The 144,179-nt window shown below is 41.0% G+C and overlaps 2 protein-coding genes across 10 annotated transcripts; one reads left to right on the plus strand and one right to left on the minus strand.

The window, feature by feature from the left end:
- Positions 1-14,763: 14,763 nt before the first annotated feature.
- On the minus strand, positions 14,764-60,784 carry FAM114A2 (family with sequence similarity 114 member A2). Of its 6 annotated transcripts, none has more exons than XM_032158441.2 (15): positions 60,654-60,784; positions 60,094-60,235; positions 56,564-56,787; positions 56,098-56,197; positions 55,612-55,704; positions 51,333-51,424; positions 49,992-50,126; positions 49,030-49,188; positions 48,240-48,363; positions 36,118-36,197; positions 27,402-27,524; positions 26,806-26,945; positions 22,420-22,492; positions 19,527-19,580; positions 14,774-17,729 (listed from the first exon to the last, which is right to left on the minus strand). In XM_032158441.2, the coding sequence occupies exons 3-15, from the start codon at positions 56,771-56,773 to the stop codon at positions 17,595-17,597; spliced, it is 1,518 nt and encodes a 505-aa protein (XP_032014332.1). In that variant the 5' UTR covers positions 56,774-56,787; positions 60,094-60,235; positions 60,654-60,784; the 3' UTR covers positions 14,774-17,594. The 6 variants fall into 6 exon arrangements, with proteins under 6 accessions (XP_032014331.1, XP_058296052.1, XP_032014332.1 ...); XM_032158442.2 differs by having other exon boundaries at positions 60,624-60,682; XM_058440068.1 differs by lacking the exon at positions 60,654-60,784 and adding an exon at positions 60,394-60,540.
- Positions 60,766-77,326, plus strand: MFAP3 (microfibril associated protein 3). 4 transcript variants are annotated; one of them, XM_032158447.2, is made up of 4 exons: positions 63,926-64,237; positions 66,027-66,082; positions 69,406-69,866; positions 72,798-77,326. In XM_032158447.2, the coding sequence occupies exons 3-4, from the start codon at positions 69,572-69,574 to the stop codon at positions 73,589-73,591; spliced, it is 1,089 nt and encodes a 362-aa protein (XP_032014338.1). In that variant the 5' UTR covers positions 63,926-64,237; positions 66,027-66,082; positions 69,406-69,571; the 3' UTR covers positions 73,592-77,326. The 4 variants fall into 4 exon arrangements, with proteins under 4 accessions (XP_032014337.1, XP_032014338.1, XP_058296054.1 ...); XM_032158446.2 differs by lacking the exons at positions 63,926-64,237; positions 66,027-66,082 and adding an exon at positions 60,766-60,808; XM_058440071.1 differs by lacking the exon at positions 66,027-66,082.
- The last annotated feature ends 66,853 nt before the right edge of the window (positions 77,327-144,179 follow it).

Here is a 144,179-nt window from a genome sequence, read left to right on the forward strand (position 1 = left end):
GAACATGCACAGGGCACTAAACAGGAAAACAAGTCATTATGGGGAGCTACACTGAGAAGCAATGACAGAGAAGTGTGACCTGGGGCAGTGAAGGAAACATGGCACCGGGGAAACAGATACTTTAGTCCAAATTCCGACAGTAGCTTTTAGAAGCCTATGGCCTTAACCTAATCCACCCTAAAATATAAACAGCTGCTATCAGATACTTTCCAGAGAGCGTGATAAAGGTAGAAGGAGGGAGAGGGCCCCAGGCACTGAGGAGCTGAAAGGAGAGGATAGAGGAGAAAGAAGCAACCAGAGAAAATCTGGGGGTGGAGGGGGCAAACTAACTTTTCCTACCTTAGGACATCTCCAAAGCTGCTCCAACCAGAAGGCAATGACACAAGTTAAAGAGATGTTTCCTTGGAAGATACGTGTCCAGAGGAAAAGGAGAATGTTTTCTGGGAATACCACTTCTTAGACACCGGACTTAGACAAACGACTCTTTGATGGAGCGGGGACTCTTTCCCCCAACTCTGCTCGGAATCAGCAGCCGAGTCCCATAGCTCTGGAGAAAGGAACAGTGGCCATAAAGTCACCACTGCCCTGTGAAGCCACAGTCCCTTTTCCCAGGCCTGTCAGCCCAACTTGTTAATTTCTATAGGTGGGTTTTGAATCCATCCATATAGCTATTTAATGTTGATTGGTTTATTCATGAAGCACCAAAGTCACTTCGCAGATGGCCAACAGCACCGTTCCTGGGTCCTCTTATCCCTGAGCAAAGCCAGCTTCTCCTCTTCCCAGGACACCTACTTACTAGGATCAGCCCAACCTGGGCAGTGCAGTCACTCCAGCAAGACATCCATATGGGCTGGTGGCTAGGACCAATAAGCCTCACCTCCTGACTGTTCTGACCCAGTGGGGGTCCAGGAGACTCACCAAGTTCTCCACCTCTGCTGCTCCTCACGGAGGTTACTCTTCAGCTTCCCCTTCTCTTTCTGCGGCGCCTTCTTGTAATCATCTTTGCCAAACCCTGGAGGGGATGGTGGAGAGAAAATAGGCTCAGGTGAGAGCCTGGCTTAACAACACCACCTGCAGTGATCAGGATCTGCTTCCTCTTTATCCACCTCCCATCCTCTCTCTCCTCACTCTTACACGTGCGTAGGGTTTTTTCAGCTTTCTCAAAGCACTTTCACGTCTATTTTATTATTCAGTTAGAGCCTCACTGCCACTTTCCAAGGTGGGCAGGGAAGGGATTAGGAACCCATTTTAAAGAAGAAGAAACTGAGGTCCACAGAAGGAGGGAGACATTTCTAAAATGATACAAGAAAATTGTTGCCATGGGACTAGAACCTCAGACTCCTTCCACCCAGTCCTGCCAAGTAGGGCAGGACTATGAATGGGGGAAACATCCCAGCTCACACATCAACACTGACTGGTGGTGCTATAGTTAAGAACGCCCCAGGAAAGACCTGGAGCCCCTGCTAAGCACTGCACAGCCTGGGGTCAGCCTTTGGGGCTCCTGTGGGCTATTGGAATGGAAGTGTGGCCACCTGATATAATGTAATGACACAAGCGTAACCAGATGATGCATGTACATATGACATGCATGAGCTAGTGCATCTGAAATTCAACAATTTACAGATGTAAGTTCCCCAGTGACCATTTATTTCTGCTGATAGCTCGCATGGCCTCTGACCCCAGTATTGTTTATCTGTAGTTCCAGACTACCTGACACAACATTTTCTGTAGATCCTAATCCAGATTTCTGGCAACTCTGGAGATGGTTTCCTGCTGATAAGCCCCCTTCTCCCACTGCACCCCAAGTCACACAGCCCCCTGAAGGACATGCAGAGGAAAAAATCTCACGTAAGCAGAACAGAGGAACTCACACCTTAGGACAGAATTCGTCTCAACTGAGATGTATTGCTTCTGTGTACATCAACCTGAGAACAAAGAGTAACAGCAGCTGACATCTTCCTGGGACATTCTTATATAGAGAGCTGGTTTATGAACATTATCTTACCTGAGGAGCACATCAGCCCTACGAGATAAACATTGTTAGCCCATTTGATAAATGAAGAAACGGAGGCTCATAGGGGTTAGAGGAATTTCCCAAGTACTCACAGGGAGTCAGCGGCCACACAGAGTTCTTCAGCTATCTCCCGACAAAAGACAGAGTTGGATCAGGCCCAGAATGGGGTACAGAATCAGGCCCCTTTGAAGCTGCATATACCTCCTCATTCTCCTATCCTATGTCTCCCTCATCAAGGCCTTGGCCTCAAAGAGCCCACAAGCCTGAAGGGCTCCCCTCCATAGGGAAGGCTTCACCATGGTGCTCTGCAGACAGACCCCCCCACAGGGAGGGTCTCTCCAGCCTGGGGAGCACAGGCTCCTGGGACCCACAGCCCTGATAGCTTGTTACCTTGTTTCAGAGGAGGGATGACAGCCATCTAGAGTCTACACCTCTATTCTTCATAAATCTACCCAGCCCTGAACTCCACAAGCACAGCTCTGCTGGATGAGCAAGTGTGTTCCTTCTCAGCCTGGATTGTCTCATTCTTTCCTAAGAATGCCGACACCTCCCCCCTGCCACCTTCAACAGAAAACTTGCCCAGAGCAGAGAGCACAGGGCATTAAAAATGGGACTGCAGATGGTGAGGACTGGAAGAACAGTTATATAAGGGAAAACTGAGGCCCAAGGAGGCAGGGAGGTGCTCAAAATCTGTTAGGGAGTTGGAGAACTCAGGGAAGAACCCAGGTCCCACACTTGGCTATGCATCTGCTCAGCCCCCCGACATCCCTGGATCACAGGAATCAGTTCACAGCCCCCTTGACTTTCCCAATTACTCCTTTTCTCCTCCACAGGGAGTCTGCCCTCTGATTTGAAGACCACTCAGCCTGAGTTTGGAAGGAGGCATCCATGCCTAGTGAGAAGGTGACATAACGCCCTGTGCAGTGGCTCACGCCTGTAATCCCAAAACTGGGAGGCCAACATGGGTGGATTACTTGAATCCAGGAGTTTGAGACCAGCCTGGGTGACATGGTAAAACCCGTCTCTCCAAAAAATACAAAAATTAGCCAGGCTCAGTAGTACATGCCTATAGTCCCAGCTTCTCAGGAGGCTGAGGTGGGAGGATGGCTTGAGCCCAGGAAGTTCAGGCTGCAGTGAGCCAAGATGGTGCCAAAGCACTCCAGCCTGGGCGGCAGAGTGAGACCTCATCTCAAAAAAAAAGAAAAGGGAGATGAGTTTCTCACAGCACAGCCAACTCAGAGGTATAGGTGCTCTCTTCCAACTTGCCTTTGACTCACAAACTCTCATGGTGTATAAATATCAAGTCTCACTGCCCATCCAAGGGTAGAGGAATTGGACCTTCTCCATGTGACCCTAGTAAGTAGAATTAGGACCAGTGGGTGGAATTTATATAGAGGCAGATTCTAGCTCCATATAAAGTATAACTTTATTATAGTCAGACCTATTTTAAAATGGGATAGGCTGTCTCCCAAAGTAGTGAGCCCCCCAACACCAGAAGTAACCAACTGCTGGAGATGTTATAAAACAAAGTTCCTCAAAGTGTAACCCACTTGCATTAGTATGTCCTGGGTGGATTCTTAAAGAGGCAGATTCCTGGGACCCTAAATCAGACTAAGTGTAGGCCTAAGAACCTACGTTTTTAAGCCCTTAGGTGATTCTCATGTAGGATTCTGACCCACAAAGGAATGTTTGAGAATGTCTGCTGTAAAAGAAATATTGGATGGAATTTGTTCCCTTCCATCTCTCAAATTCTACGACTCTCTCATTCTGTGAAATATATATCTTCCCTGGGTATTTGAATTGTACAAAGGACATCATAAAAACAAATTGCTTTTTAAGTCATAAATCCATCATGGATGGCTGTTGACAAAGGAGATATTAGGGGGCAGGCAAACCACAAAAGCAGCCATTAATCCTCCCTGTTCCTATACCCAAAGTGGCAGCCCTATCACAGATCCCTGGCTGCCTATGACTCAATGGTCCCATCCAATATCATCTCAACTCCCATGGATCCAAGGCCCAAATTCTTTAGTCATGGCAGGAACCAAGGAAGAGAACAGAGAAAAATACCCACTTAACTGTTCTGAAGCTGGAGAGCAAACTGCTTTCTCTGCTGGCCTACTAGATGCTTTCTGGAGGGCTCTGGAAGGATTTTATACTCTCTATCCTTCCTGTTTTCAGCCCTGAAGTGGAAAAACTGGATGTAAAAATGTCCCCGTGCATCACACTCACATCATGACAAATGTTTCCAGCCAAAGCCTGGGGCTTAATCTTAAACCCCACCCCAACCTCAGCCCCTTTGATCTCCCTGTCAGCTTCAGGGAGCTTCCATAAATTGTGGAGACATTTTATGCCAACCTTTAGAACACTCATTCCTCAGATCCCGTAATGCAACTTCTGGGAAATAATCACTTATACGTTCAAAGATGTATGTAAAATGGTATCAACTAGAGCATTATCAAAGTAATAGAGATAACAGAATAATATTAGCTAACACATGTATGACACTCATTTCATTTCCTAAATGCTATTTATATGTTAATTTATTTAATCCTCACTAATATTCTGAGTGTATAGGCAAAGACATTGAGGCTCCAAGAGGTGAACTACTTGCTGAAGTTCACACATCTAACCTAGATTTACACCCAGTTTGCCTCTAGAGCACATGCTCTTAAGAACTTGGTACATTTCCCTTTAGTAACTGAAAAATAATTAGAAACCACCTGAGTGTCCTACAAAAGGATTGGTCAAATAAATTAGAGCTTCTCTAATATGAAATATAAAGCTATTAAAAATAAGGTTAAAAATATTATTGTCTTATTAGGCAAATATGCTCATAATGTTTGGTAATGTAAGAAACAGGGAATAAAACTACATTCCATATGAATAAATTTTGGATAAATGTACATATGAAGGAAAAAATACTCTGGGGAGGTTCTTGGCAGGGAAGGCTTTCTGGCAGAGGCTGGTATTGAGCCAGGGTTTAGAAAGCTATGTTAGGGGCTTGGGCAGGGGCTGCAGTCCCTGACAGATACTGTGGAGACTCAGAATTACCCAGTATTGAAGTCCAGAATAGGTCCTCAGGTTGAGATGCTTAGCACCAACTGAGAGTCTAGAAATCACCATTGAGTTCTGGCTCTGTTACTAACTACAGATAGAATGTAGCCAAAGGCCCATTCCCTCTCTGGGTCTCCGTTTTCCCATTTGTACAAAGGCAATAATGATATCTTCCCTGCCTCTTCCTTGAGCCAGGCTGGAGGTGCAAAGCTCAAGTGAAGGCTTGAGCTATGAGATTCCTAAGGTGACCAGTGAGTGAGCAAAATTGACTCTTTCTACCGACCACTTACTGAGTCCTTACTATGGGACAGAAACTGCTAAATGTTTTGCAGGAATATTCAGGTCTGCCTTCACGGATATGCAACCAGTACAGGCACTCAAGACCACACTTAGAAAGGCCAACATTTGGGGGTTTAATCTCTTTGGTCCCATCTTGAAGTGTTTAATAATTTCATCTTTGAATTCCGACTTATTAAGGGAAGTCCAATGGGACAATGAAACATGTGCTGGGACATGCAGCCTCAGTTCCCCCGTGGCCCAGTGCACTTAGGTAGCGCCCAGGTACCTATAAGAGCCTGCACTTACCTGGCAACTATCCCCATGCCTGAGGGAGCAAAACATTAAATAGCAAATAAAAACAGCATGACAGGCCAATGACACTGTGGACAAAAGGAAAAAGCTTTTTCTTTTATTTTTTTAGACAAGGTCTCATTCTGTCACCCAGAATGGAGTGCAGTGGTGCCATCGTGGCTTACTGCAGCCTGGACCTCCCTGGGCTCAAGGGATCCTTCCACCTCAGCATCCCCACCACCCGACCCAGTAGCTGGGACTATAGGCATGCACCACCACACCCAGGTAATTTCTGTATTTTTTGTAGACACAGGGTTTCACCATGTTGCCCAGGCTGATCTAGAACTCCTGAGTTCAAGTAATCTGCCCATCTCAGCTTCCCAAAGTGCTGGGATTATAGGCATGAGTCACCAGACCCTGCCTTCTTCTCTTTTTGAGTTAAAAACTCCATATTTTCGGTTTGCCCTGGAGCCTACAAATTGAGTAGCCAGCCATAACATTCCTGTAAGATATGGGTTCATTTTATTCCATTTTACAAGCGAAGAAGTACAGCTTTGAGAATATATTGCCCAAGTTAACACGGCTGGCAGTAGCTTACCCAGAATCTGAACCCAGGTCAATTCGATCCCAGAGTTCATGATGTTAACACTGCCCTATATATAGAAAGTCAGGCAACTGCATATGTGAGGAGCCCCTCCAGAGCCCTGTAACCACAATCAAGGTCATCGCTATTCACACTAGGGTCAGCTTCTCATCTGGGTGAGGAAGGAAAAGCCCTCACACCAGGAAATATCTTTTCTGCCTGCTGAGAAGTTATTGCCTGTCCACTAAAACGAGGGTTTCATCCACTGTGTGAGATTCCACTCTCTGAAGGAAGCTGAGTGGGCCTCATAAAAAAAAAAAAAAAACCCAGAAGGTGCACATTTCAGCACCGTCGCCTACTTGCTGAGTGACTTTGGTCCCTATCTTGACTCCTGGGACCTCAGTTGCCTCATGTTAAAATAGGAGTGGAAATGCTTATGTGAAAGTTCTTTACAAATCTGGTACAAATCAAAGGTGGTACCATGGCTATTAGACACCATCTGACCTTGCCTGCATCAGCAGGAACTGGCCAGAAGCTGGCTGTTTTCACTGTATTCATCATTTGTCTATGCATGAATGAATGCCCTGGGTACTGGAAATATGAGCGACTGCATCTTCCTAGAGGAGGTAGCAAGAAAGAGACTTGAGAGAAGCCTAGTGATCACAGGAATATCATTTGGCCTCCAAATGCTTTATTCAGGATCCGATTCCTTCCTGCCATTCTCTAAATCAAATATGTAAGCAAAACTCACTATTCACAAAGTGTGGGAGGTGGGGGAGAAAGGAGGATAGGATCCAATCAGTAGCTCTGACTCTAGGATGAAGGAAATAACCATAATACTGCAGGTTCAAACTGGCCGAGGTGGCTAGAATGAGGCTTTGTCATGGGCTTACTTCACCCGACAACCACACTCCCCTCTCACACTGCCAACCCAGAAATCCAAACGAGGATTCCTCAACTAGGAAACATGATGACAGGTAGGGGACCGCAAAGGCTGGGAGAAGCAGATTCTGTACTGGTACCATGTTCCAAGGGCTTTATCATCTTAATCCTCAATCTTGGAAGTAGGTATTATTATTTACATTTTAAAGTGGAGAACACAGCCTCAGAGTGGTCATCATTTACTCAAGAATCTCCCTTAAAATTTTAGTCCTCACCACCAGGCCTTATTCTCCATAAAGTATTTCCATATACAATATGTTAAGAGATGCCCAAGATGTCACAAGGCAAACAGAGGTGGATGTTATTATTCTCATTTATGGATTAGGAAACTGAGGATTAGAAAGAAAAGCTAAAAAACTAAGGCAAGAAGCCCAATTTCTCCTCTCATCCTTCAGGAGGCCCCAGAGCCATATAATTAAGACAGACGCTAATTTGCCTGGCAAAATATGAGGAAGTCTTTGGGGTCTCCGAATATCCTCTGCCATCTTATAGTCATAATCAATTATAGCTAACATTGTTGGGGTGGAGTGCATCTCCTTACCCAACCCCGTGAAGTGGGTACCATCCCATTTTACAGATTGTCAAACTGAGGTGCAAAGAGGTTGGAAGAGCAGGGCACATAGGCAATAAAAGGTGGAACTGGGACTTGAACTGAGGCTCTCTGGCTCCGGAGCTCACTCTTGCTCTTAAACATATTGCTGTTCTGCTTCCTAAGGGAAAATAGCAGGAAAAAGCTTACAAGCCGACATGGATTTTAAATGATCACTGACAGCTGAATGGAGCTGCCTATGCTAGGTGGCAATGGTCCCTTACCCAATTCCATTTGAGTGGCCACGCAACCCTGAAGATATAGACGCAGCAAGAACCACCCAGTCTCCTCCTTAAATCCCAAGGAACTACAAAATGCAGGAAAACAGAAAACCTTTGGCAATATTTGTTTTTATTTGTTGTTGTGTTTGTTGATTCTCTATCATTTTAATTTGGGTCTTGGCATCTCTTTTCCACCTTCCACCTTTGGTGCATCCTGTCCTGGTTTCCTTCCTGTGACTTCTTAACAGGACTAGCTGCCTTTCCAGGTGGGCTCTTTGTGAACTTGACTGAGCAAGTTCACAGATAAAATTGTCTTCCTATTTCCTGTATTTTAGGTAATGAAGAGACAGGCACGCATTCAACCAATGGGACTCTTTAGAGACCCTAAACTCTACAGGAGAGAGCGGGCTTATTTTTCACATCTAATCAGGATATAACAGGATATCCTCAGTAAGTCACATCTCTTCAAAGGGTGACAATCATTCCATTACCCTGTCTGTGCTAGCTGCCTCTATCCTTCAACCTGCCCAGGTTTGTCTTCTTCCCTGTAGGGCAAGATTGGGAGTTCTTAAAGTATTTCTTTACTATCTCCTGTTAAGTTCAGGTCAGAATTAGCTAACTGGCTCAACATCACTCTGACCATGAAGAATCCAAACCCTTTAGCTCAGTCTCTTCTTTTTATGGCTGAGAACTGAGAAGCAGTTAGTGCAGTGGTTATGTGCACAGGCAGAACAGGGGTTGAATCCACTCGAACACCCTCGCACCACATTACCTCAGGCTGATGTCTTAACTTCTGCAGGCCACAGTGTCTTCATCTGTAGACAGAGATAAGACAGTTCCATCTTTGTGGGACTATTGTGAAGATAAATAGGATAATGTATTTAAAACCTTCAGCACAGTGGCCTGGCATGTAGTAACTACTCAGTTGATATTAGCTGTTATCATGATTAATAGATAGAAAGTATCTCAGTATAAATCCTGTGAGGTAGGGGTGGAGCCAGAATTAGTATCCAACTGTCTTGGGGCAGCTTTCACTTAATTTGTAGAGCTTCATTCATCTGTTTAATGCAGCATATGGCGTTAACGATGCTGGAAACAGAATTCCATAGCCATCTTTTCTACTAAATTGGTGCATTCCAATGAAGAATTATAGAATCCCTCAGGAAAACTTCTCAAACTCCTGCACTCTTCTCATCCCACTTTGGCTACCAATGTACCTGCTTTTTGAGAGAAGCCAGTCTGACCCACACTTGCTACAATTCCTGCTTCCAGGTGCTCATGATAGGGACACTCACAAGGGCCAGAAGACCCACTAGGTCTTTGTTTCCACTCCTAGGGAGTAGGCCACATTGCTTGACTTTTTGGCTCCCTGGCACAAAAGCCCTCCTCTTCCTTTAAAAATAATTGAACTATTTATTGAGATAATTGCAGATTCATGTGCAGTTATTAGAAACAAAGAAATCCTGTGTACCTTTTATCCAGTTTCCCCCAGCGATAACAGCTTGCAAAACTAAGTGTCCTTTCACAATCAGGATATTGACATTGATACAATCCATCTATCTTACTCCGATTCCTCAGGAAGTAGGAGCCAGCAATTGGCAGTCAGCTGGATAGTAGGACGGCAAAATGGAGAAATGGTCATCAACACTACAGTGTCATTAAATGAATATAAATAGTACTTACTTATATGGTGTGTGTGTACGTGCGTGTGCATCCATGTAAGAAATTATTTATATAAATAGTACTTATTTATATGGTGTGTATGTGTGCATGGCACACACGCATTTAGTTCTATACATTTATCACATGCGTAGGCTCACGTGTCCACTTACCAACCACCACCAGTCAAGATACTGCATCACAAGGATCCCTCCTGTTGCCCTTTTAAAAACACACCTACCCAACCTCCTCTCCCATCCCTAACACCCAGCAATTATTCATCTGTTCTCCATTTCTAAGCTTTTGTCATTTTAATGCCATATAAATAGAATTATACTGCATGTAATCTTTTAGAATTAGATCTTTTCACTCGGCATAATTCCCTTGAGATTCACCCAAGTTTTTGCATGTATTGATGGTTTATTCCTTTTTGTTGCTGAGAGCAATCTACGCTATGGATATACTAGTTTGTTTAATTCACCAGCTGAAAGATATCTGTGTTGGTTGGGGCTCTTACAAATAAAGCATCTTTTACTAAAGTATCTTCTATTACAAATAAAGCTGCTGAGAACATTCGTGTACTCTTTTCTTTCTGATCACGAATTGATATAGACACTCCTACCTGACTGAAGCCCTTGTTCCTGCTGTGGCAAGCATGACTTGTCACCACACTGTCCTTTCTATGCCAACTCCTAGTGGCCGTAGATACTCTGTCCAGATGCTCCCCCATGGACATTTATCTCTAAGTAGGCACCTCCCAAGAAATACAACAGAACAAGCATGAGTTAGGGAACCAGACAACCTAAACTCACACTGCAAGGGCTCTGCCATGTATAGTTGTGAAATCTTGAGCAAGTCACTTAACCCTCTAAATCTCTATCATACTCATCATAATAAAATAACTAATAGTTGTTGAGGTTTCTTTACCAACAGCTTATAGTGACAGTGCAATGAAATGGTGAAAAGCAGGAACTCTGGTACCAAGCTGCCTGACTTCAAATCCTGGTTCTACCACTTGTTGGCTCTGTGACCCCAGGTAAGTTATTTAACCTCTCTATGCCTCAGTTTTTCCATCTATAAATAGGCATGTCAACAGTACCTGTCTCATGGGGTTGTTGTGAGGATTGAATTAATACATATAACTAATACATGTAATGCATGTTCAGAACAATGCCTGGCATAGTGCTTATGAGTTCATGAGCATAAGCTCATCTTGTTATGTGGTAGGCACTGTTCTAAGCACTTTATGTAGATTATTTTGTTTAATCCTATCAATAACTATAAAACAAGTGTTGTTATGAGATTGATTTTACAGATAACAAAATTAAGGGAGTAAGTCACTTGCTCATGGTCACAGGCCTGGAAGATGAGGGAGCTGAGATTCCTTTTTGAGCCTGTCTTTGCTCTTAACTTCTACATCCTCCTGGCAGCTCATAAACTGGGAGTGCCATTGCCTGGCCTCACAGAACAGTTGTGAGGATTACAAAGAAAAATGTACCCCATGATGCTTGGTATTCAAACTGCTCTATACATGTTAGTTTCCTCTTTTAACAACCGGTGGCTGATGTACAGTAGATGATTCTGTAGTTCCATACACAGCAGAAATTGGCCCCTTAAGACATAAATCACCAAAACAAAGGTAGCAATTTCAAAGTATTGACAGATGCATCTACAAACATTTGCAATGCTTACCTGACTCAACAATCACAACCAGATTTGGGATACGTCCATCCAACTCAACAATTCATTACAACAAAGCAGCTGTCTCACTTCTTTTTGTTGCAGGACAAGCAAGCCCCAAAATTGCCCAGGAGCATTTTTGGCTTTTCCCAGGAAAGACGGCTCTTAAAACAGCCCTTGGCTCTGCAGCTTTGATCACCATAGTGCTGATGACCATTTCTCCATTTTGCCGTCCTACTATCCAACTGACCGCTGACTGCTGGCTCCCACTTCCCTGTCAGTCACCATCTCTCACCATCTCTCGTCATCTTGCCTCTCCACCAATCTCTATTGCCACTGTCTCCACTGTCTTATTGCTGAATTGTTCACTGCCTCCTGATTGCTGTATTCATCCCTTTGTGGTTGCTACATGTTGCAGGACAGGAAAGCCCCATAATTGGGGCTTAGCCCAGGAGGGTTTTTTGCTTCACCCAGGAAAGAACTCAAGGGTGAGCCAGTGGTGTTAGATAGTGATCATTTATTGAATGGTACTGCTCCTTGCAGGGCAGGGTTCATGGGCAATGCGCCCAGTGTTGGTACTTGTGGGCTGCTGGCTAGCTGTATTTATATCCATTTTTAATTACCTGCAAATTAAGGGGCAGGTTATTCAGAAATTTCTAGAAAGGGGGTGGTAAATTTCTGAGTTCTTACCATGGCATTTGTAAACTGTCATGGCATTGGTGGGAGTGTCTTATGCCAATGAGCAATGAGGACAACTAGGGATCACCTTTGTCACCATCTGCTGGTTTCTGCTGGTTTTTTAAACTTTACCCTATCTGGACCAGTTCCTGTCCAGAATAGGACAGCAGGGTGGTGACCAGAAAACAAGTCCTGCTGGTCTCTTACCTCACTTTCTCAGAGGGCTTTGCAGCTACAATGCAGAGACTGCTCAGCCACTGGCACGAGTGTGAGCTCCTCTGGGACAGGAATCACATATTCTGCATTTTGTTCTCCCAGCCCTTAACCCAGTTGTCTGGGAAGGAGTAACCTCTCAGTATATGTGCAGAACCCCAGTAAGATTCTGGTATAACATAGAGAACCCCACGCCAGGGATCAGAAGACCCGGGTTCAAGTCCAACTGAGCCTCCTACCAACAGTGTGACTTTGGGAGAGTCACTTCCTCCTATGAGGCATCAACATCTCTAGCTGTGAAATGACAAGTTTCAACTATGTACACTCTAGAGTGCCTTCCTGCTCTATATTCTCTGCTGGTAGCAAAACAGTAGGCCACTCTTTGTTTTTTGCTTTTTGCTTTAGTTCCTTTTCCCCTGCCTCCTCCTTCCTTTTCTTCCTTTATTTTTTCCTTTTCTTTCAGTCAACAAACATTTCCTACTACATGCCAGACCCTATGTCAGAAGCTGGGAACTCAATGGTAAGCAATATAAATGCAGAAAAAAAAAGTACTTAAGTGTTTGTTGATTTACTGAACACTATAACTGCATACTATTCAATTCTTATTTTGAATGTTTGCTTGAACATACAAGCTAATTTTGCAGTTTCTATTGCTCTCAATGATACGCCAGTGAGAAGTAAAGGAAGACCCAATTGTACTGAACACTTAAGAGAAGTCCTACAATTCCGACATAAGCAGCTACAGAAATTATGTAGACACTTCAGGTTTAAACAGGTTTGGCTGAAACTGCCAAGGTCACTGCAACAGTTACCCAGGTGAGGATGGCTGGTAGAAACTCTGTAGCAAACTACCTCCATTCCAACTTACAAATGCGTGTTAAAAAATTAAACATATTGGTACATTCACAGTCAAGTTGGAAAAATGATTTCTTTTGTAATATAGCTTTTCACACCATTTGATGCTTTGGAGTGAAATCCCCCCTCCCTTCAAGAGTATGATGCTTTATCAGATTCCATATGTGAGAACTTGGTGTGAGCCCCTCTCCCCTTGGGACTGTTACATTAAACCTTATCAGACTCCCCATATGCAAATTACCAAGTTACCGACCTCAACTACTGGACTTCAAAAATACATATACACTCAAGAGTTTAACAGGCACCAGGAGAGCTTAGGCAGGGCTACACTCTTGTCAGCCACTTCTCCAAACACAGAGAGCTCAGACTCTGTGCTCTGTCATCCTGTGACAGGATGACACGCTGTAGCCTTTGTGCTAATCTCTGAAAACTGGCCCTAGAGGGACCTCACCTGTTGCATGTGTCTCCACTGTGGTCAAGCCAGCTTCTCCCTAAAACCACTTGTAGAAAGGTGTATCTCAAACATTAACTAGACTTACTCTCCACAGAGGTCTGCTCCTATCCTAATTGAGCAACTGGACTTTTAATAATTTTGGAACTCACTATATGGTTAACATACCTCTTTTATACAGTATATTCCGTGAGATTTGTTCTCATTATTCTCCCCCTTTAAGCATTGTGAAGCTACAACATTCTCTATAGAAATAACCTATGTCATCTGTGAAATCATACTTTGATCACCTATTTCCACTATACAGAACAGCTTTATAACTAGCTTGAGAGCACAGAATGGCTAATGTACACAGAAAGAGACAAATGTGGGACTGACACAAGTAGAAATAGATGATGGTTTCACTCAATTTGCAGTTTCTGTATCTGTTCTTATAAGGGTAGGCCAGACACTTAAATGTCTGGTAAGTTCAACATTGACTTGTGAGGGTGAAGTGACAGCTATAATGAATTTTTGCTTTTAGCTCAAAGGACAAATGAGTTGAGAGAATATTAGATTTTTTAAAAAACTGTCTTTAGAACTTGACTGGGGAAATGGTAATTAAACATGAAGGGCCTTTGGGATTTGGCTGGATGATACAGTAACAGGGAAGAATGGGCTTCAAGTTAAGTAGGGAGGACCGAATGAACTAGTGTTTGAGGAACATCAAGGATATAGTCAGAAAGTCAGATCAGTGGGCAAGTTTTCAAAATTCTCTTCATACAGTTGCCAGAGGCCTTTATGACATGTTAACTAAGAGGCTTATTATTTTTAGAACTTCCTCATTTCTCAAACGCTTTTTAAGTCTTTTATGAAAAGAGATATCATGTTGTGTTGTTAAGAAATAATAAAAGGGCCAGGCACAGTGGCTCACGCCTGTAATCACGCCTCAGCACTTTTGGGAGGCTGAGGCAGGTGGATCATCTAAGGTTGGGAGTTCGAGACCAGCCTGACCAACGTGGAAAAACCCTGTCTCTACTAAAAATACAAAATTAGCCAGGCGTGGTGGCACACACCTGTAATCCCAGCTACTCCGGAGGCTGAGGCAGGACAATCACTTGAACCCGGGAGGCAGAGGTTGCGGTGAGCCGAGATCACGCCACTGCACTCCAGCCTGGGCAACAAGAGTGAAACTCCGTCACACACACACACATACACACAAAGAGATAATAAAACATCTCAGTCTCTGACATTTGTGAAATATCACACTTGTTGAGTGCCCACTGTGGGTATAATTTTATTCTGGGTTTTCTCAACTGAAGAATTCAGGTTTAAAATTCAGAACACCTCTAGAAATACAGAAAAATGTCTATTTCTCAAATGGAGATATCAATAGCAACTACCTATAAAATAGCTCTCCCTCAAAAAAGGTCGTTCATTAAAAACAAGTACAAAAGACAGCATCCTTTTTCAGCAGTAGGAACCCACAAGATCTTGTTCTTTGATTACAGGATTGAAAAATTCACATTTGTACACCTAGCACTGATTTCAGATTCGTAGTAATGCCATCTATAAAAATTACAATTTCACATTTCAGAGGCCTGCCAACCTGGATATCTATGCTTTAAAAAAAAAAACTATCAAAAGCAAGTAAGGAAAATATAGCTTGTCTTTAACACATTTCTAAGGTATTATGTAAAGGAAAATAAAAATTGTTTCATAGAGGTTTCTACTTCTTCCAGATCAAATTAATAAAGTCTCTCTTAATCTCAGCCTTTTAAAATCTCAATAGTAGGAAAAGACGCATTTACCCTAGCAATACCTGAACATTTCACTTATTAAGGTTTTAAATGAATTGGAAAGGCATATATTAGTAATTAGTGGTAAATCTTAGACACCAAAAATTTAAAGGGAAAATAGTACCAAAAGTGTAGCTGTTACCAAAAAACTACAACACTGTAACTACCCCAAATAAAATAATGAAGCACATACTTCCAAAAACCATCACCATAATCCAGCAAGTTCCAAAGTGATCCCTGAATTTACCTACTCATCTGTCATGAATGTTTATGTTTCTCTATGTCTACTGGATCAAGGAACCTTAATTCTTTTTCAGTATATTTTATGTGAAGAGTAGACAATTGTTACTCAGAATTGGGCCTTTCATCATTTCACTAGTGGTCCCTAACTCCATTAAAATAAATAAATATATATGGGGGGGTGGGGAAGCTAATGGGGAAGACGATGAGAAAAAAAGAGTTAGTTGAATCATATTTACCTTATGTGAGACCTAAAGTTTGCCAAATTCAATGCTGAAATCTGAATAGGTGTATAAAAAGAGTTGTTACTCTCTCCTTCATATGTACACCCCATTTCTTGAAAGAAAAACCTTAAATACATTTCTAGGCTAAGGATTTAAAGCTGCCAAACTACCATTGTACAAGAGGCTGAACAGACAGTAGGCAGAGTGACCAGTTTCTAAACTTTGCCCTCAAGGGATACAGGTTCAGACACATCAACCAAGCTTGAGGCAACAATTCAGAACTGGTGATACCAGCCTTTGTAACCAGAAGGCAACTGTTTTTCTGAAACTTCAGAAATATTCAAGCTGGGAAGGGTGAAATTTGTCTTTAAAAAGGAATATTCAAAAACTTCTGATCATATTAAGACAGAATACAGGCAGAGTAACACTGTAGTGCTGTTGGTATACCTTTTTAAACCAAATTTATTTCTCTTCCTTGCTTACTAACTGACTCCTGCCCCACAGAAGGAGATTACATAGAAACAGTCTTTATACTAATCTATGTTATGGTTTTGCTGTGCTATTTTTTTTTTTTTTGGTCTAAGTAAGGTATTAGGGCTCGTGTTTACAAAAGTAAATGAAAGGATCAAATAACATGATTAATACATTTTATTACAAAGGTTTTAGAAGATGAAGGGCAGAGCTAACAAATTATCTTAATTGTTAAAAACCAAAAAGTTGGAGAATTTTTTTTAAATTAATAGATACCAAAATAGCTTTTAGGAAGAAGACAGCTTAATAGTCTCTTAAATTGCTGAAGAGAGAAAAAGAAAGCTTAAGATCTGGAGGATAAAAGTTATATCAAAAACATGCTAAAGAATACATTAAAACAAACAAAAAGGAATGAGGAAAAAATAAACTTTGCCTTAGAAGTTAAATCCTATCATAAATGAACATCATTTCTGAAGGACTATGGCCCACTTCAACACTCAAACAAAAAAAACCTCATTGCTAAAACAGCTTCAACATTCCTTTGGAGTTTGGTGTTAAAGAATTTATCCTGCAAATACGGTAGACACGAAACACATCCTGAAGAGACTCAGAATATCTGCAAACATAAAACTGCTTCTCTAAATTGCATTTACTGGCCTTCAATCCAGTAGAGTAGGGTTCAGCTATGACATGAAGTGTGTCATCCTGGGGAGGGAGAGCAATTTGAAGAAAAAGGGCACTTTGCTATAGTTAATTCATGTGGCTATAATAGTCTACAAGTTTCTCCTCAATGCCGAATATCTACTAAGAATTTTAAAAAGCATATGAAACTTTCTATTTCCAAGAATTCATGTGATAAAGGGTAATCATCACAGAGTTTACATATGCTCAGTTTTCTTAAAGCCATAGATTTTATTCCAGAAAGGAGAAAGTACATGGCATTAATAAACCACACATGCCATGAATTTTAGAACACTAAATTATTTTTCTCTGGCTTATCGACCAGTTATATCCATGGGCTGCAAATTATATCCATGACAAAATTGATAACATTTTGCAACATGTCAAAGAAAGACCAACATTTTTGCCTGAGTGTCCCACTAATCTTTATCTAGAGTTATTATTCTTGGACTTTCTACAAAAGTTTCTTTTCAAATAATTTATGAATTACAACAACTGGAAAGAATACTGTGAGGACCTGAATACTTCAATCAAACACTGAAGGCAACAATCTTCCTCTTTAAACCATCTCTCCTGCCTGAATTTTTATATACTAAAATAACCCCACTCCTTCATTTCTGCAGGAGTAGCCAGAATAAGGTGGCATTCCTTGGCCGTCACAAGTCCCAGGTCAAAACGTCTCCATTCTTCAATGTTCTAACAAAGGCTTCTGGCCCTGCAGCTCATGCCTGTGTGATTCAATCTTGTTCTCAATGAGAGAGATCTCTAGTACAGGTAAGAGTAGCTGAAAGGCGTCCTGGATGTAGGAGGCACTGTTTGATGCCTGCCAGGATTGAAAAAACAAGAAAAAGAAAATATTAGTTATTTAAAAGAGAAGACATACTGTAAGACAACAAGGGAACAGATTAATTTTTGTAATCTAACTGAATTCATAGCCTGGCAAATAAGAGCAGTGACTTGGCCATTTTGGTAAACTCTATTATAGGGAGAAGAATCTAGCTCTTAAGATGATATGAGCACCAAAAGAGAACGTCAGCATTTTGTCCAACTTGCCCATCAGAAATGGTAGCTGTTTTTTGGCAACCTGCTCAGACTTGGCATTCAAAGCTTATGTATTCCTTTATTCAGTGGGGTAGATTCTGTCATGATGTTGTGGTCAATTACTGAAAGAGGCTTTCAGAAGGCTATAAATCCTACACCTATAGAATTTCTACCCCATTATGATAGCTCTTTTTCCATGGACTCAATGCCATCAGTGAGCACAATAACTGCTCACACACATAAACAAAGAATACTGCTTTCAAAGATGACAGTATAGACATATTTCTATCTTGAACAACATTTTTCAGAAGTGCTAGAGAATCATTACCCTCAGTTTGCTGGACTTCATTTATACTGAAAAGCCCTCACCTTTCAAAACAATATCAACAGAGAGCTCATTACATTAAGATAAAAATGTATAATTTCAAAGACAAGAGTGTTTCAAATCTGTATGCAAAAAAAAATCCACTAAAAATAATCTCATATCAAGTGAGATTACCTTTTTAAAATTTATCAATGGCAAGTACTCCTATTTAAAATTCAGTGTGACACTTAATACTCAATTTCCCACACAAAAGGGACCTCAGATATCGTCCAGTAAATCGCGTATGTTGCATATGAAAATAAGGAAGTTTGTCAGAGTCACACAACAAATCAAGGAAGATCCAGGGCAACATGGGGCTCCTGGTTTACAAAGTCCTTTCTACTGCACCACTCTGCCATTTACTAAATCACAAACTTATATTTTTAAAAATTATTAAAATGATCAAAATAGTTTCCCTGACTACTCGATTAAAACTGTGTAATTAAAGAATTAAAATCATTTCCTTGATGGTAATGTCAAAAGAATTTAAAACTAGAGAAAAGTTTGGCAGTTAAAACATTTCTTCAATTAACATCTAAAACTTAACTATCAAATACATTTTCTCCCCCCAGACTTACATAAACATGTTTTAAACAAATCATCAAAAAGTCTATGTTGTTTGCACAGTTAGTTTACAAGGTAGAGTTCTTAAAACATGGAATCCAGAAAACATCACATAGGGAGGTAATATAATCAGTCACAGGATCCTCTTTTCCATTGACTTAAACCATCTACCTTCTCAAATCTAATGGAATGATGAGGATAATGTAAACACTACCTTTCTGACAAAACAAAGCATGATTTCCTGGCAAGGAAATGACAAAATGTTTTGTTTTGTAACAAACCTCTGCATAAACTTTAGTCCTTTAGGAAGCAGTGCTTACCTGTTTCTAATTTTCAGCCCTTCATGTTTACCAGCTGGTATTCAGAAGGTGTTTCATTACTGTGAACTGTCCATTAAGCTGTCAAGGATTAGTACTAAGGAATGACAGTCTATTGCTTCTTCCAGTACCCTGCAGCTTCAACTGTATGCTTTGTAATTAATAAGGAAGGAATACACATCAAATATACACTATTTTGGTCATGTCTACATCAATATGGCTAAACTACCAATATGGTGAAAAAAATTAAAAAGCCAAAAACAAAAGGCTTCAGAAGAGTTAATTAGTACGTAATACCTTTGGAGTCAGAGACTTAAAAACAATTACTACTAACCTCTAAAAATACTGCAGTGATTAATGGGTTAAGGACGTCTGCCATTTCTTCGACCTGGAATAAAGAATACATTTTTAAGTGAGCAGAGTAGGTTAAATAACAGTAAGTGGAGTACGATCACACTTTAAAACACACACACACACCCGTACATAAATAGTAAATATAAGCATAGAAGTCTGGACTGAGAGCAAAATGTCATCTTTAGAAAGTGAAATTGTAAGTGTTTTAAACTTCCTTCTTAATATCTTTCTGTGCTATCCATATTGACAGTGTATTGCTTTATACCTTTTTATTGACTTTAAAAAGTATCTTCATTTGACCACAAAACCTTAGAACCATTTTAAAACAAAATATGTAGATATGGAACATGTGCTCAAAAAATTCAAGGGTCTTTAACACAGGCCGTTTAGAAAAGTCTTATAAATAAATAATGTAAATTTAATACTTGTATGTGTCAGCATCTTATAGTTGATATGCTGGCTTAAAGTATCTTTATGGAACACACAGAAAGATTTGGCCTTATAAGATTAACTTCAGGAAACCCAGATCCTCTTGTCAAGAAAATATTACAGGGAAAAGTGAAGCTGTACCAAAAGATTATCCTTTACAGGAATAATCTAAACTCAAATTTTAAAAAATTAACTTAGGCCATGGTCTTAATTAAAACAAATGTAATGTTCATGACTAGGGCTTTAAAATAAACAAATACATAAAATTTAAGAACCCACAGTAATTTTGCTGCTACACTGAGACTGATATACTTACTATAAAGTAATTTTCATTTGCTTGCTTAAAATGTCCTTGATTTTATCCTAACTCATTATTACTGGTTTCTCAATCATCTTCCATAGCTCATACATCTTCATAAATTTTTACAATTCCAATTTTTAAAATCCCCAAAAGACTTTAGCTTTAACTACATCTCTCCAACTAGCTGGCAACTGCATACTGTGAGCACTGCCATAGTCTAAGTACAGAGTTGCTCTTTAAAACCAGAGTCAAAATCTGAAGTTTGAATTTTATCAAGGTCTATATTTCCATTATAGGTCTCAGAAGATAGCATAAAAAATACTGAAAACTTCATAAACAGAAGAGAACAAAAATTAATTAGAATTAGACATAGACAAGCTGATCCTAAAAGTCATATGAAAATGCACAAGGCCCAAAGCAGTCAAAAAATCTTGAAAATAAGAACAAAGTTGGAGGACTTACACTTCTTGATTCCAAACCTACTACAAAACTACAATATCATGACGATATGATACTGGCATTCGGATAAACATACAAATTAATGGACTAAAAATCAGAGTCCAGAAATAAATCCATATATCTATGGCCAACTGATTCTCAACAAAGGAGCCAAGACAATTTAATGGAGGAAAGAACAGTCTTTTCAACACATAGTACTGGAACAAATGGATATCCATATGCAAAAGCATGAAGTAGGGCCCCCTACCTTACTTACACCATACACAAAAATTAACTCAAAATGGATCACAGACATAAATGTAAGGGCTACAACCAAACTTTTAGAAGAAAACAGAGGAGTAAAACTTCACTGCAAAGGACACGATCAAAAAAGCGAAATGACAACTCATGGACTTGGAGAAATACGTTCCCATCAAAAATCTGATAAGAAACTTGTACTAGGAAAATTAAAAAAAAAAAAAAAACCTCCTACAAGTAATAACAAAAACACAAACAACCCAAGTTTTAAAACAAGCAAACTGCTGAAATAGATATTTCTCCAGAGAAGCCAAACAAATAGCCAACCAGCACCTTAAAAGATGTTCAACATTGCCTGGGCACGGTGGCTCACACCTGTAATCCCATCACTTTAGGAGGCCAACGCAGGTGGATCACCTGAGGTCGGGAGTTCGAGACCAGCTTGGCCAACATGGTGAAACCCTGTCTCTACTAAAAATATAAAAATTGGCTGGGCATGGTGGCAGGTGCCTGTAATCCCAGCTACTTGGGAGGCACCCAGGAGGCGGAGGTTGATGACTGAATCGCCACTTCACTCACATGAGGACAAACAAATCTGCCTCAAAAAAAAAAAAAAAAAAAAAAAAAAAAAAAAAAAGAAAGAAAGAAAGAAAGAAAGAAAGAAAAAAGATGTACATTAGGGAAATGTAAATCAAAACCACAATGAGATACTATTTCATACCCACTAGGATGGCTAAAATAAAAACAAACAATAATAAGTATTAGCAAGGATATGGAGAAACTGGAACCCTTACACACTGCTGGTGAGAATGTAAAACTGAGCAGCCAATTTGGAAAACAGTTTGGTAATTTCTTAATGACCCATATCACCCATATGGCCCAGCAATTCCACTCCTAGCTATCTACCCAAGAGAAATGGAAACATATTCACATAAAAACATACATGCATGTTCACAGCAACATTATTCATTATAGCCAAAAAGCAGAAATAATCCAAATGTCTATTAACTGATGAACAAATAAAATGTGATATATATCCATAAGACAGATTTTTTGGTAATAAAAAGTATTAATACATGCTGCAATGTGGATAAGCCTCAAAAACACTATGCTAAGTGAGTGAAACCAAACACAAAATACCACATATTGTTTAGTCCCATTTATGTGAAAGATGAAAAGCAGCCAAATCTATAGAGAGAGAAAGCAGATTCATGGTGCTTAGGGCTGGGGAAATGTGGAGTGAAAGGGAATGGGGATTGTACGAGTTTTGGGGAAGGCTCATGAAAATGTTTTAAAATTAGACTATGGAAATGGCTGCGCAACTCTGTAAATATACTAAAAACTAAAAACTATTGAATTGTACACTTAAAGTGAGCAAATTTTATGATATTTAAACTGCTAAAGAAACCAGACAAACATTATTGCAATAAGAGGCATGAATTCTTACCCCAGCAGTTGTTAGGCAGGTGGTGAACTCTTTAGACAGAGAGGACAACTCTTTACACAACACAATTGCCATCCTAGGAAAGAAAGGAAAAGTCAGAAACGTTTTTTCTTTTCTTTTTCCTTTTTTTTTAAAAAATAAGTTATACTTAACAATTGTCAGAAGAGAACAAATCACTCCTGGTACTAAGTGTGAAAGAAGAAAGCTTTTCAAGGGAGTAAATACAGTATCCCCCCTTATCTGTGGTTTCGCTTTCTGCAGTTTCAGTTACTCATGGTCAATAATGATCTGAAAATAATAAATAAAAAATTCCAGAAATAAATAAGTTTTTAATTGCACATCATCTTGAGTAGTGTGATGAAATCTCTCATTGTTTTCTCCATCCCACCCAGGACATGAATCATCCCTTTGTCCAGCATATCCACAGAACCCACTCATTAGTCAGCTATTAATATTAGCCATCTCAGTTATCAGACTGACTGTTGTGTTATCACAGTGCTTATGTTCAAGTAACCCTTATTTTACCTAATAATGGCCCCTGCTATGGTTTTGATATGTCCCCTCCAAAATTCATGTTGAAATTTGATTCCCGATATGGCAGTATTAGGAGGTGGGACCAAGTGGTAGGTGCCCTCATGAACAGATTAATGCAATACCACAGTAGTCAGTGAGTTCTCACTCTGGGGGAAATAAATTAGGTCCCAGAGAACACGTAGTTATAAAGCAAGTCCAGTCTTTCATGCAGGTCTCTTTGCACACACCCATTTGTCTTTCTGCTTCTTTACCATGTTGTGGAGCAGTACATGGCCCTCACCAGAAGTCAAGCAGATGCCACTGCTACGCTCTTGGACTTTCTAGCCACCAGAATCATGAGCCAAATAAGCCTATTTTCTTTGTAAATTACCCAGCCTCAGATACTCTGTTACAGTAACATTAAATGGGCTAAGGCAGCCCCTAAGCCCAAGAGTTGTGATGCTGGCAATTCAGATATGCCAAAGAGAAGCCATAATGTGCTTCCTTGAAGTGAAAAGGTGAAAGATCTTCACTTAGTAAGAAAAACAAAAATATATGCTGAGGGAGCTAAATCTACAATAAGAACGAATTTTCTACCCATAAAACTGTGAGGAGAAAGAAATCATGCTAGTTTTGCTGTTGCACCACTAACTGCAAAAGTTATAGTTACAGTGTGTGATATGTACTGAGTAAGATGAAAAAAGCAAACTACTCATCTGACAGGAGACTAATATCCAAAATATACAAGGAACTCAACAATAAAAGAAAATCTCATTAAAAAATGGGCAAAGGACATGAATAGACATTTCTCAAAAGAAGACATACAAATGACCAACAGATACACGAAAAAATGCTCAACATTACTGATGTATCAATCATCAGGAAAATGCAAATCAAGATCACAGTGAGCTATCATCTCACGCCAGTTAGAATGGCTATCATTATTAAAAAGACAAAAAACGGTTGGGCATGGTGGCTCATGCCTATAATCCCAGCACTTTGGGAGGTCAAGGCAGGTGGATCACTTGAGGTCAGGAGTTTGAGACCAGCCTGGCCAACATGGTGAAACCCTGTCTCTACTAAAATACAGAAATTAGCTGGGCGCAGTGTGCATGCTTGTAATCGCAGCTACTCAGGAGGCTGAGGCAGAAGAATCACTTGAACATAGGAGGCAGAGTCTGCAGTGAACGAGTTTGCGCCACTGCACTCCAGCCTGAGTGACACAGCAAGGCTCCATCTCAAAAAAAAAAAAAAAAAAAATATTGATGCTAGCAACAATTCCAAGAAAAGAGAATTCTTATACATTGTTAGAATGTAAATTAGTACAACCATTACGAAAAACAGTATGAAGATTTTTCAAAAAATAAAACGGAACTACCAAACTACTGGGTATTTAGCCAAAGGAAAATAAATAAATAAATTATATCAAAGGGATACCTGCACCTGCATGTTTATTGCAGCACTATTCACAATAGCAAAGATACGGAATTAACCTAAGTCAGCTGACAAATGGATAAAGAAAATGTGGTGTGTGTGCATGTGTGTGTGTGTGTGTCTATATATGTATATGTGTATATATATATGTGTGTGTGTATATATATGTGTATATACACACACACACACACACACACACACACACAATATAATGGAATATTATTCAGCTATTTAAAAAAAATGTCATTTGCAGCAGCACGGATAGAACTGCAGGTCATGAGGTTAAGTGAAACAAGCCAAGCACAGAAAGACAAACACCTCATGTTCTCACTCATATGTGGGAGCTAAAAAAACATGATCTTACGGAAATAGAGAACAGAACAATTGTGATACCAGAAATGGGGAAAGGTGGGTGGGTGAGTGGGCGGGGATGAAGAGAAGTTGGTTAATGAGTACAAACATACAGTTAGATAGAAAAAAATAAATTCTAATGTTTGATAGCAGAATAGGGTGACTATATTTAGCAATAATATTTTGTATATTTCAAAGTAATGTAGAACACTTGAAATGATACCAACATATAGACATAATAAATACTCAAGGTGATGAATATCCCAAATACTCTGACTTCATCATTATACATTCTATGCATGTAACACTCACATGTATCCCATATATATATTATGTATCAGTAAAATATTTTTTAAAAACACGGAAAAGGCATTAAATTTGTGGGTGGAAGACATGAATGGAAATGTGTTCCAAATAACGGCAATCAAGTTTGGTACTATCCACAGTTTCAGGAATCCACTAGTGGTTTAAAACATAACCCATATAGATAAGGGGGTACTACTGTATGCCTAAATCAGCCACCTGATGTATAAGAAGACCCATCTGAGCAGGCACTCATGCTACATAAAAAGGAAGTTCAGTCCTTAGAAAAACATTTCTCTACAAAATCCTCTAGAAAGCAGTATATGTTCAAGTTAAATCAAATAGAAAATAATTAAAATACGTTTTAAGGAGACGTCATACTCAAAAGACCCTATATTCCATTTAGAAAAGTTAAAATATGTATTAATGCTAAGAATCTCAGTTCTTAATAATAGTTACTAGTTACTGGGTGCTAATTATATGCCAGGCACCATGCTAAGGGATTTACATGTATCATTTCTAATTTGTACAACAACTCCAAAAGTAAGTGATTAGTCCATCTTTAATAATAGTTACCTAAAGTCTTGTGTTGCCAGATTTTATTTACTTAAAGTCTTTCAGGCAATGGGAACATATCAGTGAACTAGAAAAGTCCCAGTTTTCATGGATTTCAACTTACTTGCTAAATTAAGGATGAGACTACATACATATACATATATACACACACACGTATACATATACACGCATATATATTCATATACATATAAGTACTACGTGGTGATATAAGCTAAGAAAATAAAGCAGAGTAAAAGGACAGAGAATGGTGGAAGTTGCTATTTTAGACTTTGTGGTGAGGGAAGGCTTTTCTAAAAAGGTGGCATTTGAGTAGACTTGAATTCAGAGAGGGAGTGAACCCCATTTCAAAGAACATTCCAAGTAGCAGAAATAGCCTCTTTTGTACAGAACAGGCTCCTTTTAGGGTTGTGAGTTTCTCATCCTTAAGGATGTTCAAGAAGACAAATGAGCCCCCTATTATGGGATGCTGTAGTGGGATGGTGATGGTGCAAGTAAAGAGGAAGTCTGCAGAAGACTGACAGCCCCTCCTAGTTCTAACAATGGGCACTCTCATACATTTGTTTCCAATGAAAACTCTCATTATTTTAATGAAGACATTTGCTTAGAAACTACTGGGCCTTTTCTTCCCTACCTATGATTATCTATACTATTTTTGAAAATTTTTTGTACAAATCAGCAATATAATGAGAAAAAAAGAATGGGTTCAGGACACTCGGTCAGACCTGAGTCTAAATCCCAGGCCATACAACACAGTCAGATTACTTAACTCCTCTAGTTTGCATTTCCTCATGATTAAAACTGGACTAATCACTTACTTTTGGAGTTATAAAAATTAGAAATTATACATGCAAATCCCTTAGCACGGCACTTGGCATGGTATAAAATTAGCACTCAATAATAACTATTATTAAGAACTGAGGTTCTTAGAACTCTTCTCTGTTTTCACTTATACCAAATTCCGTTCCTATTAAAACTAATCTGTAAAGAAATAGTTTTCAGAGCATGAGTTGGTTAATAAAAAGGGCAGATTTATAATGTTGATTTATCATGGTTCAATGAAAAGAAAAAAACAACTAAAATGAACAAACCATCTAATATGTGGATGGGTGTGACGTGAATGGTTTCTTGAGAGAGACGTTTATAAAACTTCGGAAACAGGCCAAGAAAACTCCTGCAATTTGCGTCATTTAGAGGAATTCTCATTACACTTACTGGGAAAGAGTTTGGCTCCTTTCTATGGCTGTCACTTCCTGCTTCCTGCCATGCAGAACCAATGCAGCTGTTTTGTGGAATAGTTCAATTGAGCAGGCAGTCAGTTCAGCTAGGCTCCGGATTGCAAACGCATGGATATCCTGGATGGAAAAACAAAACAAAGCATAGCAAAACAAAACATTTGGTGGAAAGATACCACCTTACTTCTCTCATACTACAGGATTTGTAGCAGAGACTAATAGTTGCCTTCCAATAAAGAGTGTCTTCTTCTTCCACAGTAGTGATGTAATTTTACAGCTGGGCTCCCCTGAAGTCAGGTGTGACCAAGTAACTAAGTTTTGGCCAAATGATTTAGATAACAAGTGTCAGGTGGCAGTTTCTGGGAACCTTCCTCATGACAAAACACATGTGCATCCTTTCTCTTTTTTTTTCTTCACTCCTCCTTTAATCTTATAGTCTGGATCTAAGCTGCTACAATCCTAGATCACAAGGTTGAAATTATGGATAGCAGTGTAAAAATAGGAGCCTGGGTCCCTGATTGTGATACGTTTCAAATCTACTAAAACAAACAAAAAAGCCTTAGTTGCTTTGGCTACCTCTATTGAATTTTTGTTGACTTGCTCAGTATTTTCTGCTTCTGACTGTTTTTCTCCTTCTTCATTCTCTGCTAATGGCTTGGTCAGAGACTTCCTGATCCATTCGTGGGCGGTATTTCTTGCCTAAATAAGAAAAATATTGGCCATCAACAATTCAATTCAGTTTACCAAAATCACTGTGCACCTACCAGGAACACAATAGCATCCTAGAAGTAAGGGCTCCTGTTCTTACCTGAACATACCATCTAGCTTTTCAGTCCTTATCCTACTAGTCTCAGCAATACTTGTCACTGTGGTCCATAATTCCTTTTTGAAATTCTCTAATTGGTAGTTTTTTTTGTTTTTTTTTTTTTTTTGAGATGGAGTTTCGCTCTTGTCACCCAGGCTGGAGTGCAATGGCACAATCTTGGCTCACTGCAACCTCTGCCTCCTGAGTCCAAGTGATTCTCCTGCCTCAGCCTCCCGAGTAGCTGGGATTACAGGCGCCCACCACCACGCCCGGCCAATTTTTGTGTCTTTAGTAGAGACGGGATTTCGCTAGGTTGACCAAGCTGGTCTCAAACTCCTGACCTCAGGTGATCCCCTGCCTCAGCCTCCCAAAGTGCTGGGATTACAGGCATGAGCCACTGCACCCGGCCTCTAATCAGCTTTTTGAAAAACCAAGGTATAATTTACATACAGTAAAGTGCACAAATCTTCAGAGTATGGCTTAAGAAATGTTTATATGTGTATATGCCTGTGAAACTGTGATCAAGATATAGAATATTTCCTCATCCCTAGAAGGTCCCTTCATGTCCCTCCCTTCCTAGCCAATACTATTCAAACCATGTCCCCCTCCTCCTGCCCAAAGACAACCCCTCTTCTGCTCACTATAAATAATTTTTCCTAATCTTAAAATGCATAAAAACAGAAATATAAGTTCATTCTAATTTGTGTCTGGCTTAAGCACAACATAATGTCTGATTTATCCGTGTTGTTGCATGTATTAGTTCATTCATATTAACTGCTGTGTAGTATTTCATTTTATATACAGTCATGCACCACATAATGATGTTTGGGTCAACAACAGACCACATATATAATGGTGGTCCTGTAAGACTGTAATACCATATTTTTACTGTACGTTTTCTATACCATTGTGTTGCAACTGCCTACAGTATTCAGTACTGTAACATGCTGTACGGTTTTGTACAAGAGCAATAGGTTAAACAATATAGCCTAGGTGCGTAACAGGATACATCAGCTAGGTTTGTGTAAGTACACTCTCTGACTCTGATATTCGCCCAATGACAAAACGGCCTAATGATGCAGTTCTCATAACATATCCTCATCATTAAGCAATGCATGATTGTATATATCACAATTTATCCATTCTCCTGATAATGAATCTAGTTTTCTTTGGTTTTTGTAACCTCAACTTTCTTCTGTTCTCCTCTGACCTTTATGATCATTTCTCCTCAGTATCTTTTATATATTGATCCTAATTGGCCAGTCTCTTAAACACCAATATTATTTGGAGGTCTAGACTTCACTCTTTGTCTCATCCTATTCCCTCTCCATCCATCCTATGCCAGTGGTTTTAACTATCCTCAGCCTGCTGTTGACTCTTAGATCCTTATTTCTAGCCCTGACCTCTCCTGAAAACTTATTCCAAATGCCTGCTAGACAAAATACTCGGCAGGCATCACACATACAACAAGTAAAAACTTTGAACTCATTGTCTTTCTCTTCTTACCCCCAAATTTTTCAATCTCTTTTATTTCCCAAAGTTTTAGAGGTGCCACCAGGTACCAGTCACCTGAGCCAAAATATAGGGGCCATCTTAGATTTTTTTCCTCTCCAACCCATCACCAAGATGGTCTGATTTTATCCAAGCCCCTCATCATCCTCTTCCCGTCTTCCTCCTCCCTATTACCACTAGAGTTTAGATCCACTTCATGACTGGTCTCTCTGCTTCTGATCTGTTTATCTTAAATCTATCTTCCATAATGCTACCAGTGATCTGTCTTAAGCCCAGGGCTGACCATTCCTCTTTCCTTCAATGGCTCCTCATCAACTAGATCATGTTCTTTATATGATGTAACAGGTCTCCATGACCTAGACCCCACCTACTTTTCCAGCCTCATCTCTTATCATTTTCCACTTTATCTTCTGGTAAGAATGACCTCTACTGTACTTGTTCTTTCCATCCTCTACCCAGACATCATCTCTTTCAGGTAACTTAAATTCAGAACTTAATCAAATATAGTAGAATTATCTGTTTCCTAACTAAACTATGTGTTATAGGATAGCTAGAGAGTGTTTTATTTGGCTTTGCATACCCAGTGTCCAGCACACTGTGAAAAACATCTACTGTTTTGGATATGGATATGACCAGTATCCACATCTCCTTTCTTTTGGTGGCAGGTTCTAGATTCTCCTTAGTTCATGTGACCTGGGTGCAGCTGCTTCCATCTTTTGGCTCCAAAAGTTGGCAAACCATTCAGATTTAGCTACTGAGAATACTAATACCCCTGTCCACACAGTAAGCGGTTCATAGATTAAAACGTAACCCAGTCAGATCAATGGACATCAGTCCCAGGACATCAGATAAAATTATCAGCAAAAAGAAGTGTTCTTTCAGTAGGAGTTACTGAAATGGAAAAAAGTCACCCACCCTGAAGCTGCCAATGGTCATTTTACCACCATATGGAAAAGCTTCCCTAAGAATGCAGCCAGAACAAAAGGAAGCAAGCCGAAAGACACAGATAGGGATAGAGATAGGTCCCTGAAGAGAGCCATGCCTGAAGCCAGTTCTGCTCCTTGATTTTCTATTTTCTTGAGCTACTGAATTCCCCTCTTTTAAATTAGTTTCTGTTATTTTTTAAGTTTCTTGAGTTTCTGTCATTTGCAAGTGAAAGAGTCCTGGTTTCTCAGAAACTGTTTATTACCATCTACTTTATTAACTTTACATACACAGAATGTGTTCAAAGCTGTCATGAGGTAATAGGCATCCAGAAAAGACTTTGAGAGTCATTCTAACTGAGAAACACAGGTTTTATTACACATACAGTACTGGAGTTAGGCCTTGAAGGATCAGTAAGTGGGGCTACACCCAAGGCTACCGGAATGAGCTAAAGCAGACCTGTGTTCCCAGAATTTCACTGTAGGGTTCTTTCCCTATATCCTCCCACAAAAACATTCAGGAACAATCTAGCTCTGATCTATACCTTCCCATTACTTAAGCATTAACCTCTCAAATTCAAAACACCAAACAGCATGAACTATATAAAGGTTTGGAAACAGAAAAATGCAAAGTGTGTAGGCAAACAGTGAGATATCTAGCAAGACCAAAATATACGATACAGGCATTTTACTCATTCACTCATTTATTGCAAATATGTACTAACACTGTGCCAGTGCTGGGGATTCAATGGTGAATAATACAAACTAGGAGCCTGCTCTTCTCTCTCCTAATGAGGCAATTAGCAAGCAAACAAACAAAAACATACATAAAGAAAATAAAATGGAGTAATGGTGAGTATGGGTAGAAGGTGGCTTGAGTTTGGGTGGTCAGGAAGGGTCTCTGAAAAGTTATGTTTCAGCTGAAATCTGAAGGAATTGGCCATACAAATAGTCAGGCAAAGAGAGTTGTAAGCACAGGGAAATCAGCTTGGTACACCTGAGAAACAGAACAAAGGCCAGTAAGGAAGAATATAGAGGATGGGGAGTGTGACAGAAAATTAAGTTGGAGTAGTGAGATTTACAGAAGAGAACACTGAGAGATGAGGCTGGAAAGAATCATAACAGTTGACTAATAATACAAACAGTATGTTAAATTCTTTGCAATATCTTTGAAGAGACAAAATGAGTAAAAAAATGGATTAATTTATCTAAGATTTAAAAAGAAAAATGGAGGCCGGGCGCGGTGGCTCACGCTTGTAATCCCAGCACTTTGGGAGGCCGAGGCGGGCGGATCACGAGGTCAGGAGATCGAGACCACGGTGAAACCCCGTCTCTACTAAAAATACAAAAAAATTAGCCGGGCGTGGTGGCGGGCGCCTGTAGTCCCAGCTACTTGGAGAGGCTGAGGCAGGAGAATGGCGTGAACCCGGGAGGCGGAGCTTGCAGTGAGCCGAGGTTGCGCCACTGCACTCCAGCCTGGGCGACAAAGCGAGAATCCGACTGAATAAATTAACTAAGATTTAAAAAGAAAAATGGAGAGTGACAGACCATATAAAAGAAAAAACTGATACCATAAATTTAATATAGCCAAAGGATTTTTTTTTTTTTTTTTTTTTTTTTTTTATATGGAGTCTCTGTCACCCAGGCTGGAGTGCAGTGGCATGATCTCAGCTCACTGCAACCTCTGACGCACTGGTTCAAGCTATTCTCCTGCCTCAGCCTCCCGAGTAGCTGGGATTACAGGCACCTGCCACTGCGCCTGACTAATTTTTGTAGTTTTAATAGAGACAGAGTTTCACCATCTTGGCCAGGTTGGTCTTGAACTCCTGACTTCGTGATCTACCCATCTCAGCCTCCCAAAGTGCTGGGATTATAGGTGTGAGCCACCGCGCCTGGCCAGGAGATATTTTTGTAGGCACAGAGCATACCCAAAGTGACCTCTCTTGTAATAAATATATTAAGTGAAATCATCATGAACTATTGTGCCAACTCAAGGTAATTTATTATCCTTTTCCAAAATTATTAATATCATCCACGCCCACAACTCAGTCTGGAACTTCCCACTTGTTGAGATCTGCAGATCTCAAAAGGTACCTTTGAACTTGGCTTCTCCAAAAGCTTATTTATTTCCAACAGAAAAATAATGAGGCCCAGAGAAGAAAATGAATTTGTCCCAGGCCACACCACATGTGAGTATTAGAACAAGAATCAGAATCATAGAATCGTATTCCCGGACTCCTAATTCAGTGCTCTTTCCCCTACATCACAGCCTGCCATATAAATCTTTTGAGGGCCAATGGTTAAGGCCTTGATCCTTAATCAATCTACATCTTAAGTCTCAATGCCTAAAATTTAAACAATCTGAAGATTGCTTTCAGAGAATGGCGAGAACTGCCAGACAGATAAGGAGTTACTGGTCTTACAAAAATAATGTATTAATGTGATCTCTCATTAAGCATGTAAACTATGTCTTTTTCATGATTATTTCCCTAGCACCTAGCAAATTACTAAGCATAATAAAGGTTTATTGAACATATATATATATTTATTGAACAGCTACACGTAGAGGACATTGGGCTGTCTTCTGTGGAGCCATCAACAGTGAGCATTTATTTACTATGAGCCAGGCCCTTTGTAAGAGCTTTGTGTGTGTGAACACATTTAAACCTCACAGGAACCCTACATTATTACAACTCACCTCACAGATAGAAAAAAATGAGGTTCACAGAGGTCAAGTAATTTGCTAAAGGTCACACAGAAAGTAATACGTAGTAGAGCTGGAATTTTAAGGAATAGGTATGTACATATCCTGCCTTCAAGAAATTTAAGCTTCAGGATAGGAGGTAAGATACACATATTTTTTAAAAACTATGATAAATTTATAAAAATACCTATACACAAGGCTAAGTGAAAAAAGCAGAGCGCTAAAGAACAAATACAGTATGCTGACTTTTCCATCAGAGGAGATAAGAAAATATATCTGCTTATCTTTACAAAAAGAAACTCAGGAAAGATAAGCCAGAAACAAGAAAGATGAATACCTATAAAAACAGGAGAATGAAGTGGAAGGGAAGTGGGACGGAGAGACCTGAGTATATTTTTTGTGCAGTTTGATTTTTGGAAGCGTATTAATACTCTACATATTCAAAAATAAAATTAACATACAGGGCAGCAAATAAAACAATTTTTTGTAGGTTACTTTTACAGTACAGGTCAAGTATCCCTTATATGAAAATCCAAAATTCTCCAAAATTTGAAATTTTTTGAGTGCCAACATGATGCCACAAGTGAAAAATTCCACACCTGACCTCATGTGATGGGTTGTAGTCAAAATGAATTGAAAATTTTGTTTCATGCACAAATTTTTTTAAAATATTGTATAAAATTATCTTCAGACTATGTGTATAAGGTATACATGAATATAAATTCTGTGATTAGACTTGGATTGCATCCTCAAGATATAGCACTATATGCGTGTGTGTGTGTGTGTGTGTGTTTGTGTGTATTCATGTGTGTATGCAAATACTCCAAAATCCAAACAAAAATCTGAAATCTGAAACACTTCTCTGTTCCAAGCATTTTGGATAAGGGATACTCAATCTACAGTATAGGCAAGGCAATAAAACCATTTCAGATACATCTCATAATTAAGGAAATGTGCTAATATTGTTGGGAGACAAGGTTCCTACTGTAGAAGGGAGATACAAATGTGTAATGGGGAAAGGCAAGGAAAAACCCTGTAGGGATGGATTAAAATTGGAGTTATACTGTGTGTGAAGTCATGATTTCTAAAATACATATAGGTGTACATGTGCACATATGTATCTACATACATAACACATATAGGTGTATATGTACCTGAGTATATTTTCTAGCTCTGCTGACAGCCTAGGATCAAAGCCATGCCAGTGGCAATGAGTACACTTAGTACCCAGGTCTTGGTCTATAAAACCAAAAAGGAATGAATCATGCTTTCTCAAAGAAATGTCTGGTTGCGGGGCTGGGACACAGAAGGCATAAGATGAGTCTAGAATATCTTGTTATGCCAGAAAATAAGGAAGCGCCCAAAAATGATAGAGACATGCCACCTAGGAGCCAGCTTGAAAAGACAAATTTGAACATCAAAATAATTAAGAACAGTGATGAATTACAAGCCAATGGGGAAAAGCAGAACTCCATGAAAGCATACTGATAACAAATAAAAAAAGAACAAAATGGAGGAGAAAGCAGAGGTCATGACTATTCTAGAATGCTGAAAGCCAACTGGTAAATCTTCACATTAAATATTGGTGCCAGAATCATAAATAAATGCTAGATTTAGGAGAGAAATTATGATGAGTAGCAGAATATTTGTATGGTCTTACAGTATCTCCTCACAGAAAGTTTATTAGCAAGATAGGAAAATAAACTGTAACTCTACAGAAAGAAATCAGACAACACATCACCAATAAGGGGCAGATGGATATCATGTACCTTTAGATGTGATACCTGGGGCAGGACACACCATCACTTATGGAGCATTTTGGCCAGGAATGTATAAACTGACATTAATCATGAGAAAGCATTAGAGAAACTCCAAAGCTTGTTTTTCAAAAACGCCAACGTCATAAAAGACAAAAGGACAAAAAAAGGCTGAAGAACTATTTTAGATTAAAGGAAACTAAAAGTACACAGCAACTAAATACAATTCGTGATCATGTACTGGCTCCAGTGGTAGAGGAAAAAGTCTGATATTATTGGACATTATTGGGTCAACTGATGTAACTGAAATATGGAAAATAGATTACAACAAATTAGTACAACAAAAGTACTTATGTTAAATTTACTGAAGTTGATAGCTATATTGTGGTTATGTAAGGGAATATCCCTATCCTTAGCAGTCACATACTGAAACATTTAGAAGAGCAATAATGTTTACAATTTACTCTCAAGTAGTTACAAAAATAATCTGTGTTTATCTACATGTGTATACATGTATTTACACAGAGAAAGAACATATGTGAAAGCACAAATGTTTGAGCAAATGAGGTAAATATTAACAGTATAGGATTTGCATAAAAGGTATACAAATATTGTTTGTGCTACTCTTGTAACTTTTCTCTAAGTTTGATATTATTTCCAAAATAAAAAGCACTATAAGATCAAAAGTGCTTTAGTAAAGTGTTACAGTAGAGGTGAGGGAGATGAGCTGCCTGGGGATGATCTAAAAAAGCTTTCTCAGAGAATGCAGCATTTTCCATGGGCATAGGAGAGTGGGATAACACACCAAACATCATATTCCTTGTCCTGGGGGATGGAGACAAGGTGACTGGGTTGACTATGCAATAGCTCTCACCTCTCCCTGGCCAGGAAACAATGTGCACCTGCAGCTGACTGGTCCTGAAATGCTTCTCAAGATTGGTAGAAGTGGGTAAAGAGGTAGCAAGCAATCCATGACCCAGTGAACAGTGTCCCAAGAGCAGGCACTGGCTTATACTTGCCACAGAACCTCCCTACCCACTCTGAGCTTTGATTAAAGTCTCTCCACATTCCAGATATAAGAAAATAGTTCTGTAATCAGCACCAAAAATAAGGGCCTTGGTCATAATACTCTCTTATTTCCACATGCCAAATAGTCATTATCTGAGTCACTGGGCTCTGGGTAATGACAACCTCTAATCCCTATGGGCAAGGCCACATATCATCTCTAAATCATTCAGACCCCTGAGAACAGTGAGTCCTCAACAGAGGCTCACCCATTGGAATCATGAAGCTGGTCAGCACTGCCAACTTTTAATGACCAACACTGTAGACTAAATTAAGCTTTCAGATAAGCAAAGCATCCCAAATGAAAACAGGTGAGGATGGGACATGTGTTGTGGGGCAGATGTGGGTTCAACACACTAACCTGGAGGAGCAGAAGGCAAGTAGATGCAGAACCCAATTCTGGATATAATAAGAATATACCCTCGATTTTGGTGACACCTCTGCCAGGAATTTATAATCTTATGCTCTTTATCCACTACATTCTTACAAGTAAAATAATGAAAACCATCAAGAAGCAATAACTTACCCTGGCAAGTTTCTCTGGTTTGGAGGAAATGTGCAGCTGGGAAAACAGCTCTGTTATGTCCTTGGTAAAATCTTCATCCCCTAAAAAACCAAGTCCCATATAAAACACTCCAGAAAGACTGCTGAGGATCATGAGGTGGCAGGCAAGGAGGAAGAGGAGAGGAGTGGTAATAGCAGCAGCAGTAGTAGTAATAACAACAGTAGCAGCAGTAATGTACATGAGCATGGTGCTTTAGTGCTTATAGAATCCTTTTATGTATATTATATCAATAAATGCTTCAACGGACTTGAGAGAAAAGTGCCATTATTCCATGTTAGAGATGAAGTGATTAAGGCTTGAAGACATTAAGTGACTTCCCCAAGACTGCATAGCAAAGATTAGTAGTCAAACCTTAGTCTTCCTACTCCCAGTCCAAATCCTGTGCTGTGCTTTTTGCATTACATCCAGAGCATGAATATAGAAATGGTGACAGCATAGACTAAGCAAGTACTGTACATGCGCTTCCAAGAAAGTGGAATTTAAGTTGGGACATCAAACTTGAGTACAAGTTAGCCAGGAGAATAGGAAGAGTTTCAGGCAGAGAAACAAATGTAAAAGGCCAAAGGTGAAAGAAAGTATGGCAAGAAGTTTAATATGATTGAGAGTATCTAATGTAAGGGGGAGAAGTGTTAAACTAGAAAGTTAAGATCCAGATAATAAAGGCCGTATAATCGATGGTGAAGAATTCAAACTTTATAATGAGGAAGTGAGGAACCACTGAATGGTTTTAAGCAGAAACAGAATCATATTTAAATTTTAGAAAGATCACTTTGGTGGCTGGGTGGAGAATGGATTAGAAGGCAGAAAAGAAGGGAGGCAGGCTGAGGTAATAATCCAGGATCCAGGTAAGAGCAAATGGTGGATAAGAAGAAAAGAGGATCAATCATTATGCATCCATAATAATTAAAAATAAAAAGAAGAGAAGCAAAGGGGATTCCAGAACGTTGCAAGGATGGTAAGGAAGCTGTTGGAGTTAGTCTTGTGAAAGATGATGGAGAATCAGGAACACTTACAAAGAAACAAACAAGCAAATGGGTGACTCAAGATCAAAAAGCAATTAGCAAATTAAATCAGTGCGAAATGCTCTCTTTCCCTCTCCACTCATCTGAATCCTATACACTCCCCACTTTGTGGTCCAGCCCAAGGCTTCTCTGCAACATGGAATGCAGAAGAGAACTCTTGTACATAGAAATCTTCTAGCAATCTACTTACAGGCCATAGAGTATTTCTTAATTCACCATAGTTTGCCAGGGCAAATCATTACTGCTTCATACTCAGCATCTTCCCTAATATTCCCAGGAATAAAACAGTGTATCCTGGCTCTTCTCTCTCCATCCACTATCCTTTTGTCCCTCTCTCTTGGTGTTTAAGGCAGAGAATTAAATGATTTAGCGATCTCAGGTATAATAAGGTTTGGGAAAAGCTGATCTCACTAACTGATACAACTCTTCCTACATAACTCATCTAAACAACTGCTAATAATATCCTACTATTTAGGCAGACATTTTGTTTTCTCAAGTAATTTATAATTTGGATACAAGGGATGAATCTGAATCCATAGTGGGATGCATATACCCAAAGAGGTTCGCAAAATAATTCAATGGAGGGCAGGAAAAAAAATGGACTTTTTGTTTGTAGAGATTTATCTCATTCTATTAAAAATTCTATTTTAGGGTATATTTTAGAATGTAAATTATACATTATTATGGCAGTACATATAATTTATATAATTTACATATAAATTATTTATATTCACATATAATTTATATGAATTTACAGATTATATAATTTATAAACATCCAAATACCCAAATATTATGTCTGAATGTGAAACACTGCTTAGAGTTGTGATAAAAAAATTTTGAAGATTACTGTCATCTACTCTTTAGAATTGAGTAGAAAAAGTAGTTATTGCATTAGAATAAAAATGTATAAGGATGGAAAAGAGACTGGTTTAGTGCTTTGGAGGGACTCTGGAGAGGGGCTGGAGTCTTTCAAGCAGGAAGACTCCTGAAAAAAGGAATCAGGTACCTATGGTAGGGGGCAAGAGCCCAGGATGCTCATGGAAAATGAAGATAACCAACATCATCACCAGAACCAGGTTCTATGGTATTCTCTCCCCTCTGATACCACCACTTTTTTAAAAAACAGCTTCATAGAGACATAATTAAATACTAAGGTCACTATTGCATTCTCAACCAAAATCACTGAGGAAGGCTGGGGCACAGTGAGTGGTGGGGGGAATCCAGTGCTATCTTTTCAGAGCTCTGATCTCTGGTGAACAAGTAGGAGAAAAAAATAGCATAGACACAAATCCATCTGTTTAGAAAACTACTTGGAGTTCTCTGAATGGTATTTAAAGACTGAGATTTCTGATTACTATGCAAAGCCAGATGTTGAGTAAATTGAACAAATACTGTTAATGGCACTACAAACAAATAACAAGTTTATAAATAACTGAGGACTGCCATGTCAAGGCTTGATTAGGAAATTAGGAACAATGGAGCAACTTAAGAAAATCAAAATTAATTTCTTGGTTTCCTGCTAAGACTTTTAAAATGCATATTTTTACCTATTTATTTATGCCCTCCTAATAATGAAAGTAATAATAGCTACATTTGTTGAGCGCTTACTATATGCCACATATTAAATATAGTATTTCATTTAATCCTTATAACTTGAGAGGAATTAGCATACTCTCCTTACAGGTGAGGAAACAGAAGCTCAATGTTAAGTAACTTCCCAAAGTCACATGGCTTAGTAAATCGCAGATCTTGATTTTGAATCCAAGTCTAATTCCAAAACCTATCCTTTTATTCACCATGCTATACTGCCTTCTCAATATCTCAAGGCGCTTTAGAAACTTGTGTTCAAGAACCGTTTTCCAATCAGGACAAGTACCTTTACATAGAATAAGGTATCATTTAACAAGATGCTATACAGCCAGCCAGTTTGACTTCTTAGGACACAATGCAGAACACAAATGGAAACAAAAAAGAAAAAGTCCTGAAAGTAGGAGAGATCATGGCGGACAGGAGGCAGGAAGAGATTTCAGCTCCCACTTGGATGGACAGAGCAGTGCGTGGAGGCTCACGTCGTAAACTTCTGCTCCAGAATGACTACAGGAATACGTTAGGAAAGCCAAGAGAACCCATATACCCTCTGAAGGAAGTGGATTGCTCCTGCAGGACCCGGGAGACATCTCAAATACTGTGAGTGCCCAAATAGTGTGGAAGTGGGAAGGGAGATCATCTGCCCCAGAACACACACCCCACTGGGGAACCTGAGGGTCTAGATTATGGGAGACAAATCTGACCTTACTGGAGCTGAGTCAATTTAGAGAGCCAAGTGAAATACAGGGGTAGAGGAAGCAGTAGGAAAACCCCTGTGGGCTCGCTGGGTCCCCTAGCAAGCAATTTCCACCTTGCCTCACAGGGGTCCTTCGGGAGGATGGCCAGAGGCCCTGGGAAAAGGCCACAGGGAGAAGGAAACCTCCAGTTGAACTTTGTAACAATTGGAACTGATGGAGAAGTCTCCTGACCAGAACTTAGGAGAGGGCATGAATCCAGTGTGTGGACTCCACAGGCAGGGGGAAAATGAAAGTCCTACTTGCTTTCACAGCTGGGAGGTGGGTAGTCTGGGGCAAGTTCTCAGCCCTGCTTGCCCACTGCCTGGAAACAGACTCAGTGTGGTTGGGGAGCAGGCACAGTGAGAGTGAGACTGGCCCTTTGGGTTGCATGGAAAAGCCTGTGACTGCTGGCTTTCCCCCACTACCCTGACAACCTGCATGACACAGCAGAGGCAGCCATAATCCTCCTAGGAACATAACTCCATCGACCTGGACCTCATCCCCATTCCCCACAGCAGCCACAGCAAGACCCGCCGAAGGAGAGTCTGAGCTCACACACCTAACCCTGCCCTTCCCACCCTGATAACTGAAGAAAAAGAACATATACTCTTGGGAGTTCTAGGACCCTGCTCACTGCCTGTTTCTCCCCATACTACCACAGCTGATGCTTTCTTGAAAGTGCCACCTCCTGGCAGGAGGCCAACCAGCATAAAAATAGTGCATTAAGCAACCAAAGCCAAGGATGCTCAGAGTCCACTTCACCCCACTGCCACCTCCAGCAAAACAGGTGCTGGTATCCACAGCTGAGAGACCCACACAGACAGTTCACAGGACTCTGTGGAGAAAACCCCCAGTACCAAACTGGAGCCTGGGAGACTTACTGGGTGGCTAGATCCAAAAGAGACAACAACCACTGCAGCTTGGCTCTCAGGAAGTCACATCCCTAGGAAAAAGGGGAAGAGTGCTACGTCAAGGAAATACCCCGTGGGACAAAAGAATCTGAACAACACCCTTGAGCTCTAGACCTTTCCTCTGACAGAACTTACCCAAATGAGAAGGAACCAGAAAACCAACTCTGGTAATATGACAAAACAAGGTTCTTTAACACCCCCAAAAATCACACTAGCTCACCAGCAATGAATACAAACCAAGAAGAAATCCCTGATTCAACTGAAAAGGAATTCAGAAGGTTAGTTATTAAGCTAATCAAGGAGGCACCAGAGAAAGGCAAAGCCCAATTTAAGGAAATAAAAAAAATGATATGAGAAGTGATGGGAAAAATATTCAATGAAATAGATAGCATAAATAAAAAAAATCAAAACTTCAGGAAACAATGGATGCACTTACAGAAATGCAAAATGCTGTAGAAAGTCTCAGCAATAGAATTGAACAAGCAGAAGAAAGAATTTCAGAGCTCATAGACAAGGTCTTCAAATTAACCCATTCCAACAAAGACAAAAGAAAAAGAAAATACGAACAAAGCATCCAAGAAGTCTGGGATTATGTTAAACGACCAAACCTAAGAATAATTAGCATTCCTGAAGAAGATCAATGTAAAAGTTTGGAAAACACATTTGGGGGAATAATCGAGGAAAACTTCCCCAGCCTTGTTAGAGACTTAGGCATCCAAATACAAGAAGCTCAAAGAACATCTGGAAAATTCATTGCAAAAAGACCATCGCCTAGGCACACTGTAAACCAGTTATCTAAAGTTAAGACAAGGGAAAGAATCTCGAGCTGTGAGAGAGAAGCACCAGGTAACCTATAAAGGAAAAACCTATCAGATTAACAGATTTCTCAGCAGAAACCCTACAAGCTAGAAGGGATTGGGGCCCTATCTTCAGCCTCCTCACACAAAACAATTATCAGCCAAGAATTTTGTATCCAGTGAAACTAAGCTTCATAAATGAAGGAAAGATACAGTCTTTTTCAAACAAACAAATGCTGAGAGAATTCGCCACTACAAAGCCAGCAGTACAAGAACTGCACTGCAAGAACTGCTAAAAGGAGCTCTAAATCTTGAAACAAATCCTGGAAACACATCAAAACAGAACTTACTTAAAGCATAAATCTCGTGACATATAAAACAAAAATACAATTAAAAAAAAAACAAGGTGTACAGGCAACATAGCACAATGAATGGAATGGTGCCTCACATCTCAAAACTATATTCTTCTCAGCACCACATTGCACTTATTCCAAAATTGACCACATAGTTGGAAGCACTCCTCAGCAAATGTAAAAGAACAGAAATCACAACAAACTGTCTCTCAGACCGCAGTGCAATCAAATTAGAACTCAGGATTAAGAAACTCACTAAAAACCGCACAACTACATGGAAACTGAACAACCTGCTCCTGAATGACTACTGGGTACATAACAAAATAAAGGCAGAAATAAAGATATTCTTTGAAACCAATTAGAACAAAGACACAATGTACCAGAATCTCTGGGACACGTTTAAAGCCGTGTGTAAAACGGGGAAATTTATAGCACTAAATGCCCACAAGAGAAAGCAGGAAAGACCTAAAATCGACACCCTAACATCACAATTAAAAGAACTAGAGAAGCAAGAGCAAACAAATTCAAAAGCTAGCAAAAGGCAAGAAATAACTAAGATCAGAGCAGAACTGAAGGAGATAGAGACACAAAAAACCCTTCAAAAAATCAATGAATCCAGGAGCTGATTTTTTGCAAAGATCAACAAAATTGATAGACCGCTAGCAAGACTAATAAAGAAGAGAGAAGAATTAAATAGATGCAATAAAAAAAGATAAAGAGGATATCACCACTGATCCCACAGAAATACAAACTACCATCAGAGAATACTATAAACACCTCTACGCAAACTAGAAAATCAAGAAGAAATGGATACATTCCTGGACACATACGCCCTCCCAAGACTAAACCAGGAAGAAGCTGAATCCCTGAATAGACCAGTAACAGCCTCTGAAATTGAGGCAATAATTAATAGCTTACCAACCAAAAAAAGTCCAGGACCAGATGGATTCACAGTCGAATTCTACCAGAGGTACAAAGAGGAGCTGGTACCATTCCTTCTAAAACTATTCCAATCAATAAAAAAAGAGGGAATCCTCCCTAACTCATTTTATGAGGCCAGCATCATCCTGATACCAAAGCCTGGCAGAGACACAACAAAAAAAGAGAACTTTAGACCAATATCCCTGATGAACATTGATGCAAAAATCCTCAATAAAATACTGGCAAACCGAATCCAGCAGCACATCAAAAAGCTTATCCACCAAGATCAAGTTGGTTTCATCCCTGGGATGCAAAGCTGGTTCAACATACGCAAATCAATAAATGTAATCCATCACATAAACAGAACCAATGACAAAAACCACATAATTATCTCAACAGATGCAGAAAAGCCCTTTGACAAAATTCAACAGCCCTTCATGCTAAAAACTGTCAATAAACTAGGTATTGATGGAACGTATCTCAAAATAATAAGAGCTATTTATGACAAACCCACAGCCAGTATCATACTGAATGGGCAAAAACTGGAAGCATTCCCTTTGAAAACTGGCACAAGACAGGGATGCCCTCTCTCACCACTCCTATTCAACATAGTGTTGGAAGTTCTGGCCAGGGCACTCAGGCAAGAGAAAGAAATAAACAGTATTCGGTTAGGAAAAGAGGAAGTCAGATTGTCCCTGTTTGCAGATGACATGATTGTATATTTAGAAAACCCCATTGTCTCAGCCCAAAATCTCCTTAAGCTGATAAGCAACTTCAGCAAAGTCTCAGGACACAAAATCAATGTGCAAAAATCACAAGCTTTCTTATATACACCAATAACAGACAAACAGAGAGCCAAATCATGAGTGAACTCCCATTCACAATTGCTTCAAAGAGAATAAAATACCTAGGAATCCAACTTACAAGGGATGAGAAAGACCTCTTCAAGGAGAACCACAAACCACTGCTCAACAAAATAAAAGAGGACACAAACAAATGGAAGAACATTCCATGCTCATAGGAAGAATCAATATCGTGAAGATGGCCATACTGCCCAAGGTAATTTATAGATTCAATGCCATCCCCATCAAGCTACCAATGACTTTCTTCACAGAATTGGAAAAAACTACTTTAAAGTTCACATGGAACCAAAAAAGAGCCCGCATTGCCAAGTCAATCATAAGCAAAAAGAACAAAGCTGGAGGCATCACGCTACCTGACTTCAAACTATACTACAAGGCTACAGTAACCAAAACAGCATGGTACTGGTACCAAAAGGGAAATATAGACCAATGGAACAGAACAGAGGCCCCAGAAATAACATCACACATCTATAACCATCTGATCTTTGACAAACCTGACAAAAACAAGAAATGGGGAAAGGATTCCCTATTTAATAAATGGTGCTGGGAAAACTGGTTAGCCATATGGAGAAAGCTGAAACTGGATCCCTTCCTTACACCTTATACAAAAATTAATTCAAGATGGATTAGACTTAAATATTAGACCTAAACCCATAAAAACCCCAGAAGAAAACCTAGGTGATACCATTCAGGACATAGGCACGGGCAAGGACTTCATGACTAAAATACCAAAAGCAATGGCAACAAAAGCCAAAATTGACAAATGGGATCTAATTAAACTATAGAGCTTCTGCACAGCAAAAGAAACTACCATCAGAGTGAACAGGCAACCTACAGAAAGGGAGAAAATGTTTGCAATCTACCCATCTGACAAAGGACTAATATCCAGAATTTACAAAGAACTTAAACAAATTTACAAGAAAAAATCAAAAAACCCATCAAAAAGTGGGCAAAGGATATGAACAGACACTTCTCAAAAGAAGACATTTATGCAGCCAATAGACACATGAAAAAATGCTCATCATCACTGGTTATCAGAGAAATGCAAATCAAAACCACAATGAGATACCATCTCACACCAGTTAGAATGGCAATCATTAAAAAGTCAGGAAACAACAGGTGCTGGAGAGGATGTGAAGAAATAGGAATGCTTTTACAATGTTGCTGGGAGTGTAAACTAGTTCAACCATTGTGGAAGACAGTGTGGTGATTCCTCAAGGACCTAGAACTAGAAATACCATTTGACCCAGTGATCCCATTACTCGATATATACCCAAAGGATTATAAATCGTGCTACTATAAAGACACATGCACACATACGTTTATTGCAGCACTATTCACAATAGCAAAGACTTGGAACCAACCCAAATGTCCATCAATGATAGACTGGATTAAGAAAATGTGGCACATATACACCATGCAATACTATGCAGCCATAAAAAAGGATGAGTTCACGTCCTTTGTAGCGACATGGATGAAGCTGGAAACCATCATTCTGAGCAAACTATCGCTAGGACAGAAAACCCAACACCACTTGTTCTCACCCATAGGTGGGAACTGAACAATGGTAACACTTGGACACAGGGCAGGGAACATCATACACCGGGGCCTGTTGTGGGGTGGGGGGATGGGGGAGGGATAGCATTGGGAGAAGTGCCTAACGTAAATGACGAGTTGATGGGTGCAGCAAACCAACACGGCACATGTATATATATGTAACAGGCCTGCACGTTGTGCACATGTACCCTAAAACTTAAAGTATACTAATAAAATAATAAAAAAAGAAAAAATAAAAGAAAAAGATACTTGCACACGCATGTTTATAGCAGCACAATTCAAAATTGCAAAAATGTGGAACCAACTCAAATGCCCATCAATCAACAAGTAGATAAAGAAACTGTGGTATATATATATATATATATATATGATGGAATACTACTCAGCCATAAAAAGGAATGAATTAATGCATTCGCAGCAACCTGGATGAGACTGGATGCTATTACTCTAAGTGAAGTAACTCAGGAATGGAAAACCAAACATCATATGTTCTCATTCATAAGTAGGAGCTAAGCTATGAGGATGCAAACACTTAAGAATGACACAATGGGCTTTGGGGACTCAGGGGGAAAGGATGGGAAAGGTGTGTGGTGTACACTCCTCAGGTGCACAAATTGGGTGCAGTGTATACTGCTCAGGTGATGGGTGCACCAAATTCTCACGAATCACCAGTAAAGAACTTACTCGTAATCAACCACCACCTGTTCCCTGATAACCTATGGAAATAAAAAAATTGAAAAAAATAAACAAAAGACAAAGAGCACTGGTAAAGATAACTATGTAATTATAAATGATATACATGTATATTTCTTCTCCTCAACTGATTTAAAAAGAAAAAGAAAAAAAAGTCCCTGTTTGTAGAGAATCCACACAGTTTAACTTTATGTTTCCTGTCACAAGAAAGACTCTAAGACCCTCACTCAGAGCTCTTTGCTTTTAATAGACATCTCAAATAAAATTAGTTACCTGGTTTCTCACCCACAGATTAGAAATAGAAAACCAAATGAGATTCAGGGGATATCAGAAGCCAGCTAACAGTGAAGTAAAAGATGAACAGATAAATGAACAGAAAGAAATAAAGATGCACAATTCTAAAAAGCAATCAGAGACATTTTTAAAAAGCATTGCAGTTTAGGTCATTTAATCTGGTAATTCTCAAACTTGTTGGTCTCAGGACTTTGCTGTTCTTGTAAAACTTTCTGAGAACATTAAAGAGCTTTTTTAGTGTAAGTTTTATACATATACATATAAAAAGTTATAAATATATAAAGCTAAAACAAAGTGTTTATTAATTCATTCAAAACAGTAAACCCACACTACTTATTAACATAAACATACTTTTTATTTTAAAAAACTGTATTTTTCAAAAAAGAAAAAGTTTAGTGAGAACAGTTCCATCAGGGTTGAATCTCTTTAATATCTAGTTTAACAGATGATAAATTCTCTTATCTACTTTTATATTGTCTGTTACGTTGCTTTGTTTAAGTATATGAACCAACTTTACAAAGATACATAGTTGGAAAGGAAAGAAGTATTTTAATAGACTTTTCAGATAATTATTAATATTCTTTAATACATTAAAACTCAACAAGTGGTCGTTTCTTAAAAATTAGTTGCAATGAACTATATTGCAATATACCTGAAACCGTATCATAAAATTTTGTACACTGAATTAAAATCCATTAGGTCTTTTACCCATGGTGATTTGACATTTAGAAAATATTGGTTCTCTGAGTTATGCAGATTTTCCAAATGCTGACACATTTCCTTGTTAAGATATCAAAAAGTGGTATTTTAACAAATATGATAACCACCAATTTCATCAGAAGAGTCTATAAGCACTGGGAAGCTGTCAAGCTCACCACAGCAGCAAATATGTTTTACAAAGTTTCAACCTTCACTTAGATTTTTATCATGACTCACAAATAAATTAGTTGCTTTCCTTGAAGAAAAGGTTCACTTCATTCATTTTCAGGAAAATGTGTACCAATTATCCTATTCTGAATAGTCTCTGTGACTGTTATCCTTTCAAGTAAAAATGGTATTCCACGAAAAAAGCACGTAGTTCAGCTCACAACTCAAACAATGTAAGTGCTTCTCCTGAGACAACCATCATACTTCAGTAGGCATCACACAGAATATTTGTAAGACACAAACTTAAAGGTAAAGATTTAATAAAATTAATTTTTACTGCTTCATCAAGGACAAGATTAAATAAAACTGGCACTTTTCTTTTTTAACTGCCAGTGCATGGCAATGAAAATGCAATGACACTAGTAGAGTTTGCTAACATCTTGATCCATGTTATGGCACCAGCAATTTTATGCATCATTGTCATTCACCATCAGCACAAATGCCAAAGCAGAAAAAAAATCATTATAATTTTTAAAAAATTCCTAAGTAGACAACATCTTAGTATTATGATGCAGAGTTTTGATTTATAGACTCCCTGAAAGGGTTTTGGGAATTCAAGGTCTACAGACCACACTTTGTTCATCATTGATTTAACCTACTACATGGGTGATTGGCCCTATGTCTTAATGAAACCTGAGAGAATTTTTCCATTCACTTTTAATGTTTATAACTGATTATTTCATCAAGAAAAGGCAACACTATATTCATTAGATTCCACTTTTTTTAAAAAAAAAGGTCAGTTAGTGTATATCTTAGAAATATTTCCAGCTAAAATGTTAATAAAACAACCCGTAGAACTTAATATTCAGTTGCCTGGCAATTATACTTTATGTCAGCCATCTCACTTCCTGACCCATCTCATTTCCTGATAATTTTGCAAATATATATAGTATCTACATTTACATTTTCTGAGAAATGCAGATATTAAAATATGGTATAAGAGTTTTCAAAATAAAAAAAGACAAACTATCACCCACATTTTAGATAACTGCCATCCTGCATGCTTCAATTCAAGACAGAATCAGGGGTTACAAGAGTCAGAGAGGCAAAGGTAAAGTACCTAGGAATATAAAAGCTCATATGAATGACCAGTCAAACTGAGGCAAGAATCTGACGAGAACAGCTTTCTAACTGCAAAAATAGGCAAAGATGTGAGGTGCAAGATTAGACCTTGAGAAGCCACAGAGTTTGGTTGGAAGGAGGTAGGGAGACATGGGCATAAGGCCAACTGCCCCCATCAATGCCTAGTCAGGTGCAAGGCTGCAGAGAATTTTACACAGAGAATTTGCATAAAAATTTTCACTGAAAAAGTAAAACCAAGCCAGTGTAAAAAGAGAGTAAATAATTTATTTCAAGGGCAATGCACTGCATACAAACACACTGCATCCTCTCCACTCAGATACTAAATTTTCATATTACCTTTTTTCTCTTCTTCCTCTTCTTCACAAAATTCTGCTAGAGAAAATGCTTCTTTGAGTTGCTCTAATTCAACTTTTAGAGTCTCTAATTCTTCTCCACTCAGAGAATTAAGGATAGATTTCACCTGAATGGATACAAGAATAAAATGTTGTAGGAGTATGAAAGAAAAGAAAAACATTCACAAACAGGGAAGAGACTATAAAAAGATCATATTGAAGTCAAAATTATGAGCTCATCAGCCAGCACAAGTTATTCCTTAAGAACATTAACACAAGAGGCTGGTTATGACAGAAAGGTAGGGAGACTCTGTACTTCTAAAAGTAATACCAGCCAGAAATTCCTGGAAATTATCAGTGTTTGACAACAGCTTAGAAATCACAGAAAAATGAGATAATCTTAAATCAATTAAAAGCTAACAAGTAACTGTACACAAATTGGCAGCTCAAGTCAACAGGTTTCTTGGCAGCCTAGGCCAAAGAAACTAAAAAAAAAAAAAAAAAAAAAAAAAAAAAAGACCAAAATGAACGAAAAATAACACATGTCCTATTAAGACCTCTTTGTTAATCTGTCTTTTTTGTTTAAATTTAAAGAAATAATACTTGACTAATTCTACTTTTAGCAATTAGTTCAATCAAACATTAGTTTTTTATTTTGTGGTAGTATTTCCAAGGCATCTCAAGCCTCTAACAAAAAATACATTTCATCTTCCAAATGTACAAAGAAAAAAGAAACTATGCAGCATTCTTTTACTTGAAGACTTTTTCCAGTTGAGATTTTGGCTTGGAATTACCTTTATTTCACTTTCTCGGGAAAGCATCTCCAGAGCTTCTAGATGTGAAAGGCCTTGAAATTCATCAAAGAGTAGCCCATAATGAGTTTTCTTGTCTGTTTCCATGGTAACCTCATTGGAGGTCCGTATCTCTTCTTTCTCCTTCGCCTCTCGTAAAACCTAAAGAGATGGAGGCATTATACTGTAGCAAACAATGAGAGCTCAAGGGTGAGTTCTGAGAATTGAAGGAAGCAAAGCTTAGACAGGTTACAGTACAGAGGACTGCCCTTTCATTCTTGGCACTGCAGTTCAAATCTGGTAGGCTCAGGAGCTGCAGAAAGAAAAACGATCACACATAATTTGAGACGGAGTTTCACTCTGTCACCCAGGCTGGAGTGCAGTGCCACGATCTCTGCTCACTGCAACCTCTGCCTCTCGGGTTTAAGCCATTCTCGTGTTTCAGCCTCCCAAGTAGCTGGGATTATAGGCATACGCCACCACATCCAGCTAATTTTTGTATTTTTAGAAGAGATAGGGTTTCATCATGTTGGTCAGGTTGATCTTGAACTCCTGACCTCAACTGATCCACCTGCCTCGGCTTCCCAAAGTGCTGGGATTATAGCCGTGAGCCACCGCGCCTGGCCACATAATTTGATCCTAGACAGTGCAAATCACACCCAAGGAACCAGGTGTTTCTCTGAAAGTGATTTAAACATTAAAACAAACAAACAAACAAAAAACCCTGACAGGGTTTAGCATTTTGCACTGCACTGATGGGAGGCTCCTGCAGAAAGGAAAGAGGAAGAAAAAAGAGCTGGGTGTTTTCGTAAGCAGTAGAGCTCTCACCGATCCCTGATCCCCCCAAAAAAAGCCTGAATAAACATTGAAAATTCTTGAAAACACTAACAAGGTTCCAAGTAAACAAAGGCAAAAATACAGATCAAAACAGAAACAGGAAGTAAACAGGTAAGGATAATCAGTACCTGAGATAGTGTAGCATTTCGGTTCATCAGACCCTTGGTTCTTTTAAATCCAGGATCCCCTTCTGCTATCACATCCATTGTCTTTTTTCCAATGAATTCTAAGGCATCCAAACCCCCACTTATAACACTCTTTCCCTAGAAAATACATGCAACCTCATTACAACAATATTGAGAAAACATATTTTTATGCATTTTTATTGTGTATTTATTATATAAAAATAGTGGCTAACAATACCAAGCATTGGCAAGAATGTAAGGCAAGTGAAACAATCACACACTGCTTGTGGGAATGTAAATAGGTATAACCACGTTAGAAAACTGTTTGTCAATATCTATTACAGCTGCATGACCCAGCAATTCCACTCATGGTTACATCCTAACAGAAATAAGTACAGAGGTTCATTAGAAGACATGTACGAAAATGTTCATAACAGCTCTGTTTGTAATAGCTACAAACTGAAAACTACCCCAATGCTCACCAACTGTGGAATGAATAAACAAAATGTGACAAAGCTTCACAATGAAATACAACAAAGAAAATCAAATCTACCACACAAACTGCAGCATAGATAAATTATACAAATATAATGTTTATGAAAGCAGTTAGATAACTATATATCATTCCACTTATGTAAAGCTGAAATGCAGGCAAAATTAACCTATGATGGTGGAAGTCAGGATTATGGTTATCTTGGTGCAGGAGACGGCGAGAGGGGAAGACACAGAAAACTGGGAGAGGACACAAGATGGTGGGGAGATCTGATGTACAGTAATACTGTTTCTTACTCTGGGTGTTTCACACTGAAAATTCAAACAACACTGATTGTTTCATTCTTCTGTATGTATATTTCAATAAAGTTAAAATTTAAAAAAACTAGCTATCTATCCTCATGTAGCAAAGATATTTAGCTTCCTAGATAATCTTCTTACAAACGTTTTTAATCATATATAGCTTCGCAAATATCTGTCATAAAGATCACATTTCCCCTTTGCCTAAAAGATGCAACTATGAGAAAAATATTTTTGTAAAGTAGACATTTTTTAGGGCCACCAAATTAAGAATTCCTAATCCATAAAATAATACGTATATTGTCTCTCTGTAACTCCTACTCCCTTATTTATTGCTACTCCTTTATTTCCTACTTTCTTCCTTATTGCTTTAATGAAAGTTTTCAAGTAGCATTCACTCCACCCATAAAACCAAAGTGACTGATCTTCAGTGGCTTGGACTCTTTTAAAAGTAATCAGTCCACATGGCTGTTCAAAGAAAAGAGAGAGAAAGATATGTAAACCCATTGTAATAACGGAAAGGAACAGGCCACCTTGCACTTTTTTACTTACTGTGCTCTGAACAGCAGTAGAGATGGTCGAGAATACACCAAATGCCCCAGCCACTGGGGAGGAGTTTTCATTCTCTTTGGCATTTGTCTCTCCTACAAGAGGGAGGGGATGTGTAAACATGAAGGGAAGGTCCCTTAACTCTTACGCTTTATTAGCATCTATGTGAATTTTTTAAAACTAGACCCTGCTTACTACACACTAGGCCTTAGCCCTCTTTATCATTTTAAACCATTTGCTTATTTTAAAATGAAAGCTAAGATAGGCAGTTCTCATTTTCTTTTCATTTCAAAAATAAAATCCAATTTAGTAAACAAACTGCTGATATATACAACAGACTATATGTTGTATGATTCCAATTATATAATCTTCTGGACAAGGTCAAACTATAAGGTCAGAAAACAGATCAGTAATTGCTAAGAACTGAGAGGAGAACAGAGTGACTACAAAAGGACATGAGAGAACCTTTTTGGGGTAATAAAAATATTCTTATGTCTCAATTATCAATACAGATATAGGAAACATTCTATATATCTGTACTGATCATTCTATATAGAGTGTTTTCTACATCTGTATAATCACAGTGTACTATGATTACACAGTATAAACAGAAGTATATATACTGGTCAAAACATGTAAAACTGTACACCTAAAAAGAATAAATTTTACTGTGTGTAAATTATAATTTGATAAACCTGATTTTTAAAAATCCAGTCTATTTTAAATTTTATCCTAGAAAATTATGATTAGTAGAAATCAAACAGACATACATTACAAAGATGGGTATGTTTCAAAAAAAAAATCTATTAACTTAAAAATTTCACATAGGAGAACAACCATTATACCAAATAATTTCAGTATTATCAAATACTCTATTATAGAGAGGACTTCTACTTCTAGCCATGACAGATTAACTGGTATTAGATATACCCTCCTGCCACAACAACTGAAAAACTGGACAATATATAAGAAGCAACTGTCTTCAGACATAGGACAATAGGCAGTATAAGACTTTGGTTCACACAAGAAGAAAAACAAAGCAAACCTTACAACTGGCTTGGCTTTCTGTATAGAGGAGCTTTCCAGGCCATGACAGAGGGAGGAGAAACCCAAGCAGGGCATGGCAATCAGTTTGAGTGGAAGAAACGGAGACTGGAATCTGGGAATGCTGAAGCAATTGGAATTTGCAGGTCAGAAAACCACAGAGGAGGAAGCTACATAGCTAAAGAGTTCTAAGAATCTGCATAGGCATGCCCAAAGACACCTTTAGGTGTTTTTGCTTAAATACTGCACTGCTGAGGCACTGGGAGACTCCACAAGTCTGTACAAAGAACTACCACGGAGCTCTAAGCTAAGCAATCCCCAGAGCTCATGCTAGGCTGAGAGACATTTAACCTCCAACCAAACACCTGGGAATTAAGGTGGAGACTTCAGAAGAGTCAAGCCTTAGCAGTAGAGATAAACAGTACTTAGAGTAAAGGCCACTCTAGACTCACCCTAAAACAAGCTTTACAAAAAGCCTTGGCCAGACACGGTGGCTTACGCCTGTAATCCCAGCACTTTGGGAGGCCGAGGCAGGAGGATCACTTGAGGTCAGGAGTTTGAGACCAGCCTGGCCAACACGGCAAAACCTCACCTCTACTAAAAATATAAAAATTAGCCAGGCATGATGGCACATGCTTGCAATCCCAGCCACTTGGGAGGCTAAGGCAGGAGAAGAGTTTGAACCCAGGAGGCAGAGGTTGCAGTGAGCTGAGATCGCACCACTGCACTTCAGCCTGGGCGACAGAGTGAGACTCCGTCTCAAAAAAAAAAAAAAGCCTTAAAAGCATCAATTTAAGCTGCAAATACCTTAACTGCCCACCGACAAAAAGAAAGCAGAAGATAGCACCCTTTAAAGGAAGACAACAAAATCCCTAATAGATGATCAATGATTTCCATCAGTGGCCTATGCTTATCTCAAAATTCTGAAAACATACATGTTGACTACAAGACACATCCTTGGCAGAGGAATTAACCTCCTTCCTCAGGAACTTTAGAAGATAGAAGGGGTTTAGTATCAAAAGGCAGTCCATTGTAATTTTGGAAAGTTCTCCCTGTTAAACTCTTTATTAAACTAAAACCTAACTCTATATAACTTCCACTGAGTGGTATCAGTTACTAGTTCTCTCCCCATAAACCATGAATAATAAACCTAATCCTCTTCTCCATGCTAGTCTTCAGAAAAAGACCAGAATATTCTCCCAATCTCCCTTCTCCAGATTACCAGATTCAATATCTCTTATAAGACTTTCTCTTATAAGACTTTAATTCTAGACATTTCACTATTGTGAAAGAAAATAAAATCTCAGGACCCCAAATTTACTATGCCAAAGGGAACAGTTAAGCTGAAAGCTAAGTTACACAAAAACTGCCTTTCCCTTTGTTCCTAAGCAGAAAGGCCAGACAGAAGGCCAGACGTTTCCACAGGTAGCTACTCTACGTTTACTATATCTCATGTAAACTGCCAATTTACTGAGCATAAGACAAATACATAATTGACTCTACCTGTGCTCTTTCCTTTTACACATAAAATGTGGATTCAGTGAACACTGATCAAAGATTCAAAAGAAGGCAACCACTTGCCCCTCTTATCTACCCTCCCCTTTCTTTTCTTCCTCTTTTCCCTACAGCCCACTCTTCCTCCTTTAAATATTGAAGTCACCCAGACCCTCTTCAAAAAAAGTATGGAAGGTAGATTGTTTCTGTGGTTTGCATTCCTTTTTCCCAGGTGCATCCTCAAACTTAGCAAAATAAACCTCTAACTTGAGACCTGTCTCAAATACTTTTTGATTTACACTATCTAGCTCACTCTTTTCTGGATTCACCCAGTTTTTCAAAGCCCTTCTTAAAACATGGCCCTCTGTGGTAGATATCTTTCAGTGTCATCAAGATGCTGCTGTTAACATACACAAAGCCACTTCTAACCCCCTTTTTCCTTGGCTGCTAAACCCATATCCTGATCTTGAGGTTTCTGATAATGCCCAAAACACTCTCTCAGCATCTCTTGCTGCTACATTAAGAACATGAGATCCTGTTCTAGGCAATGGCATTGGAGAAGAAACATGCTTGGGACTGCTGGAAAACATTTCCCCTCTTTAAAGAAAGAGGGATGCATGAGGAGAAATGACACTTCCCATCTACTTCATTCTTGACTTTGAGCATGGTTATTTTAGAACACTATACTTGGAGTTGCAGTATTATCAGGCAACCATAAAGAAACTATAAAGAAATCAACAAAGAATACTGTAGAGAAGCCAGCCCGGAACCTTGACATCACTGAGCCACTAAACTAACTCTGGAACAGCCTACTTCTAGAGTCCTTAAGTAAGAAAAATACTTGACTTTCATTCACACATGCTGTTACTTGCAGCTAAAATAGTTTAACTGATGCAGGCATCACTAAGAACAGTGCCTCCAATTCACATACATAGTCCTTTGCAGCCATGTTTATACATGTGACTTGTCTCCTGGCCATAAGTGATCCATGGACATATGACCCAAGTTTAGACTGATCTAATTCTTTTACCTAGGAATTCAGAAGTGGAAATAACTGATGCCAGGATTCAATATAAAGCTGGAGCTGAGGAAAATAAGCAGCGAAAGTCAGTCTGCTTCAAGAAAAAAACTAAGACAGATCAGCAAAAAGAAACAAGAGTGAGAGACAATAAAGCCCATGAGAGATGAAGAATGCAAACCAGGCCTTGAAAAGATTCCTATTTTCTGGTCCCAGGCCCTCTCGATTTCTGGTTATAATTCTAGCCTTCATAGTTTGAGAGTAGGTTTCTGTCTGATCAAGGCCAGCCTCTAGAATTAAACGTAGTCTTCATGAAAATCTGAACGCAAAAAGAATACACCCCCAAAACAATACATTATTTTTCTCGTGTCACAACAGACTCAGATTCAGCTAACTCTTATTAGTCTCTTATTCAATTATGCCAAGCAAAATGCTAAGCAATTTTTATATTGTATATTCATGGCCTTATTTGTTTAAATGTTTATAACAGTCACTTGAGATATAAAATATCATTCTATTTCAGATGTGGAAAGTGAAGTAAAGGGACAAATAAGCAGTTAAAGGACATAGATGTCTAAATGGGAGCTAAAGATTCTAAATCCTCTTTCTCACTACAGTCCCATGATGCCCTGAGTATCAGATGTCCAATAAATACCTACTGAAAAATTAGTTCAACTGTTCCATTTCAATTCATAATTCTAGGTCTTTATGTTTCCATATACTGACCTGCTACATACTTGACTTCAGTTGAAATTTCACTGGGACTAGGGATTCCAAGGGAAGTCTCTGCCTTCTCGATGACATTTGAAATACCTTGTCCTAATGGGAAAAATAACTTTTTTTTTTTTTGCTATTTGTCACCAAAACTGAAGAAACAAACCAAAAATCAAACTTGAAGATTTTTAAAATCATTTAGGACCACAAGACATGTTATTTTGACAATATATAACTAATCTTGGCACTATTTCCTTAAAAAAATTGATTCATCATCACCAAAGAATAAGTTCACAGTAATAATTCCTAGGCTTCAATATTCTAATGAAGAAATGCTACAAACTCTAGTGGCAGTATATATCAGCCCATCATTACTAATGCATCCTCAAATTATAAAGCCTTTGAGCAAACATGAAAGGAAGAATTTTAACCAAGTCATATGCAATGCAGATCTGTATAAAATACACACAAAAATAACTAAATGACTGATGATCTTACCTACTGTGGCTACTGTAGCCGAGGCTGAGGAGAGTATGGACTTGCCCCAGCTCCCCCAATAACCCCATCTGGTCTGGGGTACATCTTTGGAAACATTATCCTAATTTCCCAGTAGGCAGAAAAACAAAAGGCAAAGAAAAATGAAAAAATTAGAGGAAAATCAGAATGTACAGACAAGGTATCTAATTATTAGCCAAAAGCATGGGTGAACAAATACATATTATTTAGCTAAAGAAATGTATTGCTTGACTGGCAGATATATGCTATCAGCATGTAAGTACCATGTAGCAAAAGCAATTATTCATAAAGGCATTTATAGAACTGAAAAGACTATATTTTAGGGTTGTAAAGAGAAAGAAATAAGAGCAATTCTAAATTGGTATTTATGCCAAATTTATTTTAGCCCCAACATTTTTTAATCCTAATATTTTAATAGATACCCTACTTTGTCTGTGGTCTGTGATACCTGAATAGGGAGAACTTTTGAAGTCTCAAGGTCACTGGAAGGTTTGGTCTCTGGTCTTTTCCGAGTGGAAATTACAGGTTCTGATTTACTCTCTGGTTTGGCACCTTGGTCAACAGACTCAGAATTCTTGGCTGGCTCACAGTTTCCATCTTCAAGGATGGGGGCTGCTTCAGTTAGCAGTGGAGTCTCAATATCATCTTTATCTGACATGATTAGAACATCAGCTGGTAAAATGAAAGCCAAAAAAAAAAAACATTTACATAGGCTTCTTTGGTATAAAGTATTTGTTTAAATTTTTTAGTTTGAGATTATCATAGATTCACATACAAGTATAAGGAATAATACAGAGATCCCATACACCTTCATCCAGTTTCCCCCAATGGTAAAACTTCCACAAATATCACAACCAGGAAACTGTTATCAATGCAATCCACTGATCTCATTCAGACTTTATCAGTTTTACACACACTCATTTGTATTTAGTTCTATAAAATTTTATCACATGTATAGCTTCGTGTGACTATCACTACCACAATCAAGATACAGAACAGTTCAGTCACAAGGATCCCTTGTGCTATCCTTTTTTTAGCCATAACCACCTCCCACACTCCTTCCAACCCAAAGCAATTACTGATCTCTCTGATGGACAGGTGTCCATCTCTGTAATTCTGTCATTTCGAGATGTTATATAAACGAAATCATACAGCATGTTACCTATTGACTTTTTTCATTCAACATAAGCCCCTCAAGATCAATTTAATTTGTATCAATATTCCTTTTTATTTCTGAGTAGTATTCCATAGTATACATGTATCACAATTTACCCATTTATCCACTGAAGGATATCTGTATTGTTTCCAGTTTGGGACTATTATAAATAAAACAGCTATGAAAGTTCATGTATAGGTTTTTTGGGGAACATAAGCTTTCATTTCTCTGGGGTAAATGACCAAGAGTGCAATTGCTGGGTCATATGGTTAAGTTCACATTTAGTTTTATGAGAAACTGCCATACTCTTTTCCAGACTAGCTACACCGTTTTACATTTCCACCAGCAATGTATGAGTGATCAAGTTTTTCTGCATTCTTGCCAGCATTTGACACTGTCGCTACTTTTTTATTTGAGCCATTCTGACAGTTGTGTGGTGATATCTCACTGTGGATTTAAGTTGCATTTCTCTAAGACATAATAAGGTTGAACATCTTTTCATGTGCCTATATGCCATCTGTATATCCTTGTCAGTGAAATATCTTTTTATCTTTTGCCCATTTTCTAATGAGATTTTTTTTTTACTGTTGAGTTTTGAGAGCTCTTCATATATTCTGTAGAATATGTGGTTTGCAAATATTTTTTTCCAGTCTGTGGCTTATCTTTTAATTGTCTCCGTTGGGCCTTTCAGAGCAAGTCTTTAATTTTAATGAGGTATAATTTATCAATTTTTCCTTTTATTTATTGTCCGTAAAAATCTTTTAGTTATTAATCATTCCTACCTCAATTTTTCCAGGACATTATGAAATTTAAGCCATCAGATAGGATTTATGTCAGATCAACTTTTGAATACCAATGTTACTCAATTCAATTCCTTCCAGATGTAGAGCTCTTTGGCAATTAAAGCCAAGATACTATCGGTGTCTCTACAAAGAACAGACACTAGTTTCCAGGATAATCAAGGATTATCAGAGTAGAAATCAATACACCTCACACATATGTACACACACGCTGTAGGTATGTACTGACATGTACTAAGCGCAGAATTAGACCCAACCCATGCTATCAAAATGCTTCTAATGTATTAGAAAAGAAAGGCATATTAAAACTAAGGGAGACTGGATGCAGCACTATAGAAGATGCTGCATTCAGTCCAACACACAAAATGCTGAAACATCCCTGCCAGACCATCCAACACACAAAATGCTGAAAAAAAAAAAACAGAACTCCGTTAGAATCAGACAATGTAATTCATGAACAAAGTACCTGAAATAAGCCTAGAGCAAACTGGGAATTTGAGTGCCAAATCCAGCCTACAGATGTTTTTATTTGGCCTGCACAGGATTTAAACTTTGCAAAAACTAGTTGCCAACATTTAAAAATCAGACTTCATAAAAAAATACAGGCTTCCAACTTCTCACTTGTAAAATTGAAAGATCTAGCAATACTGGGCCCACATTCAACTCTGTAATAACCAGCTTGTGCCAAATAGCTGCTGGGCCCTTTTAGCTGGGGCAGTTGCTCTCCAGCTCCCTACAATCCCCCACACAAATCCACTTCCCTCAAATTATGCTACCTGATTAACCTCTGTAGGCATCTGAGTTGGCAACACCTGCCTTAAAAGCAGCTTATGATTTTGACAGATGATGATGCCAATGACAGGATTCAAGGATATGGAAACAACATGTGGGTACAGCCAAACGCCTGAGGTCTGACAGTATGGAATATGAATAGTTACATTAGGGAGTAGTTACTATGGCAGAGAGAAGAACAATGGGAAGGCATGAAGCTAGAAAGGTAGATTAAGACAACACTATAGAGTTCAGAATATATGGGTATATAATATAAACACATTATACATTTCCAAAACACATAGAGAAAAAATCCAGATACAACTACTCACTGACATACAAACCAACTTAAAAGTAGCCATTCACTCACTCGCAAACATTTTTTGAGTACCTACTACATACCAAGTAGTACCACAGTACCTGTGGAGATAGAGAACTAATGTAAGCCATTCACTCCAAGGGCCTATCTAATAGGAAAGACGAGACAGTTTTTGCACAAAGTTCAATTAATGTTTTGTGTATATGAATAAATGTTTCCTATCTTTTCCTTATGCTCTCTCCAGGTTGCAACACATCATTATCATCATCATAAATATATACAGTATACTATATGTAGAATATATAATATACACATTACATAAATTCATATAATTCCATGAAAGACTGGAAGGACATACTCCAAAATATATTTTTAAAGACAGGGTCTCGCTATGTTGGCCAGGTTGGTCTTGAACCCTAGGCCTGGCCTCAAGCAATCTTCCCCTGCCTCAGCCTCCCAAAGTGCTAAAATTACACGCGTGAGCCACCATGCCCGGCCAAAACAGTCCCTTTACTAAAATATTAAATACTGGTTATCTCTATTCATTCATTTGTGCCAGATATTTGAGCTAAGCCAGAAGAGAATTTTTATGGTGATGGTTGTTTATATTATCATTACTATCGTTATTAGAATGACTGTACCATCTCTTTCCTCAACTCATTCATAATCTAGGAGAAAGGTTAAAAAAAAAAGGGAATAAACACCAAGTACGTGGAACTGCACTATTTAGTGTTTTTGTAAGTCTTCCAGGCATTGTGTAGTAAGCGTGTAGAAATAATTGTGGTTTCTTCTCCAGTTATTTTCCCAATTGGAGGAGAAAGATTCCAATAACTGGAAATAAATACGGCTGAGCCATATTTTTAATAAAAACGCATACGCTTACACACACACATATATATTACGTATATATACACTCCCTCCGCCCCATTTACCAAAATGAAGAGCAGTACAGCTTAGTAGCTAAGAGCACGGGCTCCGGAGTTGACTTTCTTCCTGTCCTGCAGCGATTGCGGGTTAGTCAGGTCACCTGTCTGCCTCTCCGTTTCCTCATCTGTCAAATGGGGTTCTGGGTCCCTATAAAGATTCAATGACGCGGTATGTGAGGGGCTTGGAACAGTGACCGACACGTAACCGCCCACAGGTTAACAGCTGCTATCAGTTGGTGTAGTGATGGTTTGTAACCTATCGTTATTAATACGGCTGTCTCTAGATGAGCAAACACGCGCTCTCACTTCTTCCCACATCCAAGAATGTGTCCCAAACGAGAGATCCTGTGTAAACGTCCGCTCCCAACTAAGTTCTCAGGCGCTGACAACAAGAATTCCTCACACAAACGTAGCGCTTCGATCACTAAAGCGCTTTCACAGCCCTCAACCCTGCCGCGAGATGTCCGCCGCCCACCGTCAGGTCACCGCCTCCCTAACGACTTCGGCTGCCCGGGCCCTGCCCCTGAACCTCGCACCCCTCCTGCCTCGTCCAGGAAGCTCCGCACCTATCCGACCGCCACCCTCAGCACAGTCACCGCAGCCGACTCCGCGTTCCTACTGCCCCGGAACTGCTCCTTCAGCGCAGAGGCGGGCCGGTGTGTCGGAGAAAACTTCCGGGTTAAGCCGCCGCTGAGGCCGGAAGGAGCTAGACGGCGGTCGGGTAGGTGACTGCTTGGTTGGGGTCGCTGCAAGGGGGCTACTAGGAGCGCTGAGGCGTGAGTCGTAGCCTGTGGCTTGGGGTCGGGGGTGCAGGAGGCGAAAATGTTTGCCATCCTTTTGAAAGTCTGGCTTGGGTGCGGGAGTTGGGTCATCGAACACTTACTGAGAGCCAAATACCTGCCAGGCACTGCCCTGGGCTCCAGGCACACATCAGTCAACGAACGGAAGGGCCCTGCTCTCAAGCAGTGCGAGAAGCAGATTATAAACAAGTCAACAAACAGGATTATCTAAGGTGGTAGTAAGTGCTGTAAAGAAATTTAGACTGGATAATGTGATGGAACGAAGTGGGAGAGTAATAAGCCGTATGAAAATCTGGAATAGAGCATTCCAGGCAGAATAGCGCGTGCAAAGGCCATAGAGTGGGAACAAACTTAGCAAAGTCAAGGAAAAGACAAAGGCCACTGGCTACAGCAAAAGGAGCAAGGTGAGAATGGAGAGAGATGAGGCAAGGGACTTGAGCCCAAATCTTGTAAGGCTTGTGAGCAAGGATGAAGAGTTTGATTTTTATTTGGAACCCAGTGGAAAACCATTGAAGGTTTCTAAGCAGATGAGTGACATGATCTGATTTATGACTTTAAGATTACTCCTGGGCCCTCATCAGAAAGATGCAGCTCTTCTATTGCCGTTGAGCAGTGAAAATGCATGAAATCCAGACTGACAGAGCTAGGAAGATTGAAATCAGTCTTATTGTACAGATAGGAAAAATTGAATCCCAGAGAGGTGAAGGGACTTAGCCTTTAAGAACTCATGTTTTCCAACTCCATTTAATGCCCTCGGAATTATCATCTTAATTCCCAGGTAAGAGTAATTGTCACTTCTAAAACTCTTAAGATATTTTCCTTTGCTTTTGACAATGGTTCTCTAAATTTAGGTTCATCAATATCACCTGGAAGCTTGTTAAAATTCCAAAAAACAACAACAAAAAAAACCTGCTTAAATATAAAATGGATCATTTCCTCTGATTTTCTGTTGTAATGGAAAATGCATAGAATTTGGGGCTAAAGTATGGAATCCTGGGAAGCCACTTATTTTTTAAATGCTGCTGATAATTGTGGCAGCAGTTCTCAAACTTTTTGATCTTAGAATTTCTTTATACTTTTAAAATTTATTGAGAACTTCAAAGCGTTTTTGTTTATAATAGCTATCAATATTTACTATTTTAGGAAACAACTTTCAAAAAAGGTTATTCATTTTAAAATAAACTCATTATATGTTAACATAAATAGCATTTCTATAAAGGATATTTTCCAAAACGAAAAATTATTGAGAATGGCATTGTTTCACATTGTTACAAATCTCTTTAATGTCTGGCTGAATAAAAGACAGCTAGATTTTTGTAACTTCTACCTTCATTCTCTTACAATGTCAATCATCATGTACCTCTAGAAAATTGCACCATATTGTGTGAGAATGTGAGTGAAAAAGGGATATGTCCTAATATTATGTAAATTGTTTTGAAACAGTGTCAGGGACACCCAGGAGTTCCTGCACCGCACTTTTGAGAATTACACTGAATTACAGTGATTGTCATGCCAGTAAAAGAAATATGAGTTTGATTTGTAAATCAATAAACCTATACACATTAAAAATGCAGATGCCCAGGCATCCCCTAGAGATCCCAATTCAATAAGTCTGTGGGGTCAAGAAATCTGCATCTTTAACAAGCACCACAGATTAATTTGATATAAATGGTCTAAAAATTACAGAGTGAGAAAACCAGTCAAATGATTCTCTAGAGTGTTCTGCCTACTAAAACTCAAGATAGGTTTCTTTCCTTATCTTCACCTCTCTCCATCAATAGTTTCCAGAGCCTGAAGCTCTGGAAAGTTAATAAGTTTGTAGCAGACACCTTTCACACTGCCAAGTCGATGAGTGTCTGAACTCAAAATTTTGAGCACTTGCCACAGGCAGTGGCCCTGTGCTAAGGACAGAAGGTTTTTAGACTCTCATTCATAAGCTTACAGTCTTTTGAACGGATAACTAACTGCTAAGAGGAAAACTGGTAAGTCTTACAATAGCATACTCTTAATGTGCTAGGGGACTGACAGAGCAAAAAAAAAAAAAAAAACAACTCATCTGACAAGAGGGTGGGCGTGAGAGGGCTTCCTGAATAAGATGAAATTAAGAGTTGAATATTATAGAGAGGGTACAGTTTCCCCCAGAAAGATATTGATGGGAAGGGGCAGAAAGATTTTTAAGAAAAAGGAACAACTAGTAAGGTGAAAAGTTATTTAAAGAGAATAGAGTAAAACAAGCGTAGTTTACGCTTTCAGCCATGGCAGGAAAGCTGAGTAGATTATAGGATTTAAGCAAAGAAATGAATGATAGTGATAATCAGCTTCTAGGTGAGGAAACTAAGACCACCAGAGCACATCATAGCTAATTTGTGATAGAGGTAAAGCTAAAGACCAGACTTAATGTTTAAATCCATTCATTCCTCCTGCAAGCAATTATCGTACATAGAGGCACCTCTGGGCTTCTCATGACTTTCTGTTCTGCTGCCTGAATCTATTCTTGGAGCATTACAATACCAGATTGGAATTTTAAGCTTATCTCATGGGCAGTGAGAAATCACCAGTAGATTGTAAAATTACCCTGAATTGCTCAGATTTGTGTTTAGGACCAATTCTGAGTGTCACAGTGTTTGGATAGTTCATAGAGGTAAAAATGGAGTTAAGGAGATCCATTCTGAAATTAAAGGGATAGTGTGGTATACCCAGGTGAGATAAAAAGATATGACGTAGGAGAAGGACAATAGGACTTATCTGAAAAACGTGTAGGATGTGGAATAATAACAATAGCATATATTTATAATTTACCCACATTAGTTCATCTTATCCTCAAAACTACCTTATGAGGCAGTTACTGTTAATATTATTTTATTTAATAAATGTGGAAACTAAGGCCTTGCAAGCCTATGGCTTCACCCAGGGGTAGGATCAGGCACCTTAACTCTAGAGCCCATTCTCCTAACCACTGAGCCATGATTGTCTTACAATTTTGATACTGCAAAACTGGAAGAATTGTCTGGCTATTATCTAAGCTGTTCATAAGCTGAACAAGTAGATCTGAGGGTAAGAGGAGTTCTGTTTTAACTAGACTGAGTTTCAAATAGAGATGTTTCAGGCTATAGAGGGGGAAAAATGGCCTGGGAAGATCATGAATCTAAGCCTGTTTCATTAATGTTTTTGTCATTTGCATCCAGTAGCTATTCAGCAAATAACTACGGCAAAAAGGATATAAGTTTCGGGTATAACTGAAATAATCTTGGGTTTCAAGCAAAGCTCTGATAAATACAGAAGATGTTTTTCCAGGTGCCAGAAGATTATGTTGAAGTTTGAGCTCAGACTGACCAAATGCTAGTTATGAGGTATGTGATAGCTCCAAGATAGGAATATAAAGGCTATTTTAATTAGAAACTTTTGAGTAAATGGCCCTCAAGATAGTGATTTCTGTTTGAATATCACTAACCTTTTTTAGTTACAGATCCCTATAATAATGCTTGAGTCTAGGCAGAACAACTTTGTGTTTATTCTTTGCAAAGGATAGGGTAGTGCTAACAATCTGCTCTTCATTTGCTTTTTCTCCCCTTTGCCAATTCAGAATGCTGCTTTGTCAATTTGTGTGCCTGCTGTAGGAACTGGTCCATTTTCCAAGTGTGACAGTGCAGGCAGAGAAGAGTGGATGAGCTGTAAATGCAGCCTAGAACACATTTGATTATAGAGAATGAAGCACTAATATCCCAATATAATTGGAGTTTTAAAAAAAAATACCACCTGGGCATCAGTGTGTTTCCCTGCTTTGCATTTTCCCAGAACTATTTCTGCAAACATCAGTTTCCTCAGCCAACTTAATATTGAGTCACCAGAACGGAAATCAGCCATATTACTTCCTTATTTGTGTTGAAAATTGGAACAGAATGGAAATATTTCTTCCCTCAGAAGTTGGCAGGAGCAACAAGACAATCTGTTAGGGGTGACAGCTATAGACTTCTCTTTTTTTAAAATAATATAGTCAATATTCAACATGGTTTTCTGGGGTAAAATCATCTACATTTCTGATTCTTTATGATCCTAGCAAAGCTTACATTCTGTATACCTAAAAGATGAAAAAGGAGTTGGATTAAACTTGAGAGTTACACTTATCTATTACATTTTTATTTATTAATGCTGAAGAAAGGTAATATAGGCTGGGCACAGTGGCTCACGCCTGTAATCCCAGCACTTTGGGAGGCCGAGGTGGGCAGATCACCTGAGGTCGGGAGTTCAAGACCAGCCTGTCCAACATGGAGAAACCCCGTCTCTACTAAAAATACAAAAAATTAGCCAGGCGTGGTGGCGCGTGCCTGTAATCCCAGCTACTTGCAAGGCTGAGGCAGGAGAATCGCTTGAACCCGGGGGGGCGGAGGTTGTAGTGAGCCGAGATCTCACCATTGCACTCCAGCCTGGGCAACAAGAGCGAAACTCCATCACACACACACAAAAAAAAAAGGAAAAAAAGGTAATAAAAAATTTTACGAAGTAACTTCATCCACAAACATAGTATAGCCCTTTTTAACTGATAACAAGAAGGTGACACTTTGGTTTTCCTTTTTGAAATCTGTTCTTGGTATGTATACTACCTCATTCAGACTTTGCAATAATCCTGTGAGAATAGATTCTGTTATTTTGCCCATTTTAAAGATGAGGGGCTGAGACAGGGAGATTAAGTCATTTATAAAAGTTGCAAGACTGGTTAGAGTCAGAGATTGTATTCGAATCCTATACTCTGAACCTCTCTGCTACCCTGCTTTTATTAGAAACCTTCAATTTTGCTGGTCTAGAGTAATCCAAATCTAGAATGGAATGTGAGTGATTATATCTCTCATTGGAAATATTCAAATAGCCTGGAGTACCATTCTGCAGGTCAGTTGTAGAGGAAATTGAGGAACTGTATTAGTGGCCCTTAGATGCAGTACATGAATCCAGTGCCTCAGAAACACCCGGGGGGCCAATTAAAAGTCATAAATTCCAAGGTGCAAACACAGCGTTTCTTACTCACTTGTTCTGGGTTGGGACCTGGGAATCCATGTTTTTAAAAAGCTCTCCTGACAATTGTGATATTCAACCTGGTTTGGAAACTGCACTTGGTGATCTTTTATTCCTACCATTATCCTCTAGGACAAGATGGTAAATGAAGATGTCAGGTTGGGAGTCAGAAGAATGCCTTTAATTAGGTACTTTTAAGGTCTTCCAAGATTGTTAGCATTGACTGTTTTTGTTTCAGAGAATTTATAATAGGTAACTGTATGTCAATTTGAACAATTATAATCCCTGTTGCATAACATTATTCAATTTATAAAGATCTGTCCCATACTGAATCAAATTTAAACTAATCTCCATCAATATTTATTGAGCATGTGCTAGTTATGACGTACAGCAATAAAAAATATAGGCCTTTTCCTTAAGGAGTAGGTGAGATGGGATAAACTGCCTAGCAGTACAGAGCAGCATATACCAGCGCCAGATGAGTACGGTAGGTGGGGAGGGCTCTGGGGTGAAGGAGAAGCCATCCTTTATACAGCTATACTCTGAATTTATGTAGGAGGAATAGCTAAGGCCTTGATAGGAGGTTCAGGAAGTTTGCGGGAAGGCAGAATTCCATGTGGCAGTTATGCTTTGCCAAGCCTTGTGTTGGTGAGGACACTGATTGCCCTGCAGCCCTCGCCTATAATAGCTGTTCATTCTGCTGAAGTTCCTGAATCTCAGAGCAGGAAGACCAAGTCCATTTCCTTTCCAGTTTCTTCTACACTAGCTACTTTGATCCTGGGGAGATGTGACCATACCCCCAGGTGATCTGCCCACGTTTGAGCCTCTCAGTTGTTTGACCTCTTCATCATGGACGAATATCTCCCTCACTCACTTCAGCCACTGCAGCTTCCAGAGTCCATCTCCAGTTTCACCGTTGGCCCAGTTAGTTCCTCTCCAGAATCAGGAATCAGACGTAGCATTTTTGGCCACTGCCTGTCTTTACCACAATTTTTTAGCTGTTTTTTGTGAACAACTCCTGACCAGTGACCCGTCTCCTTTTTCCCTGTCCCCTGGCCCTCTACCTTGAGTGCTTTCCTCCCAATTTTTATTCCTCTTTATTCTATAGGTCCTGCACCTGAATAATAGGTATTGCACACCTCACTTTCTCAGAGGCTTTCCATGATGAGATTAACTCCCCGTGTTTGGTCCTCCTGTAGCATCTGTATTTTCCCTTGGGTAACATTGAGTGTATTTTGTATATATGTAGTTAGTGTCCATCGTCTGCCAGGCTGAGCTTCGTGGAGGCCGAGACAGTGTCTATGGGGCAGTAGATAGGCACATGGTAGGTGCTCAATAGATACTCTTCAATATATGAAAATGTATCCTTCCGATCTAAAACTCAGTGGTGGGGAAGAGTAGAAAGGAAGGAGATGGCAGGATAAGAAATGAAGTGGCATTAAAATAAACTGGAGTTGTGGGGGGCTTTTTGTTTTGGTTTTGGTTTTACTACGGAGAGAGCAAGCCTCCAGCTCAGAGCCTTAAGCAGGCAGTAGTATCTCTGGAAGCTAATAACACTTCTTTGTTTTCATTATGTTTATGTGTACGGTTACTTTTGTCCACAGAACTGATGTAGAGTTTCCTTTTTAAATAAATGTGAAAGTAAAAATAAAATGAGTTGATTTAAAAGAAAAGCAGAAATGACGATAATTTGGTTCATGGATATAGTAAAAACAAACAAACAAAAATGACAGGAGAAGGAATGAATGAAGTTTGGAAAATGCTGCCATGGATGAAGCTATAGGAACTCCTAATCAAAGTTTTGGGGAAAGCCTGGAGCATTTTTTCAGCACACTCATAGCCTATCACTATTGAGAACCACTAATCTAGAATAAAGTACAAAATTATGTCCCAATTGCTATATATTTTGTAGTGAAAAAGAACTTGGAAACTTACATGTCAAGCCCCTAGCACAGTGCTTGGCTTATGGCAGTCATTCAATAAATGTTATTTCCATTGTTTCTACCCATCACCCCCTCTTAAAAAAGAGACCGTGTTCTAAGCTAGATTCTCCTACTAACTTGTAGCATATCGTAAGAAGCAAATCACTGTGCACTGAATCAATTAGATTGTATTACTTGCAAAATCCCCTCTCTGCCTAAGTCTTTGTTTCCTTTAGTGTCCTTATTTAGTGGGGTTTTAGGAGGAAATGGAAATAAACACGTTTAGTGTGTCACGTATAGCCAAAGTCTGAAGGTTTTTTATTTTACTCTGTATACTCCTTCCTTAAATTTTAAAGATTTAGAAAAGTATTTGTCACCATTCAATCATCCTTTCAAGGGCTAATGAAAATTAAATGGCATTTGCACCGTATTGTAATTTAGACTTTGAGATATTTAATGGCAAAATACAGTGATTCATTGCTTTTTATGTTCTGTGATCAAGCAGCCTTCATATAAATATAAAGGAGAGTAAATGTCATTTCCAAGACTAATTGTCTTGGGGCTTTATAAGACATAAAGCTATTTCATCCCATATTTTATAGAAATAAAAGCTGAATTTTTTATTTGAGAGTTGGTGGCTTAAAGGGGGAGTCAAATTACCAGGAAGGTGATCATAAATACATAGACTTTTGGACTAGGATGTTATTTTGCCTTTTATTCATGATATTTTGCTCTTCTTTTAAATTTGTCTAACAATCTGTCACTGTAGTTTTACATTTGCATTTCTACTAACTAGACACTTAAGATGTCAGTTCCTCCCTTAGTTAAGTTTACAGAGTTTGAGCTAGAAATTTGGTATCCTTACAAACTATTAAATACACTGTACTTGTCTCTTGGTATTGGAGAAACTATTAAAAGAAAATTCTGTTGTCTAACGTTCTTGCCCATAAAGGAGGTTCCATAGCTTTAGAAGTCAATAACTCTATTTATATGTATGCAGTAAGTGCAGTTTTCTTTCCAGTGTTAAAACAACCCACCTCAGGTGTCCCTGCATTATTTATATGTAACGTATCTTTGTACTTGAATTACTCAAATTTTGAGCTCCATGGTTATGATTATGATATGCCAGTTGATTTACATTATTGATATAACAACAGATGGTAATGGTGCAGGTTGAAATCAAAGATCATTAAGATAAATATTTTAGCCTTCATTGGCTCCCTGTTGCATAAAATTTGTCAGAATGAAATAGAATCATGGCATTTCAGAACTGGAAGAGTCCTTAGAGATTATCTCATCCAGTCCCTTATTTGACAGATGAGAAAACAGAAACCCAGAGAGAATGCTGCTTGCCAAGGTCGTACAGCTAGTTAGTAGCAAAGCTAGCACCAAAATCTAGGTCTGCTATTTCCCAATTCATTGCTTTTTCTGCTGTCTCTGTGTGAGATTTTTAGGTACTGTTCTCTCTAATTACTCCCCAGTGTCAGCACCAATTATTCTAATTCACATCTATTCATTTCTGGAACATACACACTTTCACTCCATTATGAATCTCGGTTGGTTAAACTTTGTGTCTGGCTTTCTTTTAGGTTCTCTACTCACATCTTTTAAACTTGAAGACTAGAAAATATAACTGGATCTACCACTTGATTGGAAAATTTCTCTACCATGCAATAAATTACCCGCTGTGCTCTTGTTGTAGTATAGAAGTTTTTGAGTTCTCCAAATCAAAACAAGATTTTCTTCCATTTTCCCATGAAGCTACATTGTTGCTTATTCACTTTAGTGGCAAGTATTATTGTGCCAGCTGCTTTTGTTTTGGAAGATGTGGACTTCAACCAAATGGTTTTACTGGAAGCAAATCGTAGTTCTTACAATGCATCCTTTCCCTCAAGCTTTGAACTCTCAGCAAGTTCCCACTCGGATGATGATGTCATCATAGCCAAAGAGGGAACTAGCGTTTCAATTGAGTGTCTTCTCACGGCCAGTCACTATGAAGATGTCCATTGGCACAATTCAAAAGGACAGCAACTGGATGGCAGAGGCAGAGGTAACTGGTCAGGGTATAATTAATCAAGGTTACTCATTTCCTGTTCTGTCTTCTTATTTTTTAACACATTAAATAAGAAGTCTCAAAGATAAGGTGCCAAGGTGAATAGTTTAAAACATTTGAAAGGTCTGGAGTGTTGTACCTATCAGAAAAAGCAAATTAATTATAATTGTTTAACCAGAAGAAGAAAAAAAACAAATCATTGTAAATTTAAAAGATGTTCACATGATGACAATTAGCTATTTTCTCTCCTTCTGATCAGTTGGTTTTCTTCTTCATTGAAGGTAGAGTAAATCAGGGCTGCTGCATACAGCTGTACGGGTGGTATACAACACAACTCTAGGAGCACCCTTCGGCTAGACTACTATGTCAATAGTACAGTGTGGTGGCCCTGTGTGAATACATCCAGAAGGGTTTTGGCTAGACTTAAGAAATTTGTTATAAATAAAAAAGTTTTGCTCTGAAATTAGTTACTATAAACTTTAGAGGAAATCCAGGACATTTTTGAAAATGAGTATCAATCTGTGCATAAAACTTTGACGTCAGGTCTCAGAGAATTAAAAGGGCACTATGGAACTTGTAAGCCCTTCCAGCTCTTTTTTTTTTTTTTTTTTTGTATTCTATACCTTAATTTACTGGAAAAGAGAAATTTTTTTTTTTTGCATTTTTTGTTTCTGTCTTAAAAATCGCATGAACATAGTGATAATGTGTTCAAGGTCTACTTTTTGACAGATTTTTATTTAGTTTTCCTATTCATGGATCTGTGAATATATCTTAATCCAGACTACTCCTAACCAGTGTTCTGTTATAAAGATCTTTTTGATGAGTACTTGAGTTATAATGGACCTCAAAAAGAAATCACCATGAAAAGCCAAAGGGATGAAGATTAAATTCTAAGATCCCCACAAGCTACACTTTCAGAAATTTTTTTGTTAGGAAGATAATGTAGCCTTTTGAAATATAAAAGGATATTGGTTATTCATATTAGGCTGGAAAATACAAAAGGAGACAGGTGATACTTCCTTCAGACATATGCACTAAATATTTTAATCTATAGACTGAGTGACTAGTCACCAAGGGATTGAAGAGTTTGAATTGTTAGAGTATTTTTAATCAGCGTGTTTAAAATACATAACTATTGAATTAGAGTGATACCTGGAATGTGTACTTTGAACATGATTTGGGGTTCCATATTTGGACCCACTGAACCAGACTCCTATCTTCTCTGGGCTCTATGATATCCTGACCAAACACCTCTGAGATTTGAATTATTCATTCAGTATCATCACTGTAGACTGACTGCATAAACGAAGACTTAGGTTAAAACAAGACCAGCCAAGTGGAATGGCAGTTTTATTTTTCTATTTTGCCTTTACTTTGAAAACCACTAACATCTATCATTGATGCTTTCAGCAGCAGCTCTGGAAAATTGTATTAAATTTTATGAATCTCAAGTGAGAGGAGTTTAAAGAGCATGTCAGTCTAGTATAAGGTTCATAAATCTTGAGCTATTATCAGCAAGTGAGCTAGAGTTTAGATTGTGGTTGTAGTGCAATGGTTGATGAATGGAGTCTTCGTAGTTCATCATACCTTGGATTCAAATGGTGTCGTTTTCATAGCTGTAAGTTCATAGAACAGAAGCTTATGGAAAATGGCTATATTCATAACTACATGTTTTCCTCTTTTTGTATTAGTGAAATGATGGCTTTTAAATATATTAATACCTGTAGGATTGAGATAAGTTTGGATGATGATGAAAATGTACAAAATCCAGAGTGCTTACTAATTTATGTGCCACTAAAATAATCCAGAACCATAGAATCTTGGGGATGAAAGAGATTTTGAAGATTGGGCACTCAAGTAGTGCTTAACAAGCAGTCTGCTAACCTCCCCTGGGACACCACCTCTAGTCATTGGAATGCATCCCCACAGTGCAGGTTAGCCCATCCTTCACATCTTTGAATGGCTTTCATAGTTAAAGCACAGAGTGCTTTGGGAATGTATCACAAAAGTAGGAATTATGCAGGCAGAGCCAAGTTATTGCAGGATGTTGAATCAAGATGGGTAGTCAATATGCTTTGCTTTGCTTACTCTTGTATACTTCTATATACATGTTCCCTGAATGAAAATACCTTCACGTGTGGAAGAGAGGCAGTATGTTTTAGGTTGGTTGAAAATAGAAGGAAGCATAGGCATCTTAAGGGCAACTTTATTCTTTTTGCCAAGCTTTTCATTTACCATGACTTGTGAGATGCATTTTTTGGCCTGTGCTTCAGTTACTCTTGCCAGAAAATCAAGATATCACCATCAACAAAAGTTTCTTAACAACAAAAAAAATTGATATGTGCAAGGCATACCAGATTAGGCAGTTAATTGAACAAATGCATTAAATTGCTAGGATTTTTTTTAATAATTTCTTCTTGTTAAATAAGTTCACTATGGAAAGTGAGCAAACACAGAAGAAAATAAAAATTACTCATAAAAATTTAAAATATCATTATTTTAAACCATTGTTTTATATTTCTGAGACATACCCTCATAATATATGAAAATATATTGGTTGCAATGTGATGTAGACAGACACATATGTATAAACTATAAGCTTTTTTTATGATTAGTCATTTAGCATTTTGTAGACATACCTGTTTCACAGAAAGGCTTTTGAAGTCTAGCAGTGAAAAGGAAGCTATGTTAATTATTAGTGTCATGAAGGAAGATCTTGATTTCCTTTTAAGATCCAAGCTAATTAATTCTGACTCTGGACATCACAATCTGCCCTTTTTTTATGTGATTTAAACAAACAGTAGAATCTAACAAATCAGTTGAGTTAAAGTACTTTGATGAACAGGTGGAATATTGATAAGGCAGTGGGCGTATTTAGTAATCTTCTTTTTGCTATAATTTTTTTTTTCATTTCTGTTCGATTATCAGGTGGAAAGTGGTTGGTTTCTGATAACTTCCTAAACATCACCAATGTAGCTTTTGATGACCGTGGGCTCTATACCTGTTTCGTCACCTCTCCAATTCGTGCCTCCTACTCTGTCACCCTACGTGTTATCTTCACCTCGGGAGACATGAGTGTCTATTACATGATTGTTTGCCTGATTGCCTTTACAATCACACTCATCTTGAATGTCACACGGCTGTGCATGATGAGCAGCCATCTTCGCAAGACTGAGAAGGCCATCAATGAGTTCTTTAGAACTGAAGGGGCTGAGAAACTTCAGAAGGCCTTTGAGATTGCAAAACGTATCCCCATCATTACCTCAGCCAAAACTCTGGAGCTCGCCAAAGTCACACAATTTAAGACCATGGAGTTTGCTCGTTATATTGAAGAACTGGCAAGAAGTGTCCCTCTTCCACCTCTTATTCTAAACTGTCGAGCCTTTGTTGAGGAGATGTTTGAGGCTGTGCGAGTGGATGACCCTGATGACCTGGGTGAAAGAATTAAAGAGAGACCTGCCTTGAATGCTCAAGGTGGCATCTATGTCATTAACCCAGAGATGGGACGGAGTAATTCACCAGGAGGAGATTCAGATGATGGCTCTCTGAATGAACAAGGCCAGGAAATAGCGGTTCAGGTTTCTGTCCACCTTCAGTCAGAAACCAAAAGTATTGATACAGAGTCTCAAGGCAGCAGTCATTTCAGTCCACCTGATGATATAGGATCTGCAGAATCTAACTCTAACTACAAAGATGGGGCATATGAAAACTGTCAGCTGTAACCTACAGTGCTGTAACCCAGTACCTACAAAATCAGCTCTCAGAAAAGGAATCTGTTTCTTAGAAGAAATAACATTTTTGCCAAAAGATGACTGGGGTTTTTCCCTTTGTTAATATTAAGCACATCAGAACGTGAATTGCCAAAGTCTTCATTAGAAGGCAGCATTTTTCCTATCTGATACTTTTCAGTCATTTTCCTTAGAGCTTGATTAAATTATGCATGCTAAGATTTAAAGGAGTCCCAGATAAACATGATGGGAAAAGCACTGAACTAAGAGTCCCATGGTTTCTCTTCTGGTCACAGTTCTTCCATTGGTTGGATCTGATACTTGGGACTTCAGTTTTTCCGTCAATAAGATGAGGGATTAGGTGAGATCTGAAGTTGTTTCTAGCTCTATAGCTTCTTAACCCATCATGTTTAAATTACCAGAATCTTCACTCATCTCTAAGTAAACCTTTCCCTGGACTTTTACTCGCTTCTTTTGGAAAGTATTAAGCTGAGATCTAAATTTCCACACCAATGTCATAATGCACAGAGGTTTTTGAAAAACATGTGAGTGTTTTTCAGATGTTTTGCCATGTGGAGCATATAATGATATGTGCAAGGTTGAATCTTTTCAATGTGGCACATGTCTCTGTGGTTATACAGATGTCAGGGAGCTAAGTGCTCATTTGTAAACTACTTTCCATGATTAAATTGGTCCTTGGTGGGGGTGTATCATCTTTTTAACTTACTGAGACATCATTTTAGTTCATTGAGGTTGGCAGGGATTTCCCAACTGATCTTCCAAAGTGAGCAGTTTATTTCTAAGGAATAACGTCTTTGATGCTTTTAAAATAAGAACAGTGTCAAATCATCTGTCTTCTGGAAAATCATGGATTTTCATATTTCTGTTAATAGAATTTCTCAGGCTTTCCCTTTTTAAAAGTATTAGACTCTACAAATAGGTTCTATATTTGGGATCTCATCCTAGGAGAAAACCCAGAACTGGATTCCTCTTAAGACCTCTGTCAACCTCCCTGCCCTTTGTGGTCTTAAGTATGGTGCTATAGGTTGCATGCCTCTTTATCTTGTTTATTTGGTTAATATTTTGTTGTTGAGGTTTTTATTTTTGTTTACTTCAGATACATAATTCTGAGCTATAGCTGCTTTTGTAGCCTTTCTGAGAAGCACTAACCTGAAATAAGATTGGATAATTGTGAGGATCTGTTACCATATTAAAATACACACACAACTGATCTAGACATCAAGAGGAAGAAAAATGATGGATGATGCCACCTGGTTCAACTGTATACAATAAACACTTAAGATGACATTTCTTGCCTGGCTGAGATCTGATATAATGGAATTGTAAATACTCTTCAAAACAATTTCTTCAGCTACAGGAAGCGTGGTGCCATATAATTTTAAGAACTTGGCAGTGGAGCTCCATTTGGGGCTTCACGTTTCTTCATTTGCCTTCTGATTATTGAAGCATTGCTTCAGCTAGAGGCTCCTGAGGGAAATGTTCAGAGGAGGTTTTATCAGGATTTTAATTTAAGGTTTCCAACAGAGGAAGACAGGAAATTCAAAGTGTGACCGGATAAAAATCATGCCTCCCTTTGTCCAGGCTTATCAGAAGTAATACATCTGCTCTGAATAGCATGAATGAATCAATGTGCAGTTTTATCAGATGGCATCATGGATAAAGATGATAATGCTGCCTTTTCTGTCTCTCAGGCTGTTTCCATGGAAACCTCTAGAGCCAAATAAAAGCTAACCAATCATTTAGCCAAAGCTTGCCTTGGCTCATAGACTGGTATTTCTTTAAGGAAAATTGTTTTTATATATTTGGCTATGAGAGCAAAGGCTCTTGAACATATCCTGGATTATGGAACACTTTTTCCCTTCCCTTTTCTCTGGAAAAGTTAAATTTTTTTTCTGTCCACCCAGACTGGAGTGCATTGGCGAAATCATAGCTCACTGCAGCCTCCAACTCCTGGGGTCAAGCGATCCTCCTGCTTCAGCCTCCCTAGCAGCTAGGACTACAGGTGTGCACCACCTTTCCTGGCTAATTTTTTTTATTTTTTGTAGAGATGGGGGTCTCACTTTGTTGCCCAGGCTGACCTTGAACTTATGGCTTCAAATGATCCTCCTGCCTCACCTCCCAAAGTGTTGAGATTACAGGCATGAACCACTGTGCCTGGCCAAAAAAAAATTTTAAATCCCTTGTCCAGGGGTCTGTCCTCTAAACATCCCTCAGATTTCAGATAGTACTTTCAACCCTGTCCTAACATAGCAGGTTTGCAGTAATCTCTTAGAATATAGCTTGTCAAATTAGAGAATGGTTTTACCCCACATATTCTCATAGGAGACATTATTATTTGGAACCCTAAGGTAGACATGTTTAAAATCAAAGTCCTAAGAAACAGAACTTTGGAAAAATGGAGGAAATGTTTTTAAAATCTGTAAGTTTGCACAATACTGTATAGTAACTAAATGCACACTACTCCATTGTATCCTGGTTATTTTAGAAACATAGAGGTGGCCCAATTTGGTGGCCAAAGTAACTGGTTTACTTTGAGTATACCAGCTTATGGTGCCATTGATGAGGAATTAAAGTAGGTCAAAGTTTAATTGGAGTTGGTATTACTTCGTAAAGCTATTTTTCAAGAGGAAGAAAACCACACTTACTAATATTTTCTGTATCTAATCAAATACTCTTCATATATTATTAAGCCTCATGTTATCTTTTTTTAAAATCTTTAACCTTTTGAACTTCAACTATGGTCTAAAAGTCTTGATGGTAACTATAGTGTAATTATCTTTTTGTCTCACTGGATTTTATAGTTCGTGGAAAATACCTTTACAAAATATATTTAAAATAGCTCTGTCATCTCATTTGTAAATTTTGTCATGTATTGTGATATAGTGAACCTTAGTGTCCTTCTGAAGTGGTAGCTTTGTGAAATACATTCACCAAAAATCACATTTGAACATCTTTATGATTCCTTACCAGCTGAAGCCAGATAGACAGGTATCAATTGAGCTGATGCCCCACTTGAGTTTATAGGCTGTTTGATAACTGCCTGTCCTCCAAATTGTGTATGTATATGTTATGATGGTTTAATTCTTGAGTCAGGGCCAGCACGCATTTATATTTTCTACTAATTACCTTGATAGAAATATCTCGGAAATTGCTGACCTGGAACGGTTGTGAGAAGACTCCTGGCTTCTTTTTTGCCTCACTTAACAAATATTTTAAGGTCAAAGCAATATCTGTGCACGGCTTTCCTTTTGCTCCTCCAGACACGTGAGGCTGTTGGTATAGTCCTCTTCACCCTCTGCATGTAGCTTCACCCTAGATCAGACTTTTGTCTCTTGGGTCCCAGATGGCACAGGAGCACTACATGCTTGTTTTCTAGAGCCCAGCCAGTCATGGGTGCTAGCCTAGTCTCCACACACCAGCAAGTAGAACCCAAGTGTATTGTATAAATATTTCCTGAGTACCAGTAAGAGAATGCATTCTTTTCTCATCTAGGCCAGGAATGTTGAAAATGCTCAGCCTTACATAGAAACTCCTAGATTTTCATTAACGCATTTCACAAAAGTAAATAAGTATTTCATATGATTCAGAGGATGTTTAAATTGTCAGCATTTTAATAAATACTTGCATTATAATTTTGTCTCTTTTTTAAAAAAAGTCATACTTGAATATAATTTATTAAACGTTCAATGGAGTATATAGTCTATTTGATATTTTCTATAGTGTATGTTTCATTTGTATGTTTGACAAAATTTGTATGTTTGATGAAACTTGATGTTAATGATTTTAAATGGGTAATTTTTTGGGGAGAGGGTAGTCTCTGTCACCCAGGCCAGTGTATGATGGCATGATCATGGCTCACTGCAGTCTCATCCTGGGCTCAGCAATTCTGCCTCAGCCTCCTGAGTAGCTAGGATTATAGGTGCACGCTAATGCGCGTGGCTAATTTTGTGTGTGTGTGTGTGTGTGTGTGTGTGTGTGTGTGTGTGTGTGTGTAGAGATGGGTCTCGTTATGTTGCCCAGACTGGTTTCTATCTCCTGATCTCAAGTAACCCTCCTGCCTGGACCTCCCAAAATGCTGGGATTACAATCATGAGCCACAGCCCCCAGCATAGGAGTAAATTTGAGTTCAACTTGGATTCCAGTATGGCTGGAATCCACTTTAACCTTACAAATATTTACACCTAAGCACTGTGTATGTTTTCAGTGCTATGAGCTACACTGAGATGGGTATCCTGCCCACAATGGGCCTGCAGATACCAGACTATCCTCCCTGGGCCCAAATACAGTAATTTACTCTTCTGAAGTAAATCATTTTTGGCAAAGGCAAGAGCTTGAGAAAAAAAGATGAGAAGATTTGGTACATTTTTGAAGAGCTTGTGATTATAGTGTGTAGTTTATGGTGAGATTTGGCAGGCAGGAGGGTTAGCTCTGGTAGAAGCAGAAGTCTGCAGTCCCATCAGGGTGAAGAGTGGTGATGGTTAACAGGCATGGAAAAGCACAAGGTGTTAGGAGAACGCAAAGGCAACAGATGGGAGGTGTGACTCATTACTTAAATGCCACAGACTCCTTAGAATGAAAATCTAGCCTTTATATCCCTATGGCAAAAGATTGCTGGACTTTAAATCCTGATTTCACCCCTAGCCTTGTAAGCATGGACAAGGGCTTCAGCCTTTCTCGGGTTCAGTAAAATGGAATTGATAATGTCTACCTCACAGAATTAACACAAGGATTAAATACAGCAACCGATAAGCAAACACTGTGTTAGCTCTGATCTACCACACTGTAAGGGGCTAGTCATGCAGCCGGTGTCAGCTTTGTTAGTAGCCTTGTCCAACTGATGACTATATTTGCATTTGTGGTCAACTAAAAATTCCTCCACACCTCTGAGAATTGCATTTGGCTGCATGCCATAGAAACCTGATTGTGGTGGCTTATCATCATAGCTAAGAGATTTATTTTTCTCAAATCCAGAGATAGGCAGTCCAAGGCCGGTGCAGGTGCTTAAGAACTGGCATCAGGGACTCGGCTCTTTCTAGACCCCTCTCTATCCTTAGCATGTGGCTTTCATCCTCAAGGTCACAAGATGTCTTAGTTTGGGTTCCCCCAGAAGGAGTTCCTGAGAAAAGGATTCACATGCAAGTAGTTTATTTGGGAAGTGATCCCAGGAAGGTAGGGAAATGGGGAAGTGAGACAGGCAAAGTAAGAAAGCCCACACAGGATGTGTTAATGAGTGGGTTACTGCTGTGGGCAACCAGTGTTCAGTCCCGCTGGGGACCTCAGGGAGCTCTCTCTGCCCCAGGTGTATGTAGCTCATGCCTCAGTTGTCCCAATTCAAGGCCAAGGAGCCGGGATATTTATCCACCAACTACCATCTGTCATTAGTTAAAGGCTGCTCCCAGGGTCTGCTATGTAGCGGCCAGAACTAGGAGACATGGCTACCTGCTGTAACTGTAAGAAAGCTTGTGGAGAGGAGCATGTTAATTTTTAACTGGACACATTGTCCCAAAGTTTGGGCTTCTGTAATTAAGAAAGGAGGAAAATGGAGGTTGTGGGTAACGAGCAGTGTGTGACAAGTTCAGCTTCACATGAATGACAGGAGCAAAATGTGGTTCTGTGGTGGATAAAATTGCAAATCATGTTACTTGAAGATGATCACATACATGAACAAAACAAGAATCAGAAGCAGTAAGTGCTAGGCTAAATCTTCAAGTCATCATTTCTGTTGTCTCCAGTACACGTAGCTCAAACGGCAGACAGGTTATCAGATTCTGCTGGGGCATAGTTGGCTTTTCTTAACCTATTTATTCACGAACAGGTATTTGCTGACACCTGCTATGTGCCAAGTGTTCTTCCATGAGCCAGGGACTCCACAGTGACAGAGAGTGACTGGCAGTGTATATCTATTCACTGGGGTCAGAAAACCCCCTTCAAAAAGGGCATTGTGCTGAGACCCAAATTATGAGGACCTAGACATTCAAAAGTTAGGAGGGGTACTCCAGGCAGAGGAAAGAGCAATGGCAAGGTCAGCCTTTTGGAGGAACAGAAGTAGGCCAGTGTGTCTAGTGAAGGGAGACAGTCACAGAAGCAGGCAGGGGGGCAAAAATATGATAAGATTTCAATGCTCCTTTTGGCTGGCCCCAGAAATGCATTTCTTAGAAGAAATGCTAGAAGTACCTAATTTGAACAGAAGATTTACATATTTGGTGGGGAAAGTTTGATCATTCAAGAGTACTCTTAGTTTTTATTCCTAAAGTGATCTGCAGCTAAAAAAAAATAAAATAAAATAAATTTCGCTGATTCCCTTTTTCTTCTTTCTTTTTTTTTTCTTTTTTTGAGATGGAGTCTCACTCTGTCGCCCAGACTGGAGTGCAATGGCGCGATCTCGGCTCTCTGCAACCTCCACCTCCCCAGTTCAAGCGATTCTCCTGCCTCAGCCTCCCGTGTAGCTGGGACTAAAGGTGCATACCACCACGCCCAGCTAATTTTTGTATTTTTAGCAGAGACAGGGTTTCAACGTGTCGGCCAGTCTGGTCTCAAACTCCAGACCTCCAGTGATCCGCCCACCTCGGCCTCCCAAAGTGCTGGGATTATAGGTATGAGCCATTGCACCTGGCCCTAATTTTCTTTAGGAATTAAACTCCTTCAGAGTCCCTTAAATTCCAATCATTTTCTTGAGTTTTCATGTTTTTGCTGGAACCTATTGATTAGGAAATATATATATGTAAATACACATATGTCACTCCATCTGCCTAGAGGATCCGAGTCTGCTGCCAGCATGCTTATTCTTCCTGACAGTTGGGAACACTCTGCTTTGCCTCCAACTCAGCTGTGCCATAGGGAGGACTCGAGTGTCCTAAGTGATGATAAATCAGCCTTTAAGGGGCCTCATTCAGATAGAAGAGCCACCCTCTGGGAAATAGTTTGTCCGTAAGCAGAAGGGAGTTCATCAGAAGACAGTCCCGTTCATGTAGCAGTTTTTCATTGTGGATTTCAGTCTTCTTTCAGAAGCTGTAAGCAGACAATTAGACCATTCCTGAGGCCACTGTTCTAAAGCCCCTTCATCCTTTGAACACCTAAGCTCACATGTATTCATTTAATTTTTAGCAGATGTTTGTTGCACCCAAACTGTGAACACTAACCGCAAGCAAAACTAAACATGGTCTCTGCTCTTTGGGGACTTACATCCTATGGGAAAGCAGATCCAATTCACATAGTGACATGGAGTGTATAGTTTAAAACTGAGCAGTGTGCTAAAGGAAATGATTCTATAGGCACCTAGAACAAAAGAGCCTCATCTAGGTCAAAGAAGAATTCCCTGAAGAGGTGATACTTAAGGCAACAGGGATTATTTGAGGGCTTATGTTCCTAGCCATGAGCCCGAGCTATGGATTTAAGTCAGATCCTGCCTAGAATGAATTTACAGACCAGTTAAGATGTTCCTGTCATAAACCATCTGAAAGAGTCAGTGTATCAAGTGCTAAATGGATTAGCGCTGGATAATAAATGCAGGAGGACTTAAAGATGAAAAGAGTATGTGAGCAGAGAATGGGCAATGCTTTGTGGACTAGGTGAGATTTGAGCTAGACATGGAAGGATGAATTAGTCATGGATGCAGAAGGAAAGGTGTTAATCTGATCATGGAAATCAGAAATCTTCAATGTTGCCCTGTTCTCTAAGCAGGAAAAATCTAATTCTTTGACCCTCCAAGATCTGTTCTCATCCTATCTTACCAAATTTATCTTTTGAAGATCCTCCCCAGTCCCTTGCAAATACCTTAACGTATTCTACCTTTTCCATTAGAATTGTTCTCTCCTTACCAATTTTTTAGCAACTTGACAAGATGGCATCATATATTAGTCACCTATTTTTGTAGATTCTGTATCTTAGGGCACCTTTCATATAGAAAAGACAATGTTTTCTGCATTTAATGGAACAGAAGGAGTGAACTTGTTCTGTGGTCTATGACTATGTCCATCAGTTGATGTGAGAATTAGGAATGAAGGCTTGGGAGGTATGGCCACCCTTTCTCCATAGCATTCTTCCTTGGTGGCATTACCTACTTCCAAAGTTTTAAATGCCATCCTCACACTGATGACTCCCAAAGGTATATTGCAGCTCCAAATGTAGCCTTTCAGACTTGTAGATCTAATCCCTTCCTACTTGACATCTCCACTTGGCCAGACATCTCTCATGGCATCTCAAAATTAATATATCAAATATAGAATTCCTGTATAAAAATACACCAGTTTTACCCCTGCCATCTTCTCTCAGTAAATGACACCATCATCTCATTTGCTCAAGCAAAAGCATCATCTTTGACTCTATTTGCTTTACTCTCCACATCTGTTATGTCCACAAGTCCTATTTTCTCACTTCAAAAAACGTATGCAATCCATCCACTGCTCCCTACCTCCACTGATACCATCCTAGCCCAAGACCCTGCCATCTCTCACATGTACTATTTGATGGTCCTTACTGAGCTTCCTGCTTCCACTTTTGTCCCCAGGTCATCCATTCCCCACACTGCCACTGGAATCAATTGTCAAAGTAATAAATCATGTCATGTCACCCTCTGCCTATACGCCACAGTATTTATCCTCACTGAAAAAAATTTCAGAAGAAAATCCATCCTCCTTGCCATGGCCTACAGGATACTAATATGAACTGGTTCTCTCCTATGGGTCCAAACTCATTGCCCACCACTCTGTCCCTCACCCATTATATCCCAGCCACCCTGGCCTCCTTGCTGTTCCTCTAACACACACACCAAGTCTGCTCCCACCTTAAAACCTTTTTCAGGGCTGGGCACAGTGGCTCATGCCTGAAATCCCAGCACTTTGGGAGGCCAAGGCAGGAGGATCACGAGGTCAAGAGTTCTAGACCATCCTGGCCAACATGAAACAGTTGTGAAACATGACGGGGTGAAACCTTGTCTCTACTAAAAATACAAAAATTAGCTGGGCATGGTGGCACGCACCTGTAGTCCCAGCTACTCAGGAGGCTGAGGCAGGAGAATTGCCTGAACCCGGGAGGCGGAGGTTGCAGTGAGCCGAGATGGCACCACTACACTCCAGCCTGGAGACAGCAAGACTCCTTCTCAAAAAAAACCACCTTTTTCATGCTGTCCCTCTGCCTAGAATGATCTACCCTAGATGTTCCCTTGACTGGTTTATGAGCATTCAGAATTCAGATTTCAGCTTAGTTATCACCATTAGACGCCTCCCTGACCATACTAAAGTAGGTGTTCCTAGGTTGGGGTTAGGATGAGGGTTTAATACCCTCTTTTTCATTTTTCTTTTATTTTCATCATAGTATTTGTCACTATTTGATATTAATCTTTTTATTTGTTTTCTTGTTTATTCTCTATTTCTCCCAGCTAAAACATGAGCTCCATTAAAACAGAACATTACCTATCTTATATTATTCCCTGCAGCTAAAACAGAGCTTGGCACCAAGGTGGCCATCACTAAATATTTGTTGCATCATCAGATGTAGTGGATGGGTCAATACTGATAAATTATATGAAATTAAGGAAATCATTTAGCATCTAGGCCTCAGTGTACCTTTTTACTTGATGAAGATGAAGGTAATATACTACTTGCTCTTCTGGAACACAAAAGGAAGTGGGTAAGAAAATAAAAGACTGAAGATTTTACCACTTTATTTTGAGAAAAATATTGGAATTTATGGGCAAGCCATTTGAAAATGGCAATGACAAGCTAATGGAGAAGGAAGTTCATTTGTTTTCTTTCTTTTTTTTTTTGAGATGGAGTCTTGCTCTGTCACCAGGCTGGAGTACAATGGCGCGATCTCAGCTCATTTCAACCTCCGCCTCCCGGGTTCAAGCAATTCCCCTGCCTCAGCCTCCCAAGTAGCTGGTATTACAGGCACATGCCACCACGCCCAGCTAATGTTTTGTTTTGTTTTTGTTTTTGTTTTTTGGGTTTTTTTTTGTATTTTAGTAGAGACGGGGTTTCACCATGTTGGCCAAGATGGTCTCGATCTCCTGATCTTGTGATCCACCTGCATTGGCCTCCCAAAGTCCTGGGATTACAGGGGTGAGCCACCGTGCCCGGCCTTTTTTTTTTTTTTTTGAGACAGAGTCTCACTCTGTCACCCAGACTAGAGTGCAGTAGCGTGATCTCGGCTCACTACAACCTCCTCCTCCCAGGTTCAAGTGATTCTAGTGCCTCAGCCTCCCGAGTAGCTGGGATTACAGGAACCCACCACCACGTTGGCCAGGCTGGACCTCAGGTGATCTGCCCACCTCAGCTTCCCAAAGTGCTGGGATTACAGGCATGAGTCACCACACCCGGCTTCATTTATTTTTTTATCCATGAACCTCCTAGGGACTGAATAAAATGGAGAAAAATAAAATATACCCATATACAATATAAAAATTTATAAATACAGCTTACATTAATTCAAATACAGTAACATTTTATCTGGCATCAATAGGTATTTTGCTAAATTCTTTTTTCAGATAGTTAATATTCCCATTGGAAGAAGACATTTTTCAATTTGAACATTTTAACAGAAATAGTTTTCCAGTGAATTTCAGTACCACCTTCTCTGGCAACATACTGAACAGAGCCTTTGTCAATAGCTTGGGGACATCATTATAAACATATGTTATTATGTTTGGGTATAAAATAGTGAGAAGCTCTGCAATCATATATGTATAAAATGATTAGGCTTTCTAAGCTCTTATGTGTATTGTATAGGTTTTCCTCTCCTCTCGTTTATTTAATCAACAACTATTAATAGGGCACCTAGCACATGCCAGGCTGGTTGCTGACAACTAAATCCAGAGTAATAAATGTAGTCCCTGCCCTTCTGGAGGCCAGAATCTTCTGGGGAAGACATGTCATGATCAAGTAAGTACAAGTGTTACAACAGTCTCAAAGGCCTACCCAGGGGCTTGCAAAGGCCTCTGCAAAGAAGCAGTCTTTTAGCTGATTCCCGTGAAGGAGATGCTCAGGGGAAGAATGTTCCAGGCAGATGTAAAAGCATGTACAAAGGCCATAAAAGATAAGAGCCAAGGTGCTGGTGCATTTAAGCAGACAAAAGAAGACCAGCATGGCTCCCGATATTGCAGAAAGGGCCAGAGCCAATTGCAGAGCCCCCTCGTAAGCTGAGGCTAGGAATTTATCTTCATTCTAAGAACAAATTAAATGGTTTTAAAGAGAGGAGTCACATGATCAATGTTACACTTCAAAATATATGTTAGAAGAAAGCTAAATAACTAACGAACCTTTGCTTTCACATATATTTTTGGTTTAGATGAAGTTAAAGTAAGTGGTGCCTCAGTAACCCACCTTTCATAGACTATGGAATTAACAGATGGTGCTCAAGGACATGGGAAAAGGGCAAAAATAAAACAGGGTATTCAGGTTAGGGGAGTGCCAGTTTCAGAAAGGAACCTCATTATTGGAGTTCTGTTACATTACTGGACATGTAACATCCTCAATTAAATTCCACTCAACATTGTCCAAGACACCTATGTACACATGGAAGATCTAAGGGGAAGATGGTTAGGGTGAAAGAACTCACGCTGGGAATGGATACCTGAGTCCTAGGTTCACCTTGGCCACTACTGGTAGACTAAGATGATGCCTAGGGGACCCTCCCCTCTCTAGAATGCTGAAATGCACATACATTATTAGCAGGTAGGAGGGTCCAAGGAGGACTCCGCCACCTGCTCACCAAGCGACCTTAAACAAGTTTTTACTACTTATCATTTCACTTATTTGTGAAAATCCTATCTCCTCAGGTTGTTGCGAGGGCTAAAATGCCAGGCTCAGAGAAAGCAATCAGTAAACATTAGGATCACTCTGTGATTGTATAGCTTACTATCTAATGGCTCACACATTAGCACTAAGGCAGGAGAAAGTATTTGGAAATGAATGTTTCCTTAAGAGAAAAAGAGGCCCCTTGCAAATTAAGAATTCATGTTACATATTACATTTTTCTGTATCCTTTTGAGACTTGTAACATTTTGGGAAGCATCTTGCACCATCCATCTGCCCAACATTTGCTCTCTGGAATATCTTTCCTCTAACAGCTTGGCCAACTCCACTTTGAATGTGTTCAGTGCTGCTATCCCTGGTCTATTCTGAGCATGTTATTAACCTGAGCTTTCATATATCAGTATACATTATGCTGAGAGCCAACTTCTTAAAAATTTCTGAGCATCAGTGCAGAAGTAAGCTTGGGTGGTTTCTTTGTGGTCTCTTTGCAGCCCCCAGGGATATTAATGACAAGTCACATACCCTCTAAATTCTTATTATTTTTAAATAACTGAGTTTAAAATTATAAATTTAATCCATGCACATTGTTTAAAAATATGAACAGTGTAGAAGGTTTTTAGGTTAAAAAAGAAACACTCTTTTCTTTGCCTCCCACCTCCAGCTCCCTAGTTATACTACCCATATATTCAGTATTTTATGCATCCTTCCAGGAATTTTCTCCCTCCCTTCCTTCCTTCCTTTCTATATATATTCTCCATAGCTGTCTTTATTTTACACAAATAATATACCGTCTTTACTTCCCACCTCCCTTCCTGTATATATTCTATATAATTGTATTTTTATACAAATGTGACTGTACTCTACAGATCCTATGTCTTGGACATTTTTACATACCAGTACCCACAGATCTGCCTCATTCTTTTGAGTCTTTTGAGTGACTTTCTGGCATTCTATTAATGGAATGTACCCTTTAGCCAACCCCTCTTGATGGACATTTTGGATGTTTGTTTCCAATCTTTTGCTTTTACAAACATCTCTGCAACAAACATCTCTGGAGATATGTCACTGCACACTTGAAGGAGTTTATCTGCAAGATAAGTTCTTCAAAGTTTCAAAACTCTGAATAGCATCTTCCTATATGTTTGCCAAACCATGAGCATATCACTGCTAATGTCAGCCTCCAAAAAGAGCTTCTTACAAGGCTAGTGGCTGCCTTATTTGACAGCAAGGGAAAAATAATACTGTAAAAGTTATTAATCTTCATTGTGAAGATTGGTGATAACGTAACAAAGTGCTTAATGAATATCTGGCATATCATAGTTGCCAAATAAACGGTGGCTATTAGTTTTGTTGCCTTTATCCTTGTGAACAACCAGTCAAAATTTATCTCCAGGTCCTGAGGCTAAATATAACTACAGTCAATGGATTGGTATAATATTAGTTAATTTTAGGTGGCACTTTTTTTTAGGAAACTCAGCAATTAAGAGGAATGTCCAATGGGACTAGAAAGTCCTTTTTAGATGGTAAAGGGAAAACTACAAAACATTATGCTTCAATATTAGAAATTTTCTCTGGCTAAGTCTCCAAGAAGCCTTCACATTTTCAACAAAATGAAATCAATTTGTAGCTGGTAGGTATTAGCCTGAGTATGTAAAGAAAAGTAATTGCCAGCTTAAACCAAGTAATGTCAATTTTACTCTTAGCAAGTATCATGAGAACATTATTTGAAGGAATCCTGAGCTGGAGATAGTGTATTTGCATTCTATTCATTCATTTATTCAACAAATGTTTATTGACCACCTGCTAGGTGCCAAGCAGGATTCCAGGTTACAGAGGATGCAGTATGAACCAAACCTATATGGGGCCTGCAATTAAATGGCCATGTGACCTTGGACAAGCCCCTTGCCCTACCTGGACTTTACTTTCCACATCTTTAAAATAAGCTGGCTAAACTGCATTATCTCCAAAGATCCTCCCAGATGTATCATTTTGTGCCTCTCCTTAATGCATTCTTTTTGGGGTTTTTTTGGTGGTTTTTTGTTTGTTTATTTGTTTGTTTGTTTTTGAGGTGGAGTCTCACTCAGTCGCCCAGGCTGGAGTGCAATGGCGCAATCTCAGCTCAGTGAAACCTCCACCTTCCGGATTCTCCCACCTCAGCCTCCTAAGTAGCTGGGATTACAGGCACCTGCCATCATACCTAGCTAATTTTTCTATTTTTGTAGAGATGGGGTTTCACCATGTTGGCCAGGCTGTTCTCGAACTCCTGACCTCAGATGATTCACCCACCTCGGCCTCCCAAAGTGCTGAGATTACAGGTGTGAGCCACTGCTCCAGGCCTCTTAATGCATTCTTAATGGTGATCTCAATCCAGTGCAGCACTGATTGATGTACATGGCACATGAGGGTACCACAAAATCCTTCACAGGTGTACTGCCAAGTTCTGACCAATGGGTACTATGTTAATTTTCTTGAGCTACCATACCAAATTACCACAAAGCTGATGGCTCAAGACAATAGAAATGTATTCTCTCACAGTTCTGGGGGCTGGACTTTTGAAATCAAGGCATTGACAGGGGCCATGTTCTCTCTGAAGGCTCTAGGGAAAGATCCTTTCTCGCTTCTTCCTAGCTTCTGGTGTTGCCAACAATCCTTGGCATTTCTTGGCTTATAGCTGGATCACTCCAGTCTCTGTCTTCATTGTCACATGGATGGTGTTCTCCCTGTGTGTCTGTGTCTCTGTTTTCTCTTGTTATAAGAATGGACAGTCACTGGAGTAGGGCTCACCCTAATCCAGCATAACCTCACCTCAACTAATTATACCTACAAAGATCCTATTTCTAAATAAAGTCACATTCTGAGGTTCCAGATGGACATGAAATTTGGATAGAGGGACACTATTCAACTTAGTCTAGCTACTATTTCTTTTGGCTTCTTACCAAAAATATGGACTGTTCCAGCAGTGTTCATTTGCAGACACTGTGCTGGAAACGTCATGCTCCCTAGTGCAGAGAGGGGTGGGTCTGAAGAAGAGGTAGGGAGTACATCTGAGCATCAAGGCTGGCAACAAAGGAGCAGTTGTGTTTAATGGAATCTGTCAGGCTGTGCCCTGCAGACATGTACATCACTACAAGCATGGTCAGGTTGAGTGCCCAGGTTGTTCCAGGCAGTAAACAGCTCTGTGCAACAGCAACACTGTGGGATGACAGAGTAAAGAGCGAAATAATTGTGGAAGCTTTTCTAGACACTTGGAGATTTTATAAGATAGTGCTGTCATCATGATTACTTTTGATTGTCAATTTCTTTGATGGTCTTTTGAGTCATTTCATCCCTTCTAGCTGAGCACCAAAAATTCAGGCATTTAAAAGAGTGTCCCACATGCTGGAAGGCTGATGGCTGGGCTGTGCAGAGCAGGTGTTAAGGACTCTAGCTCTGAAGGGGATTCCAGGGCAGAACGTCTGCTCTCCCATTTTATTGGCTATGTGTCTGTGGAAATGTTAGTTTCTTTCTCAAAGCTCAGGCTCCCTTGTCCATAAATTGAAGATAATAATAGAGCCTCCTCAATCATTATGTTAAGTAAAATAAGCCAGGCACAGAAAGACAATTTTTTCATGTTCTCACTTATTTGTGGAAGCAGAAAATTAAAACAATTGAACTCATGGAGATAGAGATTAGAAGGATGAGCCGGGGGTGGTGGCTCACGCCTGTACTCCTAGCACTTCAGAAGGCTGAGGTGGGTGGATCACTTGGCCAGGAGTTTGAGACCAGCCTGGCCAACGTAGCAAAACCATGTGTCTGCTAAAAATACAAAAATTAGCTCGGCGTGGTGGCATATACCTGTAATTCCTGCTACTTGGGAGGCTGAGGCATGAGAATCACTTGAACCCAGGAGGCAGAGGTTGCAATAAGCCAAGATCATGCCACTGTACTCCAGCCTGGGCAACAGAGCAATACCAGGTCTGTCCCGCAGACCCTAGCCAACAGATGAAATGAGTACTCAGACACAGGTATGCAGCATAAGAGCAGCTAGGTGACTGCCTGGCTGTAGTGGCCAGAGAGCAGCCCCGAGAAGCTGGAGCTGCTTGCTTTTATTCAGTGTAGGCACAATGCCGAAAACCTGGAGCCAATACAACCTGTAGGTAATTAACATTTATTGTTCCCCTTTCAGGGAACATCACGGGTGGATGATCAAAGATCAGTTCCTGGTCAACCATAAGTAAACAAGCTTGATCAAGATAAATTCCCCTATACTCCCTTGTACCTACTCCTTGCCCTCTGCCTCAGGGTCAGAGAACAACTGCCTTCAGCTATTCTCCCCCGAAGCTATGCAGAGCCTTCCAACCTTTCAGAAGGCCTGCTCCTTTCCCTATAGTTTCTCCCATCAGTCTGACCCATCTCCTACAGAGCAAGACTGTGTCTCAGAAACAAAAAACAAAAAAAAAGAGAGAAGAAGGATAATTACCAGGGGCTGGGAAGGGCAGTCGGGGGCGGAGGGAAGTGGGGATGGCTAATGGGTATAAAAAAAAAAAAATAGAATGAGGCCGGGCATGGTGGCTCATGCCTGTAATCCTAGCACTCTGGGAGGCCAAGGTGGGTGGATTGCCTGAGATCAGGAGTTCAAGGCCAGCCTGGGCAACATGGTGAAACCCTGTCTCTACTAAAATACAAAAAAATTAGCCAGGTGTGGTGGTGTGTACCTGTAGTCCCAGCTACTTGGGAGGATGAGACAGGAGAATTGCTTGAACCTGGGAGGTGGAAGTCGCAGTTAGCTGAGATCGTACCACTGCACTCCACCCTGGGTGACTGAGCTAGACTCACCTCCAAAAAAAAAAAAAAAAAAAAAGAAAGAATGAATAAGACCTAGTATTTGCTAGCACAACAGGGTAACTGTAGTCAAAAATAATTTAGTTGTACACTTTTTAATAACTAAAAGAGTATGAGTGGCTTGTTTGTAACACAAAGGATAAATGCTTGAGGGGACTTACCCTAATATGATTACTACATATCACATGCCTGAATCAAAATATTTCATGTAACCCATAAATATATACACTTATTATGTACCCACAAAAATTAAGTTAATAATAATAAAACCTCCTCATAGGATTGTAGTGAGAAAGAAATGTGAGGAAAAATAATTTATGGCAGCATTAAACACAGTGCCAGGAACATAAAAATGAGCTTAATAAATGTTTGTTTCTATTAAAGTATCTACTCATTTTTTCCTGTGCTGGAGGATCTCTTCAACAAAAATATAAACATGCTAATTCTGTCATATTAAAACACACAAAAAAAACCTTTCTTGATTCTGTTCTCCAACACTGTCCCTTTACGGTGAAATTTTGCAAAAGAATTTTTATTCTCTCTGTCCCCAAATCTTCTCCTCCCATTCTACAAAGAGGCCCTTGCCCCTCTCCCAAATCCTCCCGTCATATTATGGTCTTTTGTGACCTCCATGCTGCTAATTCCAGTGGTCAGTTCTCAGTACTCATCTTACTTGGCCGGTCAGCAGCTCATGACTATTGACAACTCCTTCATTCTTAAAACACTTTTTCACTTGGGTTCCTGGAGCATCACTCACCCCTGGCTCTCTACCTATTTCCTTCCTATACTGGAGTGCCCTGGGGGCTCCCCTGGACTTCTCTTTTATCTTTGCTTCCTCCCTAACTGATCCTATCCAGCTGTAAGGCTTTAAATACCATCTCTGATGGCACATAAACTTAAATATCCAGCCTGAACATTTCTCCCAAACACACCGATTCAGTATCTCTATTTGGATCTCAAATAGACATCTCTAACTTAACATGTACGAAATCAAACTCCTGATTCCCCTCTCTGGTGAAACCTGGTCCTCCCGCAGTCTTCCCCACCTTAGCAAATGGAAACTGCCTCCTTCCAGTTGCTTGGAGTAAAACTCTGGAAGTCATCCTGACTTTTCACTTTTCTCTTTCATCCTGCATCCAAACCATCAGCAAACCTTGAGAGTTTGACCTTTAAGATAAATCTAGAATCTAACGCTTCTGTTCACCTTCACTGCTTCCACTGAGGTCTGAGCCAGCCACACGTCTCACCTCTATTAGAGCAACAGCCTCCCAACTATACTTCCTGCTTCTTCCCTTGGCCCCTTTAGTCCATTCTCTATCCAGAAACCAGAGTGTTCCCACCCTTGGCTGCACATTAGAAACACCTGGAGAGTTTTGGCAATTCTAACCTCCAGGCCATATCTCAGACCAATCTAATCAGAATCTCTGGGGATAGGACTCAGGCACAAGCATGGGTTTTTTTCTTTTCTTTTCTTTTCTTAAGTCAGATTGTGCTACCCTTCTACCCAGAAACTTCCAATGGCTTCTCAGAATAAAAGCCAAAGCCCCCATACTGGCCATGAGGCACTTCTCAGGCCCACCTGGCCCACCCTTAGGAGAGCAAGGACTTTGTTCTGCTCACTGCTCTGTCCATAGTGTCTAGGACCATGCCTGGCACACAGTAAAGCTCACTAAGTATTAATCGAAAGAATGAAGAAAACCCTGAAACCCACTGAGAGACCAGACAATAGTCCCTGTAGAGCTGGTGATGGCCACAAGAGGCCGCTGTTGTATCGTGGAATGGACAGGAGAGCGGGCAGCTGCTCTTCCACAGCCGGCAGGCCTAGCAGAGTTTTGAGTGGGAACAGCAGGGGGGCACCTAGGTGGTCAAGCGGACACCTGGGACGTGGAAACATGTTTATTATCGCCCCCCAGAGCCTCGTGCTCAACACCAACCCTGTTGGCTCCTAGAGATCAGCTGCAGCCCATATTGAGTAAGCTTTTTGAAGGGAACACACCAAAGTGAGAGCATTTCAACAAATCCCCAGTGGGGTTTGATGGACGCCAGTTCCTGGAGAAAGCCGGCAGGAGAGGAATGAACTTGGCCTGGTCCTGGTACATACAGCCCAGGAGCTGAATTAGATAGATTTGGGGAGTCACTCTGAGTTGTAGTCCAGAAATTAAATTTCTAAAAATTGCAGAGGGACAGGCATGGAGCCTAGCTTGAATGCATCCCTTCCTGCATCAGCAAAGTTCCAGGGCCTATTCTTTGCCCTTTCCTCATTATTGCAGGATCTGGCCAGCAGCCCGCAATGCAATGGGGCTCTATCTTTGTTCCTAGGTGGATTGGCAGGTTGAGAAATAATAGACACACACAAGATAGTGAAAGCTGGGTCCAGGGGGGTCACTGCCTTCTGGTCCCACGGTGCCACCAATGCACTGGATATACCAGCATTTATTATTAAGTTTAGTGAGGGTGGGGGTAGGTTAGTGAGGGATTTAGGGTCATTTGATTATGAGGTGAGATGGTCACATGGGGATGAAGTAATTCTTTAGCATAACATTTGTATGTAGAAGTACAGTGCATTTGTATGTAGAAGTACAGTATACAGATAGGAATTTACAATATAGTGTGTGCGTCAGTAATTTCTAACAGAGCCTTAAAACGGAAACACAATCTTTCCATAACCTATGATTAGCAAGATATTAATCAGCAGTAACAGTTGCAGCAAAAGCTGGTTACAAACAATCTGTAGAAACAGGACGTGAAGCTAGACAACCGGTTAGACCAGAAATTCTCAGAAGGGAGTATACCTTAACCCTTAAGAGGCCTAGAAGAGCTGTGGCAAGATGAGGGCGTTTATAGCCCTATCTTATCCATGTGGACAGGCACTCCCCATGTGTCCATTTATAGGCTTTCCACAAGGGTCGCATTCCATTCCCAGAGCTATGAACATCTGCTTTTCTGGGATAGGAATCTTGGTGATGTGAAACCTCCCTGACTGCACGTCCATTCATAGGCTTTCTGCAGGGGGAAGCACATCACATGCTGTTGGCTCATTCTGGCAGTCCAACCTGGCATTGTCTTTACACAGTCCTGCATGCAGTTTTGTATTTACAATAATCAGGAGCATTTCATCTTTTATCCATAGCAATAGTTTCAGGGGATCTCCCTACACCTCATTAATATAGCCATCTACATATTCATATGCATATATATGTGTATATATGCATATATTTACACATACACACACACACGTATACATAACATATATATAAAACTGAGACCCAGTTCTCCATAAAACTTACCCAGTTTTATTCCCTATAACACAGTAGATAAAAGGTCTGGGCTTGGAAATTTTTTTTTAAAAAAAAGGGAGCCAGGCATACTGGCTGACACCTATAATCCCAACAATTTGGGAGACTGAGGCGGGAGGATCACTTTAGGCCAGGAGTTCGAGACTAGCCTGGGCAACATAGCAAGACCCTATCTCTACAAAAAATTTTAAGATTTCTGTCCCACTTCTATCTGTGTGACTCAAGATTTACATATGAAGAAGGTGGTCAACATATCTATGTTCCCTACTTCATGGGTATCAATCAAATGATGAAATATTGTAAACCCTCCTTGTGAATTGTGGAAATGTCAGGATGGTTTTTCTTGTGTGTGTGTGTGTGTGTGTGTGTGTGTGTGTGTGAGAGAGAGAGAGAGAGAGTCAGAGAGAGAGTCAAAGAGAGGGAGGATCTCACTCTGTTGCCCAGGCTGGAGTGAGTGGCACAATCATAGCTCACTGTAGCCTAGGCTCAAGAAATTCTCCCACCTCAGCCTCCCAAGTAGATGGAGCCACAGGTGTATACCACCACACCCAGCTAATCGTGTGTGGGGGCGTGGGGGAAATGCATGCATGCATGAGTGCATGTGTGTGTGTAGACAGGGTCTCACTATGTTTTCCAGGCTGGTCTCATACTCCTGGGCTCAAGTGATCTTCCCACTTTGGCTTCACAAAGTGCTGGGATCAGGATGGTTTTTCTGATGATGGTGGGATGACTTATTAACGTTCACTAGTGGCACTTGAAGCCACCAGGAATTTAACAGAAGATCCCATCCAACCACAAATCCAGGGGAGCCACAGGATTTGTTTGCATGTTGTTTGCAACAGTTTAAGAAGAATAATATTATTGACCAGGCATGGTGGCTCACACCTGTAATCCCAGCACTTTGGGAGGCCAAGGCAGGCAGATCACCTGACGTCAGGAATTCGAGACTAGCCTGGCCAACATGGCGAAACCCCATCTCTACTAAAAATACAAAAATTAGCCAGGTGTGGTGGTGGGAGCCTGTAATCTCAACTACTCGGGAGGCTGAGGCAGGAGAATTGCTTGAACAAAGAGGCGGAGGTTGCAGTGAGCCAAGATCGTGCCACTGCACTCCAGCCTGGGTGACAGAGTGAGACTCTGTCTCAAAAAAAAAAAAAAAGAAAGAATAATAATATTATTAATAATAAGAGCTAAAATTTATGGAGCCTTTGCCATAGGCACTTAAACCCATTACAGGTAATTTTATTTAATCATCACAACAAATAAACGGGGTAAGAACTATTCTAATCCTCCATTATATATAGATGAGGAAACTAAAATTCAGAGAGGTTAAGTTGCCCCAAATTCCAGGCTAATTAATAAATGAGACTTGGACCAAGGCAATCAGCTCCCTTCCCCATCCTCCACATCAGAGCCTGCTGAGTGAGCCAGGAGGATGATGAAATCAGACTTCTCAGAAAATGGCAGCAGGATGCAGTGAACCAGCTTTGAATCTTAGGGTCATGCAGACCTGGTGTGCATCCCAGCTTTACTACTTCTTTTGTTGTTGTTGTTATTGTTGTATTTTGTTTTTGTTTTTGTTTTTTTGTTTTTGAGAGGGAGTCTCACTCTGTCACCCAGGCTGGAGTGCAATGGCGTGATCTCGGCTCACTGCAACCTCCGCCTCCCAGGTTCAAGCAATTCTCCTGCCTCAGCCTCCCAAGTAGCTGGGATTACAGGCACATGCCACCACACCCAGCTAATTTTTGTATTTTTAGTAGAGACGGGGTTTCACCATATTGGTCAGGCTGGTCTCAAACTCCTGACCTCAGGTGATCTACTTGCCTCGGCCTCCCAAAGTGCTGGGATTACAGGCGTGAGCCACCGTGCTCAGCCCAGCTTTACTACTACTGAACTGCATAAGTGGGCAAGTGATTTATCTCCTCTACACTGCTGGTTTTTCCTCCAAAAGATGAAGATAATATTTCCCCTGAAAGGAGGTTGTTGTGAAGATTAAATGAGATAACACTTAAAGCATCCAGCCTAGTTACTGTCAACATAGATGTCCATCAAATATTAGTCTACCCCTGTGTCCCCATTAAAGATGAAAAAACCAAACCACCAAGAGGCAAAATGTCTTAACCCCTGTGACCCAGTGTGTTCCCTTAGACTTTGTAGTCAGTCCTCAGGCCATCTCCAGATGAGATTTTATCTTTGCTGCAGTTAGTAGTCTAGGACCTTAACTTTTCTCAGTTCTCTCTTAGCTAATTTCTGATCTTCTCCCTCCTGGGATCCTGAGAGAGAGAGAGCCACCGGAAGCCATTATGCAGCCTCCCTCCTCTCTTGCTTAAAAGGATAAATGAGAGAAGGAGAAGCTAAAAGCTCCCTTGGTCATCAAGAGAATTAAGGCGAGGAGAAGGGGTAATGTGGAGGGGAGAGATCAGTGGCTCAGGTCACGCCTGCTCTCCAGTCAAGAGCCTCTTAGCTCTAAGCCACCCACTTAGGCACAGCAAGATTCATTTAGTGGCACAGTCTAGAGTCACATGTGGTATTAGAGCTGAAAAAGACCTTAGAGATGATTACATTTTCAGCCAAGCTTTATATGCGGTAGATGAGGCATCATAGGGAGATTAACTTGCTCAGAGACTCTCATTAACAGAGCTGGCCTCAGCACCCCAGGGTCCTGGCTCCCTGTCCTCTTTGCCTTGTACCACTCTGACTCCCATGACCTTGTTAGTTCTCTGCAGAGCCATTGGCCCTGGAACTTGGCATAGTCAATGCTACAGTGGTGAACTTTGCCCTCCCACTGCCGTCTTCTCCCCAGCACCCTTGCTCTGCTGTGTACCACTTAGGCTCCACTAAGATCCTGGCTACCCAAGACCCCACACTAAGGTGCCTTCTCTGGGCAAAAACCCAGGTCCCAAAGCTTCCCCTATGCCCATTTCTCTATCAAAACTCACCTTTCCAACATCCTAAACAACTGTAAGATTCAAAAGAAAGTCTGGTATGTAATACGCTCCCCCATGTTTATGACTGATAAGGGACTCAAATGGTTCTATGGTGGTTTCTTTTTAAAACTGATCTCCTAGAGAAATGAACCTTTACTCAAAGGGTTAAGGCACTTAAGGTAGAATTCTGGGAATTCTGAAGCAGAAAATCCTCCCAGCACACCTCCAAGAGTACAGCTGAGACAACCACCACCATTGCCACCATGTGATACTAGTCCTGGGTTAGAGGTATGTGTGTTTTCAAGCACTATCCTGATAATGGTCTGGTCTCTTTTATGTATCTAAGAAATGCCCTTCTTCTTATCATACCAAATCTAAAGGCATTCATCTCCATTTCCTTGGAGCTCTCTTTTAATCCATCTCTCCTTTCCATCCAGTGCCTGCAGTCAAGAGAGTGCAGGAAAGGTGAGGAGGGTCCCAGCTGCCCTGTTACTGCTTCTTATAGCAACTCCTGAGGCAATTACATTCACCCCTTTCTAAAAATCTCAAGCACCAAGTTTCAAATGCCTCATTCCCACAGGACTTTACCTCTTTCTTACAATGCTGTCTAGGTAAACTGTAATAATAAAAATGGTGGTAGTGCCAGATGTAATGGGTTTCTTCTCCAGGTTATGATTCATGGTGGTCTGAGGGATAGAAAGAGCCCATTTGGATGAGCACAGTAGTCAAGAACTGAAGTTTATGCCTGCTGTCTTAACATAATTATTAATAGTGTCTTTCACTCTCAAAAGTGTCCTGGTTTGGGTGACAAACTATTTGGTCATCCTATTAGGAGCATGGGCTTTGAAGTGGATTTGACTTGGATTCAAACCCCAGCCTGTTTCTTACTAGCTGAATGTCTTTGAACAAGTTACTTAAGGTCTATGAGCCACAGTTGCCAAATCTACTAACAGAGAATACTATTAGCACCAAGTTCACAGGGTCATTTGGAAGGACTGGCCTTGCACAGTGCCAAGCACATGGTAAGATGGCAATGTGGGTCACCTCCGATTCTGAAGTTACAGAGCATGCATTGTACAACTTCATTTATGGACTCACCTAGGTAGGAAAGTAGACTCTTGAGGATGTTTTGCATTGGAAAAACCTGGACTTGTAACCAGACAGACTAGCATTCAAATCCCAGCTGCACCACTCACTAGTTCTATGACCCTGGGAATTTAAGTGACCTTTCTGAGCTTTACCTTGTTCATCTGTGCAATGGGGATTAAAATCTCAGAGTTGTTCTGAAGGGAAAATAAGATAAAGGTATTAGAAAGCACTCCATATGAACTCAATAAATGCTGCCTCTTATCATTACGTTTGCCGAGGTACACATCCAGGGTTCACTGGTAAGGGCAGAAGCAGATCTAGCCCTGTGCTCTTTCAGTTCTATCTTATGGTCTCTGGGGACTGCATTCTTCTTCCTCCATTGATCAAAATGGTGTCCTAAGCCATCAGCATTATTTCCCACTCTAAATCCTTCTCAAGCTCTCCCCCTCTTTATCATGGAAATTAGAAACAAGAAAAGGAAGCATCATGATGACATGCAGCTGGCCCCAGCATTTTTGGATTAGAACCAAATTTTGTGTTTGTGGAACTGATGTCAATTTGCTGGCTATGTGACGTTGGGCAAATTACTCCACCCCACTGAGCTGCAATTTCCTCCTGTGTAAAAAGAAAATAATACACTTTGCAGGGTGAGCAGCAAACCCAAGTCATTCTAACTCCCAAGCCCATGCTTTTAACCTTTATTCTGCTTCAAGTTCAAGAGCTGTTTAGTCTCATGGCCATTTGGGCAGCAGTTAAGTTGATAGCAGGTAGTGAGACCAAAGTTTCTGGACTAGGACCTACGTTTCAGGTGCATGGGATTGAATTCAAAAGTTTGGGATTTGGGCTAAGGTATGAAGTATGATGCTACCTCATTCAAAAATAGTCTACAAAGCATCTGGCCTGTTTTTTGTTTTACATAACTATATCCCTCTAGCATAAACCATGGCCCACCAGCCAAAACCAGCCTGCCACCTATTCTGGTAGCATTTTATTGGAGCAGAGCTATGCCCATTAATTTATGTATGCAATAAGTCTGCTTCGTTGGAACTATGGAAGATTGAATTGTTGCAACAGAAACTGTATGGACTGCAAAGGGTAAAATAATGTGCTATCTGACTCTTTACAGAAAAAGGTTGCAACCCTGCTCTAGGGCATAATACCACTTTAAGTTTTAATAATGATAATTATAATAATACGTGGTGCTGAGTGCTTACTCTATGCTAAGTGCCATTCTATGGTTTATATGTATATCTTATTTGTACTTGCAATAACTCCATGATATACACATACTATTATTCCTATTTTATTAGTAAGGAAACAGACAGAAAGAGGTTAAATAACTTGGTGGAGGTCCAGTGGCTGGTAAACGGCACAGTTGGGATTCTAACCCAAGTAGTGTCAAGTATTACATTTCCTTGGAAGTTTGCAAACACATTTTCTTTCCTGATCAACTTGACCACTCATGATATGAGAGACAATTTTAGATGGTTCATAAACACCTTATTAAGAAACATCCTCTCCTATGGTGAGAAAGCCATTCCCTTTTAAGTTCACTTTAACATGACAAATCTCCCTTTTAACTGAGAGAGTGAACAGTCTTTTCACACACAGCAGTACCTTGCTAAAATTTAACTTCTAAATTATTTAAACTTTTAAATTTAAATTTTAAATTATGTTTAAAATTTAATATATTTAAAATGTATTGCTTCATTTCATAGCATGTATATTTTGTGGTCGCCTTTTATTTGTGGAAAACAATCCTTGTTTTCTCTTCACAGCAATTTCCTTTCAAAAGAAATTTATTTAAGGACAAAAAATAGAGTCGATTCAGATATTAAGACCATGTTAATAATGGTACAGAGGATGTGTAAATATGACACAAATCATGACAGTGGTACAGAAATGAATGACAGAGGCCAGGCACAGTGGCTCATGCCTGTAATCCCAGCACTTTGGGAGGCTGAGGCGAGAGGATCACTTGAGGTCAGGAGCCCAAGACCAGCTTGGCCAACATGGTGAACCCCATCTCTATTAATAATACAAAAATTAGCCGAGTGTGGTGGCACACACTCATAATCCCAGCTACTCGGGAGGCTGAAGCAAGAGAATTGCTTGAACTCAGGAGGCAAAGGTTGCAGTGAGCTGAGATCGCACCACTGCACTATAACCTGGGCAACAGAGCAAGACTCCATTTCAAAAAAAAAAAAAAAAAAGAAATGAATGACAGAGATAGGAAGCCCTGCCCAGAGCACTGGCCCAAGAGTAAGGTGCCCTAGCCCTCAGCCCAGCCAACAGCAGTTTGGTATATGGCTGTGGACAGATGGTCCACTCCCTGAGCTCAGATTCTCTATCTATTGAGTAAGGAGTTTAAATTAAATTATCTCTAACATTCTGTGGCATCCTAGTTTCTTCTTCTTGGCCTGGAATTTACTATACTTTAACTCGAGCCAATATTAAATTAGACGTGTTAGAGATCCACCCTTTCAAGCCCCGTAAAGACAAAGGACTCCACTGCACCCACTGTGTCTTTTCCTCTTTGAGTGAGTCTATTCCTATCTAGATTCCTGCCAAAAAAGGTGAGGAGATAAATGCATGTGGTGCAGGATTCAATTTGTGCTTCTTGCCTAGAAATTAACAGGTCTGGGTGGATCCAAGGCGTTTACAGGAGAAAGACAAGTTCCTTGACATGTCCTAATTCACAGCGATTCCACCTGGGCCCAGCAGGCCTTCTGATGGGGTTTCTCTCCCTCTGGAGGGCTCTGTGTCTGCTCACCCAGAGACAGCTGTGGCCATACCTCATGATGGCTGGGGGAAAAAAAAGAGAAGATTTTTATGAAAAATTACAAGGTGCAGCACTGCAAATGGATGCCAAGCCTATATGAAAAGTAACCTGACTAGAAGCAGCAAGAGTGGAAAAACCCATTCTTCTCACATTTAAAAAAAGTTGTGGGATAGAGGATGCCCAGGATAGGCCAGGTGCAATAACTTGTCCTATTAATCTGCTATATTTAGTTCTTTTACCCTACATCAATCCTGAGAAGGAGTTATCATCATCATTTATTAATTTATTACACTTCATAGTATAGATTAAGAAATTGAAATTCGAAAACATTTCATTTCTCTCATCAATACAGCCCTAATAGATATAGGTATAATTGTTCCCTATCTTATATGTAAGGAATTTGAGATTCAGGAAGATTAATTCATGCAGCTAGTAAGTGGTAAAGCCCAGATTGGAACAGAGGTCTGACTCTCTGCAGGCCTTTTCTGTGCACTTCCTCACATGTAGCCTCAGGAAAACTTTATAGTAAGAGAAGGCAAGGGGCAAGAATTTCTCCCACATGTCAGATTATAGGGGCATGGACCTCGCTCAACATCTTCATGTTTCATTCCTCATTGTGTGTCAAGAATTCCTACGCGGTCAAAACTATGCATCCTTTTTCCCCAGGCATCCACAGAGATTTGAACCATCCGTCAGCCCTTCCTAATGACAGCTGATGGAGACATCTGTGGCCAAAAGCCACCACTGCCAGCAAGGAGCAGGTTAAGAACCTGTTCTCTGTCTTGATTAAAATTCTTTCCCACAGGCTCTGCACACACTGTGAAGCAAAAGTCATCTGCAAGGCCAGAACCTCTGTCCTCAGGGAGTCCCCATCTGTAGTGGGCACTATCGATGCCCCAACCAGTGCCCCTCAGATCCCCTTTACCCCTTCTGTGATCCCTCTGCCAGCTTCTGTGTGCTCCACTCCTGATGGCTCACATCTGTGACTTTCTTCAGAGGCCTGCCCTGGGGCTACCAGATCTGCTCTGCCCTCACTTTTAGAGAGCTGAAAGTGTTCAAAGCCAGTACTGACAAGGGCAGGACTATGGAAGCCCAGCTCTCTTGCATCAAGTCAGGGCCAGCTCTAAGGTAGAATTTTTACTCCAGAGCTCCCCATGGGATCAGGCTGGGATGGAGCCCGAAAAAGCACGCTTTGCTTGGCTTCTTCCCCATCCTGTTCTGCTACCCCACTCCCTCACCAGTTTCTCCTCAGAGCACTCCCTTAATAAGTCACATGCAAATACAGTATCATTCCAGGATCTCCTTCTGGGGAACTTGACCTAAGACATCATTTTTCATCCATAGAAAAGCTACCTTCTTTTCTATGTCCACAGACTATCTTCCCCCGAATAGACACCCCCTCTGGGAATCTCCTGAACCAGACCCCCTGTGGAAGTTGTCTTATGGACATATATATGGTAAATGAGAGTGTCACTGTTCAAAGGTATCACCAGTCTTCTAGGCAACAATAAATTCAACCTGGTGGTGTCTCTGTCCATCTTATATATACTGCCTTTTGGATAAGAACATTTCACTACACATAATGCTGACTTTATCCCATTGCTTTAAAGAAAGAAAGAAAGAAAAGTGAGAAAATTGGGTCAAAGTTCTTCTCGTCCGTCCATTTATTAACTAGGTAACCTTTGATAACTGACCTAACCTTTATTTTACTTAAAAAGGGAAAAGAAAAAGGCCTTCTCTCTGCTTTAAAGTCATGTGTGTCCTTCATAGGAAAATTTGGAAAACTTAGAAAAGTACAATAATCCAGACACCCTCACCTCAACCAGTACTTTTTGGAAAATTTCTATCCAATCTTCCTTTTCTCTATGCAGATATTCTTAATTGTGATAGACATTAATTGTGTTCATCATCTGGTCCAGATAATTATCTGGTATGAAGAATGGCCTACCAGACCTTAAATCTGCTACTGTGGACTGTGAAGCTTCAAACTGAGATTGTGGCTACTCCACCATCTCTACCTCAATGACAACAATAATAGCAGAGTTCCCTTCCAACTCAAAATGAGCATATAGTATATGCAAGAAGCAAACTGTTGTTTCAAGCCATTGGGATTTAGTAGCTGTATTAGTTTGCTAAAGGTGCTATAACAAAGTACCGCAAACTGAGTGGCTTAACAACAGAAACTTATTGTCTCGTGGTTCTGGAGCTTAGAAGTCCAAGATGAAAGTGTCAGCAGGGTTGGTTCCTTCAAAGGGCTGTGAGAGAGAATCTGTTCTGTGCCTTTCACCTAGCTTCTTGTAATTTGCTGGCAATTTGTGTGGCGTTCTTTGGCCTGTAGAAGCATCACCCCACACTCAGCCTTCACCTTCACGTGACATTCTTTGTGTGTATGTGTGTGTGTATGTGTATACACATGCATGCATGCACATGTGTCCAAATTTCTTTATTTTATATGGACACCAGTTATATTTTATCAGGGCCCACTCTAATGACCTTATTTTAACTACTTACATCTGCAACATCCCTACTCCCAAATAAGGTCATATGAGGTACTGAGCATTAGGGCTTCAACAGATGGATTTGGAGGGACATAATTCAACCCATAACAGTGGATGTTTATTACAATGGTATAGTTTAGCCTATACTGGCCAATGCAAGAGATTCTGCTTATGCTGTTTTTTGACCTCCTATTTTCACTTCATAAGATTAAGTATTTTGCCCGCAGTCACAATACCAGTAAGAGGGAAACTGGAATTCTAATCCAGGTTTTTTATTTGATAGCCTGTGCTTTCGGCCACTCCCCAGGGTTAATCCCTTACAGTGGAGGTGCTTTGTAGTTCCCATAGTTCTCACCATTCCCTATTACTCTCAGACGGTGAGTTTAAGTACTATCTATGTTTAGGCTTGTCCCATTGACTTTCCTGTACACAGCCCAATTTATTCATTGACACTGCCTGTTTTCCCCCTGTGGACACTGCATTTGCAACATTGCACTATGGTATAATTCCTTCCCTTTATTATTAAAAAGGCAACTCACACCTTTTAAATTCACCTTCCAGGTCACTAAAAGCCCTAGAGTCATTAAGACAATCTGCACAACCCTCGCCCTGAATTATACCTGTCCCTGACTCTCTGCTCCCACTTTTCAAGCACAGCCCCATGGACTAGGCCCCATCACCCATCTTGTACTTGTTTACTGCCAAGCAAATTTTCCCTCGAAGGAGTAAACCAGGAATAAAAATATTTGATCGATTCAAGCAAATGGCTTGTCAAGAAATGGCACCTCCTCCTGTGTACATCCTTTATAAGAGATTCTCCCCATTACAAGGAACTCGATCAAATGGCATTTTCTCTCATTCCTGATGTTCGCATTTCCCAATGCAGAGAAAAGAAGAAACCCCGCTTTGTGAAGCTTATGCCCAGGCAGTGAATCACAGAAGCTCTTCAATCACTTACTGCTTTCTCTCTGTTGCCATTCCTGTTGAGCATGATGTCTTTTTATCCCCCACTGAGGGGCTTTGTGTGTGTGCTACTCCTCATTAATTTGATAACAGAGGGCAGATCTAAGATGTGATTCAAGTAAATGAGAGGTTCTCCAGAAGCTATCCAGGTAGAGGCATTCTCTTCTAAGCCCTCATCCATGGCTTTGAATTCATTAGAGCACACAGTGCCTCCAAAGAGGCACGTACACCGAGTGTACACACCCTGGAGAGTCCGACTCTGCAGATTGGCACTGAGTCACCTTCTCCTAACCCAAGTTGACAAGACACATGTTGTGTTTACTCCAATTTTCTCATTAATTTCTCTGGCTGCCTGACAGTCTCTGCCTCCTCAGATTAGATTTCTGGAATTAGAGTGATCTTAATGCTGCAAGAGGACAACAGACCCTATGCCCTTCTTCCAGGCTGAAGTCCCCATCCCCATTATGCTGATTAAGGCAACTGAAGCCCTGCCAGGAAAGACCTTTCTAAACTGTTAAGTGTTGGGGAGACTAGCCTTCATGTGTAGGTCAAGTGCTTTGCCTAACCTGCAAGACAACCTCACCAAAACGTTTCTCGGGCTGCCTGCCTCTGTGCTGCAGTGTACAACATTAGTCCAGGGTTTACATGGGGTATTTTTCTATGCAGCACTTACCTGGAAGGATTGCTATAATATGCCATTAATGCTTAACTGTAAACGAATTTGATCAAATTGACCTCAGCCTCTGATAGGGTCAGCAGGGATAAATTCTAGCGAGGGAAAGGGCTTCAAAAAAAATTGCAAAGGCGGAAGTAATAAGGGCCCCAGGCACCAGGAACAGCAAATGAACACTGGGCAGCAGGTAGGGAAATGAAATGGAGAAAGGCCAAGAGAGTCTGGAGGGATGGAGCAGACAACTCATAACCACCCAGCAACCGGAGGAGAACTTGAGATGTCAAACACATTTCTGAATATCCAAGCTAAGTGGCTTTGAAACACCCCCTTAAAAATCTCTGGCCCCACTGCAAGTATCGAAAGGAGGTAATAATGGCTTATTTACCTAAACGCAGGGGAGTGAATCAAAGATCCCTGGAGAACCCTTCCTTCAGGAAGGTTGTATAAATCAAAGTGAACTCCAGTCAATAAAGAAATCCTCTGGTTTAACCCTTCTCAGCCTTAGCATCATCATTAGAGCCAGACAGACTTGTTTTAATTCTGAGTTCAGCCACTGTGTAACTCACTGGGCAACCTTGGATGGGTCCCTAAACCTCTTTAGGCCTCAAGCTTCTTATCTACAAATAAATCATAAAACCTATCTCACTGGGTTGTCAGACAGTTTTAATAAAACAATGTATGTGAATCCCTTAGTGCCATGTTGGGTACAAAATAAACACTCAGTAATAACAGTTTAGCTGCCGTGTATCATCCTCATCCTCTCAGACCCACCAGTGTCTTTTGGTAGGTGATAGTTCAGCAAGGTCATGGTGAATGGCATGGGTTCTGGAGTCAGACCATCCTGGTTTCAAATACCGACTCCAGTGAGAACCAGGTATGTGACCTTGGGCAAGTCATTTATACTGAGTTTCAGTTCTTTCATCTGTAAATGGGAGTGATTAAAAATGGCTTCCTCTGAGGTGAGGATTAAGTAAGACGATACACGTAACTTGCTGAAAGTGGTGGCTAGCACACCGTATGAAAACTCCCTTTCTCTTCCTCTGCCTTTCTCTCTCTGTATCTCTTTCTCTCTTTGCTGACAGATGTGGTTGAGTAGGGAGAATGAGATCCAGTTCTATTGATGATCAAAGTAGATGTAAAAACCTTGCTTTTCAACCAGAGAGACAAAGAAGACCCAGTGAACCAGCTCAAGGAGCCAAATCTAGTTTTATCCAGCTCTTGTAGTAGTGTTCTGTCTTTTGGGCTGCAGTACAGAAAATTAGTTCCCCTGAAGTCATCCCCTTCAGAATGGAGCTAGGAGAGATAAAGAGTGGCTAAAGAGCTCTGAATAATGGCTAATCCTCTAATTAGCACTTCAGAGAGAAGTGATAACTGGAATCCACTCTCAGTTCTAAGCTCTAGGGAACAGCAGGGTCTGATCAATGTTTTCCTGGAATCATACCCAAAGCCACTGACCTCCTTCCTTCTAAGTTTGAGTCTCCCTCCTGGAGCGTTGCTCTTTCCCTTTCTTTTGTTGGTGCCTCTTTCTTTTTCCCTTTGTCTAGCTCTCTGTTTCCCTCTGGCTCTCAGAACTATTCTCCTCTCCCAACCCCTGCAAATTTTCCCACCTCTTTCTCTCAAAACTACCGTACTATGAGGTACTTGTATAATTAGGTGTTCATTCCTTCATTTGTGAGACATTTACTGAATACTTTCTAGGTGCTAAGAATATAGAAAAGAATATGATGGGCTCCCCATTCTCAAGGCAATGGACTGATGAACAATGGAAGAATCTTCCAAACAACTGCAATATAGTCCAGCAAATGCTTTTCCAGAAGTACACACAAGTGTGGGTGTATAGAGCAAGTGCCAAATTCTGGCTGGGTGGGGCCCAGAGGAGCAGATGTTGGGCTTGAGACATGAGGAATGAGTCTAGGTTTTAAAAATAAATGAATCATTCAATCAACTGTGTAGTTCTTGATCCTCATTCAAACACCTGTGACTTAAACATGCATTTGTGAAACAGAAACCAACATTCCTAAACTAACTGACATATGGTGTGTGTAACCCCCACTTTTTCCCTCCATATGTCAGTGACCAATAGGAAAAGGAGCTTCCCTCCTGTGGGGCTCCTTAATCCAAATGGGTGACTAAAGTGAGGGTGGATAGGGAACTGAACCAGCAAAGTGATTAGAGAAGGCACTAATAAGGCTCCTCACCCATACTATCTATAGAAAAGGGGGCTCTATGCTTTACGATCTCTAAGCTTTATTCTTAGTGATGAAGCTAAGGTTTTCAAAATAATCCAGTGCCTTCTGTCTCCCATCTCTCTCCCAAACCCAGAGCTGGAGAGTAAGAGAGGCATGGACCTGAAGCCAGACCCCCTACCCGACCATTGATCAGACTTCACTCTGGACAGATGAATGGTTTGAGCACTTTCTGAGTGACAGCTCACAGAGCCAGCATGTTACATTTAAGCCATTTACATTTTGAAGCCTGTGAGTCTGTCAAAACAATGCCACCCCCTGCTGTGACTCTGGCATAATAACTGGCTTGTGCAGAGCAAATCTTGACTCAGCTTCCATGTGACCAACCATGTGAATGTGTGCAGATTAAAAGAGAGAAAGAAACAAGATTTTTATTATTTTTTTAAATCTTTAACAAATACAGGCACCTTTTGGTCCAGGTTTCCCTCTGATTCAATGTCATGCACTAGTAAATCTGGATCTGAGACAGCCCAGTTTATCTTGGAGTATTAAGGACTTAGTGAAGCAAAGAAAACTCATTCTAAGGGTTTAAAGGAAGTTAAAGAATATCCTGTTACATTTTCAGGTTAAGGATCCTAAATGCCTTATTCACTGGTATATTCCACGGATTTGCCCAGGGCCTGATGTGTAGAAGATGACCGACGATATTCGTTGAGGGAATCAATGTTTTCAACAACACCATCTCTACCACTCCACCCCCAAAACCATACAAGGTTTCCTGCCATTCATCCATCCCTGGCAGTGTTGTCATCCATACCACCTCTTCACATTTCTTAGAGAGCTACTTTGGATGATCCATCCTCATTTCATTACTGAGTAGATTTACATATTGCAGCTGAACCATTCATTCACTCTTTCATCAACTGTATGTTGTATGGAGGGCCTATTTGGATCAAACACTTAATTAATGACAAAATTACAAAGGTAAGAGGCATAAGGAAAATACCTTTGATGAGACTCTAGTCCAGTAGAGAAGACAGGAACATGGGCATCTAAAATCTAGGGTATGAGGCTAGGAGGAGATGAATAAAGACCAAAATAGGATAGAGAGGGAAAATTCTCAAGGGAACCCCAATAAGGTGTTCAGAGAAATGGAAGATGTCTAATTTGTGGGTATTAGAGCTTGGGAGTGTGTACCAGTGAAGGAACTATGAGTTAGGTATGTGTGGCACAGCTAGGAGAATTGTCCGTCCTAGGTTGCCCGAAAACAAGCTAGCTAGGACCAGGATCCCCCCTCCTTCTCCACACCAGGAGGGCTGCCCCCAAACTCAGCTTTCTACAGGACTGCTGGCTTCCTTCACCTGGTAGGGAGGACTCTAATTTTCTACACACCCCAAGATGAATTGCAGGACAGCTGGTGTCCCCAGACTATTTTCTTTACATGGTTGGCCCCATAATTCTGGACTGATAGCACCAAGTAGCCTATGTGTTCCACCCTCTTCAAAGACTGTTTTCTCACTTTTGGCCTACAAATGGGAGAAGAACAGGGCCCAGTGGGTCCCTGCTGGCCATCAGATCCTTACTGCAGGCCCAGAAATGGCTCCTCCCTGTGAAGTATAGAAGCACCAGCTTTGTAAGTTTTCCATTTCCTCAATAAACCTATTCCTTATGCCATGTCAATCAATTTAAACCAAACCATGATGCATCATAGGCAGAGATCCAGAAGGATCCACCTCATGACATGGGCCTGGGGACCCTGCAGAGGTAGGGAGCAAGGGTATCCTGGTGTGTGCAGGGTGTGAACTATCCTGGTGTGTGCAGGGTGTGAACTATCATGGTGTGTGCAGGGTGTGAACTATCCTAGTGTGTGCAGGGTGTGAACTATCCTGGTGTGTGCAGGGTGTGAACTGGAGGAAGGGGGAATATATTAGGTTGGTGCTGCAGTTTTTGCCATTGAAAAGAAATGGCAAAAACCACAAGGACATTTGCACCAACCTAATAGTAAAGAAGAGGGGATAGTGTGCACTAGGAGTCATGGGACCTGGGACAGCAGGGATGGCTGGAACCTCTTTTGGGTAAGGCCTTTGTAGCAGATATCTGTTGTTTCTGCTTGCCTGCCTTCTTCCCGTTCTATTGCTAATAGTACATCAGTGTTTCTCTGAAGAAACTTCCTTTCCCATAGCATGCAGTCTGGCAGGCCTGTTAGTGCTGGCCATTCTCTGGCCAAGGAAAGAGCTAATTCACGCCATGAGAACCTCTCAGGGATTTAAATCCTGAGCACAATCACCAGGAACTGAAAACTATGGCACAGACTCACCAGATGGAGTCTCTAGGGAGTGAGTCTGTTCTTACCCTGGATCCCTCTGCCAGCCCTGCTTGAGGTGCCCACCTTTCCTTTGATTCTGTCAGCCCCACAGCCTTCCACCAGGTCCCCTTTGGGCCTGAGTTAACTTGAGCTAATCCGCAATTTGCAAACAAAGAAGCCTAGTGGTCAGTCTTGAACACTGAAGCTCACTGAGTGAATGCCATCCCAGGGCAAGAGTAACATTAGAATCCATGCCTTATGTCTGTATGGTACTGTGCAGTTTCCTCACACTATTAGAGATATTGAAAGGTAAGATTCAGAAAATTGGGGGCCATCTGGCTTAGTGCTGTGACCTCAGACTCCTGCTGGGGATGTTCAATTGGAGAAAGAGATGTGTTGGTATCAAAGATGGCTCTTTATCTTTCCAACTTTTCTGAAGCTTGATAAAGAAATCAGGGCCGGGCGCGGTGGCTCACGCTTGTAATCCCAGCACTTTGGGAGGCCGAGGCGGGCGGATCACGAGGTCAGGAGATCGAGACCACGGTGAAACCCTGTCTCTACCAAAAATACAAAAAATTAGCCGGGCGTGGTGGCGGGTGCCTGTAGTCCCAGCTACTAGGAGAGGCTGAGGCAGGAGAATGGCGTGAACCCAGGAGGCGGAGGTTGCAGTGAGCCGAGATCGCGCCACTGCACTCCAGCCTGGGCGACAGAGCAAGACTCCGTCTCAAAAAAAAAAAAAAGAAATCAAAATTCTGTGTGCATGTGGGTGTGTTTCTTGCCCAAGTGTCCTTGGGTGGTATTCCAAGAAGTCAAGCAATTTATCTGTCACTGTCATTTGCAAGAATTGCTCTTGGTTGATAAGATTCAAACCCAGCACATCCTCCAGTGCCTGTTGACAACCACTCCTGTCTGGAGCTCTGCCTGGGATCAGTCTTGCTCTGATTCTGCTCCATACTTTACTGCATTGGGTCCTGGAGATAAGAGATACCTAGCATGATTCTCAGAGGATGTCCTCTTGAGCAAAAGCCTTTAAGCTTCCAGCTCACCTGCCCACATTCAGGCGATGAGCTACACATGTCCATCCCTTTCCCAGATTCCACCCTACTGGGTGGAAAGGAGGGAAGAACCACATGAATTGTCAGAAGCACAACTCCAAAGCCCTTAAGGAAACGGGCAAACTGGGAAGTTGCTGGGTCTCTAGCTACATGATCACTGGGGCGCTACTCCTTGGTTTTGTGTGTAATCAGCAACAGAGAATTTTGTTCCTCACTGCAGTGGGTTTTGCCATCAAACATAGTTGTCTTAGAGTCCATCGTCATCTTACCAAAGATGCATTCTGTACAATGCATACTGGATAAGGAAATTAAATCCAGGCTAGGAAAGGCAACTCAAGACTTCACTATTAAATATATGGTCTGATTAATAAGGACATTTTTAATCATCTCAGAATCTCAGAGCCAGAAGCAATTTTAAAGGCCATCTATTTTCCAATTTTCATGTAATCCCCTCAAATTAAAAAATACATATACATGGATATGTGCATATTGAATGCTTATAGGCACTGTGCTAAGTATTTTATATGTATTCTCTCATTGATATACTCTGAATCCTTACAACAACCCTCTGCAATAACCACCGTTATTCTCCATTGTACAAACCAGGAACCTGGGGCTCAGAAGGTTTGGTCATTCACCCCATGTCATGCAGCAAGTATGCAGCAGAGCCTCTTCAGAGAAGGTGTCCCTGTAGCTCCTGGCCAAATCTGACCTGCGTTTGTGTCTTAAAATTTTCCAATATAGCTTCAATAATTTTTCTTTTTATTTTTGAGACAGAGTCTCCCTCTGTCGCCCAGGCTGGAGTGCAGTGTGCGATCTCAGCTCACCGTAACCTCCACCTCCTGGATTCAAGTGAATCTCGTGCCTCAGCGTCCTGAGTAGCTGGGATTATAGGCACCCACCACCATGCATGGCTAATTGTTTTATTTTTATTAATTATTTTATTTTATTTTTGAGATGGAGTCTTGCTCTGTTGCCAGGCTAGAATGCAGTGGCACAATCTTGGCTTACTGCAACCTCCTCCTCCTGGGTTCAAGCGATTCTCTGCCTCAGCCTCCCAGGTAGCTGGGACTACAGGCATGTGCCACCACACCCAGCTAATTTTTGTATTTTTAGTAGAGACAAGGTTTCACCATGTTGGTCAGGATGGTCTCGATCTCATGATCTTGTGATCCACCCACCTCGGCCTCCCAACATGCTGGGATTACAGGCGTGAGCCACCGCACCCGGCTAGCTTCAATAATTTTAAATGGAGGGTTTAACATTAGAACCATTCAGATTTGCACCTTTCCCTGAAAAGTCAGAAGACCTGGCCACACTGGGTTGGCATTCCTACATGGGAAGAATGGGCTCAAGCTAAGTAGTAGTCACCCCTTCAGACACAAATCAGATCACTGCAATAACCTGCTTAGGCTTTTCAATGGCTCCTAATCACACTTAGAATAAAATCCAAAGCCTTCACTACAGCCCGCAGGGTCAGGCCTCTGCCTGCTGCTCTACCCTCACCTTGTCTGACTCTCTGCTCCCCCATGCTAGCATTCTCTCCAGTCCCTGTACTTAAAAAGACCCGTCCTTCTTCAGGGCCTTTGCTCTTACTATTTCCTCCGTTGGGAAAGCTATTTCCTCTAGTCTGCCCATGTCTGACTTGTACTAAGCCTTTTGCTTAAATACCACTTCCTCAGAGAGGGCTTCTTGACTCCTGTAGTAAATAGAATAATTCCTACTCCCCCTCTTGAAGATGCCCACATCCTAATCCCCAGACCCTGTGAATGTGTTACCTTACATGGCAAAAGGAACTTTGCAGATGTGATTAAGTATCTTGAGATGGGGAGATTATCCTGAATTGTCCTGGTGAGCCTGATGTAATTGCAGAAGTTCTTATAAGAGGAGGGTGGGAAAGGCAGAGTGAGAGAAAGAGATTTAACAGCAGATATAGAGGTTGGCATGATGTGAGTAAGCGGCCCTGAACTGAGGAATTCAGGTGGCCTTTAGAAGCTGGAAAAGTGAATTTTCCCCTCCAGAATCTGACCTTTTCTGTAATCCTAAAACTTCTCTAAAAAATAAAGTCTATGAATAGTAACAAGAAAGAGAGAAAAACATGCCGACCCCTTTGGTTTAAATCTGGATCAGGCACTTGTAAGTTGGGAACTCTTAGGAAGGTCATTTAATCTCTCAGCCTCAGCTTACTTGGCTGTAATATATGTCTCTTTCTACCCCCCCAATGGAGCTGTTGTGAAAAACAAGTTAATGCCTAGTGTAGTTCCTGGCATCATGTAGCAAGCACTCATAAGTATTAGGCTTAGGGATGGGGGTGGGGGGGAAGTGCAGATGTTGTTTGTTTTCTGTAAACACTCAAGAAGCCATTGAAATTTTACGTGCTGGGAAGCTGTTGCTCAGAACTGCCTGCAGAATGGAATGTCATGCAGAGAATCTTGAGCCTCCAAGAGGAATGCAGCCCTGAGACACCTTGGCTTTAGCCCAGTGAAGTTGATTTTGAACTTCTGACCTCTAGAACTGTAAGAAAATATGTTTATGTTGTTTTAAGCCACTAAGTTTGTGGCAATTTTGTACAGCAGTAATATGAAACTAATACAACCACTTATTTTAAAATACTCCCTTCCCCATCACTAGTCTCAAACTTAACCGTTTATTAGCGTCCATCCATGCACTTACCACAACTTTAAATTATTGTGTTTGATTGTCTGCTTGCTTAGTTTTGCTCTCCTTGACTGCTAGACTGGAAGTCCCAAGAGGATAGTACTATGTCTTTCTAGTTCACGGCTGTTACCCCAAAATAGAGCAACTGTACAGCAACTGTAGAAGCTCAGCAGATATTTACTGAATAACTAAATTGGTTATTGAATAGTTTACCTCACTATTGATTTCAGGTGCCCTCATTTGAGCATATTGCAAGTTGAAAATATCCCTACTTAATGGTGGAATTTACAACTGAACTCAGCCAGGTGCAAGTATTTCTCTAAAGCATAAGAAATAATCAGAGATTTTAAGGAAATCAGGCAGCAAGCCCAATGACAAAACAGGCAATATGCCCAAGATAAATTCATGTTCTGTTTCTTACATCCTTGCTACTCTCAGTGTCACTGGGGAGCTTGTTAGAAATGCAGAATATCAAGCCTCACCCCAGAGCTACTGAATCAGAATCTGCATTTTAACAAGATGTCCAGAAAATCCATATGCATGTTAAAGTTTCAGAATTGTGGCACCACATATTTGATTGAAGGGGAGTGCTCTTCAGAAAAGCTACAAGTATATTTGCCATGGGCAGATGCAGCAAGCACTATCAACCCCATCACAGCCTGAGTGAGCCCTGACTCAACAGCTCTATGCTGCCATATCCCATCACCTGCTCACTAGGCTGAATTCTCTGTGGAGCCAGACAAAGAGGTGATGAATTTTTAGGCACCCATAAGTTCAATCAGAACTAGGCTTGAGCAGGGGAAGAAACCCATTCCCACCAATGGCGGTGGTAGTGGTGGTGGGGTCTGGCTTTGTTGACTCCTGCCCTGCATTATTCTTCCAGGAGTGGAAGAAACTGGAAACTACTGAAAGCCTCTAGGTATCTGGGTCAGGAGTAAGCCTACTGAGCTACTGCTACCCAGAAAAACCCCTCACACCACCTCATGTGTCCTACAATAAATGTTTGCTTAAAAAAAAAAGTGTTTGTAAGTGCAGATGGGACCCCCATATGCATGGATTCACTATCTGTGTGCTTCAAAAAGCTGTTGTTAGTCCTTTCCAGTGGCCAACACTCAGTGCAGCATGTGGAGCATAATAGATATATAATAAATATCTGTTGAATGAATAGTGAATCCACAGATGGTCTGTTGGGAAAAGTGAGCCATACTGTTCTTATAGTACCTACCATCCTTCACCTGTATTGGCAAGTCCTTGTAGTAGCAAATATCAGAAACCCAACTAAAATACACTTGAATGAAAAAGAATGTACAGGTGCACATGAATACGGTTTGAATGTGGGTGCACATTATATCCTTATGACCTAATTTCTCTTTTTCATTTCTCCCACAAATGATCCTGTTCTCAGACACATTCTCCCTTGGGCCACAATAGAGCTGCCACTGCTCCTCATACCCTCTCAGCTTCAACTTTATGAACTCTCAATGCAGGTTTCATTGGTTCCCACTAGCTAACATTCTCATTCCTAAACCAATCCCCTGGGAAATGCAATTCAGTAATGGGTTCCCCACCTGCCGTATGGCAGTGGGGTGATGGCTATCCATGCTTCAACATTCCTGGAATGTTCTCCAAGCAAAAACTTGGAGAAATGAAGGTCATGTGCAGGGAACAGTGAGGTCAGAATAAAATTGGAATGAAAGGCGAGGGTCAGATTAGGAAATATCTGAAACTTCAGCCTGAGTAATGTGCCTTCAAGGAAGCTATAGATTGTAAAAATTAAAAATATATACCAGGATAAACAAACTGTGGTACATCCATACAGTAGAATATTACTCAGCAAAAGAAGAAGAAGAAGAAGAAGAAGAAGAAGAAGAAGAAGAAGAAGAAATAATGAGCTATCAAGCCAGAGAAAGACATAAAGGAACCTTAAATGCATATTGCTAAGTGAGAGAAGCCAATCTGAAAAGGCTATGTACTACTGCATGCTTTTAAATGTATGACAACTGGAAAAGGCAAATCTATGAAGACAGTGAAAAGATGAGTGGTTGCCAGAAGTATGGGGAGAGGAAGGAGGGGATGAATAGGTGCGGGACAGGGCATTTTTAGGGCTGTGAAACTATTCTGTATGATAGTATAAGGTAGATACATGTCATTACACATTTGCCAAAACCCATAGAATGTGCAATACCAAGAGTGAATCCTGGTGTAAACTATGGACTGGGTGACTAAGATGTGTCAATGTAGATTCATTATTTATAACAAATAAACCACACTAAAGCGAGATGTTAGGGGAAACTGAGGTGGGGATAAGAGGGTATATAGGAACTATAATTTCTGCTCAGTTTTTCTGTAAACTTAAAACTTCTCTAAAAAATAGTCTATGAATAGTAATAATAAAAGAAAGTGGGAGAAAAATGCAGACCCCTTTGGTTTAAATCTGGGTTAGGCACTTACAAGTAGGGAGCTCTTAAGCAGGTTATTTAATCTCTCAGCCTCATGTTACTCAGCTGTAATATGTACTTACTAGTACCCACCTCATAGAGCTGTTGTGAAAAACAAGTTAATGTATGAAGCACCTGGCATCTTGCAGCAAGCACTCCTAAGTGTTAGGCCTGGGGGTTGTTGGGGAGGTGTCTTTTGTCTTCTGTAAACACTCAAGAAACCATTGAAATTTTCTACGCTGGGAAGCTGATGTTGAGGACTGCCTGCAGAATAGACTGTCATTCAGAGAAGTTAGGGTCAGGAAGATAAGTTAGGACATTATTCCGAGAGGAATCTGGACATTGCAGTAGAGACAGGGGAGGTAATGATGGAAGAAGTGTTGATTAATGGGAAATATGAAGAGGAGCCTTGGAAGGAGAACAGGGGGCCTTGAATGAAGGCCAGAAATATTGGGGGTTTGGGGGAGTAAGCACTGGAATCTTAAACTGATGAAAGAACTCTCTAGATTACTGAGATCATTTACCCCTTCTTCTCCAGCTCAAGATAGTCTTCATGGCTGACTGCCATACAAGAATCCTAACATCATTTCCTTTCTCCAAAGCAGAAAGTGGAGTTTTACACAGAAATTTACCTGCTAGCTACACTGCTGCCTTGACATTTTAAGTGGTACCTGCCCTTCTGCGTCAGACATTTCCCTCAAATAAGCAAGTGACAAGCTTCCCTAATGGGCATTTGTTCGAGTGTTCAACCAAGTGAGAACTCGGCTAGAGGTAGGGAAATCTGGCACCTGCTGAAGACAAAGGGAATATCAGCAACAAATATATTCAGAGCAATTATCTTGGGGAACTCCCACTCAGTGTCTCCTCCCTTAGCCAAGCAACATCTTCAGGAGGAAGGCTGAGCGCTGGCTGTCGTGCCTCCTCCCTGCCTCCTGCTGAGTCACCATAGCAAATTGCAGCAGACAAATAGAGCAGCCTCAAAATTGGCAAGATCAGGTCCTAGGGAGCACAAGCATTGGCCTTTTCAATTTGAAAATTTGAAAATTTCAATTTTTAAGACAAATTGGCGTAAGACCCTCATAGAAGAAAGAACAGTAAAGGTCGTGTGGACCCATCTTGCTGTCCTGTGATTGAATCCCTTCTGTCTTGTTGTTGCCATGTGGTTCCCTAGCTATGCTTCAAGCTTACATCCAGGGACAGGGAGCTCACCACTAAAACAGGGCTGCCTGGTTAATTCAAGGCCTTAGAGCTAACCCATTAATTTTACAGCTGGGGGATTCAAAGCTCCATGAGAAAGTGCCTTGCTCTAAATTGTCAGATAAGCCAGGGGCTGACCTTCCCATGTATTCTAGAACCCATCCTTGAGCACGTTTACCAGGCAGAACATGATGGTTAAAAGGGCAGGTTCTCGTGGTGTCAGGCAGACCTGAGGGCAAAACCAATCTATTGCCCTGGGTCAAACTATTTTTTCTTTTTAAGTTCCAGGAGTTTTTTTTGACTAAAATATAGGGACAATAATTGTACCTACTTACTGGTTTGTCATAAAGATTACATGAGAAAATGATACAGCATACTTATCATACAGTGCCTGACACATAATACACGAGCAATAGTGGCAACTACTAAATATAATTGGTACTAATTCTGCTTATGTTTAGCTGTCATTCCAGCTGAGTATTAGAAATCATATTTACCATCCTGACCCTGGACTGCTCATTATTTTGTTCTGTGTATATCCCAGGGTCTGAGAGAGAGCCAAGATGAATATGGCCTTCCAAGAAGACATGCTGACAAGAAAAGACTCAGAGTGCCCAGGAGCTTCCCCTTCCTACCAACCCTGCAGCCTGGAACCCTAGCCATACCTCTCCCTGACTGTGGACAGTACAGCCTTTGAGCTGAGCCAAGCTGCTTCCCTGGCGAGTGCCATAAGGGTACCACTTATCAGCACCTTGGACAGCATACAAATGATTCTGCATCTCCAGGTAAGGGAGGTGTCAATTCCTTGACATGATATAGGGTTGGTGGCAGCAAGAAGGGTTGCAGAAATCTTCTTTCCCTGTGACCAAATTCCTAGGGAAATTGCACATACAAGGGAATAAAGTACTCAAACTGAGAATAAAACATCCTGTATGTCTGGTTTTTATTCTCCACTTCCCACAGAAAGCCCACTGCTTATTAGAAATTTGGAACAGAAAAAAACAAATAAGGATGATACTCATTCCAAAGAGAGTGATTGGAACCAAGTAGGCGCATTTCACAGGACTGGCTGATTTGCCAGCTCCCTTTCTCCGGCATTGTTACAATTACAGCTATTCTTGGGGATGTAATTCATTATGGACGCCATTATTCCCAAGAATCAGAGAAGAGCAAAAATCAAAGGTTTATCATCTGGCTGTGGTGTGTAGAACACAGCAGGCTACCTGTTGAGCACATCCAGGTGGCAATCAAAAACCAGAGCTCAGGGACAAATACACATTCCGCTGAGATCTTCCATCTACCCAGAAGAAATGATGCTATTTGCATCAGGGAAAGAAGGTTGCTGGCCCTTCTGTCAGCCTTCTGAGCAATTTTTAGTGATCTGGCCAACAAAGGATGAGCTGCTGCATGTAAAAAAGAGGGGCATAGTTACCTTCGCTCCCAGAGCTCAGAGGAAGGAGGACAGTTACTACTATGTGCCAGCATTGTGTTCAACATCTTATATGTGTAGGAGTGGTGTTATTAAACTCCATTTAGCAGAAGACAAAACTGAGGCTCAGAGAAGTTGTTTAGGATTCTTTCCATGACAGAACCCAATTTTGACTGGCTTAAATAAAAAAGAGAATACATTAGCTCAAGTAACTTAAAAGTCTAGGGGTAAGTTGGTCTTCAGGTATGGCTGGGTAGAGGAACTAAAACATGTCCTGAAAGTCCATCTCTTGCCTTGGCTTTCCTCTGTGTTACCATCTCCACTACTTCTTCCCCTCTCTCCCTGGCCCTGTATATACACACACACCAACAGAGGCACTTGCTCTTGGCTTCAAGATGGGAACCACAAACTCTTGGCTTCATCCTTCTTGCCTAGCAACCCCAGTGAAAAGAGAGCTTCTTTGTCTCAATGGTTCCAGCAAAAGTCCCAGGACTCACACCCATTGGCCTGGAGTCAGTGAGGTGGGACAAGCACTGACTGGCCATGCCTGATTCAAGGACCCGTAGCTGGAGCTGGGGCAAAGCCTACCACTCCAATATCGCACTGGTTGAGAGATGGAGCAGGGTTATTTCTGCATGAAATTCGACTTGCAGCTTCAAAAGAAGGAGGAAAGGAGACAAGCAGACAACAAAAACCAATGTCCATTATAGCCACCCTGCTGACAAGCAGCTGCGTTCTTCCCACAGTCACATGTGTATCACTAGTGCACATTGGCTTTATCAGGCTTCTGCTCTGGGACTATGCTATGCTACTAACAGAGATAATATTTTATGTTCCCAGTGGGTTCCAAAGGAGAAGACCAGAAAATTTTGCTAGGTAATTGAGATTACAACCTGATACCTTCTCCAAATCAACCATTTTCCAACCTTGGGCTGATTGATAACCAGGAAGAAAGTGATCAGGGTTGTTCTGATGAAAGGACATATAACGTATTATCCTGCCCAAGGAACCCACATATAAAAAGTTGTGCCTCTACTGTGTTTAAAGTCTTACATAATACATTGAATTCAGAAAAAAAAAACATGACAAGGAATAAAGGACTATTTAAGCCACTATTCTTGCCATCAGGAAGTAAGGAATAATTAATTTTTTCACAATAATAGCAATTGCTAAATGTGTACCAAGTGATTTACACATACAGTTGCTTCATGTAACCTTCACAACAATCCTGTGTGTGTCTAATATTAAAGTAGCCATTTGATCCAGGCTTGGTGATATTAAGTTGTTCACCTGGTATCCACAGCTAGCAAATGGCAAACCCAGGATTTGAACTCAGGTGTCTCTGATTTGAAATTAGTGTTCTTGACCACATGCAAAAATCTGTATGAACCCCTATTCTTGCTAGGAGACAAGGTAGTTTCTTGGAGAAGGTAGCATTCAAGCAGTGTATCCATCAGAAACTTTTGGCTCTAAATGACAGATTCCATTCATACTGGCTAAGCAGAAATATCGGAGTTGGTTTTTGTTGTTGTTGTTGTCCTATGTAAGTGAAAACCCTAAGAAGAGATGGAACTGCAAGCACAGGCTGATCCAGGGTCACGTGATGTCTGCAGGGCTCACTCTCTGTCTCTCAGTTCTTCTCTCTTCTGTGGTTAGCTTCATTCTAAGGCAGGCTCTCCCCTCACAGTGGCAAGATTACTATCAGCTTCTTGAGGCTCATATTCTCCTAGCCAAGCCATCTCAGTAGACAAATGGCATCATTATTCCAAGAATCCCAAAAAAAATTCTAGACTGAACCATCTTGAGTCATGTGCCCATTCTGGTAGCCAGGGATACACTGATTGGCCATCTCTAGAGTCAGAGGCAGCAGTTCAAATCAACTTCACTAGAAGCATATAGCAGAGACGAGAACCGAGGAAGGTGTTTATATATTTGCTATTACCAACAGAAGAGTAAGAGGTATTAAATTGGTGAAAACAATTGGTGGCTGTATTATTTATCTACCATATTCCACAAACCACCCAAAATGTGTAACTTAAAATAACAACCATTTATTTAGCACAAGATTCTGTGGTTGGCATGCATCTGTGAACAGACGCCAGGTCAACTTGGGACTGATTGGTCTAGGGCCCTTAGCTGGGATAGATTGTCTCTGTTTCGCAGGTTTCTCAGCCTCCAGCAGGCTAGTCCAGACTCATTCACACAGTGACAGTAGATTTCCAAGAAAAAATAATTTAAGCCCTTTCAGACCTCTGTTTGCATCGCATTTGCCAACATCCCACTGGCCAAAGCAAATCACATGACTAAACCCAGAGTCAGAATTGGAGGGCGTGCCAAGGGGCCATGGATTCAGGTAAGTGAAGAATTTGTGGCCCTGTCTGCAATCTATGACTATGGTCATTTCAAATAGCGCTAGAATAATGTCTAGTATATAATAGATCCGCCAGTCAAATAAAATCTTGTCATATAAATGACAAGGTTAGGATAAAGGAAGAGAAAAGGAGGCCTTCAGGAAGAGGAGATAGTATCTGCAAAGGCCCAGAAGTGGTAAATACAGGCTTATTTGTATACTGGTGAGTTTGCATGCTGTGGTTGAAAAATGGAGTAGAGGAGCAGTGGGGTTTAAGGCCATATTAGGGAAGACTATGGGTGCCGAGCTTAGGATTTGGACTTTTATTCCTATGCATTGGGGAACTGTTTTTTTTTTTTTATACTTTAAGTTTTAGGGTACATGTGCACAATGTGCAGGTTTGTTACATATGTATACATGTGCCATGTTGGTGTGCTGCACCCATTAACTCGTCATTTAGCATTAGGTATATCTCCTAATGCTATCCCTCCCCCCTCCCCCAACCCCACAACAGTCCCCGAAGTATGATGTTCCCCTTCCTGTGTGCATGTGTTCTCATTGTTCGATTCCCACCTATGAGTGAGAACATGCGGTGTTTGGTTTTTGGTCCTTGTGATAGTTTGCTGAGAATGATGATTTCCAGTTTCATCCATGTCCCTACAAAGGACATGAACTCATCATTTTTTATGGCTGCATAGTATTCCATGGTGTATATGTGCCACAATTTCTTAATCCAGTCTATCATTGCTGGCCATTTGGGTTGGTTCCAATTCTTTGCTATTGTGAATAGTGCCGTGATAAACACGTGTGCCTGTGTCTTTATAGCAGCATGATTTATAATCCTTTGGGTATATACCCAGTAATGGGATGGCTATGTCAAATGGTATTTCTAGTTCTCGATCCCTGAGGAATCACCACACTGACTTCCACAATGGTTGAACTAGTTTACAGTCCCACCAACAGTGTAAAAGTGTTCCTATTTCTCCACATCCTCTCCAGCACCTGTTGTTTCCTGACTTTTTAATGATGGCCATTCTAACTGGTGTGAGATGGTATCTCATTGTGGTTTTGATTTGCATTTCTCTGATGGCCAGTGATGATGAGCATTTTTTCATGTGTTTTTTGGCTGCATAAATGTCTTCTTTTGAGAAGTGTCCATTCATGTCCTTTGCCCACTTTTTGATGGAGTTGTGTTTTTTTTCTTGTAAATTTGTTTGAGTTCATTGTAGATTCTGGGTATTAGCCCTTTGTCAGATGAATAGGTTGTGAAAATTTTCTCCCATTTTGTAGGCTGCCTGTTCACTCTGATGGTAGTTTCGTAGTTTCTTTTGCTGTGTGGAAGCTCTTTAGTTTAATTAGATCCCATTTGTCAATTTTGGCTTTTGTTGCCATTGCTTTTGGTGTTTTAAACATGAAGTCCTTACCCATGCCTATGTCCTGAATGGTAATGCCTAGGTTTTCTTCTAGGGTTTTTATGGTTTTAGGTCTAACATGTAAGTCTTTAATCCATCTTGAATTAATTTTTGTATAAGGTGTAAGGAAGGGATCCAGTTTCAGCTTTCTACATATAGCTAGCCAGTTTTCCCAGCACCATTTATTAAATAGGGAATCCTTTCCCCATTTCTTGTTTTTGTCAGGTTTGTCAAAGATCAGATAGTTGTAGATATGCGAGGGCTCTGTTCTGTTCCATTGATATATATCTCTGTTGTGGTACCAGTACCATGCTGTTTTGGTTACTGTAGCCTTGTAGTATAGTTTGAAGTCAGGTAGCATGATGCCTTCAGCTTTGTTCTTTTGGCTTAGGATTGACTTGGCGATGGGGACTCTTTTTTGGTTCTATATGAACTTTAAAGTAGTTTTTTCCAATTCTGTGAAGAAAGTCATTGGTAGCTTGATGGGGGTGGCATTGAATCTGTAAATTACCTTGGGCAGTATGGCCATCTTCATGATATTGATTCTTCCAACCCATGAGCATGGAATGTTCTTCCATTTATTTGTATCCTCTTTTATTTCATTGGGCGGTGGTTTGTAGTTCTCCTTGAAGAGGTCCTTCACGTCCCTTGTAAGTTGGATTCCTAGGTATTTTATTCTCTTTGAAGCAATTGTGAATGGGAATTCACTCATGATTTGGCTCTCTGTTTGTCTGTTATTGGTGTATAAGAATGCCTGTGATTTTTGTACATTGATTTTGTATCCTGAGACTTTGCTGAAGTTGCTTATCAGCTTAAGGAGATTTTGGGCTGAGACAATGGGGTTTTCTAGATATACAATCATGTCATCTGCAAACAGGGACAATTTGACTTCCTCTTTTCCTAATTGAATACCCTTTATTTCCTTCTCCTGCCTAATTGCCCTGGCCAGAACTTCCAACACTATGTTGAATAGGAGTGGTGAGAGAGGGCATCGCATTGGGGAACTGTTGAAGGTTTTTGAGCAATGGTATGATTCAATTAACAAACTCTGAGCAGGGTTTTAAAGGGTAGCTTTAGGCAGATGGCCTTCTTTAGAAGACAAAAATCTCAGGGAAAGGAAGGGACAACGACATCCTTAAAAGCACAGAGACAGAGCAGCTGCAGAATCTACTCTGCTCCAGTGGGCACCAAAACTGAGTTTGGAAGTCATCTTTTCCTTGGTATATGCCAGATCCTGAGCTTCCTCCTGCCTCCCCAACACTGGGAGGACTTGGAGACACTCTGTATCCTGAGCAGCAGGCAAATGCTATTTGTTTTCCTTGACAGTTTGTGTGTGTCCACCCTAACACCTGGGACCAGCTGGCTATTGGTCCGAGATGTTTCTTGATGGGTCTTTAATGTGCTAGACCCTCTTTGGGAATAATATTTTTCCATGCAGGTGAGGAGAAAACATATATATATATATATATAGAGAGAGAGAGAGAGAGAGAGAGAGATAAAGAGATGTGCACATATTTATAAATAATAAATGTAAATCAATGATATATAATTACATATATGTATATATAAATAAATATAGAGAATAATAGTTCCCATCTACTGCTCTGTTCTGAAATCCAAACCTCCCCTCACAGCTGACCTATCATAAACTTTGCCAGCCCCTCCCATCAGATGCTAGGAGGCAGTTTGTTCTGCAAGCTTCCCAGCAAACACCAAAGGCCCAAGCACCACTTCAGAGTGTCATTTCTCTGTACAGAACCTCTCCAAGCCCAGTCACAAGCCCAGCAGGTTCTGGACATGACTGAGATAGATCATTTTTGTCCCCTTATTTGCCTAAATGTGTGTCTTGCCTCTCAGTAGGAATGCTTTGCACTGTGGGCTTTTTGTTAGTTTATTTGCATGTGTGTTTTAGCAAATGAAATAAATGCTGGTCTGCAGCAAACAACAAACCCAGAGGCCACATGTTTGTCTTTCGAGAAACAATAAGGCTGGGTGCAGTGGCTCAAGCCTGTAGTCCCAGCACTTTGGGAGACCAAGACAAGAAAATTGGTTAAGCCCAGGGGTTCAAGACCAGCTGGGCAACATGGTAGAACCCCATCTCTATGGAAAATACAAAAATAAGCTGGGCATGATGGCATGCACCTGTAGTCCCAGCTTCTCAGAGGCTAAGGTGGGAGGATTGCTTGAGCTCAGGAGATCTAGGCTGCAGTGAGCCATCATTCCCACTGCACTCTAGCCTTAGTTACAGAGCAAGACCCTGTCTCAAAAAAAAAAAAAAGAGGCTGGGCACGGTGACTCACACCTGTAATCCCAGCACTTTGGGAGGCAGAGGCAGATGGATCACTTGAGGTCAGGAGTTCAACACCAGCCTGAACAATATGGTGAAACCCAGTCTCTACTAAAATTAGCCAGGCATGGTGGTGCATGCCTATACTCCCAGCCACTCGAGAGGCTGAGGCAGGAGAATCACTTGAACCCAGGAGGCGGAGGTTGCAGGGAGCCAAGATCACGCCACTGCACTCCAGCCTGGGCAACAAAGTGAGACTCCATCTCAGAAAAAAAAAAGAGAGAGAGCAAAACAATAAGCACCATGATCATACACTGAAATGATATCCCACAGTGATCCTCGCAACAGCATTGCAGAGTTTATTGTGGTATAGGCTTCATCAACGACTTCATCTCACTGAGGCCAGAGGTGGCACCTGCAGCCCCCAGGGACAGGATTTAGAGCTTGCAGGTGCAAGAATTGCTGCAGTTGCTCATTCACACCCAATTTCCACCTACTGATGTCCTCTGAGAGAGAAGGCAAGAATCATAGCATAGTGCAGGACTCTGTTCTAAGTACTTTATATATTTAAACTCATTCAGTCTTCTTGAAGAAATTGAGACACAGATACATTTTGAGACCTGATACAGCTCACACAGGTTGATGGTAATGCTTTTCTTTTTTTCATGATTAAATACTCAAATTTAAAATTGAAGCTAAAAATAAAAATAAGTGAATATTTTAAATAAAATTGGCTTAAATAAATGGAAGACTCTACTATATCTTATTGGAAAGAGCAGTGAACAGCTCAAACATGACCTTTGCATCAGACCTTCAGGACCCCATACACCCTGTCTGTCCTCTCCACCGCTGGAGAAGTGTGGTCTCCCTACCTTCAGATCCCCCTGGAGAGGCCCCACACTATTCCTGTGGCATCACTTCTAATGCAATGCTCATCACCATTTATGTTCCTGTCTTCCGCAGTAGAAGTGAGATTTCAGCACCTAGCGCAGTGCCTGACACATAGCAGACACTCAATACTTGGTTGAAGACAGAAATTTATAAGAGTTCCTAAGTTCAAGCTGGTGCTCATAATTGCAGCGACTATGAACAAGTCATTGCCTGCTCCATGCCTCTGTTTCCACATAAAGGAAAACTTTAGACAGCAGGCATCACTGGTTAGTTGCCTGAGTGGTGGTAAACTCAGAAAAGTTGTAGCTATGGAATTCCAAGCTCAGAACCTGGAACTAGGAGGGCATACCTGCTTGGCTGCAGGCAGGAATGAGCCTTCCCAGCCCACTGCCCATCATCGGCAGTGTCTGGAAGTGGAAGCCCACCTCTGCACGCTTGCTGCGGTTCTGTGGCTGCGACATGCAGCACAGAAGTGTAAATGAGTTAGCAATGGAACTTCCCTGAATCATTGCATCATCCAAAGACTGCGAGGTGGCAGCTGGCATCTTTGGCCACTGCTGGGGATCAGGCAGCGTCTGTTGCTCTAGGCACCCAGCTGGCTCTGTTGTGGAAAGACTGGTGAGGGCTGCCTTCCTTCTGCTGTGTCTTGGCCAGGAACACTGAGCAGGGAGAGGGAAGTCATCAGTGACACTTGGCTTAAAGCTGATCATATCCCCAACACTGGGGGTTGGGGTTTGGGGTGAACAGAGAGATCATCTGTATTCCCGATGTTTTCATCTGAGATCTTCTGTGCAACACCATCTGGGTAACCTCCAAACAATTGTGACAGTTCCATATTCTGTGACCTAGGGAAAACTACCAGATTTCTCTGAGCCACAGCCTCCTTATTAGAAAAAAATAAGGCCTGAAAGAAAGAAGAATAAGTACCCAAAGTTGTTTTAAGATTCCAAGATGAGAAGCCAGGCATGGTGGCTCACACTTGTAGTCCCAGCACTTTGAAAGGCTGAAGCAGGAGAATCACTTGAGCCCAGGAGTTCAAGACTAGCCTGAGCAACATGGTAAAACCCTGTTGCTACAAAAAATAAAAAGTAATAATAAAAAAAAAATTAGCTGGGTGTGGTAGCATCGCCTATAGTCCCAGCTACTCAGCAGGCTGAAGTGGAAAAATCAATTGTGCCTGGGAGTTCAAGGCTGCAGTAAGCCATGATCACACCACTGTACTCCAGCCTGGGCAACAAAGCGAGACACTGTCTTAAAAAAAATTAAAATAAAAAAGGTTGAAATGTGTACTCTCCATCCTCTAAATACCTGAACTTCTGGCTACTTGTTCTCTCTGCAGTCACTGGCCTGATCACCCACCTAAAAATACTCCCAATACCCTTCCTATCAGACTGTCCTGTTCTGTTTTCTGTGTAGCACTTACCATGGTCTAAGCTCTTGCTTAATTGTTTGTTTGTAAGATATGTGTGTTTGTTTGTTTGCCTGTTTGTTTGTTTGTTTTTAGATGGAGTCTCACTCTGTCGCCCAGGCTGGAGAGCAGTGGTGCAATCTCAGCTGACTGCAATGTCTGCCTCCCAGGTTCAAGTGTTTCTCCTGCCTCAGCCTCCCAAGTAGCTGGGATTACAGGTGACCGCCACCATGCCTGGCTACTTTTTGTATTTTTAGTAGAGATGGGGTTCTGCCATGTTGGCCAGGCTGGTCTCGAACTCCTGACCTCAAGTGATCTGCCTGCCTCGGCCTCCCAAAGATATGTGTTTTTTAAATACTTGTTTAGAATATTAATTAAATTAATTCACTGTTAAGTTGTGTGCCCCTCTGTCACTAGAACCTAAGTTCCATGAGGGCACAGACCTTGCCAGTGTTGGTCCCTGCTGTTCTTCCATCTTGGTCAATGTCCGGCATGTGGTAGGCATTTGAAACATAATAGTTGCATAAACGAGTGAGTGAATGAATGAATATCAACTCATTTTATAAACTCTAAAATATTCTTTAGAGGTTATAGGTTATTATTACTACTAAAGCCAGACTAGAGGCTGCAACTAATTTCCCGTATCTGAGAATACAGAGAGTGATGAGGAGGGTTTCATAGGGAGAATGGGGCTTGGGGGCATTTAGAGAGTGGTACAAGTAAAAAAGGTACCTATGAGTTCAGATGTTCAAGCAACAAGCAAGAAGAGTCTATGGAGAAGTTTCCTGGAGGACAAAGCCAAGTACATAGAGATTCACCCTCACCAAAGTTATCACCATCACGATCATCATGGCTACCAAGTATTGAATGCTAACTGTCTGCCTGACACCACATTAAGTAAGGAGGGAACCAGTATTTATAGCAAGAAAAGTATCTACTTACTCTTAATATCACCTACACACTTATATGCATTCACACATGTAAGTGTGCATACACACTTATACACACACACCATCTCTCTGAGGTTGAGTTCCTCCAAAAGAAGACTCTGAGACCAAGATCGGGATGCATGTAGTTTACTTGGGAGGTGATCTGGAGAAGAGATGGTAAGGGAGTGGGTTAAGAAAGACAGGAAAGGGAAAGGAGCCAGTATTGGGTGTATTACCGAGAGGATGACTGCTGTGAGTACCTAGGGTTCAAATCCTCTGGGTCCTCAAGTACACAGTGTAGAACATGCCTCAGAGTTGCCCCTTCGAAGGAAAAGGAAGCTAAGGTACTATATTAGTCGGTTTTCACATTGTTATGAAGAAATACCCGAGACTGGGTAATTTATAAAGTAAAAGAGGTTTAATGAACTCACAGTTTCACATGGCTGGGAAGGCCTCACAATCATGGTGGAAGGCAAAGAAGGAGCAAAGCCACGTCTTACATGGTGGCAGGCAAGAGAGCATGTGTAGGGGAACTGCCCTTTATAAAACCATCAGATCTTGTGAGACTTATTCACTATCACAAGAACAGCATGGGAAAACCCACCCCCATGATTCAATTACCTCCCACAGGGTCTCTCCCACAACATGTGGGGATTATGGGAGCTACAATTCAAGATGAGATTTGGGTGGGGACACAGCCAAACCATATTAGGTACTTATCGACCAACTCCCATCCATCACCCAACAGAGTCAACACCTGGCATTTCTCTCCTGCCCATTTGTAGGCTGAAGGTCTTCGGGCAAGAATAATGTCTGCTACCTGCTACACCATTTCAGGGGATGGATCTGGACAACTGAAGTCTCACTTGCTGTGGGACTTGGGTGTACTGTACCTTAAGATGTTAAGTGATGGACATAGGACACAAGCTTGGAGGGGGGCAAGCTAAAGCTAACTTCCTCTGAGAATGCAGAAAGTGATGAGGAGGGTCTCAGAGGGAGCATGGGGCTTGTCAACAGATAGAGAGTAATAACTACATGGTAGCCCAGGATAGTCTTTGAAGGGCAAAAGAGATGTGTATAAAGAATTTGATGTAAGTTGCTATGCACAGCATGGTATAAGCCATCTCTGTCTCCTCAGTAAAACCTATAGTAAAATTTGTGTTGCTTCTTAAGGTCATGTACTACGCTTGAGGGGGGTTGGGAGCAGAGAGAGTTGATCAAATACAAAATCCTGCTTTGGAGCTGATTCAGACTGAACAAAGCAGTGGCACATGGAGACAGCCAACATCTGAGTAACACATGCATATTCTCTTTTTTATTTTATTTTAGTTTTCAGAGACAGGATCTTGCTCTCTTGCCCAGGCTGGAGTGCAGAGGCACAATCATAGCTCACTATAACCTTGAATTCCTGGGCTCAAGTGGTCTTCCCACCTCAGACTCCCAAGTAGCTGGGATTACAGGCATGCCACCATGCCCAGCTAATTTTTAAATCTTTTTTAGAGATGAAGTCTCACTATGTTGCCCAGGCTGGTCTTGAACTCCTGACCTCAAGTGATCCTCCCACCTCAACCTCCCACAGTGCTATGATTACAGGTGTGAGTCACTATGTCCAGCCTGCATATTTTCTTTTAATTCTCACTATTGTAGCTTCTCTATATTAGTCAGCTATGGCCACAACGATACTGCATAACAAACTACCCCCAAAACAGATTGGCTTATGATAAAAAGCATTCCATTTTCTAGTTCATGGGTCTTCAGGCTAGTTTGGGAAGGGCTCAGGTTCAAGCCATAGGTTATCTCCAAGCTGATGATTGGGTTCTAGTCATCACATCTTCCATGTGTGTCCTCTTTCTCCTTAGACCAGACACTGTAAAGTACTTGTTCTTTCAATGGTGGATCATAGGATGTAAGAACCAAACCAAACTTTAGAAGCACACTACAGCCTCTGCTCATACCAAGCTGATAACATTCCATTGGCCCAAGCAAGTCACATGGCCAAGTTCAACATCTATTGAATGAGAAAATCTACTTCTGTTCACATGTATGCACTGCATAATCACATGGAAGATAGAAGGTTTGAAGAATTGTGAACAATTCCATCTGTTACAGCCCCATTTTACCCTCTGGGGGAAGCCACAGCTTAAAACAATCAAGTTGTTTGAAGTTACAAGCCTTATATATAATGCACCTAGGTTTGGGACCAGCTTTGACGACAAAGCTTGTATGTTTAGTATGCTGAACTCCTCCGCTAGAATGCAAGATGAACCAAGCCCCTCAGGGAGCTCACTCAGCAGTGTGCAAAGCACCCAAGTTAACCAGAGATCACCTCTCTGCTCAAGGTCACGCCACTGGTTGGTGACAGCACAGACCCTAGAACCTTGTTCTTCCTGTTCCTTGTACCATTCTCCCCGGATAGAACCATGTGCATTTGGCTTTAAAACATCACTCACAGGAATTTCTCCTCTCTGAGGAATTTCAATCCAGCCAGAGGTTTCCGAAACAAGCCCAGGACACTCAGAGGTGACAAATAGTTCTGTTTTCACTTCCTTGAAATTTCTCCTAAATGTGGCTGCTCTGCCAATAGTATCTGCAAAAGGAAGGAGGTGAAGTTCACACCATTCAACTCCTTGGCTGTTGCCATGGAGCCCATCCAGCCATCAACATGCCAGCAACTCTGATTGCCTTAGCAATGGAATCAAAGAAGAGGAAAATAATCAGCGGGGGAGCAAACTCTTGTTTAAATGCAAATACCTTTGAGAGGAAGCAATTGAGGGAAAAGAAATTACGAAAACCCCAGTAAAGAACACGGAGTCAGGGCTAAAGCTGATAAGCCATGCCATTCCCCCAGCAGGATAGTCCCTGTTCCATCTCCTGCCAAAGTGGGAAACGTGTTTTCAGAAGCGATTTGCCAGCGTTACACATCCTAGTCACCCCTAACAAGGTTATTAGAATGGAGCGGAGAGGAGTTCCTGATGGGCAGAGAGCTTGTCAGAGCTGGGAAATGCTGACAGGAGGGCTGGGCTGGTTTGCACTAGAATTTAAAGTGACGGAAATGAAGGTTGAGAATTGGGCCCCAATGGGAGATTTTGAAAGACATATCAGGCTCCCCAAAGGAGTTCCCCAGCCCAGTGATGCTCAGCTCTTTCTAATAAGAATGATAGTGTAGGCTGGGCACGGTGGCTTATGCCTGTAATCCTAGCACTTTGGGAGGCCGAGGTGGGCGGATCATGAGGTCAGGAGATCGAGACCATCCTGGCTAACACTGTGAATCCCTGTCTCTACTAAAAATATAAAAAGTTAGTCGGGCATGGTGGCGGGCGCCTGTAGTCCCAGCTACTCGGGAGGCTGAGGCAGGAGAATGGCATGAACCCAGGAGGCAGAGGTTGCAGTGAGCTGAGATCGCGCCATTGCACTCCAGCCTGGGCAACAGAGCGAGACTCCGTCTCAAAAAAAAAAAAAAAGAAGAAAAGAAAAGAAAAGAAAAGAAAAAGAATGATAGTGTATTTTCATTTGCTAATCTTGTTTGGTTAAAAATAAATGACCACTCATTTTTAGCTTAAAATGTGCCAAAGCTCAAGTGTTTAAATGCAAAGGAGATTATATGTTATAATTACATTGTATTGAGGATTATTTTGTCCTGTATCCTTTTATGATGCTTTGCAACTAAAAGACATTTCATGATTCTAACTCAGGGAAAGTAGGCAAAGCTGGCAGGCTTGGGGCGAGAGGAACTGCTGAGACAGTTCTGGTGCCTGGAAGCTCTGAATTGCCACCCCCCTTCACCCCCGCAACACTCTGTCCTGAGCCACTGTTGAGCTGCAGGTGTTACATGTAGGCACATAGGTTGAGGGTCTGTGTATGACCTCAAACCACTGCTATCTGCAAGTACTGTAGGAAAATATGTGGAAAAGAGGTGAGGAGAGCTGTGTCTCCAGTCCCTGAGTTCCTACGAGGCTTCTAGACAGTTTCAGGCAGCTTAGCATCAAGGCTGTGATCTTCCAGAAGGATTCTTGTAGCTTAGCAAAAAGAGCACCAGACTGGGAGTCCAAAGACCTGTGTTAAAATCCTGGCTCTAATATAATCCAGCCATGTAACATTGGGGAAGTCATCTCACCTCTCTTAGCCTTGGCCTCAATTTCCATATCTGTAAAATGGAGTTGTTGAGAGAGCTAAATTAGATGATCAGGGTTTTTCCTACCACTCATTGAGCACTTATTAAAGGTTACAAACTGGCAAACTGCAGGCCACATCCTGACCACAGCTGTGTTTTAATTTGTCCTACATAGTACTAAAAAAATATATAAGCCAGTGTATAAAATTCAGGCAATTTCACATACAAATCCAGGTTTCCTGTGAAAAAAAATCAGACCTGGCAACACTGGGACCTATGATGTTATAGTCACTGGAGTAAGCCACCCTATTTGGAGGGAATATACACTCTCTACTTGGCTACAATCCCTACCACTCCCTATTTCCCTAACCAAGGGTCAGTTGCACGTTTATCAGAAAAATATGTTTTCTCTTACAGTAGATAGAAGTTTCCTGGAAAACACTACATATTTAATCCTCCTAACAACTCTAAGCAATATGCAGTTAACTCTCATTAGGACAGCAATAGGCCATCCTAATTCCCATTTTACAGATAAGGAAACTTACACATACTTCACATTGATTGGTACTTGTTCAAGGCCACACAGCTGGTAAGTGGTAGAGACCAGATGTGATCCCAGGCTACCTGCCTGAAAGCCTGTGCATATAAAATACTTTGCTATTCTGCTGGTCTGTGAAAGGCACCATTAAACACATGATTTTATTCAGATCACGACAGGAGATTTAGGGAGACAGTAGCCCACCTGGGTTGCTTTTTCCATATCTCACTTGTTCCTGGAGATAAGTAAGCTGCACAAGGATCAAAGCCATGAATAAACAGGAGCAAAGAAAATGAGAGCCGAAGGGGCTACAAAAAGATGATTTAGTTGAATGTCTTCATTTCAAGAAGGAGAGACTTGCAAAGGTTAAATGACTTGCCCATGATCACATATTTCTTAGAAATATCAACGCAAGGGCTGCATTTAGGAAGAGGAAGTGAAGTAAATTAGCTAGTCAGGTATAGTCTAGGCTCCCAATCAAACTGAGCTTGCAATTGTGTATATTTTGCATATAAAGAGGTTTTTGAGGGAGCCAGAATTACCTGGGGAATTGCCTCCATTCCATTTTCTTCTATATTCTATCAGAAAAAATGGTCCCCAAAATCTTAGCAAGGGGGTAGTGTGGCCATTTCATAGTTTCCTTTTAAAAACATGGAATGTCAGGGGAACAAATATCATCGGAGGTCATCTAGGCCAATCTTCATTTTACAGGTGAGAAAACCAAGGCCCAGAGGTGAGGGGATGTGTCCAAGGTTGGCTCACTAGTGCGTGCAGAGCCAGACAGGAGGCACTTCCCACCTCAGCCTCAGCCTCTATCTCCACCGGCATGGCTCAGTGCTGCTGTCAGCTTCTCACCCGCTGGGCTTCAGTGTCTTCCTGGGAAGCATTTTAATGATATTGTTTGGAGGCGCTGCACCTCATTCCTCAGGGGTTCAGGGATGGGGGGACAGCTGGCCTAAAAAATGCTCACAGCTGGATTAATAAGAGAAGTGACACCTCTGAGTTCCTGCACTTCGACAGGAGGGCAGGGAACACAGCTGTTTCTCTCTCTGCTTCCCAGATGCTCCCAGTGAGGCGAAGATGCTCCCTGGTTTCCTGCAGGAAGGAAAGGAAGATGTTCCTTGCTTTCCATGCATGCTTCATGTTTATTGTGTGAGTCAAACGCCTCTTCCTCCAACCAGTCTTTCCTGACTCCCCACAGGATCAGAACTCCCTCCTCTGAGCCTGACTCCCACAATACTCTCAGCAGACAAACTCTGATAGCACACTGATGGACTAGCTATTGCTGATCTCCCTGACTGTATTAGAAGCTGCTCAAAGGCATGGATCGAATCTGATTCATCTCTCCTCCCCATGTCTCAGCAATAGCACACCTTGCACACAGTCATAAACTAATTGCTACCATTTATTCAAAGATTGTCATAGACCAGGTTCAGGGCCAAGCACTTTGCATACTTTATCTCAGTAAGTTCTTCTGCCACCCTGCAAGGAAGGAATTATTGCACCCATTTTATGGATGAGAACCCTGAAAGTTAACTTGTTCACAGACTTTATCGCAGAATTAGGAAATTCAGGCAGGGCACAGTGGCTTATGCCTGGGCTCATGCCCAGCATGTTGGGAGTCCAAGGTGGGAGGATCGCTTGAGCACAGGAGTTTGAGACCAGCCTGGGCAACGTAGGGAGACCCCATCTCTAAAAAAAATTAAAAATTAGCCGGGCATGGTGGCATGCACCCGTAGTCACAGCTACTTGGGAGACTGAGGTGGGAGGATTACCTGAGGCTGGAAGGTCAAGGCTGCAGTGAGCCATGGTGGTATAACTGCACTCCAGCCTGGATGACAGAGCAAGATCTTGTCTCAGAAAAAAATAATAAACTAAAATAAATTCAAAACTTTCCATTATGTGTTCCTTCCCCATCCTTCTCACTCACTCTGTGCACTTCTTCAAAGACCTCAACATTTTCAGCTTCCTTCTGCCTTGGGGCCTTTCCCTGAGCAGTTTCCCTGGTAGCATCACATGCCCTTCTTCACCCAGTTAATTATGGTTTCAGATCTTCAGATCCTGGCTCAAAAGGTTTTCCCCAAGGCAGACTCTCCCAACCCCTAAACCGTGTCATGCCCTCTTGTAATAAGCTCTCACAGCTTCCCTAGTTTCTCCTTCTTGGCATTTACCACAGTCTGTAATTCCATGTTTTGTGGGATTATGTGATTACCATATGTCTCCTCCATCAGTACAAGCTCCATGAGGCCAGGCCCCTTGTCTGTTTTGCTTATTATTTTGTCCCCAGTGCCAGGCACATCACCCAACATATAATAGATGCCTAAAAAGCATTTATCGAATGAATATCTGACTTCAAACACATGCACTAACTAGCATGTGCTGAATAATTCTGAATAAGCGGATGCTAATAAATGATTGTATCAATGAAAGCTTGGATGGAGGAGGTGATCAGCCACAAGATTTCAGCTGGGAAAGATCAACTGCTTGGCTCCTGGAAAATATAGAGGCCCAACAAGCTGCTAGTTCACTTTTCAACAAAGCAGCCTTCCAGTTTGGGGGAAAAAAAAAGAAAACAATTTGGTTTCCCACTTACTCTTTTCAGTAGCTATTGGGAGTCCTTGGCTTGAACAGCCCTCAAATGCAAATGAAAGAACAGGTGTGCTTATATCAGAACTGAGTAATCAGGGCATCTCTCTTACTTCTTCCCAAGAGCTTTGCACTCTGCCTCCTGAAGGAGCTACTTGATCACCCCAGCCCTTGAAATGATGTGGGCAATCATTTCTTTTTTTTTCAAATTGGATTTTTAAACTTCTACTTAAAGTAAGATTGAAAGTGGGAGAGTATGACCTGGGGTAACTGGCAAAACAATACCAAGGTTTCAAAGACATTCTGGATGAAAGGCCCAGAGGCCATATGATGGAAAGGAAAAGAAAGGGAGAGGAAGGGGGTGACATGCTGTAAGCCTCTCTGGTCTTCTCAGGAGGCACACTCCCTTTTCCCTGGGGATGGAAAGACATGAGCACATGCAGTTAAAAAAAAAGTGTGGCTGAGTAGAACTCCAAGCCTAAAGCTTGTTTGTAGAATCATATAAAGTGGAGGTTGGAAGGCACCTTTGGGATGGATCATCTGATCCAGCTTTTCATTTTATACCTATCCAAAGCCCAGAGAGGTGAGGGATCACCCTAGGTCACACTGTGACTCAACGCAGAGTCCACCCTGAAACCCCAGGCTCCTGATTCCCACCCCAGGGCTCTGTTCATTACACCAAGATTCCTTACTTAGTAAATAGTCCAGTGTGATGGGCAGAATAATGATCCCCCAAAGCCATCCATGGTCTATTAATAATTCCCATGACTTGTGAATATGTTACCTTATGTGGCAAAAAGGACTTTTCAGATATGATTAAGGATCTTGAGATGGGGAGATTGTCCTGGATTGTCTGGGTAGTCCAATGTAATCACAATGTTCTGATAACAGGAAGGTAGAGGTGTCAGAATAAGAGAAAATGTGATGACAGAAGCAGAGGTTGGAGTGATGCAGGAGGCCTCCAGAATATAGAATAGACAAGGAAAGAGATTTTTCCCCTAGAACTTCCAGAAGGGTTGTAGCCCTGCTCACCCATTTTAGACTTCTGACCTCCAGAGCTGTAGGATGACACATTTGTGTTGTTTTAAGCTACAGAGTGTGCAGTAATTTGTTACAGCGGCAATCAGAAACTAATACATTCAGTGACACCATTCAGCCCACATGCTAAGGATGCAAATCTCTCAGAAGACTCAGGGGATCCCACCCATACCTGAGTGACAGTATATCCTAGTGATTAAGAGCATGCTCTGTGGAAATAACCCCAACACTCATCCACAGGAGAATAGATACATATTTCATAGTGATTTCACACAATGTGAAATACCATATGACAGCACAAAAGAACAAACTTCTAATACATGCAATGACATGGAAGAATCTCACAGACACACCATTGGAGAGAAAGAAGTGAGATGCAGGAGATTATGTACTAAATGATTCCATCTGTCAAAATCCAAGCACAGGCAAAATGAATCTATGCTGATAAAAATTAGAATGATGGTTACCTCTGGAGGAAGAGTGTCACAGGGGAGAGTGATGAAGGAGCCAGCTGGACTTAAAATGTTCTATAACTTGATTTGGTTACAAGAATGTATATATGTAAAAATTCATTGAGCTGTACACTTAGGATTCATTCACTTTACGTAAGTTATACTATAATTAAAAAGTTTTAAACCATAAAAAATCAAAATAAAAAAATAAATTCATCTGAAGAGCACAGGCTCTGGAGTCAGACTCTCTAAGTTTAATCTTGGTTCCATCATTTCCTACCTGCATGACCTTAGCAAGTTGTTGAACCTATGAGACTGTGTTTCTGTGTAACGGGGATATTATGAGCTTCCACCTCATAGGGTTGTTGGGAGTTAGCAGGTATGAAGTGCTGGCAACTGTTGCTCTTACATAGTGAGTGCTTCATAAATGCTGGTCATTCTTACTCAGGGTATAAATGGTATACATTATTACTCAGGTGTAAATGCGATGGTGTGCTGGAGCCAGCCTGCACCAGCTGCTCAGATCTCACTGTGTACATCTCTTTCGACTCCTCCATCACAGACATTACATTGGCAGCTTAAAATTGGCCAGGGTGGGAATGTTTACACCACAACAATTGGCGATAGCTATAAATCAGTGCCTTTTGTATTTGCTTGGAAAGCCAGTTGTTGAACACTTATCAGCACACCATTGTATAAGTGGCTAAACTTAGGAAAGGGGAGAGAAGATGGGGGACCAGGAGAGAGGAAGGCAGAATCTGCCACCTTCTCTCCACTCCTCAGTGGAAGGTGCTGCCACAGCCCAGCCCCTGGAAACTTGCTTATGGGCATCTTGACAACATCAGTGTCCCCTAGTCTTTCCTCCCCATTCTTTAATTTAACCACTTATTAATGCCAACCCAATCTCTAGACACCATCTCCCCTCAATATGTTCCTTGTGAGAGGCCTGGACAATCTTCTCACCCATCTCCTAGCATCAGAGACCCCTTGAATGAGTCCCTTCCCCTGCCAGGCCCTCCCCAGAGAGCAGGCCCAGAGTCTGGCTCCCTGTTCCTACTCACTCTCTGTTCTTTCTCTGCCTGGAGCCAGCCACTCTTAGATCCTCTTTGGACCAGCTGTTTCACATGGTTAGTGTCTTAGCTTAAATATCACCTACTCAGAGGAGCCCTTTTTGACCACCCTCAATCAGTCTCAATCACGCTATTCATCACTGACGGAAAGTCTCATGTACATGACTGCTTAACCTTGTTTTGTGTCTGTCTTCCCAACCAGGATGTAAGTTTCTGGATATAGACTATTTTTATCATCCCTATTCTACATGGCAGAGAAGTTAAGTAACTCATCTATGGTGACAAAGCCAAAAGTGGCAGAGCTGGGATTTGAACCCATGCCTTCTCAGGGTAAACTGGCTACTAGTTGTATAGGCAACTGGTAAGTCCAGAGAGAAGACAGCTGAGCTAGACCAGAGGGCCAGGGGACCCACTGCCAAGCTAAGGAGTTTGGCTGACAGTTTGAAGTGGTAAAGCCCAAGACCAGTGCCAAGGGGGGAGAACACTAACGGGCACAGAGGAAGCAGTGAAGCTGTTTATGCAGAGTGTCTTTACTCACTTATTTATAGAGGATGAGATGTTAATGAAGGGCTCATTATTGGAGCTGTCAGTGCCTTCTCCTACAGCAGCAGGTGTGATGAGCCGGAGCTAGGGAAGGAAGCTAAATTATCTGCCTCTCTCTAAGACTCATGCCGCTCCCAGGCTCCCCGGTACCCAATCCTCTGGCCAGAAACTCCATGCAGAAAAGTGAGGATCAGAAATGAAAGTGTGGGAAAGCCAGCTGGGGCAGTGGAAGGAGCACTGAACAGGAGTTCTCAAGCCCCATATGACTGTGTAGAGCACTTAGCACAGTTCTTGGTACATGCTAAACCTCCAAGAAATAGTTGGCGGTGGTGGTGCTGGTGGTGGTCCTGGCTCTGTGTGACCTTAGGCAAGTCATCAATCTCTTTGTGCCTCCCTTTCTTCATACACAGAAGAAAAATGAAAGAATTGCCTCCAGAGCCCTCAGAGTGGGTGGGAAGTCTGACACCTTGCACAGCCCTCAGCACAGTAGTAGGTGCCCCATAAATATTTACTGAATGAGTGTCATATGTGGTAACTACAAAGCCCTATGAAAACATAGGTAGTGATTATTTCAACAGCCATCTGAAAACGGAATAAGATGTCTGGGCAGATGGTAAGTTTCCCACCACTGGATTCACTCAGAGAGAGAGGCGATGCTTGCATGGGGCAGCAGCTGAGATTCCCCTCTGAGGAAGTGGTGCTGTTCAGTGATTTAGCTTTAGAGTCCAAGAGTGTAAGTTAAAATCCTAGCTCAGCTACTCATTAGGTATGTGGTTTTGATTAAATTCTGTAACCTCTGGATCCTTGCTTCCCTCATCTCTAAAACTGGGATTGTCACAGTACCTGCCTTATATGATTCTTTTGAGGATTCAGTGATTGAATCTTTTGAGGATTCAATGAACAGGTAACTGATTTATTAAGCCATCGACAGGTGATGCCTCCTTTTTCCCTTTATTTTTACTTCTAGTTGTACTCAGCCAAATCCACTACCTTATCCATGTGGTAATGATGATTTCAGCAGATACCAAAACATTCTGGCCATGAAAAGTCCAGTCTAATGTAAAACTCCTGCTTGATTTAAACCTCATTTCTTCCCTCCTCCTGGTGTGGGTTGGACCCATGACTCAAGTAACAGGGCCAGAAGTGGGGAAGGCACTTGGCCTGCTCATTCACCCTCCTCCTCCCTAACATCTCAAAGCAATTGTCTACATCCTCCCATCTCTGTTCTAGGTCTCTCCTTCCTCCTCTAGCATCCAGTATCCAAGGCAGGCAGTGGATGTGTCACACATCTGACCACCTGGCAGTGGTAGAGAGGTGTCCCTCACCTCCCAAAGGGCCAGTGTCTTTCCACGTGGTGCTGGTAGCCTCTGCTGCTGTGGTGGTCTTTGTAATGGTGGTGTGTCTACTTTTTCTTAGGGTAGCATTTGACTTAGTTTAATAACAGCTCTGAGAACCACCCAGAGAGGGGCAGCCCACACTAGTCCCTCTCTTCTTGGGGTGCACTGATCCTTCCTCGACCCACTGCAGGCTCTTCTGGAAGCCCCCAGTTTCCTTCACCAGGAGCCGCAGAAACCCCTGACCACTCAGTCCTTTGGGTCCTCAGGCACGTACCACGCGCCAGCTCCCTCTTCACCCGCCGGCCCTGGAAGCTCCAGCTGTCCTCCCTTCCTAGCATCAGTTTCCATGTTTACTCTCAAACCCCAGGGGACCCATGCTGAGGAGGGGACCCACACCCAGCAGGTGACCCCCATGATGAGCTCACTCACCACACTCCATTCCCATGGCAGCATAGACTGGGCCTACAGGTGACACCACTCAGCAAATGTTCAGCTGAGAATGATTTGTCACTCTCCCCTTCTTGCAGGATCCCTCAAACTGTAGGAGAGATTCCCCCGAAGCCCTTCCACACAGCCTCACCTTCTGCCTCACTGAAGGGAAGGATATGGGGTTCAGGGACAAAGATGGAAGGAAACTTACCAGGAACACTGCTGGTTCCTGGCCACAATTCTGCTTTTCTTCTTAGCTTTGCTTTTCTTCTCCCCACCTCCAACCAGGCTGGAGTGCAGTGACTATTTTACAAGCGTGAGGCCTGGAACTCCTGGCCTCAAACAATCCTCCTGCCCTAGCACTGTGTGTGCGCCACCGTGCCCACACCTGGCTTAGTTTTCAATGGCAAACCAAAATAAGAATATAGGGGCTGACCAGGGTGATAGGACTCATTCTTCTGCCTTCCAGCTTTCCCTGGGGAATGCTTCTGGACGCTATTGCTGGCAGTCCTCATCAGAAGAGGGTGAAAGCATTACTTCTTGATCCTCTTCCCTGGAACTAGGTACCCATATCCCAGGGTAAAGAATGAGGTTTCCCAACATCCTGTTACACAGAGAAAATGCTTAATACAGCAAATAGTAAGTGCTCGCAGCAATTCAGCTGTTAGCTGCTTGACCAGGCCCCTGCATTGCCTTCCTGCCTTCTCCTTTGCCACCTCTTCTCTGTGCTCCAGCCCACTAAGCCACTTTCAGCTCCAAACATCTGCCTCTGGGTCTTCTCACATTCCATTTCCTCTCCCTGGGGGATGCTGCTCCAACCCTCTCTTCCCTAGCCACCTCCTGCTCATCATTTAGGTCTAAGCCAAAAGCCGCATCACCAGGGGAGCCCTTGCTGCCCATCCCTGCATTAGTCAGGTCCTCCCACTTAGCCTTCCCACAGCACCTTCCTTCTGTGAGAGAGCATTTTTCTTGCAGGCTCATTTTTCTGCTTCTCCTACTAGAATACAGGAACATGTCTATTGAATTATCCCCATCCCTCACTACTAGCTTAGAGGAGATGCTCAATACTTGCTTGTTGGATGAAAAAACAATTAGCTCTTCGTTTTTAAGGCAATGAAGCACCTCAATCCTGGGAGAATGAGAGGCCTAGGAAACCTGAAGACCCTGCTCTTCCCCCTAAAGAGGCACTAATAGACTTGCTCAATACAGGTTTGCCACAAACCTTCAATTTGTAAAAAAAAACACAGTATCTGTGAAGTTCAATGAAGCGGAGAGCAATAAAATGAGGTATGCCTGCACCTGCTGCCTCCTTCAGACCAGGCATGCACTCTGCAGTCTTGTAAAGAGTCCCTGGGTCATGGGTGCAGGGCCCCCACCTCACTTAGGGCAGCCGTCACTCTGCCTTCTCACAGTGCTCCCCTGTGCTAGCTGTCAGCAGATTTGATGAGGCCTAGGGGAGCTATGTGGAAAGAGAAATAAAAAGGAAAAGAGACTCAAACCCGACTCTATGGAGCTGTGAAGTCACTCAGGGCTCATTTATTCCCCAAGGCCCAAGGCCTCCTTCCCGAGAGCCTGTGTTAATGGGGCGGTTACTAATGTTCCAACTGAGAGCAGCAAGATAGTTAAGGGCTGGAGACCAAGTCTGCGGCCATTAACCAGCTAATAGGTGAGAAAGGACATGTGGGCCAGCACTTGGACTGCTGTCAAATGCCTTCCCTAGGCTGTGCGGCCAGGCAGAGCCTCTTTGCATCCCTTTCTCTGCCACCCACTGGTCATGTGACTTTTGCTAAGTCAGTGAGACTCTCAGAACCTGATTAGCAAGTGGGGATTTATTCATTCCACAAATATTTGCTGAGCACCCACTATGTCCCAGGTCCAGGAATTGTATTCCTTCCTTTTCCAGTGGTTTTAAAGAGAGGAAACACAGACTCAAATGCCTTCAGGGCCAAGCAAGTGACAGAAATGAGAGGTGGGTGGGAGACTGCAGAGTGCATGCCTGGTCTGAAGGAGGCAGCAGGTGCAGGCATACCTCGTTTTATTGCTCTCCACTTCATTGAACTTCACAGATACTGTGTTTTTTACAAATTGAATGTTTGTGGCAAACCTGTATTGAGCAAGTCTATTGGTGGGTGCCATTTTTCCAACAGTATATGCTCATTTGTGTCTCTGTGTCACATTTTGGTAATGTTCATAGTATTTCAAAATTTTTCATTATTATTATATTTGTTATGGTGATCTGTAATTAGTGATCTTTGAGGTCACTTTTGTAAATTGTTTGGGGGCACCACAAGCCACAACTACATGAGACGGTAAACTTAATGAATAAATGCCAGTTGTGTTCTGACAGCTCCACCGACCAGCCATTCCCCTGTGTCTCTCCCTTTCCTCCAGCCTCCCCATTCTCTGAAAGACAATAACATTGAAATTAGGCCAATTAATAACCCTACAATGGCCTCTAAATGATCAAGTCAAAGAAAGAGTTGCAGATCTAAATCTAAAGCTAAAAATAATTAAGCTTAATGTGGATGGCATGTCGAAAGCCAAGATGGGCCAAAAGATAGGCCTCTTGCACCAAATAGGTAGCCAAGTTGTGAATGCAAAGGAAAAATTATTGAAGGAAATTAAAAGTGCTACTCTAGTGAATACACAAACGATAAGAAAGCAAAACATCCTTATTGCTGATATGGAGAAAGTTTGAGTGGTTTGGATAGAAGATCCAACCAGCCACAGCATTCTCTTAAGCCAAAGCCTAATCCAGAACAATCAGTTCATGAGACTTAAAGAAAGAAGTCATCTCCATAACATAAAAGTACAAGGTAAAGCAATAAGTGCTGTTATAGAAGCTGCAGCAAATTATCCAGAAGATCTGGCTAGGATAATTGATGAAGGTGGCTACACTAAACAACAGCTTTTCAATGTAGATGAAACAGCCTTAAATTGGAAGAAGATGACATAGGACTTTTATAGTGAGAGAGGAGAAGTCGATGCCTGGCTTCAAAGCTACAAAGGACAAGCGGACTCTTGTTAGGGGTTAATGCAGCTGGTGACTTTAAGTTAAAGCCAATGCTTATTTACCATTCCAAAAATTTTAGGGCCCTTAAGAATGGTGCTAAATCTACTTTGCCTTTGCTCTATAAATGGAACAACAAGGCCCTGATGACATTTCATCTGTTTACAGCATGTTTTACTGAATATTTTAAACCCACTGTTCAGACTTACTCAGAAAAAAGGACTCATTTAAAAATATTACTGCTCATTGACAATGCACTTGGTGACCCAAGAGCTTTGATGGAGATGTATAGAGATTAATGTTATTTTTATGCCTCCTAACATCCATTCTACAACCCATAGATCAAGGAATAATTTTGACTTTCAAGTCTTATTATTTAAGAAATATATTTTATAAGGCTGTAGCAGCCATAGGTAGTGATTCCTGTGATGGATCTCAGCAAAGCAAGTTTAAAATCTTCAGGAAACAATTCATCATTCTAAATGCCATTAAGGACAATTGTACTGGGTGCAGTGGTACATGCCTATAGTCCCAACTACTCAGGAGGCTGAGGCAGGAGGATCATTTGAGCCCAGGAGTTCAAGGGTGTAGTGCATTATGATCACACCTGCGAATAGCCACTGCACCCTAGCCTGGGCAATATAGTGAGACCAAGTCTCTAAAAAAAAACAAACAAGCTGGACAGAGCGGCTCACACCTGTAATCCAAGCACTTTGGGAGGCCAAGGTGGGTGGATCACAGGAGTTTGAGACCAGCCTGGCCAACATGGCAAAATGCTGTCTCTACTAAAAATACAAAAATTAGCTGGGCGTGGTGGTGCATGTCTGTAATCTCAGCTACTCGGGAGGTGGAGGCACAAGAATCACTTGAACCCGAGAGGTGGAAGTTGCTGTGAGCCAAAATCACACCACTGCACTCCAGCCTGGGCAACAGAGCAAGATTCTGTCTCAATAAAAAACAAAACCAAAAATGAATATTTATGATTCATTGGAGGAGGTTAAAATAATATTAATAAGAGTCTGGAAGAAGTTGATTTCAACCATCGTGGATGACTTTGAGAGGTTCAAGACTTCAGTGAGGGAAGTAACTACAGATGTGGTAGAAACAGTAAGAAAACTAGAATTAGAAGTGGAATCCAAAAATGTAACTGAATTGCAGCAATCTCATAAGAAAACTTGAACAAGTGTGAAGTTACTTCCTATGGATGAGCAAAGAAAGTGGTTTCTTTAGTTACAATTTACTCCTGGTGAAGATCCTGTGAACATTGCTGAAAACAGTAAAGGATTTAGGATAGTACACAAAAGTAGTTGGTAAAGCAGTGGCAGGGTTTGAGAGGATTGTCTCCAATTTTGAAAGAAGTTATACTGAGGGTAAAATGCTGTCAAACATTATCACATGCTACAGAGAAATCTTTCAGGAAAGGAAGAGTTGATATATGCAGTGAACTTCATTATTGTCTTGTTTTCAGAAATTGTCACAGCCACCCCAACCTTCAGCTACCACTACCCTGATCCATCACCATCAATACCAAGGCAACATCCTCCACCAGAAAAAGATTACAACTCAAGCACATTCACCTGGGGATCTGGCAAGATGGCTGAATAGCAGCAGCTCCGGTCTGCAGCTCCCAGCAAGACCAACACACAAGGTGGGTGATTTCTGCATTTCCAACTGAGGTACCCAGCTCATCTCATTGGGACTGGTTAGACAGTGGGTGCAGCCCACGGAAGGTGAGCCAAAGCAGGGTGGGGCACTGCCTAACCCAGGAAGCTCAAGGGGTTAGGAAACTCCCTCCTCTAGCCAAAGGAAGCCGCGAGGGACTGTGCCGTGAGGGACTGTGCCAGCCCAGATACTATGCTCTTCCCACGGCCTTCACAACCCACAGACCAGGAGATTCCCTTGGGTGCCTACACCACCAGGGCCCTAGGTTTCAAGCACAAAACTGGGCAGCTGTTTGGACAGACACTGAGCTAGCTGCAGGAGTTTTGTTTTTTGTTTTTTGTTTTTTGGTTTTGTTTTTGTTTTTTCCCCAGTGGCACCTGGAACGCCAGTGAGACAGAATTGTTCACTCTCCTGGAAAGGGGACTGAAGCCAGAGAGCCCA

This window comes from Hylobates moloch, unplaced genomic scaffold, assembly GCF_009828535.3.
Source record: "Hylobates moloch isolate HMO894 unplaced genomic scaffold, HMol_V3 SCAFFOLD_6, whole genome shotgun sequence".
Classification (NCBI taxonomy): Eukaryota; Metazoa; Chordata; class Mammalia; order Primates; family Hylobatidae; genus Hylobates; species Hylobates moloch.

Coding starts and splice junctions, on each gene's coding strand:
- MFAP3 (XM_032158446.2), top strand. CDS start 69,572: ATGAAGCTACATTGTTGCTTATTCACTTTAGTGGCAAGTATTATTGTG. Junction 69,867..72,797: donor ACTGGATGGCAGAGGCAGAG/GTAACTGGTCAG, acceptor TTCGATTATCAG/GTGGAAAGTGGTTGGTTTCT.
- FAM114A2 (XM_032158440.2), bottom strand. CDS start 56,773: ATGTCAGATAAAGATGATATTGAGACTCCACTGCTAACTGAAGCAGCC. Junction 49,189..49,991: donor GAAATGCTACACTATCTCAG/GTACTGATTATC, acceptor CCATCTCTTTAG/GTTTTACGAGAGGCGAAGGA. Junction 27,525..36,117: donor AACCAGAGAAACTTGCCAGG/GTAAGTTATTGC, acceptor TTTCTTATTTAG/GCAAGAAATACCGCCCACGA.